The following is a 123959-nucleotide window of genomic DNA, read 5'->3' as shown; positions in this document are numbered from 1 at the left end:
CTGCCTAACTCGCTGCCTAACTCCAGGTCAGCAATGGGCCTCCGGGCGAGGCCGGTTCCCAGCAGTTGGCTAAGTGTAAATGCAGGGGACCAGCGGGAACCTCGGTGGCTGCACTCAGCACGGTGAGTGACCAGCTCACAGAGTCCAGGCCCGCGGCCACCTCTCCGGAAGCTTCCCTTTCATGCACAGGCTCAGCAACCCCTGCGCGCCTTCCCAATTCCTGGCCTGTCACCAGGTCTCTGTCCCTTGAGCTCTAGGGGCAGAGAAAGGAGAAAGGACTCAGACTGGCTCTTACGCACGCCCACTCAGGCACCTCCCCTGGCTCACCCGTCCCCCCACCAAATACCTGCTGAGGACCCACCTAGAGCCGAGGCCGCGCTCAGGTCTGAGGCCATCGCAAGGGGCAGGGCAGGTCTCCGTCCCTACAGAGCTCACGGCAGAGAAGCAGGAGGACCAGGCAGACCCTCGCCCCAGGTCTCCGTCCCCCTTCCCCATCCTCCCGACTCCCAGCCACCTTTACTCAGCTCCGACCTCTGGCTGAGCCTCAGCCTTCCCCTCTGTACAATGGGAATCATACAGATAATGGCCACAGTGAGTCGGATTCCTGCAGCCCAAGGTCAGCGACAGAGCGGCCAGAACCAAAGGAGCCAGTCCCGGCCGGCCTCCACGGCCTCCCTGAAACTGCCTCCCAGTCCAGGTGGCCCCAGAAGGGCCACGGTGGCCGTCCTGCCACCCAGGACCCAGCTCCCTCACCACCATCTCCATACAGAGCTGTGGTTACCATGAGACCAAAGGGCCACCACAGCCACCATGATCCCGAGTCGCTGATTAAAACCAGGAGGGGTTTGAATCAGCTGGGGCCACATGCCATTTAACCAAAGATGAAAGCGCACATGATAAGTGACATCTCCGAAAGGGTGTCGTTGAAGGAAACAGCGAGTGGCATCCTTCATCACCCAGCAGCCCCGCGCCAGGCTCTCCTGAGGGGCCGCAGCAGCATCTGGGCCTGTCTGTTAGGCAGCATGTAGGAAGTCACTGAGTGTGACGCTGGCTCCCGGGCCCACCAGGCTTCTAAACATACACTGAATGCCTATTAATTATAGTTTTCAAATCAGCAAAATGATCCTTCATTAGCGTAATTGCCTACTCTGTTTTATCAGGAAATTGTCCTCTTCTGTCTCTAATCCCTGCATCTGAGGCGGGGGCAGGGGGTGCTGGGTGGACTGGTTATCGGGAGAGCCCTGCCCAGTCCCAATTCTCCATAAGCTGGGACGCCACAGAGGGTCTCAGGAGTGTCCCACGGTGTGTGTGAGCAGGGAGGGGCAAAGGCAGTGGGGCTGGGCAGCGGCCGTCCACGGTACCTGGTCAGGCTGCACCCGAGCCAGCGTGTCTTGGGCAGCAAGGACAGGAAACCATGACCGTGGCCCTCTGCACAGCTTTGGCCTGTGTACAGCCCCGTGCTCGCTGTCGGCACCCGGGCACCTCCCCTGTTCGTACTGGCCAGCGGCTCATGGCAGAACTGACCCCATGGCAGAGACGCACGAACCAAGGTTTACAAAGGGAGAATGGATCTCTCAGAACCACCGAGCAACTCGGCAGCCATGCTGGGCCTCGAGCCGTGGCACTGTTGACCAGGGATGTCCGCTCCTCACCTTCTTAGCCTGGCTGGGGCCACTGCCTCATGGCTTGTGGGCATGGTCATGTGACTTACTCTGGCCAATGGGATGAGAGCCAGTGTGACAGACTTGGCCATGTGACTCGCTTTGGCCAATGGGGTGAGAGCCAGGGGGATGCCCTTGGCCATGTGGCTGGTTTTAACCAATGGGATGGAGTCAATGTGATGGCCTTGGCCACGTGATTCCTTTATGGCCAATGGGATGGGAGTGGACGCGATGGATGGCCACCATAGACACTGCTGCTTGGGTGGTCAAGAGGTACTCAGAAAAGGGAAGGAGGAGGGAGGACAGGGGAAGGGAGAGAGAGAAGGAGGGAGGGAGAGAGGGAGAGAGAGAGAGGGAGGGAGAGAGGGAGGGAGGGAGGGAGAGAGAGAGGGGAAAGAGGAATGGAGGGGGAGGGGAAGGGGGATGGAGGGGGAGGGGAGGGGAGGGGAGGGGCCTTTGACCTGGTTGGGTAAGTGCTCAGGCCACCGCCGGCCTCCCGGCCTGGCCTCCTCATCTGTGGATGGCCTGTGGTGAGGGCAACATGGGCACCCTCTGCCCAGGGGTGATGTTGTCCCTGGGGTTTGGGGCGAGGGTCTCTCAGAAAGCCCAGCACAAGGAAGCGCCGGCCTTCCCGCCTCGCGCTGGGCCTGGCGGCCACCCAGGCACTCAACCTGCCTGGCGGTCAGTGATTGTGTGTCGCCTGCGGCCCCCTCTGCCATCTTGGCTCCACACAGCTGTATTCAACCCTGTCCCCTCCTCCCACGATGCCCTAAAGGCCTTCACGGCTGAGCACTGAGGACAGGGAGCGGCTGCGACATGGGACTGAGCGAAAGGCTTGGGAGGGGTCAGGCAAGGCCCGGAGGATGTGACTGGGGACATGGTGGCGTCAGCGGCCCCCAGGGGAGGCTCAGAGGGTCGTCCAGTCAGCAGCGTCCACCTCAGGCCTACTGACTCCCAAGTCCTCTGGCTGCCCAGCGGGAAGTGCGGGGCGCTGACACCCCAGGGGCACCCCAAGGTTAGGCCAGGACCAGGAGAAACTGCTGCAGCACGTCTTCCCCCGAGAGCACCCTGCCCTGGTCCTGGAGGGCCACTGCCCCCAGCAGTGACCTCAGCGACATTCCTGCCACCTGGCTCTGGGTCCCAGGCCCCTCCCGCCAGCACCGCTCTACAAACCCCTCTGTCCCCAGCCCCGCTCAGGCACTGCTTGGGGAACCCAGGCTGGGACCCAGCAGCACATCCTGGGATGGGGGCGCTCACCTAGGGGCGCAGGCGAGCGGGACTGCCTGGTCAGCCCGAGGAGTACAAGTGCTCTCCAGAGCGAGCTGCCCTCAGACCTGGGAGAGAACGGGCAGCTGGACCGAGGGGCTGGTAGAGTCGACATCGTTTTAGGTGGCGGAACCCAAGATCCTGGTCCCAGGGCTGGGGATGTGGGGGAGGGAGACCAGGGTGAACCTGAGCCTCTGGTTTGGGCGACTTGGTAGGTCGTCATGCCATTTGCTGAACAGGTTTGGGGTGGATGATGGGCTTTGTGGGGCAGATAGTTGGGTGTCCTTGACGGCAGCTTAGAGGGGCCCTGGGGCCTTGGGAGTAGATGGGACCCCAGGAGGTAAGTTCACAGACAAGATGGGGGTGGGGGCGGGCGGGGGGCAGGGACAAGATCTGAGCAAGGTCCCTGTTCTTCAGACTCTCTATTTTAAAGTAAGTATAGATTCACGGGAAGTTGCAAAGACATCACAGAGAGGTCCCTGGTGCCCAGGTGTGACGCCATTACAAAAGCAGGATGAGGCAGAGCTACCCCAGCAGTGACCCAGAGGCTGGAGGAAGTCTCACCGCGGGAGTCAGGAAAGCCGCTTCCCCTTGGACTTGGTCTGGCAGCAAGAACGGTTCCAAGGATCCCCCTCACAGCACAGCCTAAAAGCCCTGTCCAGGCCTGGAATAGAGGCCCTGTCCCTCCAGGTCCCCAGGGACGGGGGCTTCTCCAGCCCCCTCACCCTCTCTAGGGTGCTGTCTTCTGCATCATCCTTAAAGGAAAGGGCAGAGAGACACATGTCCCTGGAAGGCCCCTTTCGTCCCCAGGAACCTGGCCGAGGCAGGGGAACGAGGAGAGCAGGACAGGGGCAGGAACGCCCTGGTCAACTGGGAGGACGCTGACGGTCTCTCAGGTGCGCTGGGAGCGAGGCAAGGCAGTGCCGTGGGCAGAGGCTGCTTTTCTGCACGTACGCCAGGGCAGCTGCCTCTTGGGTGCTGCTCAGACCAGGAGCAAAGCAAGGTCCTGCAGATGGTACCACGGAGAGGGAAGTCCTACCCAGGAGCCACTTTCCAGCAAGGTTCCAGAGGCAGTGCTTCCAACAGAGGTACATCTGTTCAGCCCATCCCCACTGGACTGCCTGAGGAAGCACCTGTCCAGCCTGCTGCCACTAGAGCTCCCAAGACCATTCCTCCATAAACCCTATATCTCACCTCCCATCTCCAGATGTCTTCCTTGGTCTCTTGGCAACCTGTCCCACTGCACTACCTAGCACAACTGGGTGGTAGTCAGTACATGTTCGTCCTCATGGTCCAAAACAGTAGCTAAGATTCCAGCCATCACATTTGCTTCTCACACGGCAGAATGGAAGAAGTAACAGGGAAGAAAAGAGATCACAAGTGATATAAATAGCTATCTTTAAGGAAGATTCCCAGGAGCTGCCACTTACTATTGACCAGAATTCAGGTGCAAGAGTCTGAGAAGAATATTTTTTATTCTTCAAAAGTCCTGTTACACAGGGAGAAAGGGAACATAGACGGGGGCCAACTAGCAGCCTGTGCACAAGGCCAAGGACAAAGGGGGTCCTGAAAGGGAGGGCACGGCCGGCACCATGAAAAAGAGCCCGCGAGCCAAGGAAACTAGCCACTGAATGTCCAGCAGAGTTAGGGACAGAAAGCCAAGGGCCACTTGGTGGGTTACTGACAACTGTCCCTTGGACCCCAGAGCCCGGGAGTCCACTTTTTCCAGGTGGACAGGGCAGAGAGCCAGAGGTGGTGGAGACTGGGCATCAGCAGAGGGTGGAGATCCAGACCACGCCTGGCACCAGAGTGGGCAGGAAGTGGAGGTGCAGAGTGGACGGTGGGCACCGGGGAGGCAGCGAGTGGGGAGGAGCCAAGAGGGCTGTGAGAGGACAGAGGGGTGGCCCCATAGAGTGAGTGGCTGTTGAGAGCCACAGCCAAAGAGGCCCCAGCAAACTTCCAGCTGATTGGCTCATAGCGGCCCCAGCAAACTTCCAGCTGCTAGCTGATTGGCTCCTCTGCAGTGATGCTCATTGGGCTGTTTCCCCGCCCTTTCAGACCACAGAGCTGCTCATTGGGGAACTTTTGGCTCCGCCCACACGACTCAGCCAATCAGCCTCAAGAGCGGGAGGAGTGGGGGTTGAGAGGCTCGCCAGAAGCGGGTGGTGGCAGTTGGGCTCTGAGGGAATTCCTGAAGAGCTGGCAGGGTGCAGTGTGTGTGTGTGTTCTAAAAATAAAGTTCGTTTCTGCTTGACAAGTGGCTCGTGAATTGTGCCCAGCCAGACTGCGGCAAGTGGCCACAGAAGAAAGGAAAAGTGGGCTTATAGAAGAGATGTCACTTTGTCACCGCACTGAGACCTGGGGGACAGGCTGAGTGGGGCGCCCCCAGGACACAGGCAGTGCGTCAGGCAGCGGCAAAGGCCGAGCCTCCCTAGAGTTCCCCCAAGTGCCTCCCACTCTGCTGCCTACAGACCTGGAACCTTCTGGGGTCACTGAGACACCAGACCCCAAATCTCAGACGGTTCCCCAGGAATTCCTGGAAACATCTGAACGGCTCACCTTTTCCTCTGAGCGCCTCCACCATGGACTGGCCCAGCCCAGGATGCCATCCAAGTCACAGCAGGGTCCGCAACTGGCCCCTGTCCCCGTCACTGGAGCCCTGGTTCCACTTTAACTGCCGAGACCCACCACTCTTTGCCAAAGAGCCGCTGAGCACCCTGTGCCCAGCTGCAGGGGCTGCCCCTACTGTAGCTGGCGGGCCGCATGTGGCAGCAGAGCCCTGGGGGCAGCAGGGGGCAGCTGAGTGCCCAGTCGAGTCCTTCCTTCTGTCTCTCCCCGGGGTTTCCCCTCAAAATAAATGGCCTGTGTCCAAGTCCTCGTCTCAGGATCTGCATCTGAGAAGAGCCAAACTGCCAGTCCTGCACGAGTGATGGCTCCCAGGTGCCCGGTCTCACCGTCCACCCTGCGATCCTCAGGCTGGTGGCAGGATGGCCGCGCCGTGAGAGCATCTTACAAGTTCCTCAGCGTCCTCAGGGACTGAGGCTGGAACAGGGTCACATGACCTTTCTGAACCAGTCCCAGGTGAAGGTGGCAGCTTTGCCCAGCCTGGCTGAGTCCAGTCACCTCCAGGCAGAAAGGGTCAGGAACACAAGGATGTCCTTCCCCTTTCCCGTAAGAACCCTCCACTGTGAGTGTGTGGAATCAAGGGATGACAGTGGGTCCCCCCGCCCCCGTGCCAACTGGTCCTGTTTCCTCACCGGTTCTCAGTCATCCGTCATTTATTGAGCGTCTACTATGTCCCTAAGCGTGAGCCAGGGGGTGCCCTCTGAAATGCTGTGCCCCATCATGCCTGCACCCCAAAGCCTCTCTCCTCCAGGAGGCCCCTCCTGGTTTCCCCCAACCCAGAGGAGCCATCCTACCCCGGGGCCCCCTTGGGCATTCCCAGCCCTGCGCCGACGCTGCCCTGGCTGGCACTGAAGCATCCTTGTGCCCCCATTACCAGGGCGGGCTCCCAGAGAGGGGAGGGAGGCTGTGTCTCTGGGGCAGAGCCTCAGCCGGGCCCTCGACCGCCCCCGGCCCCCGCACCTGCCGCATCAGGCCGCCACCTGATGTCTCTCCCATCAATTTCTTATTTCATAAAAATCAATTTCTGTCCCGTTTTCGCCGTGAACATGAAAGACTGTGGCATCAATTAGCCTTCGTTCTCGCCCCCCCCTTCCTCCTCCTCGTCTTTTTTGGAAACCTCTTTGTAGGGAAAATCTCATATTTCAGCAATTTGCATTATCCACACATTCAGCTTTGAAGTTCTAAGTTATGGTAAGAAAAGGACCCACTTATCTGCCCATAAAAAATGTTCAAAGCCTATAAAGTCCCTGAAACAGATGTACATTATCATTGGATTCGCCTTCCTTTCTGCTGGAGCATGCCTAATAGAGCGCGCCGCCCGGCCCGGCCCCCGCCCCGAGAGCATCTTGTCTCCGCAGAAGCCGCTCCCCACTGGGCCCGGCCGACTTCAAAGGTCCCGGGCTGTCTGTGAGGAGGCAGCTCAAAGTGGGAGCACGGGGCCTTTAAATCCCCCACGTTTAAGTCAATATCAGGCCTCCTTCCCCTCTCCCGGGCGGAGGGACAGAAGTCAGCCGCTCCCCCTCTGCCTCCGCCAGGGCCAGTTCAGCAATTACCAGAGGCGAGGCCGGCCTCTCCCTCTCCGTCTCTGCCTTTGCCCCCCCCTCCCTGATTCAAGATGTTGCTCAACAGCAGGGGACATGCTGCCCATGCCAGAGGGTGACGAACCAGTGGGCCCGGAACACTTGGGAGAGTAAGGATGCCACATACAACTTTTATACCCATGAGTCCTTGTAGCGTCCTAGGAATGAGAGTCCCCTCTCCAAGTGGCAGTTTCTAGTCCCTTCTCCACACAGTGGCCAGAGTGTCACATCCAGTCTCCCCCTGCTGACCCTCCAACTTTTGGATGCCTCTCTGGGGGTGAAGAGCAGACTGCCCACCACAGCCCTGTCCACCTTGGGCATTTCTGTTGCCACCTATGCTCTGCCATCCTGACCTCCAGTTGTTCATCCAATGGCTCATCCTTCCTCTACCTCAGGGCCTTTGCACAACTTTTGCTTCCCCAGAGCATCCCTGTCCTGCCCCTAACTCAATCACATCCCCTCTATTATTTCCTCACATATCTCCCCAGAAAGGATCACAGTAGATAACAATGTGACTTTTGTGTGACAGCGGTCCCCGTGTAAGATTGCAAGTTCCTGGTAGATAGGAGCGAGGTCTGTTTCACTTAGTGCCGAGCACATAGTAGTTGGTCACTCAATATTCAAAAACATGAATGGACAGAAGATTGTGGAGATGGATGTGGGATGGGTACGGCCCAGGGAGAGAAGCTCGATTTGGTAGCTTCTTCCAGCTGGGGGTGGTCACGTTCCAGAAACCGACTTGCACAGCAGTGCTACATTTGAAGGCCAAATTCTTTCCCCTAAAGAAGGAATGAGGGAAGGAAGAGAGGGAGGGAGGGAGAGAAGGAAGTGAGGGAGGGAGGGAGGGAGGGAGGGAGGAAAGGTCACACTGAAATATTTTGGCCAGAATTTCTGAGCCAAATCACAATCAGATGCTGCTTTTTGAGGACAGAGGAAATGGAATCGACTGACCTTGGCTCAGATAGCCAGGGGCCCCTCCATCTGGAGAGGATCTGGCCAGGGGACCTGAGCCACTCCAGGCCACCCGGGCCCCTGCCCCTGGACAGGGCTGGGAACCAGGGCAGACCCCAGCCATGCCATCCCTTTCTTCCACATCCCCAGAAGTTTCCAGTAGATTCTGGGATTTTGTCACCGCAAACACTGCTACTCCCGTCTGGTGGCGTCAACATGCTAATGAGTCTGGGCACTGGGATCCCGTGAGAGGGACGTGGCGTTTCCCATTTGCATTCATAAACCCAGTCGCCAGATGCACTGGGTGCCCACAGAGGCCAGGTGCCAGGGCCGGCTGAGGACGGCACTGGGAGGTCAGGAGAGAGTGGCTCCCAGGCACCCATCTTCACTGGGCTCCTGGGATTACAAAATGATCTGGGGAGCAGGCTGGAGCGTTGGTGGAAACCAGGTCATCGAGAGGCGTCCACAAGTCCGCACAGAGGAGCCGGGTTGGACTGAGGCTGCACTGGGGACGCACCCCCCTCCAGAATGTCTCTGCGATTCCAAACTCAGTATCTGTGGGTTTTCCACGGCTGTGCGCAGGCACAGGAGAGCCTAGAAATCTCTAACCGCCTGGTGGCACGTTCCCTGCCAACGTGGGCCAGAACTTTAGTCTCATGAACAAATGTCCTTTTCGTGGCCCATGTAGTGCCACTGTGCTTTGTGCTGGTGGCTTTGCTCCTTAAGATGGCCCCAGGCCTGGGCTGAGGTGCTGCTGGTGTCCTGAGCACAAGGAGGCTGCGCGGTGCCCTGCCGAGAAAATGCAGGTGGGAGATGCGCTCGGTGGGCAGGATACAGAGCCATGTGAGGGGGATACCGGCCACGGAGCAAGGGGTCTTGAAACAGCACACATCAAACCAGGTTATGCAGCGGCTGCCTGGCGACAGTGCTGTGACCAGAGGCTGGCAGGAGCCTCGCCCTGTGTTCCCCTGGGGAGCGGTGGCTTGATCTTCGCTACTTCAGCATCCAGGGCAGCTCTCAGAACACCAGCACCCAGTGTGTGACCATAGGCACAGCCACGACTGGCATCGTGCATGAAGGGCGCTGCAGGCATCGTGAGAACCCAGCCTGGCCAGCGGCGCAGCTCACGGGCTCCCCTCTCACACCTCCATGCGCCTGGCCGGAGCAGGATGGGCCTGTCAATCTCTGTCAGTGCCCACTGGCTTATGAGAAAGGAGGGTCAGGTGGCTAAGAGCTTGTCCCCATGGACAGGTGTCAACCTGTGTTAAACCTGAACTTGCGCCAGCCAAGGGTCCGGTGCGTTGATCGCGTTGGTAGCTGGCCTGAGGCTCCGTCTCCTGGGTGTCCTCCAAGGCTGTCCTAAGGTGTGAGATGTAGGCCGAGCATACAGTAGGTGGCCCTTAGTGGTAGACACTGCGGTCAGGACTCCTCAGCACTCCTGGGGCTCAGGACCTGGGCCAGTTCCTCTGGGGCAGGGGCAGTCCCAGGTGTGGGGCAGCGGGACAGTTCCAGAGGCAGCCCCCATTGCTGGATCCTTTAAGGGCTCAGAGCTGTCACTCACACGGTCCAGCTTCACGGCCAAAGGGATCTCATTGTGCAAAAGTGGGATTTGGAGCCCAGAGAGGTAGGGGCTTGTCCAATTCCAGCCCAATCAAATCAGGCCTGGAAGGAACGGAGTGACCCCATGACCCTGGAAAAGCAGAGGGCAGGTGGAGTGGCTTAAGCACAAGGCAGAGGTGGCAGGCCACCACAGCTGCCCCATGGGGGCTCTGCAGCCCATCAGGACTACCCCCTTCCCCAAAGCCCTGCATGGTCACAGCCCCCAACAGCAGCTGCCGTTTATGGGGGGCCCACCCCAAGCCGCACTCTGCCAACAGCCGCCTGTCCCTTCTCGTGTCCCTCCTCCTGTGAAGCAGGTCCTCACAACAGTTCAGCAAGGTAGCCACTCTGATTAGCCCCGTTGCAGAGAAGGACACCAAGGCACACAGAGGTCAGGTCCCTTGTCCAATGTCACATAGCTTGTAACTGGCAGAACTAGGATCCAGAGTCCCTATGTCACCCAAGCCTGTATTCTGGATCCGTCACCGCCTCAGGCTCTAACCACTGAGCCGCACATGCAGGACAGGAGACATCAGGCCCAGAGCGTGTGGCACCACGTCCTCCTGGGTCTGCAGGGGTCGTAGCCCGTGCCTGACCTGGACAGGGCAGTGCTGGGTCCCCTCGTGAGCACCCTGAGCCCCCACAGAGCATCAGTCCCTCTGCCCCCTTCTCCAAGGTGGCGGGACGTCCATCCACGGAGCGCCACATGTCGGCACCTCCTCCCACATTTCTTGCCTGGATTAAACCTCCAAACACCCTGGAGCTGAAGCCACGCAAGGCTCATCAGACCTACCTACAGGGAAATAGCTGAGGCTCAGAGCGGGGAAGCCACCGGCCACAGTGAGCAGCTCACCGAGTGGCACTGCCACAGGGACTCCAGGTGTCCTTGGTGGTACTCTTTCCCCCACCTGCGCCTGTGCAAGGAGGGCAGGGCAAGCCTCGCCAGGCGGGGACCCTTCCCCAGGTGCCCCACCTAAGGGGCTATGTTGTGAGTGAGGCTCCCCAAGACGTTCCCCAAAGTCCTCCCACGGAAGTCCTCCCCTATCCCCAACGCCCCCCTGGCCATTGTCTCTACAACCCTCCCCTCAACTGGTCATTTAAAATTGGTGCCACTGACCCCAAAGGCTTAGAGGTGAGGGACCAAGGGGCCATGACCCGGGGGCCTCAGGGCCAGGCTGAGGAGGACCCAGGTGGACAGGAGGAAGGGCCTGGGTGCTGGAAGGTGGGCGCCGTTCGCAGGGGTGAACGATGCTCAGCTCTTGCAGACAGTTCTCATGAACGTGACCCTGGAAATGGATCTTATTTTCTGACTTTTACAAGTAAAAACAATCTAGATTTTTAGGCAAGAACTTCGGATTCAAAAATTCATTTAAAGTGTTGGAAGCCCCGATAGGTCCCATGTGACGTGTCGAGGGGCCGAACTAGGGTGGCCCCAGCTCCTGGGGGGGGGGACAGTGGGCGGGCAGCGGGAAGGGGAGGGGTGGGCCTGAGTTCCAGACCCCATGGCTTCTTGGAAAGAGTGGCTCTGGGCAAATTGGCCCCAGCCCTGCCCCGACCCTGCCCTGACCGCTCTGCCATGCACCAAGGGACGTGGTCAACCGCTGGACCAGTAGACAGGACCCAAATGGCCTGGCTGCCGCTGGGGCCACGCATACAAGCAGGGCCATCATGGCCTCTGCAGTCCTGACCAGTGACAGAGGCCGTGGAAGGCCCTGCCTGGACGTCACAGAAGCCAACTCCAGATGCTTCAGCAGGCAACTGAGGCCGCAGGCTGGAAAGAGACCTCAGAGTGGACCGGGCTGAGCCCAGGGACGTCATCATCTGGGCCACTCCCCTCCCGAGACCTCGGTTCACCCATCTCTACCAGAGTCATCCTGGCCCAATCCAATTTGTTGCTCAAAAGCACAATGAACCTGACCAGATTTTGACTGATTTGGGGGATGGGAGGACACTAATCAACACAATGAGGACATTTTCTTTTTAAATAAAACTAATTAGACCTTCCTTTTTTTAATGAAGTTTTTCTCTAAATGGTAAGAGACGACAGGCTGGGCGCGGTGGTGCTCTCCCTTGGTCCCGGCAGCAGGAGGATGGCGGGTTCAAAGCCAGCCTCCGCAACAGCGAGGCGCTAAGCAACTCGGGACCCCAGAGTTCCTGTCGCTAAATAAAATACAAAATAGGGCTGGGGCTGGGGCTCAGTGGCCGAGTGCAATGAGTTCCATCCCCAGTACCAAAGAAAAAGTAGAGACTGCAAGTTGTTTTTTGCTTTCGTGTCCTTGTTTAACAAAATTAAGAGCTGGCGCTGTGGTGCTGCTTTTCCAAACTTGCGTTTGAAACGTTCCTGCTCCGTGAAACCCTAGATCAAGGCCTCACAGGCCGGAAGGCGTCATGACTCCATGATCCATTGATCCACCCAGGAGATGAGCCCTTCCACCCCTCCCTCCCACCTCCTTCCCTCCCATTCCGTCTCTTCCACTTATTAACCACCTACTGTATGCCACACCCTAAGGAAAGAGCAGCGACTCCCAGAGGTCCTTCCTGCAGGGCTTTGCAGGCCAGGGGGAAGGTACCCCTCAAACCAGGGCTCTGAACCCCCCTGCCCACTGCCACCCACTGTCTGAACATATAAGGTGGCTCCGGGCCCTCGCTGCAGAGGAGAAACCGTGGAGATAGTTTTGATGAATTCACCCAGAATCTTCCCATCAGGCACATCTAGGAGAGCTGGTCAGAGGCCCAGGGGGACCCAGGAGCAATCCTGTCAGTGCTGGGGGGCCCTGAGGCCATGGTCCTCTTCCGCTTGTTACCCTCAGAGATGGCGAGGGGTGGGGGTGGGGTCCCGGTCATCCACCCTGTGCGTGTTCCCAGGCCCTGACGGTTCCCTGAGGCTGTTTGTCCTAAGCCTCTAATGGCCTCCCCAACTGTCCCTCTCTGCTGATGGGGGCTTTAGAAGGGCTCTCTGAACGGGGTGCCAGAGGTGACCCCCAAAGCAGACTCCCAGAGTGGCAGGACAGGACCCCATAAGCCTGGGCTTGCGGCGCAGCCAGGTGGGCACACTGGTGACTGTGCCAAGCTTCTCCCCCAGCGCTGGCCTTGGCCGGGCCCCCAAGGCCGTGAGCCACTGGGGAGGGAGGTTCCTAAGAGCTCAGTCACATCACCCTATTCCAGGTCTCTGTTCCGAGCCAAGGGCGGGTAGGGACTGGGTGGTCCACACACTAGGGGTCACTCAGGCCACCCTAGCTGGAAGACTTCAGCCTCACTAAATCTGGCTCCCTTGGGGTGCCTGTGGGTTTATGATAAGGGGAGACGTGGGTTACTCAGGGCCAGACGGCAGAGCATCTAGGGAGAGAACAGGCCGGCTCGTGGAGGAAGGCCAGGGACTCGCGGCTCTCCGGCCACATTCCAGCCACGCAGTCTGAATCCCATCCTGCTTGCTTCAAGGGACAGGCGCTTGGGATCCTTGGACCGTGGCCATGGGCCCACTGTAACACCATTTCCTGGGCACAGGGATCTTATTAAAGCACTGTCACTGGGTCCCCACCCCCAGACCCACCTCATCTCTGGGGTGGGCTGGGTGTCTGCTCTCTAGAGACTCTAACCGCACGGGGAGCTAGGTGTTTTCTTAAAAGGGTGTTCTGAGGTCATCTGGGGAAAGGGCAAGGGTCTTAGCCATACAGGATGTCACCAGGAGACTGATGTGCCTTAATGCCTGGGCCTCACTGGACTCGTGAGTCAGCGCCTTCAGAGGTGGAACCGGGTGCTGGTCTTTGAAAGAACTGTCCCCAGGAGATTCGGAAACACAGGATGAGAATTCCGGGTGTGAGCACCCTGCTCCGCACTCCGCACCTACTGCCAACAGACCGCTCCATGCCAAAGTCACGCCTGGGGTCACACGTCCGGAGGGGCCCTCTCGCCTCTGCCAGGCTCGTAGACTAACTGTACCAGGATTCTTCCATCGTGTGGGAAAAGGGTGGAGGGGACCCCGTCCACACGGCCAGCTGGGGGGGATAAGGCACCTAAGCAGCCTCCGCCTCTTCTTCCTCAGCTGCTTCCCCTGAAAGAGGGTCTCACTCACCCCCTTCTCATGCCACAGGAAGATGTGGCTGCAGGATGACCCAGTGGGGAAATTCACTCATCACCAGGAAAATCGCTCGGGGGGCCTCTCCGGAGTAGTTGAAAAGGGGTGGCTTCAAAGGTCTGGTGGCTGGAGAGGTGATGAGACCAAAACCAGACCTCAGTCCCGACAAAGCGGGAGACAACCAAGGGAGGCGCTAATGTCCCCCAACAAGGGAGGTGATAAAGCTAACAACGGGGAGGCGCTCTGGGTGTGGCTTTTAGGACTAAGAGCAGGTAGCTGACCCATCTGTTTGCTCTGCAAAACTCAGCGTGGAGCCTGTGAGGAGCGGGGACCCGGGAAGCCAGGCAGGTAGGCACCAGGAGGCCGGCTGGGGAGCAGGAGCGGACAAGCGCAGGCTGCTGGGGGCCTCGTAGGGCGTGTGCCCCGGATCTGCTGTGGGGCAGGTGGTGAGGGTGCTGGGCGGGCCTCGTGGCCTCAGGCCCTGAGCCCACTTTAGAGGCTCCCTTTCGGTCCCCAGAGCACCCGCAGCCTCCCAGGTTATTAGCTTGGCTTCTGTCACAACTGGTGCTGAGGCGCGGGCCTCCCGGGGCCACCTCTGTGTGCACCCCCCGCTCAGCCATGGTGCCAGCTCTGGATGCTGAGAAAGGAGCAGGGACCAGGGGGCCAAAGAAATAGCTCCAGGCTGCTTCCTTTGCCAAAAAAAAAAGTGGAACCTCACGGCTGGGCCTCTGTGCAGTGGCCACTGGGCTCCCTGACCCTCCCTGCCGGGGCCTCCTTGAACATGCCAGGTGTCCTCTGAGCCCAGTGACATGTCAGAGGAAATGGCATTTTCCTGCCAGCCAGCTGTGCCATGCGTCAGGAGTCCTGTCTCCCTGCAGCTGCCCCTGGCCCCAGGAGAGCCCCGTGCTCGGAACTCAGGGCCAGGGAAGCAGCAGTGTCCACCGGACTGGGGTCAGACGTGCCCACCCAGCCTGCAGGAGGTGCTCCAAACCTGACCGCAGGTCCACGGGCTTTTCCTTCCTTCTCCCTCCTACTCTCTCCCTACCTCCTCCTCCGGTTCTTCTCTCTCCTCCCTTCAGTTTCTCACTAACTGGTACGAGCGCTTTAAGAGATCACTTCCAATGGCATCAAAATTGAAATCACACTCGCTCCTGAGTTCAGCAGTTCCATGTCAACACCTCCTGTCACTTTCCGTCACCAGGGCTCTCCTGGGGGGGCACCGAGACAAGACACAGAAGACCCTCCATGCAGTGTGTCTGTCATAGCCCAGGGTGGGACATGGCCCACATGCTGGCTTCCAGGAGGTGACAGCACCTCTAAGCAATACAAGGCCAAGCAGCTGTTCCAGAGAAGGGGACAGGCTCAGTGACAGAGGGCGTGGGGACTCTCCAAACACATCAGGTCACAGAGGAAAGGGAGAGAAGCATGCATAGTATGCCAGACCTTGTGTAAAAATAAAAGGGTGGGGCCGGGAGGGGTTCAGCAGTCACCAAAGGGTTTTCTTAAAAATAGATCTGAAATAAAGATCACAAATCGGCACCATTTGCAAACTCTGGAGGTGCGCTCAGTTACTGGTACCCGCTCTGTTTCAAACTTTGCATTTGCAAAATTTTAAAAATCAACAAAATTTGAATGGGGAGGTATTTTATATAAATGCATTTATTCTGGGAACGAGGGTCAGCTAGCCCTTCAACAGCGCTCACAGAAGGGAAACGGAAAGGAGGCCCAGCCTTCACTTGAAGCCAGAGCTGTGAAGACAGCGGCCGACTCCACCCCAGCAGCTCCGCACCCGAGTCTGCACTCGCGACCCTTCTGTGCTCAGGACCCTGGAGGCTCCAGGAAGCTGCTCCAGAGACTGGGTGGCTGGGATGATGGGACAGGGACTTGTCCCCACAGGGACAGTCTGCTTTTTTGGAACTACTTGAATTGTTTACCATGTGCACGTTGCTGTTCCTAAAATGATTTTTTAAAGTTGGGCCCATCAGAGTTACCAAGAAACCACAGAATCCTGACAGGCAGGGGCAGAAGGACGCAGCAGGGGCCTCCTCTAAGAGACCAGGAACTGCTCCAAGACCACAGACCCCAGCTCCCTGGCCAGAGTCCACTGTCCTGGCACCTCTGGGCCAGAGGGTCCTTAGTGCCCGTCTGCTCAGCACTCCTCCCCTGCGGCCTTCCGGTGCTGACCAGGACCCTGCCACGGTGGACATGTGACCCAGAGGGGCCATGGGGTTGGTTCAGGGTGGGTACCTGATCTAAGCCCAGCCAATCAGAAAACTTTCCTTTTGGTCTAGGAACCCAGAGTGCCAACAGTTGGGACCAGAGCTGGTCTCAGGGTCCACGTCCCAGAGAGGGAAGAACAAGGACACCTCTCAGCTTCAGGCACACCTGGATGCCATCACCTCAAAGCCAGCCCTGCCTCCCCCGTGTCTGGTTACATTCAGCTCAGTTTGCATTGGGTCCCAACTGGACAGAAACCCACAGCCTCAAGCAAGGAAGTCTAAGACCCCGGGGGGCTTGCCTCTCGCAGTGGGTGCCCGACTCTGCGGAAGATGGCGCCCCAGCCCCGCCTCTTACTGTGTGGCCTCAAGAGAGTCACTTAACCCTTCTGAGCCCCAGATGGGGTGCCTGAGCCTCTACCACCTGCCTGTGAGGGGGTCCTGAGGATGGTCTTCTTCCGTCCCAGGGACGCGAGTAACTAGAAGCACTACTGAAAGGGTGACCGCAGCTGCTCCCCACCACACCAACCCCCGCTGGAGGGAGGACCCAGCCACAGGACAAAACAGCAGGAAGGAGGAGCTGGAGTGCAGATTCACTGTCCCCTCTCCAGAACGCCCATGTGGCCACACCCACAAGCTCCCCGCTCCTGGTGATCTCGGCCCCGGGGGGCCTTGACAGAATCCAGAGCAGCAGGAACGTGGGTCAGGATTTTCCTGCCCCTGGAAGGCCCCAGCATCCCTCGGTCATGTCCCCTACAAGGATGGCCCCTCCTCCCTCAGGCCCATGGGTGGGGTGGCCCCGGGTGCTGGCCTGGGGCTCTGCAGTGTCTCGGGATGTTTGCCCTCACTCTGTCAATAACCCTTCGCCAAACTCTCCTCAAAGGGCCCAATTTGAGTATGTGATGTTTTGGGTCGGGCCCTGCCTGGTGGACAGTGGTCCTTTTCCTCCTCTTCCCAGGTCCCCGCCAGCAAACTCCTCTCTGCAGAGGACAGTGCCCCAGGATCCCAACCCTGGCCCCGTCTCTCTTCCCCTCAAGCATCTGTGCCCCAGCAGGTCTCTCCACAATCTGAAGAGCCCAAATTTTGAAAAAGGACCTCCGATGAGGCAAGTGGCTCTTTGTATCTGATGGCCATCCAGCCCCACAGGAGGCACCCAGGGTCACGTCTGGTCTCAGGAAGCATCCAGAGAGGTAGACCAGATGCCCGCCCACCAGCAGCGGGACCTGAGAGCGCACTTATAGGAAGGTACATGGGCACGGAGAGGCGGCGTCTCCCTACGGATACAGAGGCTGTCAGAGGACCCCGCAGGTGCACAGGTGTTTGACACCAGGTCCCCACGACCAACACCGCACAGACTGCTCCGTCTGGGAAAACCAACGTGTTTATGTGGCTGGTTCTCTCTTTAGCGGTTTCCAAAATGCGAAGGCTGGTTTCAGGGACGGTCCTTAAATATGTGGACATCTGTCTTTCAAAAGAAGAGAGGAGAAGGGGGAAGGAGGAGGAGGAGGAGTGGATTCTCCTGTGGTGCCTGGCAGGAGAGAGGGGGCTTCTGGGGGTGAGGGTGTGAATCCCACTGGGAAGGCGTGAAAGAAAACTCCAGAAAGGAGCGCTAAGGTCTCCAGGTTGGGACATGAAAGCACAACAGGAAGGAGGTCACGTGTCTGCAGTCCACTGAGATCCCTTGTCGCATGTCACCATCGGTTGAGGGCAAAATCGAATCAGAAGAATAGTAAGAGGTAGCAGCTGTTGGCCTTCTCAGAGACTCGGAGGCGCTCTGAAGCTGGACCAGGGCAGGGTGTTCTCCTGGGAGAGAGGGACTGGGGTGGGGTGGAGTTTTGGCTCCCGCGGCGCTGGGAAGGGTGTGGGCCGATCCTCAGGGACCCCGCAGCTCGGGAGCCCCGAGGGAGCCTGCACCGTCTGCGGGCCCCTTCCCAAGCCCCGAGTCGTTTCCTGGGTGTTACGCAGTCCCCACAACATATAAATAAAAATTTCGTTCTGTGTTTCCATATATCTTCTACAGGAAGGCCAGCTAAATATTAGTGGAGTAACAATAATTATTAATAACAATCGTCATCATAATAACAATAATTAATAGAATAATGCCTGGGGAGGGGGTCCTTCATGTGGCGCGGGCCTGGGGCCTAGGTCTGGTAGAAGTGGTGGTAGTGGTGGTGATGTTCGTGGTGGTGGTGGTGCTCGTGTCTCTGGACCTGCCCGGCCGGGCTCTCGTACACCACCACGGCGGGCAGCTCCCTCATGTGCTCCCGCCCCAGGACCGCGCCTGCGCCCAGCGGCGCCTGCAGGCCCCGGCAGCCCGGCTGGCTCTCCTTGGCTCGGTGCCTGTGCTTCTTGTGCCCGAGGGGCGCCAGGGTGGGGAGGAGGGCTGGACTGGTGGCCAGGTGGGCCGAGGGGGACACCACAGGGACAGCAGGTGCCAGAGGGGGCTTGCTTCTTGCTCCTCTGGCCACGTGGCCCGCACCCATGCTCTTGCCCTGAGCCTTGGGGGATCTCACAAAGTGCTTGCTCCCATCCTGGGCGCCCCGGAGCCGCTGCTGGAGCTCGGAGACCTTGGAGAACGGGGTGTCAAGGAGGTGGAAGGAGCCTGGGTCCGCGCCTTGGGGCTTCCGGTGTGGGACGTGGACGGCTTCTGGCTCGTGGGAGCGAGATCGAGCGGGGTTGCCGGTGCGGGGGGGCAGTTCTGACTTGGGGACCACAGACGGGGAGCCTAGAAACCAATTCCACAGACATTTCCATGAGCACCTACAGTGTGTAGGGGGCTGACCCCACCCCCAAGAACCCCAAGCATGGTAAAGGCAGCTCTCTGTAATCAGGGCTACCCACCCCAATGCCCCTCGCTGCCTTGAAGGGAAACTCTGAATGGAACTTCCTATCTGCTAAGTGGGAAGAACCGGTTCTGCTGTGGGTCTTCAAAAATAATAATTCTTCTCTGGGAGAGAGCTGGGGGACAGAGATGGTGACAGAGACGAGATAATAAGGTTGTTGGGGCAGGAAAGAATTCCAAGCAATTACCCAGAGGAGACTGTGGAGGACTTTCACAGGGGAAAGGGAGAGGAAGCCGGAGGAGGGAAATGATGGGTGGTTGGCAGGGTAGGGAAAGAGTCACTAGAAGCCAGAGTGGCCACATTGGCAGCAGAGCTGGGACGGGGGTGACGGAGCAGGGAGCCATTACTGTTTATCACCTTCTAAGTCCTCAGACACTCGATTTTGTACCAATCTGTGCATGTATCACTTTAAATTTGACAATGTTTTTAATGTCCCCTCCTCCAAACAGAGTCTCTGATCTGCCTAGTAAAAGCCACTTCTCCCCACAAAGCCCGGGGAAGTGACCACCACTGGACATGGTGCGTCCGACCCACCCAGCCATGGCCCTCTGCACCCACCCCCATGCCGGTGTCCCTTACCAGGCCCAAACTGGGACGTGTAGTTCTCTATCCCTGCGAGGTCCAGATAGTGGTTTCTCCTCTCGATGTTCTCGTCCACGCAATGGTGGTAGCAGCCGGCCTGCTCTGGGCGGCTGTCGCCCTGGAACCTGCCGTGAGGGAAGCCTGTGAGGGATCAGGCACTGGGCTCCGGGGGAGGGGGGGCACCCCATAGGCTGCCAGAGGGCCACAGGACAAATGCTGGACCCTTGGATCGTCCCTCTGGGTCCTGGAGTGAGGGGACGGGAGGACGGGACCTCTTTGCAACCTCTGTCTCCATCTCCACCCTGCCCACGAGACACAGCCCCCTGCCAGCCTCCTGCGGTTGCTGGGAAGAGTGGAGAGGGTTTCCCCTTGAACAGGCCAAAGGCAAATGTGTGGAGTTATTGGTGAGAATTCAAGGATACTCCAAAACCAGGCTCAAGCCACAGGTACCCACTGTAGCCAGGCAGCCAGTACCTGGGTTCCCAGGGGGCAGGGGCAGCGGAACCCCCACACTTGGTGTTGAGCCTGGCAGACTCCACGACCTGCCCAAACCCAGGGGCCTCACCAGCACATATGTGTGTGTGGGTATTAGAGTGTGTGCGAGTGAGCAAATGCATGTGTGCATTGTGTGTGAGCATATGTATCTGTACATGTGTGCATGTGCGTGTGCTTTGGGTGTGTGTACAGGTGTGGGATTGTGTGTGTGGGTGTAGGCTTCTGCATGTCAGTGTGTGTGAGCATGTGTGTGTGTGGGCAATATGTGTGATTATAAGCATGTGTGCAAGTGTGGTGTTGTGTGGCTTAGAGTGTGGTATGTGTGTGCCTGTGTGTTTACATGAGTGCACATGTGATTGCATGTAAGCCTATATGTGTGTTAGTATGCCAATGTGTGCATGAGTGCACATCTGTATGAGTGTGTGGGTACACGCATGTCTATTAGTGTATGAGTGTATATGTGTGCATATTAACTACATGCCTGTGAATGTGTGTGCAACTGTGTGCATGTGAGAATAAGAGGAATGTGTGTACATGTGTCTGCATGTCTATGTATATATGCATATATACGCGTGACTGCACGACTGAGTGTGCCTTTGTGTGAAAATGTGAATGTGCATTCACGTGACAGTGTGTTGTGGGTATGTGTATCTGAACACACTTGTGTGTGTACATGTGGTATGTGTGAGCATAGGTGCATGCATTGGTGAGCATCTGGACATGTATATTTGTGTGGATGTGAGCTCATGTGTGTGTGCACCAGTGTATGTGTGGGAATGTGTGTGGCCATTGGTGTGTGGTTTGTGCCCACATGTGTCAATGTGTTCATGTATATATATGTCTGCCTGTGTTTGAAAATGTCATGTCTGTGTAAGAGAGGGGTGGGTGTATGGGTTTGTGTATATTTATGTGTTGGTGCATGTCTGCGCACTTGTGTGTGCACATTAGTGTGCAACTGTAGATGTGTGCATGCATGTGCATGATACAAATGTGTTGTGTGTGTCAATGTGCTATGCATGTATATTCATGTGTATATCCATCTGTGTGATTCCTGTGTGAGTGTGTGTGTGCTTCTGTGTTTCTCTATGTGTGTGCCTGTTGTGTAAGCTTATGTGTGTTTGGTGTGCAGGTGTGCGTGTACATGTGTGGTGTGCAAGTGTGATGGATGTTTGCATATATGTGATTATGTGTGGGCATGTGATTACATTGTGTATGTGTATTTCCATGTCTTGGGTGTTTGTGTGTGTGTGTCTGTATGGGGTTGCATCTGTGAATATGTATGTCATTGTACATGTGTGCACATGCATATGTGTTTTCACAAGTGTGTGCATGTGCACATGTGCTTATATTTGTGTGCATGGCCATGTGCACAAGTGTATTCTATCAGCGGGCAGCATCAGGAGTGTGACAGTGTGTGTGGGTGGATGTGCACATGTGTGCACATTACTGTGTCTATAGCTGTGTGTGAGTGTGCATGCATGTGTGAGTGTGTGAGTGTGTGAGTGTGCCGGCACAGGCCTCCTTCCTCCCCTGCAGGACGCTGGGCCACCTGCTCCTCCTTCCAGTTCCACTGTGGTCTGCCCACCTCCTGCAGGCCAGCACCCCCCCAGCTGGCCTCTGCCCGCCACGCCCTGCTCTGACCAGCTGCCTTCTCCCTCCTGGAGAGGACTGACCCCATCTAGTGCTTCCATGCTGTCCACCCTGCAGGTGTGACTGGCTGCACACCTGCGGCTCTGCTGTCACTCAAGGCTTGTCTTTAAACAGCCTCTCCCATCCCCTTTGCAGGTGCAGAAGTGACAAGAGGTGACATAACTGCAGCCTCGTGAGCTGTTACCACAATTTTGAACCCCCCCCATGTCTGAAAATAAACGTGTCCCAGGCCACCCTAGGGAGGAGAGGTACTTGGGCCTTTGTCTTACTGCATGGGAACAGGCCACCTCACCCAGCAGGGACCCCACCCCAGGGAGTCCCAGGAGCTGCCCCAACCCTGGCCACAGTGAGGGGAGGTACACAGGCACCCAGCCCACGCTGCGTCCACCCCATGCACTGCCACGGGACTCGGCATCAGCAACACGGGCCACAGCTCCGCAGCTTTCTAAGGTTTGATGGTGGAGCTGTGTGCGAGATCGTCGGCCCCCGAAGAGAGCCAGACTAGAGCCTCTGGCTCGAAATCTCCCAGGTGCAGGCACACAGCTGGTGCTCAATAGGTGTCAGGACACCAGGCTGCCACGGGGTCCCTGCCTCCCATACCTGAGGGGCGCTCGCTGCCTCTTCTCCCAGCTCCGCAGATCTTCAGCCGGCTTGGTCTCTGCTCTGGGCCTGGTGCTCTGCAGGTCTGAGTCCCCCCGCAGCACAAGAAGCATCTGATGAGTGGCTGGCTCCTGGCCCTGCCCAGGGCTGCCTGGCACACAGCCACAGAAAACTGCCCACAGCAGCTCTGCCACCACTCCGTGGAAGGGTCCCTGAGCTGACACTAAACACAGGGGTCTCGCAGCTACTTGTCCCACTTACTGCCTGCTGGGACTCCTCAGCAGGCCTTCAAGGCCAGCCCCTGCCGTCCCCAGCTCCCCTTGCTGGCTGCTTATCAGGCCCAGGCCACCTGCACACCTGTGCCAGAGCAGGGCCTCCCTTGGGGAACCCCCCATTCCCCACCCCCGCCCCAGCCCTCCAAGGACCCACCAGACCCCCACTGCTGCAGAGTGGCTGCCGGCAGAGCTCGGGAGCCCCTCCCTCTCCAGGCAAGCTCCGCCCACTGGACATGGCCGGTCCCTCACCGGCTTGACTGAGGAGGGTGCTCCTCTTGCTCTGGCTCCCATCGGGGGCCACGGTGAGCTTCACCCGCAGCGTCTTGCTGGAGGCCGGGGAGTGGTTGACGGAGGAGTCGACCACCTCGTAGATGGTGTGCAGCAGGCTGGTGATGTCCTGCAGGGAGCAAGCGACACCCGCCGAGGGTCAGCACAGCGCCCTCACAGGCCTGCTTGGCGCTCACTGCTGGGACCCCCGGCCGCCCCAAGCAGAGACGGAGGCAGAAGCATAGATGGGGGGCTGGATCTGGAGGTCCTAGAAGCGGGAGTGAGAGCAGCGCGGATGAAGGGAGAAAAACGTATTCAGAAAAATTCAGAGGGCAGGTTACAGCCACAGGCCACTGGGGTCCAGTGACACCGGGCACTCTGAGGGACCATGTGCCATCTGTCCCCAGTAGCCTCACTGCTGGGTGGTGGGTTTACAAACCAGCCCCATCCCTCCCACTCCCTAGAAAAGGTGCCCCGTGGGTGCCACACCCCGGTGCTTCTAGCCTGTCCTGCAAGGGCTGAGCTACTCCCCGCACCACAGGAAGCTCTCTGGCTGCGCACTGTCCCCAGAGCACCAGGTGGACCGAGAGGTGGGCCCAGGGAACATGGAACTGGGGCACGGGTAGCATCTGGTTGGATGAACATCTTCTGAGCAAAAAATGGAAAAGCAGATGTGTCCCTACTGGGTACGGACTTGGCCCTCCCCGTCCTATGCCGACTGACCAGGGCTGGCTGTAATTAATTTGAAGCCCAGTGAGGTCATGGAGGTGGGCCCGAATCCTCCAGGGCTGGTGCCCCTAGAAGAGGAGGAAACGGCAGAGCCTGCTCACTCTCCGTCCCGACAGGAGGCAGCGGGAGGGCAGCCCTTGCCACCAACCAGGTCAGCTAGGGTCTCCAGCTTCGACTCCCGAAACCTGAAGATGCACTCCTGTGTCAGAGCCACCCAGTCTGAGCTGCCCAAGACAGTCCCTAGGAGACAGTCTGCGAGAACTTGACCAAGTCTCCTCTCTGGGCCTCAGTGACCCCTGAACCCTAACTGGGCTCCAGCAGCATCCGTGCCTCAAAGACTCTGAGAGGGTGAGGGGTCCCAGACCCCTGGCTAGGCCTCCCTTGGTTCTGGGATCCGCTAGGGTCTTTTGGGGGGACAGCTTCTGCTTTAAATGATATTGGAAACTTCTGGAAAAGATCTTTCCTCTCCGTCCTCCAGGTCCACAGACAGTTTTCTGCTCGTGAGCTCCACCTCCCTTTCCTCCTTTGGCCGAGGAGCCCCGGGCTGCGTGGCCGGGCGTGTGGCGGGGGGAGCTGGGTGGTGGGGTCAGTCTGGGAGCCAGTCCCACCCACGGGAGGACAGTCACTCAGCTCAGCTGACTTGCCCCTTGACTCTGCAGGCTGAGGGTCATCTCAGAGAAGCCAGAAACCCAGAACCTTCTGTAAAATCCTCGGAATCGTGGATACTGACAACTCACTCTAGTTTTAACTAAAGCCTCGGAAGGACCAGATGGCACGTGAGGGGGTCTGACCGAACTGGGGGGGCTGCCGGCTCCAGCCAGGCTCCAGCCCTCACTCGGGGTCCCCTCGACTCTCCTGGCTCTTTGCCCCCCCCCCTTCCTTCCCTGAGCCTCTCGCACGGCGCTCGTCACCCTCTCTCTCGCCACCTTGGGGAGCCCATGGAGGAGGGGTCACCAGGAAGGTGAAGCAATGGAAGTCCACCCCCCGCATCCCCAGAGCATCAGAGCCGTAGAGGGTGCGGGGCCCCGCCTTGTGGCCTCAGCAGGTCCTGGCTGACCCAGGGTCAAGGATCGGCCTCGGCAACTCCACCTTGAGGAACAGCCCGCGGAGCAGAGGGCAGGCAGGTAGCAGGGGGCCCTGGCCCTGGGCTCTGCAAAGGTCCCCAGGACCAAGGTGGGCCTTCCTGGAGGACTCCAGCTCTGGCCACGAGGTGAGAGGTTCTGCCCATAGCATCTGCCACCCACCACAGGCCAAAGGCCACAGGGCCAACCAAACACGGGCTAGAACCTGCAGCCTATGAGCCGAAAAAACCTTTTCTCTTGACAAGCCGACGCTCTCCTGCTCTGTGACAGCCTCGGACAGCGAACACCGTGGCCCATACATCTATCCACCATATCTACTGAGTGCTCCCTGACCCGGGAGGAGACACAGCAGCAGAGCCTCTCCAGGGACACCGTGGAGTCCCCGTGCTGGACCAGAGGCAGGTGGGGAGCCCAGCCATGCTGACCCAGAACACAGGAAGCGAAGGAATGACACCAAGCCGCCTGCAGGTCCCTCCAGCACAGAAAATCAAATACAGTTGCCTTCCAGGGCCTCTGGAGCTGGTGGACGGGCCCCGTGGACCCAGGCCCGAGCTGTCTCTCCTGCGAGGCAGCCGGCCTCCTTCAGCTCCCCCGCGGCCTCGCGCTCAGCCTCCCCTCCCTGCCCTGCAGCCTGCAGCTGCCGCTCAGCGCCCAGCCTCCTCCTCCAGGGAGCCCTCCCTGCACCCTACAGGCTCCTCTGACCACCCTGCTAATGTCCTCCACAGAACTCAGCGGCTGACGCCATCCTAAAATGGTCTTCCACACCCACTGGACTGTCAGAGCCAAGAGGCGAGGAGCCCTGCTGTCCGTCCCCACCGTGTCCTGCAGCTGGCGTGGAGCAGGTGCCTGGCTGGCGAAGCCACCGGCAGGGAGAAAGGGCGAGAAGAATCTGGGGGAGCAGGCTATGGGAGGAGGGCTCTGACGGGGGAGGGGTGGCCATGCGGAGGGGGCAGGACGAGGGAGACCGCGAGGGCAGCACGCTGTGACCAGAGCTGTGGCTGCAGTCACGTGCCGGGCTCTGAGAGTAGGGCTGCTCATTCCTGTGACAATGCAGGAGGACCGTGGGGCCTGGGGGGCCTGCCCTGCCCAAGCTCCTGAACTAAATAGCTGGGCACCGGAAGTGGCCTGGGGTGGCCAGGCCCCGCCCCTAGAGCTGGGGACGTAGAGAAGCCAGCCAGGCAGGACCCTCCTGGGACTGGTCCTTCTCCAGGGCAGTGTGGGCCTCCTGTCCCTCCCCAGCGGCACTGGCCAGGCTCAGTGCAGGGCCCTTTCCTGTGGGTCACCTCTCCCCACGTTCCTGCGGCACCAGGAGGGCCTCTGCATTTCCCCGAAGCTCCTGGCGCCTCGCTCCCCACCCCCCAACCCCAGCCGCTGCCAGCTGCACCCTCTCTCAGGAGCAGACTGGCACGGGCCGGGGAGTCAGCAGAGGTGGAGGGCCAGGTCCCCAGGCCCCGGGGCCTGATGGTGGCCAGGAGGCCCAACAGGTGCACTCACCTCGCGGGTGACCTTGCCATTGTTGTCAAAGTCATACAGGGTGAAGGTCCACTCCTGCCGGCTGTCCTCCTCCACAGACACATCACACTGTAGCTCCTGGACACAAACGGACGGACAGGGCTGGTCACCTACCACATGGACACTGGCCGAAGACTTGGGTCCAGAGGCCAGGCCATGGGGCAGCCCCCTGGCCTCCCCAGACCCTGAGGGAAAGAGGAGCACAATGACCCACATGTGACCAGGGAGAGACCCACAGGGCACAGCGGTCCTGGGTCTTCAAAGGCAAGGGAACGCCATCTGGGAGGAGGCTTCGCGGCCTCAGGGAGGCTGAGCGGCCTCAGGGAGGCTGAGCGGCCTCAGGGAGGCTGAGCCTGGACCAAGGGCCAGAGCCACTGGAAGGGAACTGGAAGCCAGGCAGGACCCAGGACGGGCCACCTGAGCAGCGAGCAGCAGAGGATGGCCGGGGACAGCTGAAGCTCCAGGCTCCACCAGGCCTCGCCCGGCTTGGCTCTCCACAGCTGTGGACACTGGAGCCACCGCGTCCTCAGGTGCCTCAGTTTCCCCTCCATAAACCACGGGGAATGACAGCCTCTAGCCCGTCACTCTGTTGAGAAGAGGAAACTCTCCCCCGCAGCCGCAGCACGGTCAGCACGGTCCACCTCCCACCGCAGGCACCAGCGTCTCCTGCTGGCCCAGCCCCGAAGACCCCAGAGGCACCTGGACAAGGGCGGGACAGGAGCCAGGGGGCAGGAGGCAGGGGACAAACACCCACCTCCTCACCTCTCCATGGGACACACTGAGCACATTCTATATGGCTCCTCTGTCCCCAGAGGGACAGAGCCCCGGTTGCCGGTGTAGGTGACCCGTGTGTCACCCCACCCTTTATGAGCCTCTCTCCCCTGCTCCCGAGCACCCTCTTCCCGGCACCCTTCCAAGACACCGTCCATCCCCAGGTCCTGGTCTAAGGTCCACTCTGCAGGAAGGGAACGGGGAGCACGGGTGGCACACTCTGCACTCAGCACACTGTGGGCGCCCAGGGGGAGCCAGTCGATGGCGGCTGTCCTCTTTGCTCTGATGGTCAACCCAACTCCTCACCGCAACTGGCACCGTCCATGTCTAACTCCAGGGACCCGAGCTGGGAAGTGGTGTGCTCTGTCACCACGGTCTGCAGGCAGAGGCCAGCTGCGATCACAGGGACAGTGCTCCAACGAGCGCCACTTGGGGAAAGAGGCCCTCAAGAGCCACCAGATTCCGTACACCTGAGAACAGGTGTTCCCCGAAGGCCTCGTCCACCTGTCCCTCCTCTGCCACATGCAGGCCCTAGCTCACGAGGCAGGACGACGGGCTCTGCCCCCAGAGGGGGACCCGGCCTGCATAGGCTGGCAGGAGAGTGCTCAGCACGGTCTCCCTGCCCGGCCTCCCTGCCCGGCCTCCCTGCCCAGAGCCGTCTGCTCCTCTGGAGCCCCCCGAGTTCCACGTCGGCCTTTCTCGGTGTTGACGAGTCCTTGTGCTACGCGCCAAGGCCTGCCCTGCGCTCCAAGGGTGTCACGACACATGTGCCTTCACCAACACACCCACACACGCCTACCCCCACCTACCCATCCACACACCTGTCCTCACACCCACCCACACAGGCGTGATCACCACACCGACCCCCCCACCTCCCCACACCCATACACACATGTCCACACCCGTGCCTGCCCCACACACCCCTACACACGTCCACACCCACACCACCTGCATACACACCTGTGCCCACACCCACTACACACATGCCTAACCACACGGAGCGCCCACCGCTTCCAAGACAGTTACACCGGGCCCTCGGAACGCGAGTGCGGCCATTGCCCGGCCTCCGTGGTGCGCACACTCCTGGGCCCCGCCCTACCCACCTGGGTTTTCAGGTGAGCGCTCTCCACGGGCCACGCACGGCTCAGTCCCAAGCAGTCAGCCGCCCCCTCAGAAAGAGCACCCTGGGGCTTCCAGCAGCCAGACGCCTGGGTCTGGACCTTCCTCCGGCTGCTGGGCTTGGCCCTCAGCTTTGCCAGGCACCCAGAAGACCCTGTGGGGACCCAGGTGGCTCAGGACAGGGCTGAGCTCCAGGAGAAGGGGGAGCCCTAGCCTCTCGTGGACGCCCTGCCTGGACCCCTCGGCCCTGCAGTCAGGGCCCCTGGCCGGTCTCCCCCGCGGCCCCCAGGCCCACCACCCCTGGGCAGGCCCCCACACAGCAGATCCCACGCACGAGGCTGGGCCTTTCCAGGCCCCATGCTCCTGCTGGCCCCTGTGCCTGAAGGGCCCTACTGTCCCAAGGGCTCCCTGGCACCCTCGCCCCAAACCTACTCCTGCACGCAGAGGCGCAGCTCCAGTGCCGCCTGCCACACACTGCCCCTCCGCAGGCACCGCGGTGTGAGATGGCCAAAGCATCCCCTCCTCTACCCCTGTCCCCACCTCTGCCTGCACTGGGTGACCACCCGCCCTTCAGATCCCCATCTCATCGCTGACTGTGCGGCCACTAGTCTGGGTCCCTCTTCTGTCCCCCTGGCCACACTGCTCCCTCTGTAAGGGCAAAATCCATGCCCAGGTCACTGCTGGGCCCCTGGCCACCAGCAGGTGCCCAACCCGCACTGGTGGGAAAGCAGGGACGTGCGGACTGTGAGGGACACCCTCTTCAGCAGCGGCTGCCGCACAGCCTGCCTGTGTGCTGAGATCACGGCCATCCCCACTGCCCAGTGTCGCAAGGGAGGCTGAGCTTAAGGACTTGCCCACAGTCACGAGGTGACTCCGAGCCCTGCGCTGGGCCTTGGATGGACAGCAGAGGGAAGCGGGAGGTCAGGGGGGGCCCAGAGGCGCAGGCGATCTCAACCCCTGGCCCTGGGCTCCGTGTGCAGACAGGCCCCGGGCACCGCTGGGGCCAGGGGCAGGCCTCACAGACAGGAGCTCTGGGAGGGCACGAGCCTATGCTGACCCCACGGAAACTGAGGCCTAGTCACCCTCCACCTGAGAGCCCCACCTGTGTGCCAGGCGCCTCCAGGGGCTGCAGGGAGGCCAAGGAAACTGAGGCCCAGAGAGGACGCAGCAGCACAGGTCAGAGCCTGCCCTCCCACCACCCCAGGCCCTTCCCCGATGCTCTGGCCCCTGCCCACACGGCAAGGCCAGGGACGGGCAGCTGGGGCCGGTGCTGAGCCAAGGACACCCCGATGTAGCAGCAGGAGTCTCTCGCAGTGGGCGGCTCCTCAGGTGAGTGAGGGGCCTCCCGTCTGCCCAGCACACAGGAAGGGACAGCCCGGCGTCTCCCCAGGGCTCGGCCCCAGCAAGGGACACTCACTTCGAACTTCAGCTGCTTCTTGGAGCCCGGGCAGGATTCGCTCCCCCTCTCCAGCCTCTTCCCGTCTCCGCCGCCTGGGCCTGGGCCTGGGCCGTCGGTCTTCTCGGGCGGCAGGGCCACTGCAGGGGGAGGGGAGAAAGCATGAGTCGAGTCGAGGGCTGGAGGGGGGCTGCAAGGGCTTTGTCCCCGGGGACTGGAGCGGAGGACACCCTCACCACAGTGCCCGGTGCACGCCTGCCTGGCCCGCTGGCCAGCGCTGCAGCCCTCGACTCTTGGCCCCGGGGAGGCCGGGCTGCCCGGGGGGCTCTCCATGGTGCGTCCACACCAGTCACTCAGGGCACCGCTGTGGCCTCTTGGATCCCCACTCGCTGCCCTATTCTGCAGCCCACGGAAAGCAGCCTGTGACTTTGGTGCCCCACAGGGACATGGCCACTCGGGGCAGGCTCAGGCCCGGAGCAGGTGGATGAGGGCACAGGGGAGCATCGGCAGCCAGAGAAGGAGGCACAGAGGCTACGGCCGTTTCCTGCACTGTCCTGCTGCCCCCTGTGGTGACGTCCTGGCCTTCTCTAAGATGCCACCTGCCTGGCCCAGCATGTGGCACATTAGTGGCAGACAGCTCAACCGGGTTGACAAAGGGACAGGCGCACCAGCGCCCTCACACCAAGGGTCTCCGGGGCTGCTCGCCCTGAGCCTGTGTGCCCACTCTGCTGGCCCAGGTCCCCCTCTGCCCGAGGCTTGGTTCTCTGTGTTCTTTCAAGAGCAGAAGGAGGAGGACCTTCAGGCACCTCTTCCCTATGAGAGAGACGGCAGAAGGGCAGCTCCGGGCAGCAGCCCCAACCTGGACCCAGGACCCGGGCTACAAGTCCCTATCTGAACTTCAAAGGCCATCAGGACCTGCCTGGCCCCTCCTGCCCGGCCCGGCCCTGCCTGGCAGAGGAAGACTGGACTGTTGTGCACGACACGCCCACAGCCCCTCCCTCCTTAAATCCCCTTTGCTGACCTGGGACCACCATTTCCTGGCCCCCCTCAGGGACCTCCCTGGCCATCCCGACTCGGGGTGGCCAGACTGGCAGGAGGCCCTGTGAGGAGCTGAGAGGCCCTAATCAGTCACAAGGGCACGGCTGGACTTCCCTGAATGGCAGGAACCTGGAGACATGGGTGCCAGGCCAGGAGCGTGGTGGGCACTTTGCCCCCCCACGGGCTCGCACACCTAGCTTGGCACACGTGCCCCGCGAGCAGCTGGGGGCAGGGACGGATGGGCGCCCTCGTGGGGCCAGGGCCACAGCCCTTCCCAGCTCCTGCCCTGAGGTGGCCGCTCTTCCCAGCAGTTCTCTTCAGTGACCCTTCCCGCCACGCCCGGGGCCACCATGCCTGGGCCACCATGCCTGGGCCACCATGCCCAGGCCCTGTGCTCACGGCCGAGCACCACCGTCTCCACCTTGGTCCCCGCAGGCCCGGTGAGGCAGGTCCTCCCATTAGCTCCATTTCCCACAGGGGAGCTGGGGTGCCAAGGGGTGCGGCGGGGACAGGACAGGGCTGGGACCCGGGCCACCTGCCAGGCTGCCCCGCGGTGCCCTTCATTCCGCCGCCGGCCTTTTCCACTGACCGGGGAGCGCTCTGTCTCCGCCCGGGTCCAGGTCCTCCCAGCACTGACCCTGAGCAGGTCCAGAACCTTCCTGGGGTGTCACTTCCCCAGCTGTCAAGCGGGACGCTGACGGCTCCTTCCCAGGGACTCGGGTGAGGACGCCATGAGCCTGACTGTGAAGGGCCAGAAGGCCGGGCCAGCTCACGGTCCAGCCCCCAGCAGGTCAGGGACGCAGGCCCCACCGGGAGTCCTCGGGGGTCAGGAGGCGCCTCAATCCACCCATCAGGTTGGGGGCAGGTGGGAGGCGCTGGAGCTGGCGCAGACAGGGTGGGCCGGGAAGGCCACCGCAGCACCCACCGCGGCACCCAAAGCGGCCCTCCCCCGCTCCCCAGCAGCCCCATCCTCGTCTCCCCGACTCCAGCACAGAGCGCCTCTGTCCCTCCGTCCCCTACAGCACGGTGACAGTTTCTTAAAGCCATCAGGAGCCTCTGTGGGGGCCTGGGTACAGAAACCGACCAGCCCCTTTGCTGCAGCTGCACAGACCAGACCAACCGAGCGCTGACCTAGAAGAACAGCAGCGTCCCCCTGGAGGGCCAGGCCCTGGTGCCCTTGCCCCAGGACAGAGGCTGGGGCAGGCCGCTGACGTCACCTGTGACACAAAGCCCTCACCCTTGCTCTTCTAAAGCCACCCCCCATGGCAGGGTGCCCCACTCCAGGGGGTCCCCAAGCCCCCAGAGGCCAAGCAGGTGACCAGGTGGGGACCCAGGGACAGTCAGCGTCCAGCCTGGACTGCCTGCATCCCAAATCTACCTGGTACCCTGCTGGGTCAGAGCTGCCACTTCACAGGCCCAGTCACCTCCACCAGGCCACCAAGCAGGTGGCACTCCTGCCATCCCGAGTCGGGGAGCTGGGGGTCCCCCTGTCCCAGCACTGAGTGAAGCCATCAGCCCTAGGTGCAGCTGGGCTGGGCAGGAGTGTCCATCGAGAGGGCACACTGGGGGCCCAGGTCCTTCTGACTGCCACTGGCTGGCCTTGGACGAGGCCCTCGATGTCCCTGGACCTCAGTCTCCTTCTGTAAAGTGGGGGCTCAGGCACCTCCCTCACAGAGCTGCTGGGGGAGGGCCACGAGGAGACTGCCCCTGAACGCAGTGGCTGGCATACAGTAGTCACTCAATAGATGCTGGCTTTGGAAAAGATGTGGCTGAGCCCAGATCCACATGATGCCCTTGTTCCAAACTGTCCCAACTGAGTAGAGCCAGGAAGACAGGGTGGCCTCCCCGGCCGGCGGTGGGGGCGGGGGAAGAAAGAAAAACAATGTCCCGCTGTCCCCAAAGTCGCGGCTTCCACCCGGGGCCAGAGCCGCAGTGGGCAGGCTTCTCCAAACCCAAGTTCAAGTTCAAAGGGATGTGATCAGAAAGGCACCTTCAGGATGAGTGTGGCCTTTCACGGTCCACCTCCATCCTCGTCCTCGTCCACCCCGGCCATGCCCAGGAGAGCGCGCGTCCCCTCAGGTCCTCCCCTGTCCCCTTCCCTTCTCCTCCCCCCGGGGGGCCCCCCACCCCCACACGGCTTCCCCAGAGCCCAGCCTGCCCGATTGTCCTCTCTGCACCCCGTCCCAGCCCAGCTCCAAGACCACGCAGCCAGGGGTCACCAGCCTGCCAGGCCCCTCCCAGCCTGGGACAGCACACGTGGGAAGTAGCACTGTGACCCAGGGTCAGGGACAAGGACAATCAGCATCTCTCTGTCCCCACCCAAAAGCCCTTTCCACCTTTTGCTGTCTCCCACCAAGAGGCGGAGGCAGAGAAGCCGTCCAAGGCCAGGGGCGGAGACTGGGACTCGGGTCCCTGAGGCTGAGCCACGAGGATCCTCTGACGTCCCCAGGGCACCCTGTGCAGAGCAGAACCCACCCCCACCCCCGCGCAGGCTCCGGGCAGGCGGTGAGGGTGCTCCCTGCAGGCCGTGGTCACCAGCCTGGACAGAGGGACAGCATTCTGTTGAGATAGACTTCGGCATCTGAGCCTCCTGTGCCTCTGCCTCTGTTCTAAAGAGAAGGGAGGGGAAGGGAGAGGAGGGAGGAAGAGGCCTTTCACCTGCCTAGGAAGCACTTCCTGCAACAGCGTAGGAACCGGGAACTGCAGTGGTCTTTGAATAAAGTTTTATTGGGACACAGCCTCAATCACACACGTTCTCTCTGGTGACTTCTGCCCTACGAAAGCAGACTTGAGCCGTCACCTCGGAGACCATATGGCCCACAAAAGCCAATAACAGGTACTATCTGGTCCTCTGCAGAAAAGTCTGGACGGTTGCTTTGTGCAAATGCAGCCCTCCACCCCAACCAGGGTGCGTGCTTGATGAACTGGATTTCACCTACAACTTTTTCTTCTTTATCTGGAAACCCTTATGCAGTACACAACCTACCCAACCATACACGGTGGCCACAGAAGCTAGAAAATTCCCACTTTGCTTTCTTAAAACTGATTCTCAGTCCCAATGTGTCTAGGGACAGTTTGTGGAGCTCTTTCTCTTTGGAAGCTGCTTCCTATCCCTCCTTCCACCACAGCCCCAGCCACAAGGAGTCCGCTCTGTGTTTACCAAATGACAATCCTCTCCCACATTAGCTCCCAACCTGGCTGCTCTCCACCCCCAACAACTGCCAGATTAAATGCATTACTTGACCATCTTCACCCAGCTCGCTTTGATGTTCCCTTCTCAAGCTTCAGAATACCTTTTGGAGGGAGATCAGACAGCATTAAACAGAATTACTAATTAATTAAGCAAAGTTAAATTTTAAACACTGTTTGTTGTGTTAGCCAAAAGCCTGAACAGAACAGACTTTTTTCCTCCACTGAGATCAAAGACAGTCTCTCCCCTCTCCCCTCCCCCAGTTTAAAAAAAAAAAGGGAAGGAGGAGGAGGAGGAGGAGGAAGAAAGAGAGGAGATACCTGAGTGTGGCAACTTTGATCACTGTCTGGACTCCAGCCCCTGTCCCCTTGGGCCCAGTGGGAGGCACCGAGGCCCATCTGGGACTGCATGCTGGGAGAGCCTCATGGTCACTTTCTGGGGACTGTTTACCCCGGCAAACAGCAGTGACCCAGGGAGCAGGTCAGCACAGCCCACCCAGCCAGAGCTGCTGAGGACAGGCGCCCCCGGACAGCGGGGGTGGGATGAGGCTGCGAAATGAAACAGGCTCATCCCTCACGGCCCCACCCTCCCCAGCCACCCAGCACACCTCGGGGCTGTCTCCCTGTGGTTTGGGGTCACTTGGGGTCACTGGGAGGCAACTCTGAGGGGCAGGTAGGCACTGCGCCACCCCAGGAGGCACCGTTGACATGTCAGACACCACAGATTTGTCAGGCTGGCTTGTGACATTTCTCAACAGATGGCAGGCAGGTGTCTGAGGAGGACCAGCCTCTAATAATAATCGGGACCAACGCATCTGGAGCCCGTGGGGCGTGTCTGCCTCTGTGCAGCGTCACGGCCGAGTCTGTGCGGTCTTTCTGGGAGCTTCCGAGGGCTGCGCAGCCAGAGCGCATGTTTTGGGGGAGCCGGGGCCTGGCTGGCTACTGCCCCGGGGTTGCCCGCAGGTGCACGGGGCAGAGATTCTGCCACGCGGCTTGCCGGATGGCGCCAAACCCTCCGCATAGCAATGCGTGAGGCTGGTGACCCTACCGACAGGCCAGGAATTCTGCAGGGCGCCTGGGGACGTGGGGAAGGAGGCGGCCGCGTTAGGCGGAGATCCAGACTCTGGATGCTATCAGCCAACGCCAGCTTATCTCAACCCCACCCAGAAAAGCCCGGCTGACGGTCAACTTCAAAAAAAAAGGGGACAATCTGAACCACAGTTAGGACTAAGCGGGCCCCACTAAGGGAGGCGCAGAAATGGTCACCGTGTCCAGTGCACGGTGGGCGCCTTTCAAGGCACGGCTACCTGGCAGGACGGGCTAGCAGTGGGGACACGCACCGTAACAGGCCCACGGTCCTGCTGTCAACGGCCCACATACAGATGATCTGCTGCGGACATTTCCGCCTCAGGGTAGCCGGCCAGGACGGTTCTGGGTCCCTGTCCCTCCGGCTGCAGCTGTCACAGGGAGTGCAGAGGGGTTTAATGTCAGCCAAATACAATTAGGCGGGTCGACCTGCCGCCAATAAGAAGAGAGCCACCGCGTGTGCGCTCCGGCCAGTGGCTTCCTGCATGATCTGCGCCGGGCTCTCCTGGGGTGGGAGACACCAGACCTGGTTTTGACTCCGTCACCCGCATGGGCCGGTGGCACCGAGCTCTGTAAGTGACCTCTCCCCACCTCGTGCGGAGGGTGCTACCATTTGCACTTTACGAAAGTGGAAACTAAACTTCAAGAAGCAGAACCAATGCAGCCCCTTCCCAGTGACAACCTGCCGGGGGCTCCCTTTGTCCTGAGAGGCGCCCGAGGCCCCCGCACGGGCTGGAATGGCTTCCTGCCGTCCCCAGCTCTGTCCCCAGCTCTGTCCCCAGCTCTGCGGCCACCCCTGCTCAGCACCCTTTCCTTCCACCCTCAGGGCTCCGGGCAGCCCCCCTGGGCTGGGGGAGGGCCCGCTCGGAGGCACCATCACGGCCACCACCATCAAAACGAAGCCAGGGCCGCAGTCGATCCAGGCTGCCATCCCAGCAGGCTCCTGACTCCCTGGCCCCTGGTTCTCCTGTCACACGACAGCGGTGGACACCTGTTCCCGCCTGTCCGGTGGCCTTTCTCCTTCTCCCAGTAACAGCATCTGCCTCTGCCCCGTCCTGCTGAGCCGCCCACCCCCTGGACCCCTGCACGGCCCACTCCCAGCAGGGCTGCGCCCAGCACCCACCGCCCATCCTGAGGGCCCTGTGGCCCCAGGTCAAGGCCGGGGTGAAGTGGGAAGCCAGGTCCCTCCCTTGCCCTGGGCCTTCCGAGTTGGAACCTGCCCTCGCCCTGGGTGTGCCGACTGGATGCTTTTGTGACAGTTCGAAATCAGCTCTTCTATCCCTGATCAGTCAGGACCCCGGTGTTCTGTTGTGACTCCGCAGGCGTCTCCTAGGCAGGTGGCCTTGGGGGGACACGGCTCCTGGAAGTGAGCTCAGGGAGGCCGGGCTGGGACACCTGACTTAGATTTAGCAGGATGAAGCGCGTGTGCGCGTGCGTCCACGTGACCGGGAACTGAACCCGGGTGCCCTAACCCTGAGCTGCAGCGGCGTCCTCTGTCCCGTCCTTCTTTATTTTGATCTTTGAGACAGGGCCTCCCGAAGTTACCCAGGCTGGCCTCAAACTTGCGATCCTCCTGCCTCAGACTCCCAAGTCGCTGAGATCACGGGGATTCAAACACGGTTCACCGCGACTCGGGAGACACCTTTACCTAAGGCAGCCGAGCTCGCAGGACGGAGGGACCAGAGCTGGGACCACAGTGGCCACATCCTGTGTCACGGCCAACACTGGGGCCTCTGGAGGTGCTGCAGGCCAGCGGAGCAGGTCAAGGCCCCTCCGCACAGGACAGGCTCTGAACTCAGTGAGAGGAGCCAGAGAGGGGGACCGGCCTGCCCCTGGGGCGGGGGGCAGTCCCTGCTGCCCCCTCAGGCCTCCAGGGAAGTCCCCAGCCAGCCCCGCAGGTGGACGGCGGAGGGGAGGGCAGAGGGAGGAATGGCGGAGACAGGAGTGAGCACGGGTGGCACACGCGTGTGCGTGCCTGCGCACACGTGGGTCAGCTACGCGGTCTGCCCCTGGGCCCAGCCAGGCCGTCCTGCCCCAGAGCGGCCCCCGAGGACCCCACTTGATGAGCCAAAGCTGAAGCAGGCTGGGCCGAGTTCCCAGGGACCCCTGACCCGACCATCGTCCCCTGGAGCCGCCGCTGCCCCCTGGGTGAGACGGACAGGAACCGCGACTGCCCACGGACCCTCCAGGGTGGTTTCTGGCCTTTGGCACCAGCAGGTATCTGTCCCTTCCTGTGACCCGGAGAGGCCCCAGGGTCTTCCCAACCCACCCCCCGGGCCCTGCGCTTCTCCACGATGCTGCCCGATGCTGCCCGAGGAACAGTGTCACTCCAGGGGACAGGGACTCGGTGGCTGCCCAGCAAAGAGGACTCCAGCTTGAGGCTCGTCCCCTCTGGCCCCAGTCATCTGCTCCAGAGGGGGGGGCGGGCGGGAGGGGCCTCTTAGGGCTAAACATATCGCGTCCCCCGCTGCCCGCCTGCCCGCCCGCCAGGACGTGTGCTGAGACCCCGCTTCTACCATCTCCCCAGCTGCTGGCAACCCCCGACCCTCCCAGGGTCCGCGGAGTCAGACTTCCCACCGTCCACGCCGCGTTTTTATGGAGAACAGGAACGGCCGGCCACCAAGTCCACCTGTTCTCTGGGGGGACGGCAGGCTGCTGACCCTCCCACAGGATGGGCTCCGACCCAGCAGAGGGAGGGAGGCCTGAGGGAGGCCAGAGGGAGGCCGCCTGCACCCCAGGGAGGTCCTCTCCCCGACAGGTCCTCTCCCCTGGCCTGCGGCCACTTCCTAAGAGGAGCACCCTCTCCCTGCGGCCCCTGCTCGGGCCTCATCCCCACCCAGATGGCGCCCAGGCCTCGGGACCCAGCACGTCTAAACAGAGGGCCTGCGGTCACCACCAGAAGCCCACCTCCACAGTGACCTCCACCCCTTAGCTCCTTTTCTCTCTTTTGGCCCGGGGATGGAACCCAGGGTGCTCACCACTGAGCCACGTCCCCAGCCCTTGTTGTATTTTATTTAGAGACGGGGCCTTGGAGGTCCCCAGGGGCTCGCTAAGTTGCTGATGCTGGCTTTGAACTCGCGATCCTCCTGCCTCAGCCTCCAGAGCCCTTAGTTTCTTAAGCACAGTAGAAGGTGTGTCTGTGGCCCCTGCCTTTCCCTCCTCAACCCCCACGGGACCCCCCACCACGCTCAGTGCCTCTGGGCCACAGGGCCTGGCTCCTTGCACTGGCTGCTGCCCCCCACATCGCCCACGGCTGGCTCCTACTGGCCTCCGCATCGCAGCTGCCTCCACCCTCCACCAGAAGCTCACCTGCTGGCTCCCACGCCCACCTCCCTCCCAGGACGGCCTGGCCCAGGGACTCACAGCAGAGCCCCGCAGTGATAGCAGGTGCTCAGGAAATACTAAACGAGGATGAGTTGGGCCTCTAGTCCAGTCTCAGTCTGCTCTGTGACCTTGAACAGGTTACTCCCCCTCTCTGGGCCTCCATTCTTCAACTACTTTTGTCCCTAAGTGACAGGGACTGAGGGTCTCTGCAGGGCTCCTCAGCTCAGTCACTAGTTGACCCCTCACGCCTGGGAGACAGGACGGACTGGCCCAGGACCAGAGAGGAAGTCCCCTGATGGCGGTGCTTCCTGGTGCTGACTTGCGCTCTTCCAGTATTTATTGAGCACTTACGTAGTGTGCCAAGTTTCATGCCACATACTGGGAGCACAAGGAGGCATTCAGGGACCCTAATGGGATTAAAGGAGCTTTGAAAGCCGGCCTTCTTTGATCTGGACGAGGTGAACGGTCATAAACACGGGTTGGCCGCCCTTCAAGAAAAGTGGATCCATGAGACGAGAACCATGACAGCCCGTGTAGACCGGCACTTACCCCATCGGGACTGTTCTCAGGGCTTACGTAAGTCACCTGTCTTCACAACAACCCGAAGCAGAAGTGCTACGGAACCCCACAAAGAACCCGAAGCACAGAGAAGTTCAGTGACTTGCCCAAGATCACGCAGCAAGCTGGGGCAAAGCCAGCTCCTAGAAATTCCTAGAAAGTTGGAATAAAGGCAAGAGGTGTCCCTCCTGGATGAGCAAGTCCAGGCCAGTCCTGAGCTTTGGAAGGGTCCTCAGCCCCCAGGGCTCAGCCAAATGCCCTGCCCTATCCTACTGGCCCTCGGCCAGAGGAGACCCTCCCACAGCTGCCACGTCCACACTCAGGCCCGGGCCAGTGGGGCGGCGGGGGGCCCAGGACAGGCCTGCGGGGGGGCAGCCTGGGGCCTGGAGGGCTGGTGGGGGGTCCAGCAGGCAGGCCATGTTCTCCAGGGCCAGCTTCCCATGGAGCACGCCGAGGGCGCGAGGAGTGGACACGCGGGTGGGGTGGGACACCAGTGACCCCCAGCAGAGAGGGGACCAGGAAGAGGGAGACAGTGTTTATGGTCTTTCCCTTCCGGCGGGTACCTTGGCGAGAGCCTGCCCCTGCAGCAGGAGGACATCCGGGGACAGAGTCCCGCAGGCCACACCGTGGTGACGTGGGTCTGCAGAAGGCCGCCCGAGTTCCACCTGGGGCACGAGCCACGGGCTGCCACCACCTGGCTGCCGCCCAGCTGCGGGGCCCTGGGGGGGAGTCACCCCTGCCCCGTCCTGGGACCCAGCGGGTCCCTCCCGGGCCCTGCAGCCTCCCTCAGCCCCGGGACTTTTGATGTTTACTTTGTTCAGTTCCCGAGTTCAAAAGGAGCCTGGCAGCGCTGCGCTGGCCCTAATCTCCTCTCGGCTCCCAGCTGGCCGGTTAAGGCGGCTGAGACCCGGGATTAGGCGGCTTTACAGAACCGCGGCCCAGCCGCCCTCCGGGACGGCCCTGGGCTTCTTTTCATCTTCACGCCTCAGATGGCCCTTCTCTCCCCTAAACAGCTCTCCAGCCGCCAAGGGGCAGTGAACTTGGCCGAGAGGAAGCCAAAGGAGACTTTCAGGGCTCAGCGGGTTCTCCCTGGGCCAGCGAGGGGCACAGAGGGACCGACCGCCAGAGGACCCCTGCAGCCCCAGGTGATGGCCAGGTGATGGCCACGCAGGGGCCTGAGGTCCTCGGCCACCTCCCCATCCCCGGCCACGGCACCAAGGGTGGCCGGAGAACCAGAGATGGTCACCGCGGCCGGGTCCTTCCAAAGGGCCTCGGGGACCCAGTGGCAGGTCAGGACCCTGCTGGAACCACAGCAGCCCCTGGTCCCAGCTTCACTACTGGCCATGCCACTTAAGTCCTGCTGAAGCCAGAATGAGACAGCGGTGGCACAGAGAGGTAAATGCGGTGGCACAGAGAGGTAAAGCGGGTCGGGTCGGGCCCAGGAGGCCGACTGGAGTGAGGCCCGCAAGTTGGAGCCTGGACTGTCCCTGAAGGACTGAAATGCGAATTCCCTCAGAGCCGCTCCCCCACCCTTATCACCAACCTGCCCCTGCGCCAACCTGTCACCACGGTGACCTGTCCCAGGACCGGTCTCCGCCCCCAACTGACAGGGAGCCACAGGGCTGTTAATTAATTGTCCTGGGCTGCTCCATCCTGCCCTTCCCCTTGGCCACCTGTCTGCCACCTGTGGGCCACCCCCCAGCCTCCCCGGGCCTGTCACATAAGCAGGAAGGAGAGAGAAAAGGGGAAGGAAGCCTGGGACACAGAAAAGGGCCGGACACCTCGCTTCTGGGGACACCCAGGCGCCAGCCAGGGCCCGCGCTCCCTCCCGGGAGAGGCCTGTGTCCCCCTTTTCAGTAACCCAGCAGTCCGTGCCTGCCGCCCCACCTCACCCCGGGGGGGCAGGACGGTCCCTATCACCCCATCACCCTGTCACCCAGCGGCCAGCGGTCCTGATTTCGGGAGGACTGCGTGACTGCCCCAGATGACAGCGCGGCTCGCTCTGCCCCCTGCCAACTCGGTTCCTCCCGCGGCCAGCTGCTGTCCTGCCCGCGAGGCCACGTCCCCTCAGCAGCACCTGCCAGGCGACCAGGGGGGTCCCGGCTGCCTCTGTTGAGGCAGCGACGTCAGCCGTGGGCCTCGGCAGCCTGTGGGGCCGGGGCCGCTGGGTCCCCGCGAGCTTTTGTTGAAGAAAGAGGCTGAGAAGCTCCAGCCCCACCAACCGCGCCCCGTCCCTAACTGGGAACCTGAGGCTGGCAGGTGACACAGTGCTAAGCCTGGATGTCACCAGTGACTGGAAAGGCCCCAGGCTGCTACTGAGCCTGATGTGCAACTGGTGTGCCTCGGGTCAGAGCGAGGGCTGCCAACCCACCGCGGTCCCTTGGCAGAACCAGGTCCCCAGGCCCCGAACGTTTCCCCCACCTGCCAATCAATGTCTGTCAGCAGCGTCCCCAGAACAGGGGTGAGCGCCCAGCGAGTCCAGCTCCCCGGATCCACTTACCACGCCACAGAGGACGGCAGGGAGGCCAGAGAGGGAGAGACCTGCCCAGAGGTCAAGGCCAGCCAGGCCTGAACTGGGAGGGAGCGGGCCCACGGCTCACTTCATTTCGTCTGCTCACAGGTGGACAGCGCTTTGGAAATCAGTCACCTGACTTCAGACAGCACCTCAACACGAAAACGTCCCGGGGGGGGGCTCTAACCAGGATTTCAAAACCGAGGGAGGCCAGGCACAGTGCGCACCCTGTGACCCCAGCAGCTCTGGAGGCCGAGGCAGGAGGATCGGGAGTTCAAGGCCAGCCTCAGCAACTTAGTGAGACTCTGTCTCGAAATAAAGTGTAAGAAAAGGGCCGGGATGTGGCTCAGGGGTCAAGCACCCTGGGTTCAATGCCTGGTACCCAAAATGGACAGCACAAAGACCGACGAGGGAGGACGGGTCACAAATGGAAGGTGTCTGAAGGGTGGATGCCCAAGAGATGGTGCGGACCCACTGCGGTGGCTGTTAGATGAATGGGCAGGACGGGGTGAAGGGTGAGCAGCGGATGGATGGGGGACGGAGTGCTGGGCTGGTGGCAGGGGCAGCCGAGGGGGAGGACGCGCACAGGGGCCATGAAATCGCACACGGGGGCGGGGGCGGGGTGACCGAGCAGACCAAGGAACAAGACCTGGACACCCACGTCACCAGGGCCGGGGGCGCCTCAGTCCCAGGGCCAGCTGTCTGCAGCCCTCACCTGACTCCCCAGCTGACCTGCAGGCAGCCTCTCTCCACAGAGCCCCGGGGACAGCTGTGGCTTCGGGGACCCAGGGAAAGACGAGGTTGGAAGCCCCCGGGCCGAGCGCCAGAGCCAGGCCACAGACCACCGCCCAGGCACACGCCGCAGCCTGGACAGGGCTTTGGGTCCCTGGTGCCCTGCGCTCCCCGGGGGCTGCTCGCAGAGGAGCAAGGTGTGCAGACCCCCGATCCCCAGCCTGCTCCAGCTTGGGACAGTGTCAGCTGGTGACTCCTGAAATCGCTCTTGACCCAGCAAACCCAGGGAGCCGGGTCTCCACCCGCCACAGCGCTCAGGCCACACGGGGCCTGACCCCGCACAGCCCGGGGCACCCCAGAGAGCTTTATGGCTCTCGCGGCTCCCGACCCGAAGCCCTCAGGACCCCAGGCAAATCCACCCCAGGGGACCTCCTGGGAACGCCTGCACCCAGCACCCGGCTCTGCAGCCGGCCGGCTGCCCACCCTGGCCCCCGCTGGGGTCCCTGGACGCCCCACATCAGCATCTCTCTTCTCTTAATATAAAAATGGAACTCGGTCCCACTCAGCAAATGCTCTCAGCTCCGGAAGCCAGCGGTTCCTTGAGCCAGCTCTGGTGACCATGCCGGGACAAGGCCCTTGTTCCCACCATGAACGTGGAGGCAGAAGCCGGGAAGGTGACCTCGTTCGCCAAAGTGGAATCTGTGTGTCAGCGGCCAGGGGCCCACACACTGGTGCCCCGTCTCCCCACAGTACACCACTTCTCTTGGAGAAAGGGACAGTGTGGGGCTGGGGTCCGGGGTGCAGGCCCGTAATCACAGCAGCTGGGGAGGCTGAGGCAGGAGGACCGTGAGTTCAAAGCCAGCCTCAGGAAAAAGCAAGGCACTTAACAACTCAGTGAGACCCTGAATAAAACACAAAACAGGGCTGGGGGTGGGGCTCAGTGTCAAGTGCCCCCGAGTTCCATCCCTGGTGCCCCCCGAAAAAAAAAGAAAAAAGAAAGGGAGAGGGGGGAGGAGGGAGGGAGGAGGGGGAGAGGCTGGCTGCGCGTGTGCGTGTGCGTGTGCGTGTGCGTGTGTGACACATTCCAGGTGCACAGGGGTGATGCACAGGAAGAACTGGGCACAGTGACCGTTTGTGTGCGGCTCTGACCACGTCCTGCCTCAGTCCCACACGGCCAGGCCTTGCTACTAACACCCGACCAAGGGCCTGGGGTCGACGGGTGCAGGCCCAGACGGCCCTGCAAGCTGGGGCTCCCCGCTGGGCTTGGACTCCTGGAGGGCTGCGCGTCCCCATGCCCCTGCCCTCCAGGGGCGGAGGCTGCAGACGGGCCCTGCCCACCTCACCCGCAGAGCCACACTCAGATGCCGAGTACCTTCTAGACGGAAGTCCTCCTCCTCCTCCTCCCTGAGCGCGTCTCTGAGCACCTCGCCCACGAGCTCCTGGGGAGACAAAGGCCGGGCGTTAGGGAGGCGGGGGGCCGGCAGGAGCCCCCGGGGCTGGTCTGCGTCTCTGACGGGACTGAGGAGGAAGCCAGGAGACCCTACCCAGGACCCTCAGGGGGAAGTCCCCTCCCCGGCTGCAACGGCCAGGCAAGTGTCCCCCCACCCCGCCAAGCCGGCCTCCCCCGCGGGCCACGGGACGAGACCTCACTCTGGATCCTTCCTCTGCAACAGTGAGGGGCTCGATGGGCTCTGAACAGCCCCTGGGCCCGGAGGGCTCTACCGGGGACCCCTGCCACCCCTCCCCCGTCCTGCACCCAAAGCCAACATCCGGGACCCAGGTTGCAGCAGCCCTCGCTGGCCCCCAGGTATCACCGACCCCCGTCTTCCCACTGCCGGCCTGGCCCGGGCACCACCGGGTCTGGTCTGGTGCCCACGTGGCAGGGCTCCCCCCGGCCAGCCTCACCGGGCGGCCACTCAGGTGTTATCAGGCTGGCCAGGCTGGGAAATGTCGGGGATGTCGGCAGACTCCGGCCCTGTCCATCTATCTGCCCACCGCAGCAGGATGACTGGAGATATGGAGAAGTCACCCCAGGGCTGGTCAAACTGGCCTCTGTGTCTACTGGCCTTCTGCCAAGAGGAGTTCTGCCATCAAAGCAGACTGCGTCAGACAGAGTTCCGCGAGGCCCCTGGCTGCAGGACTTATCAGGGCCTTGGCTGTGCTTCTCGCACTGGGAGCCTCCGTGTGCAGGCGTGTACTGCCGGCTCCCAGCCCGTGCAGACCGCGAGGTTTTGCTGTTTAAAAGCATTGTATGAGCCAGGCACGGTGGCGCACGCCTGTCATCCCAGCGGCTCGGGAGGCTGAGACAGGAGGATCGTGAGTTCAAAGCCAGCCTCAGCAATGGCGAGGTGCAAAGCTACTCAGGGAGACCCTGTCTCTAAATAAAGTACAAAACAGGCTGGGGACGTGGCTCAGTGGTCGGGTGCCCCCGAGTTCCATCCCCAGTACCCCCACCCCCGCAAAAAAAGCATCCTATGAGAGTCATATACCCAGGAACCCACCGTGGGGAACAGTCCTCTCGGGGGACAGACGGGGCTGGAGGTGTCCTGCCACCTCTCTCCCGTCCCCAGCGATGCCCTGGCAGGGCTTCCTGAACCCACAAAACGACGAGCAATAAAAAGGCCAAAGGCAGCGGCTGTCACCAGCTTCTCTTTGTAAAAAGAAAAAAGAGAAAGGGAGAAGCCCTCTCCTTGGGGGGACCCCGCACTCTGAGGCCCAGGGGAAGCTTCGCGCCCGCCTCACGCACATGGATGCAGCGCGGTGCCCGCCGGGCCACAGCTGGCCGCCAGATGCTCGCTTCCCGCCGCTTTGTTTCCAAGACCAGCAGCTCCCACTGGGTGGCGGGGGACGGTCTTCTCCGCCTGTTCTCCTTTCCAACATTCCAGGGCATCCCACGCCCCTCAAGGGCTGCTCCATGTGGTCACTCGGGCTCCAGTGCCCCGTGGACTTCAGAACCGGCCCCCTCTCCTCCTCGCTGTCACGACACTCCCGGCCTCTCCCGGCCTCTCCCGGCCTCTCCCGGGCTTGCAGACGGGGCTGGGTTAACAGCCAGCGCTGACTGGCTGAGGGCCAGTGACAGGACAGGGCGCACACAGCAGCTACCGTCAGATGGCCGGGGCACCCCAGCAGCCAGCCAACGCCTGCCTTTCACGCTGCCGCCTCCCCAGGGGGCCCGCGGGCAGCGCCTCTTACAGAGCAGGTGACCCTCCTCAAGGGCAAGCATAGACTTGTCACGCTGAGGTCCTCTGCAGACAGGGGCTCAGCGCTGACCTCGCCGCTGCCCACCCACACCACGCAGAGCCGCCAGCGCCATGGACCTTGACTGGCCCCCTCTGAGGGCCACCCCAAGCAAGGCACCCGCGGGGCCCCTGTGCCGACCCCTGCCGACCCCTGCCCGCCGGCTGCACAGCAGCACGTCCCTGAGGCCAGGCCTCCGCGCTCTCCGTGGGGAAGCAGAGCAAGTCCGGAGGCCACCCTTACCCCTGAACTGCACCGGGCTCTGCAGGACACCGCGGATGCCCCCTGGCAGGCGCACGGAGCCCACAAACAGCAGGAAGCCCTCTCCGCTGCTGAGCCGCGGGGACGAGCCGGGGTCTGCGGCATCCAGTGTCTGTGGTCCACCAACCCAGAGGCCACCTGGGCTGCAGAGCCAGCTCCGGACCCTTAGGATCCTGGGGCCCCACGGCCTCTTGTGCACCTGGACCTCAGTCTACTGGTCTATGAAATGGGCACCCGAGAAAAGTCACCCCACATCCAAACAGACGGTCTCACCGCGCACCTCCACGCTGAGCACCCGCTGTACTCAATGGGCTCCTCCGGCCACCGCAGCCCACTCTTCCTACCTCTCAGAGCGAGTGACCGGCAGGTCGTGAAACGAGAGCTGTGATCATTACCAGGGCCAGGAGACCAGGCGAGGCCCCGACGACATTCACGCTGCCCGACTAGGTGGGGCACGGGGACAGACGGGGCACGGGGACAGGCGGGCTCAGGCCCTCACGGATGGCCAGAGAAAAGCTCTCCAACAATCCCGGGCCTGGTGAGGGGAGACCCCCCTGGGCCGTCAGCAGGTGCCATGGGAGCTGGCCTCAGAGGGCATGCAGCAGGAGCCGGTCAGATCCCGTGCAAACGCCAGCTCTGTCCCCCCCAAGCCAGGCCACCTAGTGAAGGGACACCACCCCCTTCCCACTCGTGGGTCTTGGGGTGACGGTAAGAAGTTAGGAGGTTCCACGGGCACGCACTAGCCAGCGCCCATGCTGTGGGTGGGACAGAGCCACTGTTAGGGTCACCGCCTCTTCTACTGTTGTTACTAAACGGCTGAGCGAAGCTGAGAGACTCACAGCTGCCCAGGCGGCTCACGGTGCCCACCTGCCTGGCACGCTGCTTGCTGTGCTTTGTATTTAACACTCATGGCCACCACTGAGGCCTTCCGAAGGACTGCCATTATCATGCTCACTTTATAGAGATAAAACAGAGGCACAGAGAGGTCAAGTGACTTTCCCAAGGTCCCACAGCTAACAATACCCCTCACTGCTGCATTCAGGTACAAGAAGCCTGGATGGGCCCGTCACTGATTGTCACTCGGGCCCCCAGGCCACAGGCCTCCTTCTCCCAGGTCTCTGGGACTGTCAGCCTCAGCCTCTGCTCCAGGTTCTGATTAAAAGCCTCCCTGGATGCCCAGAATTCCTGCCCAGGGCCTGGCTTGGTGGCCTCTCAGGCCACACAGCGTAGACGCGCCTCCCCTCTGAGTCCCAGCACTGTCCCTTCTGCTGGCCCCCCGAGCCCAAGCTCTGCCCCACGCTGGGCCCCAGGAAGAGAGGCTCTCTGGGCACTGGGTGTGCGGCCAGCACCAGCCCAAGCCCAGAATCGCAGGCACAATGCCTTATAAGGCTCCGGGGACAGGAAAACCACATCAAAGCCGGGCCTGGGGAGGGCTGGGGTTGGTGGGGCTTCTGCTTTGTCTCGAGGCCTCCTTCTCCGGCCCTCGGTCCCCCACCCCTGCCCCAGCAGGCCTGCGTCAATCTTCTGCTCCCTAAGCGCTAGCAGATGTCGGTGCCCGTGGAACAGGGCAGGGCAGGGACCCGCCGGCAGGATGGAGCCCGCTCCTGGGGCCCTCAGTCCAAGTGGCCTGCCCTGGGGCCACCCAGGAGATGCCCGGCAAACCCTCCCCGAGCACAGGTGGGAGTGCAGCCCCGATTCCAGCCCTCCTCCTGCCCACCCCCAGGACTGGGCAGGCAGGACAGGCCGGTCCCCAGCACTGGGTGGGCTCGGCTCGGGCCCCGCCACCCGCAGCAGCTGAGTGGCAGCCCTTGACCTCACTTCCCTGGCCCCCACTGTCCTCTTCTGTACGATGGACATAGAGCTGTCACAAGGAATCAACGAGGAGACGGGGACACCCAGGTGGGCAGCTGCCACCGGCTCCTCCCATTCCCCGGAACGTTCTCCCAGCTTATCCCCACGCCCTGCCACTCAACCAGCTCCACGCACGTGTGTCGTGACCACGTTCAAGTTCAGTGACGTCTAGGACCACGCGGTTCCTGTGAACAGCGGTCACAGCCACCCTGAGGGCCATCAAAGCACCGCTCTGTGGTTCGGAAGAACAAGGCCGACCTGTCCATCCCGCTGCACAGACGGTGCCCCACACAGGAGGGGGGACAGAGTGGACGCGGGAAGACGCAGAGGCCAGAGCTGCCTGGACGTCTAGGAAACCCAGTGGGCGGAGACGTGGGAAGAGACCACCAGGGCCGTCCCCCTGGGGGGACGCAGGGGAGAAGCAGCGGATGGAGGGGCGAGACCCCGGCCTGAGCTGCCCTGACCCTGAACAGACGCGCACTGAGGTCTCTTGGTGTCCGTGAAGGCCTGGGGCCGGGACCTCTGGGTCACCCGAATCCCACTGCCCGAGCCCCTTCTGGAATGGCACAGAGTCTGCTCAGAAGCTGCGCGCCGCCCTGCAGACGTCCATCCTCTCCAGGGGACTGGTCATCCCCAAGGTGAATGCTGTTGGCAGCCGAGGTTCTGTGTTGCTCAGGGTAATGGCGAGGGGAGGAGAGTCTGCTGTGGACTGGGCCACCTGCATGTCCGCGTGGTTGCTGGCCGTGAAAACCCACCTGACAGTGGCCCAGACAGTGACCCACTTGACAGGAGAAGGAGCCGAGACTCGGCGGGTGACAGCGTGGGGTCGCAGGCCTCCGGGGGACTCTGAGGTGGGCGTCTGGGGGGTCCCAGCCCCACCCCCTCAGTGGGGCAGGTTTCTTTCCTACCAAGGAGCAAAAGGGAGGGCGGCCGGCCGGGCTGCCCACTCTGGCCAGGTTTCCGTCTCACATGCACCTGGGACCTGTGGCCCTGTTCCCTCTGCCAGCCTCCAGGACCCCGCAGGGCTTCTCTGGCCCCCAGAGCCCACTTGGCTCCTGGGCACGGCAGGCCACAGGCGCTGGGGACGACCCACCCCTGCCCAGCCACGGGCAGCACCCAGGCGAGGTGCCGACCACCAACATGGGGCCAGGAGCCTCGCTGGAGGACCCTGGGGGTCCTGGCTCAGTGGCTGGGGACGCCCTCCCCTCGGGGCGGGAAGAAACCCAGCTCCCACCCCGACACCATGGAACCTAGACCTCCCCGGACCTCCCCGGACCTCCCTAGACCTCCCCGGACCTCCCCGGACCTCCCCGGACCTCCCCGGACCTCCCCGGACCTCCCTAGACCTCCCCGGACCTCCCCGGACCTCCCCGGACCTCCCTAGACCTCCCCGGACCTCCCCGGACCTCCCCGGACCTCCCCGGACCTCCCCGGACCTCCCCAGACCTCCCCGGACCTCCCCGGACCTCCCTAGACCTCCCCGGACCTCCCCGGACCTCCCCGGACCTCCCTAGACCTCCCCGGACCTCCCCGGACCTCCCCAGACCTCCCCGGGCTGCCCCCAAAGAGCAACGCCCCTCCCCCCCAGGAGCAAAGGCATGGAGCAGGCCTGAGCCGCTCCCCAGGACAGCACGAGTGTGTGGCCACAGGTCACAGGGGTGGCCCTTGGTTCCATCTGCCCAGCACTGGTCCCCACGGCAGCCAGGCCGACAGGGTCCTCCCCAGCATCGTCCTCACCGGAGCTGCGGGGGGCACCCTCCCCGGTGCCAGGACGCGTCTCCGCCCTCCTCCAGCTTCCAGAGTTGGCTCCCTCGAAGAGGAAGCCCATGCGACAGGGGAGAGCAGGCAGAGGCCAGCGCTGGACAGGGACAGCCTCAGGACGCCCTCCCTGCGGGCTCTGGCCCGTGCCCGCTGCATGCGAGGTGCTCAGAGCATCTGAGGGTGGAGCCCAGGGCCAGGGCCCCCTGCGGCCTGTCCTGAAATGAAAGTCACAGGGGCCACGGAACCAACTGCCCCGTCCTTCCAGCAACGCGTGGGGCGCGTCCATGACTTGAACCCCAGGCCCTGGCCCCACCGTCCCAGAACCCAGCCGCAGACTCCCGAAGCCAGAGTCACCACTCCCCGCCACACCCAGGGCCATGGGGACAAATGTCTGCCCTCCCCAGCACAGCGCTGTGTCCCCCACCCGCCAGCGGCCCCTGGCCTTGGCCTTCTGAGCGAGACTTCCAGCCCCCAAAGACACAGGGCCATTAAAATTCCTCACATTTCTTCCTGACTATTTTTATCTGCTGGAGATGCGACCGTCTGCGCCTCCCCGCACATCCCCAGCCATGGGCTCCCTCCACCTGGGGACCCGGCACAAGCTTGCTTCCCGGCCCCAGGGGCTGCTGGTGGGAAGGCGGGTGTCCAGCAAGGTGGGTCAGCAGAACTCAGCAGGGTGGACTCCAGACCCTCAGGCCTGAGACCCCCGGAGGGCAAAGTCCCCAGGGATGGGTTTGCACGCTTTGGGGACAAGCCAGCCAGAGGCAGCAAAGGGACCACCAGGTCCACTCCCTGGGCCATCCACCCAGCCAGCTGTGGGCATCTACACAGCACTGTCCATCTTCCACCTGGGCCACCCTGAGCAGGCGCTCCTCCTCCACACTCTTGGCTCTCTTACTCTCCCTCCATCTCTCTTTTTATCCGATCCTCCCATAAGCAGTAAGACCAGTGCGGTCCTGGATGGGAGTCCTAGTTGAGTTTGTTTTTTTAAAATATTCCTATTAAACAATCCCCGAGACAGAAGATGGCACCCCTCACCACCTCCAGTCCACATGCACGGACCAAACTTGGGGAACTATATGATTTATTTATTAATTATTTTTTGGTACCAGGGATTAAACCCAGGGGCACTTATCCACTGAGCCCCATCCCAGCCCTTTTAATGTTTTATTCAGAGACAGGGTCTCACGGAGTTGCTTAGGGCCTCACTAAGTGGCTGAGGTTGACTCTGAACTCCCGATCCTCCCGCCTCAGCCTCCTGAGCAGCTGGGATTCAGACGTGTGCCGCGGTGCCCGGTGGGAACCGTCTCATTTAAAGAGCCTGGCGATGAAGTCCTGTGCCCGCCACGTGGTCAGGCTGGTTCCAAGTGGAAGGAGGGCAGGCCCAGGCAAGGCCAGCACAGGGGAGGCCCGGCTCTCTGCCCACTGGCCACGGGCCCCCTCAAGGCCCGAGTTGAGGAATGTGACTCCCAAGTCCTGGAGGAACACGGTGGACGGGGTGGGGAGCCAGAGCCAACACAGAATGCCCAGAGTGCTCTCGTCCCAAACTGCTGGCATCCAGAGCTCTCCGGAGGTGGCCCGGTGCAGGGGCGTGTCCAGGCAGGCGGACACTGCTGCTGGCCTAGCTGGGACTCTCCCACAGGCAGCCTTCAAAGCCTCCTAGAGCGGGAACCAGGAGCCCTGGGTCTGCCGAGGGTCAGTGTAACAGAGGCCATGAGTCTAGGACGACGTGGGTGACGAGTGGCCAGCAGTTACCGGTCAGGTCCTCTGCAGGGCACTGGACGTGCATCACTAATGGCACAACCGCCCTGAGGGGGCCCTGGCCTCGCCCACTGTGGCCGGAGGACACGCAGGCCAGAGCGAGGCAGGAGGCCGGGCCGGGGGCAGCTGGCCTGGGGCTGAGCCCGACTCGGCCACTCTACCCAGAGTGACTCTGTACAGAAGACTCCCCCGTTTGCGTCCCAGTGACCTCAGCTGAAGATGGAAGTGACAGGCCCACCTGGGAGGTGGCTGTGCAGGGGACAGGAGCATGTGCACAGCACCACGCCCAGGAGCCGCGCCCCTCCCCGCCTGGGGCCCCCTCTCCCGTCCCCATCACCCTCAGGACCAGGTGGCGGGCAAAGCCAGACGGCCCGGCCACCCCAAGGGCCTCCCACATCCCCATCTCGGGCCAGCGGCCTGCACTCAGCACTCGGTCAGTCTCTGCCCTCCCTGTGGCCCCTCTTGCTGGCCCTGCCACGCCAGTGTCCATCATGCTGCTGACCTGCCTGGCGCTGGCCCGCCACACTGGAGCACCGGGGGCCCACGCCACGGAGGACCCAGGCCACAGAGGACCCATAACACAGAGGCAAAGGGGCCGAGGAGCTGCTTCTGCCAGCAGCTTCCGGCTCGGGGACAGGCCCAGGTCGGCTGCCAGGGTCCAGGCCCCGTGGCCTACAGAGCAAGGTGGCTGTGAGTCAGGCCGCTGGAACACACAGTGCTGTCACCTGCCACGCGGTCCCCACAGCCCACGGCCCCTCCCTGGGGAAGGGATGCGCCCAGCCCAGGGTGGGGCCAGCCTGGACACCAGGGGACACCCGGAAACCCTCACGCGGCCTGCCCCCAACGCCCCACTTCCCAGATGCAATAAGGTCCTTCCCTGCCCGCGTCCGTGGGCCCGCGTTTCCTGGAGAGGACGAGGGAGCAAGGACCTGGGCCGGCCCCGGGGACTGTCCTGCTACACACACCCCCAGAGCCCTCCAGTGCTCAGGAGGGACGTCCCTTTCACAGCTCCCAGCCCCCTCCGTCCCCTTGCCCCACTGAGAGTCCCCGCAGCCTCCTACAGGTGAGGCCACCAGCGTGGGCCTCAGACCCTGGCCCTCACAGGTGGACTCTCCCCTCCTGCAGCAGGTGGACTCCAGCTCCCGTCCACTCCGCCACCCAACCCGGGTCAAGGGTCACAACTCCAGATTTCTCTCTCTCTCTCTCTCTCTCTCTCTCTCTCTCTCTCTCTCTCTCTCTCTCTCTCTCTTCCACCAATAGTTTAACATTTAAAAAAAATTTGTTTTTAAACAGTGGTTTTCCATTAAGAACGGCGAGCCAGGCGCGGTGGTACTCGCCTGTCATCCCAGGGGCTCCGGAGGCTGAGGCAGGAGGATCGCAAGTTCAAAACCAGCCTCAGCAATAGGGAGGCGCTAAGCGACTCAGTGACACCCTGTCTCTAAATAAATACAAAACAGGGCTGGGATGTGGCTCAGTGGCCGAGTGTCCCCAAGTTCAGTCCCTGGTAGCCCCCTCCCCACACCAAAAATTAAGAACGGTGAGGCCCCACTGTGCGCCCGACGTCAGTCCCCAGAGCCTCAGCAGTCCTCTCGAGCTTCATGTGTCCCAGCTGACTCCGGCACCACACAGGACTGTCACCTCGGTGCTCAGACCCCTGGAGTCACCTGATGCTTCTCTTCCAAACCTTGACCCCCCCCCCCCGCCCCCGGCCCAGCTGCCCTCCGGCTGCCCCTGCAGGACCCGCCTGAGCAACCTCCCTCAGCCCCACAGCTGCCCGTGTCCCGCCCCGTCCCCGCACACCAGGATGACGACACTGGCTTTCTCCTCTCTGCATCGCTGTGACAACACCGGAGGGGACCCACCTCATGGGGGAAAGGCGTACTTTGGCTCCTGTTCCAGGGACTTTTGCCTTTGGTGGCTCAGCCCAGTCTCTTGGTGGCACGTCGTGGTGCTACTGTGTGGCAGGAGGGGCTCACCCCATGGCGGCCTGGGCTCACAGTCCCAGTCTCCATCCAGGGCACACCCCTGTTACCCACCTGCTTCCCTCTGTGCCCCGCCTCCTAAGGTCCCGCCACTGCCCCGTGGACCAAAGTCAGAGAGAATCCTTTGATCATGAGCCTTTGGTGGACTCTCAAGAGCCAAACTGTAGCACTGCCCTTGCCCTACGTCCTCCATGGCCAATTCTCCAGAGTCCTACCAATGTCCCACAAGGCCCCACCCAATCTGTCCACCCCTCCACCTCCCTGGCCTCCTCCCTGACTCATGCCACACCTACCCTGCTGAAGCCACCTGGCCCTCCTTGTTGCTTCTCATGTTTGGCCCATTCCTACCTCAGGGCCTTTGCACTTCCCGGTCCCTCTGCAATGGAACACTGTATCTCCCGACAGTCCCTCCCTCCTTTCAGTTTTTTGCTGACGGCCACCTCGTTACCTTCTCATCTTGTCCCCTTTTCCCGAACCTCTGTATTTAAAGTCGGAGTCTCCTCCTGCCACACTCCCTCAGCCCTGCTCAGCCTCATTTTTCTCTGGGGAGCTCACCGCCATCTGACATACCATGTATCAAAGCCCCAGGAGCGGGCGGCCAGGGAGTGCGCGCTGGGCAAACCTCGCGGCTCTGTATTGACTGGCTCTGATCCAGCTGGGAGGGGAGCAGAGGCCCCAGGGCACCCAGGGCCCCCCGAGCCCTGCCCGCCCTGCCCGCCCGCCCACGCCCTTGGCGCCACACACAGGAAGCTGGGGGCTGCAAGACCCTTTTTGCGGTCATGCTCGGCAGACAGGGCTTTGCTGGCCGAGGGGGCACTGCGGGCTGTGGTCACCCGTCCCCGTCCCGGCCACCACTGGTCACCAACTGTTCTCCGGCTCCAGGAAGAAAGCAGTGGGATCTGGAAAGCAGCTGCCCACCTCCGTGGGTCTGGGCGGAAACCACGTCAGGGGCCACGTCATCGAGAGCGGCCCCCAGGGAGGACGCGGAGCTTGGCAGGAGGCTCTGGGGCCAGCGTGGAGGCCCCAGGCCACTCACGGGCCCGAAGATGAGACGGCACCTGTGGTAGTGACCACCCTCCCCCCGAACCTGCCCCCAGAGGCCGACAGCTGAGCTGTCCCCTTCACAGATGGGGAGATGAGGGTCTAAAAGGGGACACATGGGGGGGGTGCTGTGTCCTGTGAGAGGGTCAGGCTCTCGGGAGGCCAGGGCATGTGGAGGTCCTCGGAAGACGGAGGCCAAAGCTGGCGTGGGGCCAGGCCAGAGGTTCTGACCGGGTCACCCCCCAGGAAATGCCACACAGATAGCACAGCAGGTCAACGCAGTGGGCGCCGGGACCTCCCGCTGCAGGTCCATCGGCAAAGCCAAAGGGCAGCTGCTGCGGGGCCACAGTCAGGATCCAGAGGACCCCAGCAGGCGGCAGAAGACCAGCGAAGGCTCAGCCCCCAGCCTCCAGCCCCCCAGCAGCCTGGCCTGCAGAGGAGGTGCCCACACAGGGCCCTGTGTCCAGGAAGCTTGGCCCATGACCTTGGGGCCCGTGGGGCAGGGCTTCCCGCACCATCAGTGACCAGCGCTCCCCTGGCGCATGTTCCCTGGGTGGCGAGGCCTGGGACTGCGGCCCACCTCCCGGACGTGCCCCCTCGGCCCTCTTCCCTCTGCGCCTTCCTCAGAGGCCTGCCCCAGGGCCTTGCCTGCAGGTTCAGAGAACTGCGTGTCCCCTCCCCTGCACACACAGGCGGCCCGAGCCCGTGCAGGAGGCTGAAGCCCATTCATAGAATCTGGGCGAACCCCAGGCATCCTTTACCCCGAGCTCCCCGCGGGGCCAGGGCAGAGCCAAGGCGTGGCCCAAGTGGCACCCGGGCTTAGCCGGCCCGCCCTGGGACTGTTCCTAATGAATCACCTGCACCTGGCCCCCGCCTCAGGCTCCGCTTCTGGGGTGCCTGACCTGGGACAGGTTCCCACTGGAGCACCCCGGGAGCCGGGAGGGGCCAGGGGAAGGCCAGCTGCTTACTCTCAGACAGACCCAGGGGACCGTGGTCCAGCCTGTTAACAGTCACACGTGGCCAGCCTGAGCCAGCGAGGGCCACGGGCCTAATGCTAAAGGCTCAGCACGGCTAACCCTAACCCACCCACGCCCCCGACACCCCCTGCAGAAATCCCCCTCCCCACCGCAGCGCGAGGCCCGTGGAGCACCTCCCCACCCAGGAACACCCACGGCTCCTAGGGAACCTCACAGACTGCACCGTTAAGAAGGACCCAGGCTGGGAGCTCTTTGTCCTTCTCTCTGGACATCCGAGACTCGGATGGCCCTACCCCTGTCCTTCTGGGAATATTTCCATGTACCTTGGAGAGCCACGCTCACCCGTAAGATGCAGGACACTCAGTGAAATGTGAATTTTGGACAAGCTCATCCCACACACTCAAATAGGAGCTCGGGGTTTGAGACGATCGATTCAGAACAAAAACATTCTGTGTTCCTGGTCTGAGATGCGAACGCGAGTGTCCCACCGTTTATCAGGGAACCTTACCCCTCCTTACTCTCATCCCCGGGGTACAGGCAGGACGGGCGGGCGGGCAGGTGACCCAGTCCTGACCAGTGAGGACTCTGCCCAGCCCCAGGCCCAGGAATTGGTCAGCGTATATGATTGAAGCCAGGTTAAAAAGATACGGTCCCAAGACATCTGCTCTTGTAAGTAGGAATGTCACATTGCGAGAACATTTCACCTCTTCACAGGAAGATCCTCGCTAAGAAATAAGCCAACACAGAGGAGAAAGAGTTAAGTAGCCAGGGGTGGCGCACGCCTGTGATCCCCAGAAGCTTGGGAGGCCGAGGCCGTAGATTGCAAGTTCAAAGCCAGCCTCAGCAATGGCGACACACTAAGCAAATTAGTGAGACCCTGTCTCTAAATAAAATACAAAATATCGGGCTGGAATGTGGCTCAATGGCTGAGTGCCCCAAGTTCAATCCCTGGTACACCCCACTCCCCCCAAAAAATAGACTTTAAAAGTGAAGCAAGAGAAAATAGGTCCTGATGACATCACTTGAGACCCTAGATCAAACCATGCCTGAAGCTAGTGCCCCTAGACTTTTCAATGATGGGAAACCACTAAATCTCCCCTTTTTGCTTATGTCAGTTTGAGCCTGGTTGCTGCCATGGGCCACTGAAACAGTTCTGCTCAGTCTATGCCCACCCACCCTGCCCACCCCTAGCCTAATGCTGGACACGAAGTCCGGGCTCAGAGAACACTTAGGTTTAGCCTTCCCTTGTGGCAGATATGGGGTTATGGGAAACCCTAGGTGTTCCAGTCAGACGGGCTCAGTTCCCATTCCCACTCTGCCCCATCCCTCCTCCAGAGCTCTGCACAACCAACACAAGTCTCCATGAGCCTGATTTCCTGATCTGGAAAACACAGATACCTTCATACCTTCGGGTGAGTCAGTTTTCCGTCACTGTAACGCACGCCCGAGGCAATCAGCATATAAAGAAAAAAGGGTTATTTTGGCTCATATTTGAGAGGCTCAAGTACAAGATCAGGCAGACTCATGGCTTTGGGCCTCTGGAGGGGTTTCTGGGGGGCCTTGGTGGGGACATACGGTGGATCAATACTGTGAACATCATGGCCAGGAAGGGGGTCCCTTGGAGGGCACACTCCCCATGACCCAAAGACCCTCCAACTCTGCCCACTTCTGCCAGCTTTCATCACCTCCCAAAGGGTCACCGGGGACAGGGCCTTAGCACTGAACCCCGACACTTATCAAACCACAGCAGGCGCCCCCATAACTTCCACCCGGACACCTGAGAGAAAGTGGGGGCTGCTAACCAGCCAGGACAACGGGGGCGACCAGAATGGTCACGGGCACATGGACGGCAGTACTGCCCACCACCCGTCCACCCGCCGTCTCCACCCCCACGGCCCCGTGACCAGGCTCTCCCTCCCCTGTGGCCACCTCCTAAGTCCCCTCTCAGAGAGCCATTCCAGTCTCACTGAGGTCCCCATTGGGTTCCCTGCCGTGGGCCCCAGCACCCTGTGGGTCGCTGGTCTCCTGATGCAGCTGAGCCGGGTGACCACAGGACCCCTACATCTCCTCCCCTCACTGAGAGTCCTTCCGACCTGGCACATGCCACCGGGCAGACAGACTGACGGCATCCCCCTTGTCCCTGCAGCTCTGCTCCTTCTCCACGGGCCGAGCAGACCATCCCGGGTGAGAGGTCAAGCAGGGACGGGGACACGGGACGGGTGGGACAACCACAGAGCGCGGAAGGAGAGGGCACTGGAGGACCCATCCCTGGGGGGCCCAGGACATGCTGAAATGTTCTCAGAGCCACTGGCTCCGGGGACAGGGCCCTGGGGAGGCCCCGCCCACTCAGCAGCCCCCCCGGGCAGTGGTGGCAGCAGCTCGCTGGCCCCAGGACAGCTCCCACTGATCTGAGGCCTGCGTGGCTGGACCAGCGCCTTGTCCCACCCTGGCTCCCGCTCCAAATCCAGGCCTGGTGCCTCCCGCAGCCCCTGCCAGCGCCGTCCTGGCCAGCAGCCAAGTCACTGCCCAGAATGCAAATCGGGCAGGTGCAAAGGGACCCACCACGCTGAGCCCGGGGCCATCCCGACCCGCCCACGGCCCAGGCCATTCCACCCACCGTGCAGACAGCGTCCCCTGGAGTGGCCCGGCCCCTCCCACGCAGTCCCCTGCCTACACCAGGGCAGCCTCCCCCAGCGCTTGGTCCAGCCAGGCCTGAGGTCAGCGCCCTGGCCGTCACTCCAGGCCAGATGGCACGGTCCCTCTGTATTTCCACAGGATCCCTCCTGCTCTTCAGCCCTCCACGCTGCCTCCTCCAGCCAGCCCAAACCCTCTGAGGCCCTGCCCGGCCCGCCCAGGCCCTCCCGCCCGCGGGAGAAGAGGCTAATGGGGGGATGCTGCCTGAGGGCTGGGGGTCCGCCTCAGTCGCCCCCTTGTACCAAGGGAGGAGAAGGGGCCACAGCGCGTCTCCAAACTGGGCCCACGATTCCCCGGCTCCTGACAGGGTCAGTTCAGCCAGACCCCATCCCCTCTTGCCTCCGTGGTCTTCAGTGGCCTGAAGGGGCCACCGCCCACTCACAAAGTCCCCGGTCAGCCCTGAGGGCCATCTGTCTCCGGAGGCAGAAACACTTCAGGGAGGAGGAAATGGAGGGCGGGGACGGACGGCTTCCCTGCACCAGGCTCCGGCCACCCCCAGACCCGGCCTCCCAGGAACCCCGCACCAGGAGCTGCCGACAGGAAAGCTCAGGGGCAGACTGAGGGACAGCGATGGGTGCAGGCGAGCATCCCTGGTCCAAATGTCCGGGGCCACACGCCGGATCTGGATTTCAGATTCTGCCCAGGACGAGGTCATCTTGGTGACAGGACCCAAGTCCAAACACGAAACCTGTTTATGTTTCACAGACACCGGGACCTGGAGCCCCATGTTCGTGTCTTAGGATATTTTTAGGTGATTCTGTGCACAGAGCCAAGCTTCATGCAGGGGGTTTCCCACATTGGCACCCGGGCAGCGCTCAAGAGGTTCTGGACCTTGGAGCATGAAAGATTCAGATCGGGTGAGCTCAGCCTGTCCCTGCTGGACAGACGGCCAGCTCTCCTGCACGTCGCCCAGGGAAACCATCCCCGCCTCCGCCTGGCAATCTGCCCTTCAAAAACCAACAATGACCAGGTCAGTTTTAAAGTGGGTAGGACCCTAATGGCCACGAGACCACGGAACACAGCCCTGCCAGGGGCGATGGGGCCTCAAGCTGCCCTGACCCCCAGGGGCTGCAGGCCGGCTGACCTTTCCCATCTGCACGGAGCTGGGCAGACTCCTGGACTTCCTGGGGTCCCCGCTTCCTCCTCCATTTCAGGAATGTGACATCTACCTTATGGAGCCGCCGGGACCTTTGGAAAGTACTGTGAACAGAGAGTGGCCGGCAGATGTAGCCGCAATGCGAGAGACGGGTGACCCCCAGAAAAAGGACGACCATTTCAAAACGTCCTGGGTCTGTGTTGGTCATGAACCCAGGACGTGGGCATTTCTGTCCCCCGGCTGGGAATGTGCCGTGGCACAGGGAGGACCCGTGCATGCGGTCTTCTCCGTACCAGCAGAAAGGGATCCATGCGAGGAGATGAAAGTCAGGCCTCTCCCCACAACGGGAGGGCTGGACCAGCAGGAGAGGTCACCTATAATCCCAAGGTCGAAAGAGCATTCGACACCAGGCGGGCTCCACGTGATGGAGGGGCCGGATGCCTTTAGAAGGGAGCCTTAGCCACCCAGACTCCAGCCCTCAAAGTGGCCCCCCTAATTACAGCAAGGCACAGCCCTGCCTGGGCAGTGGCCCTGACCAGCAAATGGAGCCCACTGCAAGTGGCAGGGCACAGGGTTTCACTGTGTGGCCCCTCGGGGCACGGCAGACGGCAGAGCAGCCAAGCCAAAGAATCCACAGGAGGGCGAGGGCTACAAGGCCCCGCCTTTGACAATGTCCTCAGAGCCACAGGCTCCAGGGACAGTGGCCCAGGGAGGCCCCGCGGAGAGAAGGATGAAGTTCAACTTGAAAGTCAGACGTCTACGGTAGCTGTGCCGTGGCGGCGGGGGCAAGAAGACTCGTCTCTGTGTTGTAGTTCTGCGTGTGCCTGAATTTTTTAAAATAATAAATAGGAAAGAAAGGAAGGTGGGAGACGGGGAGGGAAGGAAGCCTAGCGAGGAGACAGACGGGAACTTGAACTTGAGTCCACAGGGAGAAGCAGCGGGGTCCCGGGAGGCCGGGTTGGAGCAGACTGGACTTCTTCTAGGCACAGCGAGTGAGGTCCCAGCAAACCAGAAAGAGAGGGAACCACCTGCCACAGCTGCCCCAGGCCGACGCAGCCTGAGTATTCTGTGTTCACCAACTCATTCACTGTCACAGTGACCACGAGGCGGACACTGCTGCCCCACTTCACTGAGGCACAGAGTAGCTAAGAAACTTGACCAAGCGCCTTACAAGTGGCAGCCTCGGGATCCAAACCGAGGCCACCTGGGTGCACGAGGCTGTGCCCTGTCACCAGTGTGCTGCAGTGGGACCAGCGGGATCAGACAGAGAGACAACAGGGAGAGACACAAGGGGCCAACAATCCATGAAAACACGTCCAACACTGTCGGCGAGCAGGGAAATGCGGACCAAAGCCACACTGAGGTTCCGTCTCCCTCCGGTCAGAATGACAGTCATCAAGAACACGGGCAAGCAAAAATGCTGGAGAGGACGTAGAGAAAAAGGGACATTTTTACACTGTTAGCGGGACTGGAAATTAGTTCAACCACTAGGGAAATCAGTATGGAGCCTCCCCCAAAGGCTAGGCCCAGAACCACCATATGACCCAGCTGTACCACGCCTCAGTATTTAAGAATTAAGGTCATCGTACTACAGTGACACAGGCATACCCATGTTTACAGCAGCACGGTTCACAATAGCCAGACTATGGAACATCCCAGGTGTCCATCAGTGGATGAACGGATAGAGAACGTGGGGGTATAGACACAATGGAGTTCTATACAGTCATGAAGAAAAATGAAATTAGGTCCTTTGCAGGAAAACGGATGGAACCAGAAAACATTATGTTAAATAAAATAAACCAAACTCACCAGGTCAAGGGCTGTATGTTTTCTCTCATTTGTGGACGTTAGAGAGGAAAAAGGAAAAGAAAGGTGGGGGATCTCATGAAAATCAAAGTGGGGTCAGCAGAATAGAGGAAAGGGAGGGGGGAGGGAAGTGGGAAGTGACGGGAAATACTGGAACCATATTGGCCAACTCAGATGGCTACACTGTCCACGTACAAATACGTCACAACAACTCCCACCATTATGCACAACTATGACGCACAAATAAAAAATACGCAGAAAAAAGGAGAAACAACTAAGAAACAGCCAGCCAGGGCCCCTGGCCCACACCGCAGCTCTGGAACAGGTCTAACTGTAAGGTTATGAAAAGCTGCAGTTAAATCATCATTTTAAACTTTTATTCTAAGGGACTATGGATGTGCCCTTTTTATAAAGAAACTAAGACTCAGAGAGGCTAAGTAACTTACTCCAGGGCACACAGTTTGGTGGCAGAGCGGGTGGTATTACAGTGGAGGAGAGGGAACTTTATCAGGATCAGCTGAGAACCTAGATGACCTGAGAGACAGGGTGGGAACAGCCAGGTGCCTGCCTTCCCAGGGGAAGAAGGACCCCTCAACGGAAGGAGAAGGCCATTCTGGGTGCCTCTGGGAGGCAGAGCAGGACCAACAGCAGGAAGGGTTCAAATTTTCTATAGCAGGAGTTGCAGCCACCCACTCAAGCAGTGAGCTCCCCGTCACAGGAGGCATTCAACCAGAGCTTGGGAGACCTTCCCTATACGATGCACTGGAGCAGACTCCTAATGGGGTGGACTTTCCCCTCTGACCCCAAGTCCAGGAAGAAGTTTTGTTGTTTTGGAACCAGGAATTGAACCCAGGGCTGCTCAACCACTGAGCCACTGTTTTGTATTTTATTTAGAGTCGGGGTCTCACTGAGTTGCTTAGCGCCTCACTAAGTTGCTGAGGCTGGCTTTGAACTCGTGATCCTCCTACCTTGGCCTCCTGAGCCACCGGGATCACAGCTGCCCACTCCCGGCCACGAAGATGTTTTCTCCACCCACTGGGAGGACGTCCAGGTGGGTGTGTTGGCCCTCTCCACCCTGCACAGGCTGCTGGGGACACTGTGGCCCAGGAAGCCTCTGAGGCCCTAACCGTCTGAGCAGACCGTGGGACCTACTTCTATCCCTCCAGCCCGAGTCCCACCCTTGTCCTGGTCACTGATGCAGGGCACAGCTCGGTCCTCAGGCAGCAGCAGAGCTAACTGACCCCTGGCTGGGGATGGTAGGGTGGCCTCTGGGACTCGGTGACCCAGTTTTTCTCAAGCTGAGAAGGCCTGGGGGAAGTGCCCGCACGCTCCACGGGGGGCCAGGGCTTCGACTAACTGGACCCCACTTGGCAGCGACTTCAAGGAACTGCAATTCCCTCTTCCCAGAGAAGCACAAGGTAAAACACGGGAAACCCTGACAGGAACCTGGCTTCTTAAACGTCAGACACCAGGGAGATCCACAGGGGCACACGTGGAGGGCCAGCAGGGCCGAGGGCAGTGCCTGACCCCCAGGGTTCAACGCCAGGCACCCTGGGGGGCACCGGCCACGCTGGGCCTCCGACTCTTGTCTGGATCCTGGAGACACAGCCACACTCTGAACAGCGCCTCGCGCCAGGCCAGCACCACACCTAGTAGATCAACGGGGAAAGGGGACACAAAGTCCTGAACTCGAAGGACCCACTGGACTAAGGCCGCAGCCACAGCTCAGTGAGGGGGAGCTCGCGCCGGGCGTCAGGGACCCTTGGGAGTCCCTTGTTAACGGGCAGCTGTTGTCGCTCTCCTGACATCGTTTTCACCACCATTAACTGGAGGGGGAATGGCCTCAGTGTCCAGCTCCAGGGCCTGGTACAGAGGGTGGGGGGTGAGGCTCTGAGCGCAGGCTGGGGAGGGGGAGGCCCAGCTTGGATAAACGCTTGGCGGCTGGATCTGGAGGCCACCAGGCTCCAGAGAGCCAGCTCCGGGGCCTCAGAAGTCAGGCCAGCTTTTGATGCCTGGCATTCCAGCCGAGTCCTCGTCGGGCCTGCTGCCCAGGGTGCTTGGATTCTTCCAGGGCCCGGGATGTGCTTCCAAAGCAGCCTCCTCTCAGACTGAGGCCAGAATTCCTTGGCAGGCAGGGACCCGGTCTCCATGACCCTGACAGAGTCCAGCTGTGGGGCACCCTCTCCTCTGCTCCCACCAAGGCCCAGGCCAGCTCCTGAGCACACAGACCTGGAACCGCAAGGGCTCCCAGCCCCCACTCCTGCTAAACATGTGATACAAACCTTAGTGGCCCCTCTCCATCCCGCGGAGTCGGAGTGGCGGTAGGCATGGGGTGGTCACAATTTGAATCTGATGATGCTTCCCCACAGCCCCCCAGACCTTCTCCAAGGATTGAAGTGAAGGGACAAATTCTGAGTTCATCTGTGCACCTGGATCCACATCTGGAAACCCAGGGTGGCCACCTGGGACGTGTTGCCACTGACACACGGAAGTGCAGAGCCCTCAGATCCACAGGTACCAGGGGGTGTCCAGGGAAGGGCTCCTGGGGGGCCCCTGCTGTCCACAGTCACAGAGAAAGGGCTCATCAGGGGCCACCTCAAATGGCACAGACCCCTGTTTTATCCATGAAGGTTTAAGAAACCAACAGCCCCAGTAGCCAGCTACGACAATCCCTGTGCCTGTGGTTGTGGTGTGAACCGTTAAGACACCATCAATAAGAATGGGGGCGGGGCTGGGGCTCAGTGGCAGAGCGCTGGCCCAGCATGTGTGAGGCACTGGGTTCGATCCTCAGCACCCCATAAAAAGAAATAAGTAAAATAAAGGCGCTCTGTCCATCTACAACTATAAAAAAATAAAAATTAAAAAAAAGAATGTAAGTTATAGGTTATAGATTAGTAAGAAATATATAGATATAAATTTTGATAAGTGAGATAAGACAATTATAAAGCAATAACTGTCATAGACAGGCCTAAGACTCCCTTTTGCTGCCTTCTATATATAAAAAAAAAAAAATGTTACAAGAGCTGTTTCTGAGAAACTGAAATGAAAGCTGTTTTCTTATATTGTTCTCTGTACTTTGTACCCTACAAAATATTCTCAGCCCAGGATGCGGTGGTCTTGGTGGCCCAAGGCTTTGAAGTAGATTCTCATTCCCGCTAACCACCTGCTCAGGACACGGTTGTCTAACACCTGCCCAAACCCCAGTTGCGGCTGTGAGGTGCTGAGCTCGCTGCTGCCTTAGCTCCTGTGACTGGGTGGCTTGCGGGACGCTAAGGAAAGCCCCTGAGTTGTGGTTTTCGTCTTTAAGTTCCCAGGACACAGGCCAGGAAACTGCTGTTCTCCCACAGAGCCTCAGTCTCTACGGGCGGGTGACAGTCCCTGGCCAGGTAAATAAAGCTCTCGTTGATTTGAATTCAGATGTAGAGTGTGCTTTGAAGCGCTCCCCATCACACCTGTGACCAAGGGTCACCTGTAAGACGGCTGACATTTTAAAATTTGCCACATTACCAAGCGTTTACTCTGTGCCGAACTCTGTGTGCCACATGCTTTCTCTTTATCCTCTTTTTAATTCCTTGTGACATCCCTTTGGTTAGCAATAAGGCCCGTTTTATAATCAAGTCGAGACACAGGATAAACACTGCCCAAGTTACACATTAGAGAAGTGGCTGTCTCCACAGGAGTCCGCCTGACTACTGCTCCACCCCACGGTGGCTCCAATTTGTCCACGCCTCCCTGAAACCCACATCCTTTGCTGAGTCTGGGCTTAGCTGCTTGGACCTGCTGTGGCCAAGGGACAGTGGTACCCGAGATGCAGCACTTGATACAGCTTCCACTCTGAGGCCTGTCACTGTGACGAGAGACGCCCAGGCTTGGGCCGCCTGTGGGACACATGTGACATAAGAGACAACTCGTCCAGGCGAACTCTATTCTAGACCAGCCAACCTGTCAACTGTCCCCAGAAGCATGTAGCAAGTCCAACCTAATCAGCCTAGATCTATCCAGATCAGCCTACACTGGTTTACCCAAACGCACATCAGCTGAGCCCAGGGGACCCACAGATCAGCTGAGACCAACCCTGATCAACCCAGTCTAACCCTGCTCAGCTCAACCCAACCCAGATCAGCCGAGCCAACCCAGATTTGCTCAGCCCAGCCCAGACCAATCAGATCAGCCCAATCCTGATCTGCTCAGCTCAACTCAGACCAGTGTAGTTCAATGACATGGTGCCAACCAATCCAGTGACGCAGGAGGGATGACAAATGTCTGTTTGAAGTCACTAAGTCTTGGGGTAGTTTGTTACACGGCAAGTTGATACACCCACTCTTCTGCTCTTTCTCTTCCTGAGCATTCACCGGGTAAGTCGTCACCACAGGTTGAGTCCTCCCTAGCCAAAATGGGACAGAAATGTTCCAGACTTTCCACTTTTCCAGTTTGGAATATTTGACATACATTTAAGAGACCCTGGGAAAGGGGATTCGAATCTGAACACAAAGTTCACTTATGTTTCATACACACCTCTATGCACACAGCCTGAAAGTCGCTTTGTGCAATACTTTTAGTACCTGTGTTTTAATAGCCACCTGCCACAGGAAGTCAGATGTGAAATTTTTCACTTATGGCATCAGGTTTGTGTTAAGAAAGTTTCATATTTTGGTGCCTTTTGGAGTTCAGATTTTTGGATTAAACCCATTTCTCATTTGAATGGGAACCACACGTGAGTGAGGGATGGTGGAGGAGTTCTCGTGTTTGGGTTTGAACCCTAGAACCTACTCCACCACAAAGGGATCGCGTCACAGCTGCAGCCACAGACCTGCCGCACCACACCTGCACACCGTGTCCCTTGGGTGAAACTCCCTACCGCGCCTGCCCTGCTCTCTTACACACTTAGGAGGCAATGCTGCACCATGTGCCAAGGACACACAGTCTGTCTTCTGTGCCACCTGACACTAAGCTACACCTCTCTCTCTCAATGGTCTGTGGTCATGTAACTGATCACCCCCAAACTCAGGGGCTTAAAACCACACTTTATTATCTCTCATGATGCTGTTGGGTGTCGGGGCTCCAGCGGACAGCTCTGAGGTCACACCTGAGTCATGCATGGGAGCAGGCAGATGAAGGCTCCACTGGGCTGGACTACCACATGGCACCTTGGTGGAGACGGCTGGCAGGCCGGGATGATGGGGTCTCTCTCTTGCTCCATTCTGTCTCTGAGCCCTCCAGCCCCACCCCATTTGTCCTCTGTTTCACCAGCAAAGGTGGCTGGACTTCTACAGCAGCCTCAGGGTCTTGACAGCACAGAAGCAGCTGCCTGGCCTTCTTAGGTGCCCCTTCCACTGCCCGCTACTGGTTAGAGCAGTTCTGGGACCCAGTCAGATTCAAGGTCAGAGAATAAACACTGCTTCCTGTCATTGAGAGGGTGACAAAGAAGTGACCTCCCTCAGGCAGCCCACTCAGCCTAACACCCAAGTCAGTAGCCGCACGGATCCTGAAGGGGAGCGACAGAGCACTTGCGGCCCAATCCACACCTGGCCGCTGGCCGGCCACGGGTCTGCAGCCTGCTGCATCCAGGAAGCCAGTGGCCTTTCCACCACATCAGGCACCTTTCCCAACGCAGCAGCCTTTGGACCCAGGATACCCATCAAAGTCTTTTCCAGAATGTGTGTGAGGACCACTGAAAGGCAACCAGCCGAAGCTGCTCACACCCAGGGGCGTCTGGCACATGGAGGGCAGCCACCGTCTTTGTGAAATGACCTCGGTCTGGAAATGGGCACCTGCAAGATCCAAACTCCCTTGCTCCCTGGGGGGCAGTTCTTCCCCACGACGTCTGGGCTGGGGCTCTAGGCACAGGCCTGAGGGACGGCTGTAGGGAGAGCAGCCCTGGGAGAGCCCCTAATCGTTTAACTAAAATCACATTCAAGGCATAATTAGCAGACAGCTCCAAATGCATGATGTGAGGCCCATCGGCGCTAATGGGCTAATTAGTTCAGACATCCTTGGGCCTTCTCAGAAATAGCCCAGGGAGCTCAGGAGATCAAGGCTGGCAGCTGGGCCAGGAACTGCCTTCCTATGACTGGGCAAAGAGACAGACGCATTTCCTAGGCAAGAAGGACACCAGACCGCGTGCCCAGCTTAGAGAGAGCAACAAGCGTCTCCCTACTGACCCCCCCCCACAAGAACCAATCCTGGCGACACTCGAGTCGTGGAAACAATTCCTCACTCTCGCCAGTCAGAGGCATGCCCCCTGCCTCCTGAACTACCCGGCTCCTTCCAAATTAAAACTAATAGCGACAAAGGGCACGTACCTAGGGTCTGTGTGTATACCTACTCATACGGTTCTGCTCTCCCCAGGTACCTCTTCTCACAGCAACTAAGAATCGCTGCAAGATGGCTCATCCTCCTACAGCAGAGGAATGAATCACAGCACCGAGGAAGCCCCCCAAATACCCACAGCCACAAACCAACCCCAGATCGCAGGCCCCTGCTGCGTTGCCAGCTTTCTCAATCCAAGCTGCTTCTGAGCCAGTGGCCAGGGTCCCCTACGGTGCCGAGGACTCAAATCTCAATGAAAAGTTGGCAGAAGCCAAGTCCACATCTCTGGGGGGCCCCCAGAGCATCTGGGATGGCAGCAGGCACAGCAGGGAGCAGAATCCCAAATCTGAATGCAGTGGCCAGCACCCAGGAGTCGAGGGTGCTCCAGCCCCACAGCACAGTCTCCCAGAGGGCTCCCTGGCCGGAGAAGCTTGGGAAACTGCTTGATAAATGGGGGGGGGGGGGAGTTACACTGAAGCCACATATTTGAGATTCACAATTTTATATCCACACAATAAAGGCTCTGAAGAGTCCTGTGGTACAGAGACCTTGATTATTGAATTCATTTTTTCCAAACTTAGTTTTGCATAGTTCTTTCCCCCCCAGAATCTAGTGGGACAATAGTCGTGGGCAATACTGTCTTTAAGAAAGTCTACATCTGCCATCCCATGAGCTGTTCCTTGGACGGGAGTGGGTCGGGGCTAGGGTCTGCACAGGAGGTGCACAGAAACACCCTCTCATTTTCCTTCAAGAACCATCTTGGCTCATGTCCCCCATAACCCATCTTTGGTAGCAATTTGTTTTTTTCTATGAGAGAAATAGAAATGTTTACTTAAAAGAAATCTCTCTGTAAGAAGAATGATGAAAAGCAAGAGAAGCAGACACAGGGCTGGTGGGCACCGGGCAGCTCAGGGGACACAGGCCCCGCCCAGAGGTACAGGAAACAGGGCCCCGGCCAAGAAATTGAGGCCAGGATACCAGGTTTCCCACTTTTAAACAGAAGTCTGGAATCTGGACTTCTCTAGGAAAACCCCAAGTTTTACTAACATCGGCTCAACATTTTTAAAAATTCGTAGGTCCAATGAGACCTTCGTGAGGGCAAGAGTCAGCCCACCAGGCTGCAATCTCGGCCAAATGGGGTGGCCTAAGCCCGGAGGAACTGGTGCCGTCACCCTCACCCTGAGCATCGGTGGCCAAGATGCTCTGGGAGAACGGGACCCTGTGGCTGGAGAGCTGTCATGTCTCCCTGCACACCTGCTGCCATGCCCAAGGCACCGAGGGCCTCCCAAAGACGCAGAGGGAGCCGGGCCCTGCGCCAGGGCTGTGGCAGAGACGGCTGCTGGCCCCTCGACATCCCTGCTCTCCCTTCCTACGAATGGGTGTCCCTGAAGGTGGCTTCCCACATGGGACATCTCTTGCCTCAAAGGAGGACCAGGCCGTTCGTCTCACCCGTGAACACGAGCAGCCGGGGAGCTCAGGGGTGGGAAGAGCATTCCCCTCCACCATCCCCTTCCACCCGCTGGGAGGAGGACACTCAGCAGGCCCTTCAGACCACGGAGCCACAAGACCGAAGGCACCTGGGCCTCCCCAGTCACCTTCACCTTCCCCATCAGACACCCGTCCCGGACCCTGCGTGATGATAAAAATCCCAGTGTGTTGGGCCACTACAGTGTCAAGGCTTATTTGCACGAGGAGGATCAGCTGACCTACAACAGGAGCAAAAAGAGAAAACGGTCACGGGTCCAGATAGCAGCTCGAGGCAAAAGCAGCACAGGAAAAGCTCACCTGGCCCAGCGGGAGCCGCCCACCTCCACGGGCAGCCCCCACGCTCACATCTCGCACTCACACGCGGCCACTGGTGCTGGCAGATGACAGGCAGACCCCCTGTGGCCTGGGGGGTGGCTTTCGCAGGTGTACACTGACCCCAGACTCGGGGAGTTGTGAGCACGAAGAACAGCTTTTCCAATGTCAATCAAATCTCTATGAAGCAACTTTTAAAATCTAAATGAATTGGGTAAAAATAATTTGGGGAGGGGGAATCTATTTACCAAGCCTACTCTGCCACGTCCCCTGCCACGTGACAGGCTAGGAAGGCATCTTTCTATCCCCACGGACGGGAGAGGCTCTGAGGTCAAGAGGCCAGGGGCTTGTCCAGGGCCAAGACACCCGCGGAGCCCAGGTTTCACACAAGCCCCTGCCTCCGACAGTCCCTCCCGCTCGTCCCACAGTCCTTTCAGCCTGTCCAGGCACCACAAGTGGCCTCCCCACTAGCCTGGGAACCTCCTGAAGGTAGCGCTCCGGCTATCAGTGTGGCCTCCCAATACACAGAGGGGACAGGGGTCCCTCTTTACTCTCTCCGGGGAGGGAGGTACAGGCCCACCTGCAGCCCTCTTGGGCCAGAGGTGGTGTCCCCCGAACACCCTGGCTCATGGCCCCAGGCCGGCTCTCTAAGCCAGCTCTCTCCACGCGGGCAGTCAGAAACGTCACGGCGGCAGGCCTGCTGATACCTGAGCACCACTCAAACATGCTGAGGATCTTCTTAGTCCCTAGTCACCGACACTCAACCAGGAATTCCTGAGGTTTGCATCTTCTCTGGTGCCTGGGGGGGGTGACCAAAAGACTTCCTGTCACTGGACTTGAGCGTGCAGATGGCTGCCCTCCCTGTTCTGATCTGCTGAAGCAATGTGCACCTGGGGTGCCCACCAGGCGTCCATCAGTGTAAGACTGGCTCAAGGCCCGGGCAGGACCCTGGGGGAAGTGAGGGCGGTGAGCACACAGTCCAGCTTCCAGCAGAAGACCAGGGTAGGCCGAGAAGCCAGCAGCCACTCCCGGGAACACAGAATCCTCTAGAGTATTCTGAAGAGGTGGGCTGGTCACCAACTGGAACCCACAGGCTCCCTTCCTCACAGCAGGGCCTCTCAACCTCAGCAGTGGACAGTGGGGGTGGGTGATTCACCATTGCGGAGGGCTGTTTGTCCACCGCAGGATGTTTGGGAGTCCCCTTGGAGACTACACCTCCCACTCAGTCATGTCAATGAAGAACGTCACCAGATGTCATCAAATGTCCCACGCTCCACCGAGAACCCCTGCTCAGAGGGCGCAACAGTGTCCATGCCAAAACCTGGGGCCTGGCGATTTCACGTCCTCCATATCTCAGACCTCGGTTTCTACAGGCCAAATGTCTGTTTCTAAGTTTTGTCACCTGCCTAAGTTCTTTTATGCCCCGAGAGCCTCAAAACGTGCGTGCAGGTCACTGGCCACCACCTCCCCGGGCCCTCTGCCAGGTACAGATGGCAGAACGATAAAGGACCTAACCCCTTCTTAACGTGTGTGGCCCCGAGTTCCCCCAAAGACCAAAAGGACTCCAGGCCCAGGGAAAGGGCCCTGTCAAGTGAGGAGGGCCACCAGGGTGGGGACAGAGCGGAAAACCGCGCGTCCCCTCACCTGTCCAGGGGCGCTTCCTTCCCACCCCGCCCCCAGAGGCCGAGACCCGAGTCCGTTTCCAGGTGCCATCAAAGCTGCTCCTCTTTCTCCCCCAAACACAACTGCGCTCCTGGTGACGTTCCCAGCTCCTGTCCTGAGCCGGTCCTGGTCTAGGAACCTCCAAGAACCGCCGCCCTCCCTCCTGGGCGCCAGGGGCTCTCCTGGTGACAACATGCCCCCTTCAGAAAAAACAGCCCTCCTGGCTCCCGGCACCTGGCTTCAGAACGTGTTCTGAGCCAATTTCCTTTCCTTTCCTTGGAGCGAGAATCTGGGTTACTAGGGGGAGGGCAGAGGAGAATCTAATAAATCTTGGAATATACTTCTTGGCAAAAGGAGAGGGGAAAAAAAAATAAAAACCACACACACCTACTTACTGGTGTCATGAATCGAGGCGGCGCTCTGAAGCCGCGGTTCAGAAGTCCTATTGTGTGCAAGCTGAATTCAATCAGGCTGGGAGCAGCAGCGGGGTCAGGCTTGCGAGAACGCCCTGAGCCAAGGCTGATGTTTAAAGGGAAAAGTTTGCAAGGCTTCCATAAATTCCAAGCAGAGGAAGTTTCAGACCTGGGTGTTCACAGGCGCTGGCCCCACATGGAAACGGCTTGGTTTCATGTATTTGGTTTTACTGTTCAAACTTTAGGGTCTTTTAACTTCTTATTTTTACAGGGCTCAGAAGGAAAGGGAGCCCGAGCCGCGTGCTCAGGCCGAGCCAAAGAAAACCCCAGGGCTCCCTCGGAGGGCCCCCGCCCGCGACGGCAGCGGGGCAGGGACGTGGGGAGGGACCCCCTGGCTCCTGGCACGGCCCGCTGGAGGGCAGGTCTGCAAGGCCAGCTGCTGACTCCCTCCAAGGAGACCCACTGCAGCAGCGTGGCGCAAGCGGAGGCCACGGGGCTCCTGCCACCAGCAGCAGCAGAACAAAGTAGAGACTTTCCAAGACCAAGACGAGGCCCAGCCGGGACCCCAGGAATCCTGACTTTAGTCCCCAAGAAAGGACAGCCAGCCACCAAGGCACCCTGGAAATGTCAACTGAACCCCCAGGCCCTCCCGGCCACTCAACCCCCAGCCCCCACCTTGAGCAGACCCCCCTTGGCTGCCAGCCTGATCCTGCGCCCCAGTTTCCAGTCCCAGGTCCACCCTCCAAGTCCACCCGCTGGACAGGAGAAGCCACCGGGTCCCCAAAGCAACAGCATCGAGGCAGCATGTGCAGGGCCCTGACTCTGGACCTGACATCAGCGTCTATCCCTGGATACCCACGTGACCTGGAAGAGGGCGCCTTGTCAGTTCAGTGAGACCCTGCCTTAGAATAAAAAGGTTCATTTATCAGTTTGTTCTCCATCTTTTAGATGGAGGGGGAAGTTGAAGACACCACAGAACTCCTGAAGTCCCCGAGGGTACAGACGTGTGCACGTGTTGAAGAAGAGCCTCCGGAACCTCCAGGCACGTCCAGGACCAGCTGGCACCACCCCGACCAGGTGGTGACTCCAGACGTCCCCTTGGGTGGCCACCTCTCCCCCTCCCACCCCGAGACTGAGGAGTCCTGACCTGTTTCCATAAGCGTCCTCAGACACCTTCGGACTCAGAGTCACCCGGGTGCAGCCAGCCTGTCCCCAGGCTCAGAACACAGCCACCAGAAAAGCTCCAGGGGCCAGGGGCTGGGCTAAGAGGGCACTGGCCGCCCGACCCGCCACTGCGCCAGGAAGCTGCGCCTCTACAGGGTCTCGGTTCCACAGGACTCTCAGGATAGGACCCTCTCCCCGACCTGGGGGCAGGGAGTAGGCGGAGCTCCAACCCCACCCCAGAAAGCCCCAGGCTCTTCCCCCAGAGCACCTGGCTCCAAGCTGCAGGGCAGATCAGGGGCAGGAACAGCCAGCGGGGAGGGTCCACCTGCCCCAGGGCAGCCCAGCAGAGAGAGGTTTCCATGGCAACCCTCCAGCTGGAGACACTTAGAGTCACCTGGAGACCAGACAGGGGCAGTGGGCTCTTGGTAGGACAGGGATGGGGCGGGGCGGGGGTTTCCAGCTGAGAAGGAAACACAGAGCCTGGAGCCTCTTCCTCCTGCCCCTGGTACGGGCAGCTTCACCAAGCCCCGGGCCACGCCAGGCCGTGGGGCCCACATCGATGGCAGGCCCGTCTCACACAGGAGAGGCCGGGCCTCAGAAGAGCTGCCCAAGGCTCGGGCTGGTGGGCAGCAGGCCCAAGGTCCACACCCACTGACCCCAGAGCCCGCTCTCCTCCACATGGGAAGCCAGAAGAGACCTGGGTCCGTCCCTGTCTCAGATGTGCCGAGCCATGAGGCTGTGCCCGTCTAAGCTGGTTAAGAACAACCGCGGGAGTGGTGGCACCCACTCCAGGGATGGGCTAGTGGGTGCCCAGAGGATTCCTGCTTCCCAGAATTCCACAGCCCCCACCCAGCCAGGGTTCAAAGGACAAGGTATGGTGAACAACCCCACCCCTTCAGCCAGCCAGCCAGCCCCGAGTAACATTGACTCCACAAAAATCCAAGATGGAAGCCACTCAGAAATGCCTTAATGGAACGACCCCCATCCCCGTTTAACAGACAGGAAAACGGAAGCCCAGAGAGGGAAAGGTACTTGTCTCCATGTGTGAACGGATACCACTATGTGTCGGGCACCGTGCTGGACTATGGAGCTCCAGGGGTTAGTGGCGATAACCTAGCACCATGGAGTTCACGTTCCTGTGGGAGATAGCCAATAACTGGACTGCCACATGAGTAGTTGTTAGCGAACAGCGGTGTGACCATCCAAGGAAGAGCAAGACACAGGGCATGATGACAGGGACTGTGGCAAGGAGTTCCAAAGCCAGTTCTGAGCGAGACTTCACTATGGGGTGAATGGGGACAACACAATAGAAAAAGTAGCAGCAAGCATCTCAGAGGGCACATGTGCAAAGGGCCTGGGGTGGAAACATGACAGTGTGCTCCAAAAAGAACAGAAGAGTACCTGGGACAGAGAGAGTGCGGGGCAGGAAAGGGGGCGGGTGGTGTCCACTGAAAAGGAATTCAGACGTCCCTGGAAGCATTGTGGGAAGTCACAGGAGATTCTAGTGATCTCACCGCTGCTATAACAGGAGCCTGGCTGAAGCACTGGAGATAATTTCAGAGGCCGGTTGGAGTCATCTAGGTCAAATAGGATGGTGGCTGAACACCAGCAAGGGACCAGAGTGGGGAATGACAAACTGGGGCTTCTCAAAGTCACAGAGTTAACAAAGGATGTCCCCCTGTTGGCTCTTCAGCTGGAGGAGTGAGGAATGGCCCCGGGTTCCTGGTCCGGGCAGCAGGTGCACTGAGGGCCTCCGCTGGGCGGGCAGGCCGGCTGGACAGGCTGGGGGTAGAGGAGGAGCTGTCCCCGACAGGCCATGTGACGGGTGAGAACATCGGGTGGTGGCAGTGGGCACCCAGGTCTTCAGACCACATGAAGCTCCCAGGGCCCCCCAGCCCCAAAGTCACCGGGCGCACACACAGCCCCGCTGGCCGGCCGCCCTCCTGGCCCACCCTTTCTCCCAGGTGACAGAGCCCGGCCCCGGGTCTCCCACACAGGGACCGCAGAATCGGGAGACTGGGTTTGACAGTGAAGGGCTGTGCCTGAGGTCCCCGGGGCCAGCTCCAAGCCACTGACGATTTCTGAGCCTTGAAATGGACCTTTGACCCGACTGTCCATGTGGGGTGGTGGGTGGGCAGCCTGTCCCCACCCGCTGCACCCAGGCCTCCCTGGGGAGGCGGCCTCAGGGACGAGATGCCCAGCACGGCTCAGCCCTGACTGGTGGCCGGACACCGACAGAGGCCGGAGGGTCTGCTGGGAGCCCGGTGAAGGCCCCGCTGGCCAGGCCAGGTGGCTGCTGCTGAGGTCCGAGGAGGGGGCTGTCTGGCTCCTTCGCCCTCCTGCCACACGCCACCCTCAGCAGGAAGCACTGCGAAGACGTCACAGCCCCTGGGGACACACTTCCCAGGTGGGAGACGAGGCCGACAGACCTTGCGGTCACTGCAGATTCCAGTAGTGCACTCCTTTTCTGAAGTTCCTTCAAAAGCCAAGCACGTCACCTCTAGAGCCACCAACTGTCCCCCTCATGGACTGCTTTCTGGGACACAGGTACTGAGCTAGGGGTTTGGGGGCATGCTCACTGGCTCCCACTTTACAGATGAGGAAACAGAGGCACAGAGAGGTTAATGCACTTGTCCAGACGTCACACAGCTAGTGACTGGCACAGGCAGCACCTGCATCGGTCCTGGCCGCCTCTGAGCCAGAGCAGCGCTCCCGGTTGTCTATTGCCCCTCCCCCACACAGAGCCTCTGTGGACATTTACTTTTCCAAATCACCCACCAAGAAATTTTAATGCCACCAACATTCCATGTATCTGATTACGATTTTAAAGTGTCAGTCCCCTGGGGATGGTGTCATCCTCACCAAGAACGGTCCAGAGAGTCAGGACCGGGGCTGTGCGGAAGGAGCAGACTACAGACCGTGCAGGCAATTTCGAACTTTCTAGCAATCACATTAAAAGCTTAAAAACTGTTAATTCTAATTAATAATGTTATTTAAGCTAGCATACCCCGAGTACTGAAATCCCCGAACATTATCACTATATGTACAAAGCCACAAAAAAGATGATGAATAAGAACTTGTGCCTTCTTTTTCCCCGACTCTAAAGCTTTCAAATTCCCGTGCCTTTGCAAGCCGGACTGGCCATACGTCACAGCTCACCACCTCCCAAGGACAGAGGCCACCGTGGCGGACGCTCTGCTAAAGCCGCACCGTTGATCTCCCTCGAAGCTCTTGACAGTCAAGTTCCCAGGGACCCTCCCCACCCAAGAACCCCCAGAATCTCTACCACTCCTCAGCAGCAGGGAACGGTTCTCAGGACCTAGTAGGTTAGGAAGGGACCGGGGCTGCCTCTGCCCTCCTCCAGCTTCGAATCTAAGTCGGGGGAGCAGAATCCAGCAGAGCCACGGGACCTGACAACTGGGGACCGAAAATAACGGGGGGGGGGGGGGGGGGAGATTGTACCTGTGTGGGATACGGAGACTTTTTTTTTATCGTTACAATAAAGCCCAGCACTGACATTGTGTTGGGTTCTCTAGTGAAATGGTTTTCGGAACGCCCAGGGGGTGCACAGGCTGAATGCAAATGCTACACCATTTCACGTAAGGAACTTGAGCATCGTGAGTCTGGGCATCTTTGGGGGCTTCCTGGAAACAACCCCCTGCCGTGCCAAGGGACAGGCATCCCTGCCACACCCTCCTGCCCACCAGGCCCCGGGCTCCCCCCACAATGGCCGCCTTTGACCCTCTTACTGAGTCTAGGATGTGGGTTCTTTGAGGACGGTCCATTTCATTGATGAGGAAACTGAGGCTTGGGAGAGCCTGGATCTTGCCCAGGGCCCTCCTGGGTGCCTTGCCAGATCCAGAAAAGAAAAAAGAAGGTGCCCACAGACCAAGGTGCGGGCTCTCGGGAACAGCGGGGGCCACCTCAGGGAAGGCTTCAGGAGTTGGTGCCCACGAGGTGGCGGGAGAGCAGACGGAAGGAGGTTCCCAGGTCAAGGCCGGGGTGCAGGCGTGGGCAGGCAGCACAGAGGCCCTGGGTGTGTTCCCAGGGGACAGGCGGGCACTGGGAATCCTTGCAGCCAGGGGCAGAAGAGGGAGTCCTGGGCCCTGAGATGGCCGGGCAGGCACCGCAGGAGAAGAGCCCACGCCCCGTCACCCCTGCCCACCCCGGGGGCCGAGATGCCAATGGAATCCAACTTCCCCAAATATTTACCAGAAGGCTCTGGGCACCAGGCTCCGCTCTGTAAACTTGGATGCCATTCCAGAGCCCGCACCATAGATCTCCCAGAGAACAAGATAAACTCTCCCTCACACTCTAAATAATGAGAGGGAGGTGGGGGGGGGGGGTAAATCAAGCCTCCCCCACCGCCCAACTTAAAAGGGATTGGGGTGAGCCCCGAGCAGCGCTGCCGAGTCCTTATCAGGCACCGGCCGCTCCAGACACAAACAAAAGTCCTGGCGGGCAGCCTCCTTCCGCATCAGGGAGGGCGCGGCCTTCACCCCCCCCCCCCCAGGCCAGACCCATCCTCCTGAGCACAATCCAGTGGACATCCATCCCCAGGCCCCTGGGAGACAGTCCCCTCCGAGATCGAAGCACTAACGAATGGGAACTGAGGAACGAGACCCCTGCGTTGCTAGGGCGGCCCAGATCTCCAATCTCCCACCTGCGTGGGACCCCCGCACCCCCCCACACACAAGCCAAGGAAGTTTCCGGATGGACTGAGGCCAGGTCCTGCCTCCCGACCGCTCTAGCCTTCTGGTAGAAGGGACTGAACGAGGAGAAAGTGCATGACGTGGAGGGTCACCGTTGGCCCTGAGGATTCACGAGGCAGGTGGGCTGTGGTCCCCGAGTGACAAACAGCAAAAGCGGATGGACAAACTGCCTGGCTCTCCCGCTGGGGGGCTCCCCACTGCTGCACCTGCCCCCCAGTTTCTTGCTCTCTCCTCGATGCCTCCCCAGATGAGAGCCCCGCTCTGGTCACCCCCCCCCTACTCAATACCCCAGGCTTCCTGCTGCCTGCAAAATAGGCCCCAAGTTCCCGGGGAGAGGCAACCAAGGGTGGGTGCGTGCTCAGGGACCCCCGGGACTCCCGGAGCCCTCCAGTGGCACCCACTCCTGACTCCAGAAATGCAGCCCAGCTTCTCAAATGACCCCTCCAAGAAGCAGGCTTTCTAGCATAATATTTTCCTCCCACAGAACACGAGAATAAAGGGTTCTTTGCTCGTCTCCTGAAATAACTGGCTCTTACCAAAAAGCAATCTTCTGCCCAGGAAAAATATTTCTGTAAAACTTGGTAACTCTATCTGCGGTTCCTTTTCTGAAAGTCAAAAAATCTTGGAGAGTGAAATACGGCAGGGGCAGACCTTATGACAAGCTCATGAAGTCATGTCTACCCGGGACGGTCCCTCCTTACCGCGGTGATTAATTTGCTGTTAACCACAAGGACTTTGTGTCTTAATGCACTGAAAGCAAAGCCCCGGCTCACGTTTCCACCAGAACAATCCCACCGCCCTGGCCTTGGGGTCCCGCCAGGCAGAGCGGCCGAGGGGCCGGGAAGGACTCAGCTGAGATCAAGGGGCTCCTGCGAGTGGTCACTGTGCACAGGTGCGCCATCTCTGTGGCTTTGCCGAGGACGAGAAGGGAAGGGTGTCCTGGATCTGAGCACAGAAGTGCCCGCAACTAAAACAAACCCACTCAAGACACCCGGTGGGGCGGGGGGGGGTGGGGGGTGGGCACAGTGAACCTGCCTCAGCCACTCGCTCGGCCCAGCCCTACGTCCACAGGCGAGATGTCCCCTCTGAACTTCTTCCCCTTCAAACAGCAATGGAGCCCCAGCCAACGCTGTCGTAGCCCCCCCCCCCCCCCGGGATAGGGTTTACTGGGACCCTTCCAGGGCTCCCGGGGTGTTTGCTGAGCGCCTGCAGCAGCTAAGCCTCAAATGGCCAAGTGCATTATTTCATTTAATCCTGGAAACAACTCCAAGGGGTGGATCTAGCTCCTCATGTTACAGGTGATAAAGATCTAACTCTAACACAGTTCAGGGTAAACCAGGCCTGAAGCCCACGTCCAAAGCTCTGTGCCCCTTAAATTGGGAGAAGATCCACTTGGGAGGTTGTTAAATAGGGAACTGAAGCAAAAAAAAAAAAAAAACAACTATACACACCACAGCAGGAGTCTTACCTGGGAGCTCAAGGTGTGCAGCGCTGACCTGAGGAAAACACCATCAAGTTCAGTGACTCCCAGGCCTCACTCCCAGGCCCCTGAGGGTCAAGAGCGACCAGTGATCATCACGGGGAGCCTGGGAGCTTGAAAGCAAGGCTGCAACCCCGTGGGCCACCTGGAGGAGGAGGCAGACCACCGGCTCCTCCCAGCCACTCTACCTGGCGTCGGTCCCACACACTTCCAGCCGCACTGGCTGCAGCCTCCCTCGGTGAGCCTCACCCCCAGGGCCAGGCACACAGCTGTGGCCTCCCTTCTCCCAGTGGGCATTCCACCACCTTCTCCCCAAGAGGCGTTTCTCTTGACAGAGATTCAAGGGAGCAAGCATGTGACCTGGGACTTTCAGGGACACGGGGATTGGTTCTAGAGTAAGAACGTGACCTTCTTCAAAACAACAGAAGCCTGGTTTTGAGTTTTTGTTGGAAAGCTCTCTTCCAACTGAAGACAGAAGGCTGAACCTCTATGAGCCAAACTGCCATGACCCAGGTAGACTCTGCCCAAGAATGAGGCTGATCCAAGAGAAACCAGAGTGGAAGACTCAGATCACCGTGCTAGGGCATGGCTGGATCCAGCTGTACCTGAAGCCAACACTGTGGCTCATGAGCCAATCACTTGCTTGTCATGCCACAGCTAAGATGGCTTGAAAGCAAAGTCCACACAGAGAAGCAGAGAAACTCCAGCTTTGGCAGAAAAGTAGCAGAGCCACACCTGGAAATGACAGGAGGTGTGCAGCATGGGTCAGGGGCACAGGGAAGGCTGGCCCCACTACAGAAACACATGCCACAGACCTAAAGCCAAATAAAGGCAGCCCAAATGCCCAAGAGGAGGGGGATTGGAGGAGGGGGATTATTAGGGTCCATCCTTATAAGGGGAAGCTCAATAGCCACAGAGGACACAAAGGTGACCTGTCCTGACATGGAATCCTTTCCAAGATGCACTGGTAAGCTAGAAAAGCAAGGTGCAGGACAGACGCACGGCACGCGGCTCAAGTTACAAGAAGATATTCCAGGTCTGTACGAGTGTCTTGGACTCTCCACCTGCACTGGGCAATCTGAACTGTCCGCTTGATTGGATTAAGAGATGTTGAGGATCAAGGGCTCATGGGTGTGTCTAGGAATGATTGGCATGTGGGCTAGCCAACAGAAATGGGGACCTCCCTAAGAGTGGGCATCCCCGACCAATAGGGTGATGACGTGGATGGAAGGAAAGTTGGAAGAACAGGAAGCAGCCTCAGATGCAAGCTCGATTCTTCCTGAAGGGGTTCTTGATTGCTGCGATCCTGGGAGGCTGTGGGACTCTGGCTTCTTCCCTCCTCCAGAGCAGACTCTGCCAGTGATTCCGCAGAAGCCTTGGGTCTCAGACTAGGGAAGCACCATTGGTCCCTCCTGTTCTGGGCTTCAGCCTCTCGGGCTGCCAGGCTGCTGGCTCCCCAGCTCTCCAGCCTGCAGACGGCCACTGGGGACTGCCCAGCTCTGGTCGTGTAAGCAACCTAGTAAGCCCCTTCTTACTCCTATACTCCTGTGGATCCTGTTCCCCTGGAGAACCCGTGTACACCACCTGAGTGGGTTTTTCAGTCCACCTACAAACACCAGTGCTTCAGGGGCCAGGAGGGCTGCCACCGTCTGCACAGGGACAAGTGGGTGCACTCAGCAGGGCCAGAGGCACCCCAGGAGCCGCCTCAGCAGGCGAATCTGAAGAGCCCCGGGAGGGGGTGGGAGGGAGGCTCCTGGGCACGGTGTGCCCTTCACCAGGAGCTTGGATTTTCCTCCTTTTTGTTTATCGTGACTATTTGAACCGTGTGCGTGACTTGACTTACCACAAGGGATCACGTGAGGCCCCTCTGCAGAGCAGAAGCTCTCTTCAAAGGCACACGGCCGCGCGGCTCCATGGGACGACGTGGGGACTGCAGGGGCATAACCTGAACCCTGCCCGCTCTAAGCCTCATCCTCCTGGTGAATGTTCTCGGAGCTTGTCGAGTGCTGAGCAGTGCAAAGGGCCTGAGGTTCCAAGGGTGAGTCGCAGAGAACCTGCCCACCCCGTGGATTCTGAGACTGGCCTCTGTTTCCCGGGTCGGATCACTGATTCTGGCCAGGTGGCTGCAGGGAGGAAGCTTTGCAAATCCCAAATCCCTGGATGAACACTGGCAGGACAAAGGCTGATCCCCCTCAGGGCTGTGGCCTGGGGCCCAGCAGGGGCTTTGCCTTCTGGCACCCAGACCAGAGCCCAGGGGATGAGTCGCCACCCAGGAATCCCACAGCAGGCTCTGCAGGGTTAAGGAGGCTCCACTTTGTGACATCAGGGGAAGGTGCCAGGCCACCCACCTAGGAGGAAGCCATGATCACTCCCAGCCGTGATGGCGGGTGGCGGAGATGGACAGGGGCTGCCTCCCTCCTAGGCACAGGCGTCAAGTGGTCTCAAGAAGGAGCCAACCCGTGCCTCCCCAGGAGGGGACGGAGAGCACCCTTCCCACCACTGTCTGCTGCAAAGACTCCTCTGGCACCCGCCCCCGCCCGCATGGGGGGTCCCCGGTCCACAGCTGTCTGTTGGATGCAGCAGCCACCAACTTCAGCTGGCTATCCAAACTGACTCTAAAATTCATTCAAATAAAACACTCTTAGAACCCAGCTCATCAGCCACAAAGGTCACACCTCCAGGGCTCAGGGGCAGGCAGCTAATGGCTCCCGGAGAGGACGGGATGGACCAGGAGCACTTCCATCACCGGAGGTCTCCGGGCCACACAGTCTCCCTGTTCTTCTCAGATCCCCTTCTTGCCTCCAGATCTCAAAGGAGGGGCCTGGTGGCCCGTTACAGAGACGGCTCTCCATATTGTCAGGCAGCTATCAATAACTGGCAGTGAGGGTCAAGCACCCACCAGGCTTAGGCAGACACTGCCAGGGGACAGGAAGACAGAAGGACAACTGAGCTGCTCCCTAGGCCACCCGCTGGGTCCCTGAGATTCTAACCAGGGTGCAAGACTTCCCCAGCCTCCCAACCCCGCAACCCTCCCTGGCTCTCCCTGGTGGTCCAGTTACCAAGGCTGTGCCCCCTACAGGGAGGTCTGGATCCAGAAGGTGGCAAGACGGGAGACAGGGTCTCCACCTCTGAAACCGCACCCAGGAGGGTCAGGACAGGGGCTCCTTGGGACACAGCCTGAGTCCGCCCCACAGGCCCCACCGCCCCTCAGCCCCTGTCTTCTCCCCACCCCCCAGTGAACCGCCCCCCACGCTGCCCGCAGGCTCTCTCCCCATCCCTCGTTCTCACTGTGAACAGAACGGCTTTGAAAGACACAAAAAGTAGTACCTACTCCTTTCTTCAAAAGTCACACAATGTGGAAATGGAGAATATGAAAAAGGAAGTTCTGCACTCCTCAGTCTTTGACAGATCTTTCTCCACGCAACACCCAGACACAGACCTGCCGAGACGTTTGTATACGGCTGTCCCTCCGCTCCAGAACCCCCCAAGGGTACCCAGACTCACCAATGCCCAAGACCCTTAAATAAAATGACACTGTATCTGCATGTAACCTGGTGCCTTTTGAATCACCTCCACACATAATGCCTCGCACATGCAAACTCACTGCACTGTATTGCTTAGGGAGTGACGACAAGATCAAAACGTCTGCAGGCGTTCCTTTTTTTTTTGTACCAGGGACTGAACGCAGGGGTGCTTAACCACTGAGCCGCATCCCCACTTATTTGATTGGAGACAGGGTCTTGCTGAGTTGCTTAGGGCCTTGCTAAATTGCTGAGGCGGGCTTTGAACTTGCAGTCCTCCTGCCTCAGCCTCCCTCGCTGCTGGGACGACAGGTGTGCACCGCCCCACGCTGGGCCTATGGTTTATTGATTTATTTTAGATTATTTTAGATGCAGAGGCCGCAGGGTCAGAGAGTGGACGCACTGCCACACGTGGACCTCGGTGCGCTGGCTTCTGCACTGGCTCTGCTCGACCGCAGGTGCCCTGGCCTCCCTGCCACATGCCCACAAGACCCTGTCGCCCTGCTCTGACCCCTTGCAGAGATCCACAAAACGGCCATGCCCCCACGCATCCCCTCATACATGGAGATTTTAGGCTGTCACCCATTTTTCATTCTTCAAAATCCTACCGCCACCAGCGCTCCCCAAACTCTGTGCTGCTGCTCCCGTGCCAGTGTTTCTTGGTCCCTTCACACCCACTGCAGTCGCACCTCTGCTGTCACGCACCAGGACCGCTCCTGTTGAACCCACTAGGACCACCATCCAGTGCCACCAAACCCACTGGCCACCTCTCCTTCGGTCCTTTCTCCACAACACCCCTCTGACAGACCACAACGGTGCCCCATGTGAACCCCCTTCCCAGCACCCCTGCGTGGCCCCTTCCCCTGATCTGGGCTGGACCTGGGTCTGGCTCTGCCGGAGAGGATCTGGTGGTGCCAATTCCGGGACAATCCTTTAGCAGCCTGCCGGCTCCGCTCCTGTCTCTGGGGGAAGCTGTGGCCACCATGAAAGTCTGGCCACCGGAGACCACCGCGCTCCGAGGAAGCCCACGGGCAGTGAGGTGAGGCCGTGCAGGCCTTGAGGGAGGCCAGGCTCCAGACACATCGCCCAAGCGCAGCTGTGGGGGCCGACCACCTCGACCAGGCCCCGGAGCCACAGGCCGGCTGCCGGCCAAATTCTACCCAGGGGCATCATCTTAAGAAAATCATAAAATGGTTCAGTCGCTCCGTTTCAGACTTTTTTCCATGGAAACGGAAAGCCCGCTCCTGTTCTCTAGCACGTATCTGAGAGAAGAAAGCAAAGGCCAGGGGAGGCCCTGACAGCTAAGCCAGGCCACTCTCGGGCCACCCAGGCCCCACAGATCCAGCCACATCTTCCTCCTGGGACGGTGCTGCCACTGTTTAGGCTCAGACAATACAAGGGCCTCTTCACTCTCTTCACCCCCAAGCCAAAGAGAAGGTCAGCAAGAACTAACCCACAGCAGTCTGCTCTGAACCTTCCACAAAATAGCCCAAAGGCCCTGAAGTCAAGAAAGAAAATGGAGGCACAGAGAGGTCAGGAAACTTGTCCAAGGTCACACAGCAAGGGAGAAGTAAAGTTAAGGCTTGAAATGAGGCATTCGGGCTCAGAGCCTGCATCAGTGACCAAACACCAGTGTTTTTCCAACACTGTGAGCATGACCTACAGTAAGAATTACGTTTTATAATGGGCTTTTGTATATATGGTTTGACGTCTAAATGCATATGTATTTAAACCAACACAAAAGAAATAACACAAAACAATATTTATTCTCACCAACACAGCTCCCCATTCTACCCGTCCCTGCCAACAAGTGGGAGCAGACAGCGGAGTGAGTGGGTTGGAGTGTGGGCAGCAAGCACGGCCCCCTGGAACGTGCCACCCAGGCGAGCTAGGCCTGGGAGGCCAGGGCCTGGGCACGGTATGGACGCCTGCTGCAGAAGCCCACTCTACGCAACCCCATCCAACAGGCCTCAACCTCCTGCTTCCTGACCTGTGGCAAGAAAAGGGAAGTGGGGAAGACCTGAATGAAAGCTGGACTGGAGCACTGACCAATGGCAGTGTCAGAATGTTTCCAAACCCTAATTGGCATAAATTTGGACCAATACCATTGCTACTTTTTCCAAAGTACCTAATTGGCATAAGTTTGGACCAACAATGATGAGCCAAGTGCCATATAAGCCCCCGGAGCGGCACACCCGGTGGGAGAGACCTGTTGTCCGGTTCCCTCTTGTGCTAGAAGCTTCTTCTCCTGTTTCTATTCTTCAGTAAATCCCACTCTTGCACTCCCTCACCCTGGTCTGTGGACTTCCTTCTTTGAATTCACAAGAACCGGGAAAGAGGAAGACATTGGTGGTGAGCCGCTGGGCTCTGCGACACCCTGGAGGACAGGCCCCCCACTCCGAGCTGCGACCCTCTCAGCTTGCGCAGAGCCACCCGCAGAAGCCGTGAATCGAGTTTCACCTCAGAGCCCCGGCTCCCTGACTGTGTGTGCGGACTGCTCCTATTTGTATTGTTCCCATTTCATTTTCCATCACTCAGCTGATTTCGTGAGTCGACACTAACGTCGGATGGCTCTAAAATCCATGGAGTGGAATTTGGATCTTGCTGGAGCAAGATTTCAACTTCCAAATGGAGCGACCTTGGGCAAGGTAGTGGACTTCTTCAAGCCTCAGTGTCCCCGTGGGCAAGATGGTAACACCTCACAAGGGCGCTGTGAAGCTGGCCACGGGGCTCAGGGCCGCGCAGGGGCAGAGACCTATGACCTTGTGACCACCTTGTGACCACCTGCGTCTTGGGGACCAGCCCGTCTACACGGGGCTGTGCGCACAGGCAACAGTTATAAACCCAGGAGCCGTAGCCACAGAGCAGCCAGAAAGGAGGCCCAGAGCCCAGAGTCCATCGAGCCAGTGAGCTTCTTTGGACTTCCCAGGGCAAAGGAGCAAGAAAAAAAAAAAAAAAGCCCCAAGAAAATAAGGCCCCAGCGCCCACTGAGACAGCAGCTTTGTCCCTGGCTTATTATGATTTTCTTAAACCATCTCTTTGCTTTTGCAGTCTGTCTAGATCGCTGGGGAGAGAAAGGTAAAACAACGAATTCAAGGTCAAAAACCACCTCTAATGAGTCACCCCCTGGAAGCCAGGTGTGGAGTGACCGATGCAGCCCTAACCAACACCCCTAAACCCCCACGGCGGAGGCTCTGAGGGAGGCCCAGCAGCCCACGAAGCCACTTTGGAAAACCGTCCTGGGCTGGAGCCCATCTGCGAGGCTCCGGCCTTGCCCAGATGTGGACAGGGTCATTCTCTAACCTTCACGCTCTGCCCCACCCTCACCAGAGACCAGCTCCATATTCAGGGTAAGGAGGCTTCAGAGCCCACAGGAGGCCAACCCACTAGCTCCAAGATGCCACTAGTTCTTCTGACCAAGAGCCCTCACCCTGCCTCCCAACCCATCCGGAAAGGGGAGCATCTGGAGTCTCGGGGGGCTGGCGGCCAGCAGACTTGGGCTCCAGTAGCCTTCAGGGCCAACAGGTGCCACCTACCCTGAGCTAGAGCCCAGATTCCTGCCCTGACGTCTCAGAGGTGACAGACACCAAGCGTGGGCTGGACGCTTTCGGGCTCTCCGCTATTGATTCTTGGGGTCTCCACAACTTCACTGTCACTCCCCAATCCAAAGTGGAATCCGCCCTTCCCCTCCGTCCACACTGTCCTCCCCCTGCATCTCACTGGCCCGCGGGTCCCGCACTGAGCACCCTGGGGGTGTCCCCTAGCAGATCTTACCAGAAAGCTGCAGGAGGGTTGAGTCTGCTCTCTTTTCCAAGCTGCTGCAGTGAACTCACGTTCATTAACTCACTATGCTCCACCCGTTCCACGATGACCAGGGCCTCAGTCCACTTGGCCCACGTCCACCCCACAGGAAGACATGCACCTGGAGCCTGGCCCAGGAAGTCTGAAGCGGCGAGCTGTAAGCCCCCTCAGGCCCTTCTCTGTGCACACGCTGCTCCTCAGCAGAAATCAGCTCACACCACACCTTCACTGTCCCCCTGCCCCCGCCCCCAGCCCCCATCTTGCTCTCCTCCACACCGAAACCCACTGTCCATTTCCCAGCTCCGAGCCTCTACCGAGGCTGAACCCTTGGTTCCGGCTGCAGCCTGGATCCTGCTCTCCCTGGCTGGCCCAGTGGCTGGCCCTCAGTGAGCCCGGCTCCTCATCCACACACCACGGGCACCATCCACAGGAGCCCCCAGGGAGAGCGAGACACCCCACGGCCACCCCATCACAACCTCCCAGTCCAGACCAGCGACCACAAGCCAGGGCACCTCGGGTCAAAGCCAGCTTCTGGATCTCCCATTGTCTAAACATTTAATGAGTTGACAGCTGTTTAAATCAGCAAGGTCTTACGTAAAAATCCAGGTAGGTGGATCCCCTTGATGATCAGAGGGGGTCGCAATGCCAGGGCCACGTCCTCACGTGACAGCCGCTGGGTGGGTCAAGTAGCACTGCCCCCTTGAGGCAGGGCGTGTGTTCCCAGGGCACCCCACTCCCCACTCCTCCCAGATGTCCCCCTCCCAGCCTGCTGCATTCATTCACAGGACCTCTCTGTCCCTGGAGGTCCCTAATCTGCCTTATCGCCCTTCAAAGCCCTATCCACATGTCACTTTCTTCAAAAGTCCTCCCAATTGAAAAAGCAGAAAAAAGGTCCTCTCAAATCATCACAGCCCAGTAGCTTTACAACTTTAATAGCTAACGTGTATTGAGCGCTTACTGTGTGCCAGGTCACTTTACAGCGGGAGACCCCGTAGCCACCGTAGGAAGCAAGTGATACCACCACACCACTCTCCAGATGCAGCCACTGAGGCCCAGAGGTGATGATCCTATTGCCAGCTGCACCCCACCATTCCCTCCCCTTCTCCCTGCAGCTCTGGGCCCCAGGAAGCCAGTCCCTGGGCCTTTCTTGCCTGTTAGCTCTGGAGTCCGCGCACGGGAAGCCCTGGCAAGAACAGGGAGGTGGGGAGAGGAGAAGCTGGGGTGTCTCTTGCCCACTCCGTCACCACCTCTGCACGTGGCTCTGGCCCAGTTCCTCCTCCATCCTCTGACCTCTGCCCGGCCCCCCTGGCCTGCTCCGCAGCAGCAGCTCCTACAAGGACCAGTCACAGGCCCATCCCCGGCTCTTCCTGATCCAGGACCAGTAGCCTCCTCTCACTGTTGCTCGGCCTCGGTGCCTCCACACCCCTGAGGGCTCCCCCGTCCCTGCTCACACCTCTGAGACAGAGTGGCCACTCCCACCAGCACCCCCAGCTGACCCTGAGGTCTGGCAGCATGCCAGCACCGGCCAGGAGGCCGGCTGCCAGCCCCTGCTCTCTAACCCAGGGGTCTCTGCTAATTCTTCTGGCCCTCCACCTGCCTGTCTGGGTCTTCCGCTAGGGTCCCCTGATGGCCTCCAGAGAGCCAGTGTGGTGCCAGCCCCAAACAGACATTCTGGAATCTCGCTGAGCCCACAGAAGACAGTCTGTCACTTGATTCCTCTTTATCCTCCCAAGTATTTTTACAACTGGGAACCCATCTCCACATTCCTCCTCCCGCAAACAGCAGCATGGCTCACCTCGACCCCTGGCCTCGCCCGGAGCCTGCTGCATACCTCCCTCCCTTCTAGACAAAGACCAAGGCCCACAGTGTTGCTGGGGAGGCCTCCAGGCCCACCCATGACCCCTCTTCAGCCAACAGGACCCGCAGTCAGCCCCTCAGTCTGCCCTCCTAGCTACAGGGCTGCCCACACATGGCGCCCACTCCACCTGCCAAACACAGACAGTGCCCCTCCCCCACCTCTGGGTGTCAACATCTCCTCCAAGACCACCTCGGACCCTAGGGCGTAGACTCTGCCTGTTCTAGACCCAGAGCCTTGTGACACTAGGCTTCCCTTAACGTCACTTTCATCACTCACTATCCCTCTTCCCAAACCATGAGCCAACTGAATATCCATACCCAGATCCAAAGCAAAATTCCTGCGTAACAAACATTTAAAAAGAGTACAGTCGTCCCTTGGTATCCACAGGATGGTTCCAGAAGCCCCGTGGATACCAAAATCCACAGATGCTCAAGGACCTTATAGAACAAGGTGTAGTGTTTGCATAAAACCTACTCTCCTCCTTCTGTGTGCTTTAAATCCTGTCTACGTTACATATAATCCCTGCTACAATGTAAATGCTGTGTGAATAATCGAGTTATACTGTTTGGAGAATAATGGCAAGGAAAAAAGTCTGTCTGTGTTCAGTACGGATGCGACTTTTTTTTCAAACATCTTCCGTCTTGGGTTGGCTGAGTCCATGGACATAGAACCTATGAATATAAATGCAGCCCATGCCACAGTCTGTCATGGAATCTCTCATGACAAAGAGGGGTTCAGTTCGGGAGGGAGAAAACGTTGGACACTAGGAAATCCAGCAATGGGAACCAGGCATATGAATCCTACATCATATGGGCAAAGAATGACCTGCTCCATCAATGACCCAACAGTTCTTGATAAAAGCCAATAATTATTCGTGAATCTACACATCTTTGCAAGCCAGCAGCGGAAGAATGTTTTCTTGACTATATAAACAACAAACACCATACTTAATGGTTATTAAACAGCACTGGAGACTCTAACCCATGCAATAGGAGAAGAAAAAAGAGATGAGAGGCAACATAAGAGTTTAGTTCCACTAAACTCTAAGTTCTGCGAGGCAAGAATCACGTCCCATTCCTTATAATTCCCACAACATCCTGTGCACAGCACTTGGCAAACAGAAGGCAACCGTCTATTTGTGAAATGAATAACCACACCCCAGATGAGGTCTGGCCCCTCGAAAAGCACCCACTACTTTTTTGAGACACAGATCACCACTTCAATTGTATAATTCGTTCTTTAATATTTCTCTTTTCCTACTAGATTCTAAGTCCCATGAAAACAAGGCCTGCCCTCTGTTGACAGGGCAGGGGTATACCTGGCCTAACGGGGACATGCGAAGCCACCTGGTACCCTGAGGCCCTCTGAAAGGCAACAGCCACACACAAGACCACCCGTACGCGCCATGGCCAATGTGGCTCACCAAGCAAGGGAAGCAAAGCCCAGACGAATTCCCCAGAGGCCTCAGACCAACACGCCAGGGAACCGCCCTGGTAGGCAGAGCGGGCTGGCTGGCCAGAGCTCGTGCATGCCCCAGTTCTGGGGCGAAGGATGACTTCAGTGGCCGGACTGGAGGCTTTCTCCCTGAGCCTCGTGACTGGTGCCCACACGGATAAACAGCCCCTTCTGCTTGCCCAGGAAGCTATCAAAGAATCACTTATGCCTCGAGAAGTGCGTGTTTAGAGAAGGCTCCCCACCCCACCTGGGCTTGGCAGGGGCTGCAGCCACCGTCACTGGGCTGCCCTTTGGGGAGTGAGCGGGCCTCTCCTCCAGGCCCCTGGGCCATTCTTCCTGCGGAGAGTCTAAAGCCATAAAGAAGCAGGCAGCTTCCCAGGATAAACGGAGCAGGGTGACATCAAAGCCCTCCCTCCAGATTCAACAAGTGAGGCCTTCAGCTCCCGCTGGCAAATCTTCCAGGGTATTCTGGGCTCCTGCCTCAGTTCTCCCTCGGAGAGACGGAGAGAGGAGAAGAGAGGAGAAGGGAGGGGGAGCCAGGGCAAGAGGAAGAGGAAGACTGTCTGGGAGAGGCAGGAGCTACCAAAAGACATGAAAGAGAGAGAGAGAGAGAGAAAGGGAAGTCGAGGGGCAGCCGCCGGAAGCGCCTGTTTTGGAATCCAACTAGAGACCTAAAAATTCCAAAAAGTTTCTAAACCAAAACACAGCAGGGATCCATCCACAGCCTGTCAGTGAGGCTGCAGGGCCCTGAGCTGGAAGGTTCTGGGCTCATCACTGCACAGGTCCTTGTGCCTGGAGGTCACTTTGCCCACCCCTCCACTGGACAGCTCTGCTGACCCAGGCAAGGGAGCCTCTTCCCCCGGCTCACTGCAGCTCTGGGCAAGTTAGGGCTCCCTCTGGGGTTGGCTGTCACTGTCTCTTGTCCCTTGTCCCTTGAAGTGCCTCTCTGTGCCTTTCAGCAGCCAGTCTCAGCCCTCAGTCCCCCAGGCCCACCAAAGTTGAGCTGCTGGGCCCCAGAGCTGACTTCCTCCTCCAACAGGGCCCCAGGGGCCACCCACCCATTCAAACAGCTGGGTCACGTCCCCGGCCCCCCTACCTGATGCTACCCGTGAATCAACTTCAAGGAGTGCGCTGGCCGCTGGAGGTGCAGATGGCCCATCCTCCTCTACCCCACACACCTGTCTGGAGGTCAAGGCCTTCCAGAAAGAATAAGGACCAGGAAAGACTCCCGGTCCCCAAGGGCTGCACAGACACGTCCCTGCACGATCATCCAGTGCCAGCGACCCAGCCACCCCACCTTCCAAAGACAACAGTGGGGGGAGTCTCCAGCAGCCCTTCCCAGGAGGAACACATCCCCTCCCCCAGCACCTCTTCCCTGGCTGACTCTGGGGCCACCACGCAGTCACACCTGTCTACTTGCTGCTTCTTGGTCTCCTGGAAGATTGGAAGCCACAGGAGGACAAGGGGCGGGTCTCTTGTACTCTCCACTGTATCTCCAGTGCCTGCCACAGTCGATTACCATCAGTAATGAATTGTCACTCATTTTTTAAATTTGCAATTCCCGCATTCAGCAACTAAGCTCAGCACCTGAAAGAAAAGCCTGGTTCTTCTCTTCCACCCCGGACAGGACGAACTTGGAACAAAGAGGAGACGCTGGCTGGGAAGGGGGCAGCGAGGGCTCCCATCATCTGATTTCATCCCGCCCATCCGTCTGTGGGCCTACTCTGTGCTGGCGCAGGGATACCGTGGGGAGGAGATTTCTTTCAGTGACTCCTCTTGGTGCTACCAGATTCGTCTTGGCGTTTGAATCAGGCAAGGGGACAGTGTGGTCCCGGAGAGGGTGTCTGAGCTTCTCAGCACAAACAGGAACACTCCTGACCACCTCACCTTCTCTCCTCATTCTGACAACTCCACTGGGTGAGCGGAAGGAAAACACCCCCCAAGTCCTAGTTCCTGGCAGGTCACGCAGTGGGTGCCTCTTGGATTCGATTTTCCCTGCGTTTCCTCCAAAATGTGGATGCAGAAGGGCATTCCTGACTTCCAGGAAATGGAATGCGCACGAGCCTGGGCTCAGGGGGACCCAGCCTCCTTCTCAAAGAAGAAAAGTCTCGGAGGGAGGACAAGACACTCCTTGGCGTCCCTACCAGAGACCACATCACAGAGATGCAGGAGAGCCTGCAGGATAGGAACCCTTGCCCACCATTCAGACGCCCCGACGGGCCCAGACCTACAGGAAACCCAAGCCCTACCTGGCTCTTCATCCAGCGGGGGTCTTCCCAGACTCTCCTGTCCATTCCCCAGGGGACAGGGACAGACATCACCCAGGCTGGGCAGTGAAGTCAGCCCTCGGTGCCCATGGGCAGAGGAGACCCTCCCTGGGGGAACTCAAAGATGCCAAGAGAGTGGGGCTCAAACGGCTGCGCCCTGAGTCCTCCACAAGCCGTGGAGCAAATCATCTTTTAATTCTGAAACACCAAATATTTAATTTATGCTCTACCTCAAATGTCAAGTCCACCTCCCGGCACATAGCTTTGAAACCACGTAAGGAGGACTAACACTTTCCATATGGTGAGGACTTGGGACCTTTTAATTGTGCCAACTGGTATCATTCAAGGGTAATTCCCCTGGAATCCAGCATTCGGGCAGCAGCTGGGCCAGCCTCCAATCTCATCACCCAGCCCCATACGTCCCCCGGGGCTCCAACCAGGCCTGCACCCTCCTAATCTTCCCCAAATATCAAAATGCACTAGGTACCCCCTAATCAAATTACCAAACCGCCTGGCAGCCGCCTTTGATCTAGAGGAGGGCCCGCCTGCCCCGCAGCTCGCGGCCTATTTCTCCAGGCAGCTCTGCTATAAAAGAACAAAAGGGTCAAGCTGGTGGGGGGGTGTGTTTTAAATCTGGCTGTGCACATTCACATATGCACGTGTGTACACGCCACGTGAGCAGCAGAGAGGCACCAAAGTTGTTTCTCCAAGTTGGCCTCCTACCTGCGTCCGCCCTGCTAGTCCATCCACCTGTGAAGCTCTGCTGTGCCCCCACTGCAGGTCCCACACCCAGGGTTTCTGATTGGTTTCTTCTGTAACTGCCTGCTGCTACTTCGTGTTCCAAAGCACTCCGTTACCTCCTGGAGATGATTCTACTTCTTCTGCTTTCTCATTCTGCTTAGCCCAGGGTCCTCTGGCATGTACATGGCTCAGTCTATTGTTCTTCTTTCAGAGCATTTATATGCCTCCCATTTCTCATTATTTCTCTCCTATGAGCTCATATTCCCTTGGACCTCATCATGTGCCCGTGCAAAGGGCAGAACCCAGGCCTTAATCTGTTTCCCTGCAACTGAGCCTGTTGTGGAAGAACAGGAAGGCAGGGGAACAGAACTCTGGTTCCAGAATCCCTATTTGTGGGCTCCCATCTCCCCTCTACAGAAACAGACAACTTTTGAAGGAGTTATCTGCCCTGACTCTGCCAGGGATGAGAATATCGCTGCACCCATTTTGCAGATGAGCTAATTAAGGTATCCAAAGGCAAAATGGCTTACACAAGGTGACAAGGTCTTGTGGCACAGCCTGGCCTCATTATTTCTGTACTTAGGAAGGAAGGCTAAGTTTAGTGCCAAAATGGTCACCCCCTCACACAGCGGGGCCCTGTGTGTAACTCAGACCCACCCCAAACACTGGCCAAGCTCCTCAGACCCCATCAGGGAGGAGGAAGCAGGACGAGGGCCCCTTCTGCTTCCGCAAGCCCCTCCGCCAGCTCGGCTCAGCTCACGGTGCCTGGCAGCTGGCGGGCGAGCCCCCTTCCGAGGACTGAGTCAAACGAGCGCCCTTGCAGCGGATGCTGTGTACGGGGCTTCACCACCATGACTTCCTTTCTCCTAGAAAGTACAGCAGAAGAGAGGGCACACCAGCTGGCTGGGAACTCCAGAGGGTTACGGGAGATTAAGATAATGTAAGCAAAGCCTGACACACACACAGGCACTTAATAAACAGTAGCTATCATTGCAATAATAAGAATGCTAGTTGGATAAGCCACTAATGTGTCCCCAGCCACTTTGGTGACATGCCAGATGAAGGAGTGCAGACAGAAGTCATCCCCAAGACAGACCTGGGGCAGGCTGAGGACCGCTGCCAGGCCTGGAAGCCAGCAGACTTTGGAGCACACACCCTCCTACATCCTGGTGGTATCACAGAGGAACCTGCCAGCCACCCCTTCCGTGCTGGTGGGGACAGAGAAATGAAGCAGGGCTGAGGTGCCCCCGGGTGCCCTGTGCAGAATCTCAGCATTCCCCAAACTTTGGGCATCCCATCCTCACATTCATAATTTTGACCACTTGCACTCAGTTTTCTCTCTGAATCAACTTTAAGTTAGACTACCGCTTTTAACTTGGCTTCATCCTAAGCAATAATAATACCCTGTGATATCATGGTTCGATGGCCTTGCTATCTTTTCTGATTTAAAAAAATAAGGGGGGGGGGGAGTAACTGTTAAGACTAAAAACATTCCCTCAGGTGCCACCTGAAATTATGTCAGACACCTCATACACACACACACACACACACACACACACACACACACGGCTGCTCCACACCTTGGACTGTGCCCTGACCAAACCCAAATCCCAGTCACTAAGAACAACTCCCAGGGAGTCTGCGCCCCACCCCCCTTAACATCTCCAGCGGCTGAGCCCACCCGCCACATGTCCCACTGATGCTCTATGCCTCACATCTTTAAAAGCACTTTGAACAAATATTAATGACCCCACAGCATTTCTCTGAGGGGGGGGGGCGAGGGACGCAGGGAGGGGAGCAAGCAGCATCCCATACTGTCCTCAGCTGGGAGGAAGAAACCAGGCAACAAAATTCCGTGACTTCACCAAAGCCACAAACTTAAGCTGGGGCCCCCTCCCGGCCCTCCCTCATTTCCCCCAATGGCAACTTTACTGGCTTGCATTCCTCTTGCTGGGAACACTACTATTTAATTAAAAACGACAGACTTTTGTTTTCCTCTCCTTCTTTCCTCCTCCCTCTCATCCTCCCGGACTGGATGCCAAGGAGACCCACCAAAAACATGCGGGTAACATTTGTTATGGCTTTGAAGATAAAAGTCAATTGAAGTAAGCCCTCGCTGTATTTCAAGTTTCCCCTCTAGCATGGAGCAAGAGCTGCCTGGCAGTTAAGAAGGGGAAAAAAAAGGGACTGCAAATAAATGTCATTCTGCAGGAATAGTTTGTAAAAATAAACAGGCTGAAAAAAAAAAAAACTTGATTAATGGAAATCCACTCAGTTGGCCTCTGTCTTAGGCTGCAAATACATTTGTTCATATGGCTCAACTGGATCGTTTTCATTGGCCTTTAAATTTAAAAAGTAGATCAAACGCTAGAAATGGTGGGAGAAAAAGCAGTTTGTAGTTGTGTTGTTCAAGGGCCCGACTGCAGTGCCCCCCACCCACCAAGTTTTGACCTCTGCTAGGGGCTAGCAGCTCCAATTCCAACCCAGTCAACAGATGAGGAGAAACGGAGGAGAGAAAGCCCCCAGCTTAAGAGCAGGGAGGGGGGAGAACTCCTCCACCCGCAGAGGAGGCTACTTCACGCATGCACAGGCCCCCCGCCCAACATCAGCCCCTGCAATCTAACTGCCAGGTCCCACCACCCAAATGCACACACACACACACACACACACATCTGAAGACTCCACCAGCCTCTCCCCAGCCATGGGCAAGACCAAAGAACTAACCAGACCCGAGACTCAGTCTGTTCCCCTCCAAGTTTAAAAAAAAAAAAAAATTAAATGTCACATCAAAAAGTTGATTCATCCTTTGATCCTCTGCTTGCGAGAGTTCCACGCAGACCATCTGAAAGCCCCGTGCAGAGTTCTGGAGCTCACACGACATCTGTGAACACCAGTCCCAGGCCAGGAGCTGTGGCTGCACTCACTCATTCCCCTGTCACAATCACTGCTCCTCCAGGAACAACTCCAACCTCCTGCACCCACCGGGTGCAGGCACGGGGGCGTGCCAGGCTACAGCAGAGTGAGTGAGGCCTTTCCCGCCCTGTGAGCCTCACTAAGGGTGACGCTGGGTCCCAGTGGCCCCCAAGCTCTCCACTCAGATGGCAGATGGCACTAATGAATGCCACAGACACTAAGACACATTTGGAAGTGGCCATAAGACCCTGGGCCAGCACAGCCCTGCCCTCCAGCCAGAGAGTCCCAATGCCTCCCCTCCCCCTAGCCCCCCTTGCAACGCCCCTGTGAATGCTGGTCACAGAAACAAGGTAGAAGTCAAAGCAGGCCCCCAAACCCCACTAGCACAGACCAGCTTTCCCATCCACTAGACCTATACCACCTCCTCACCCTGGACCTGCCTCCTGGCAGCCCTCTGCCCCCAACTGGGCAGGAGACTGGCCCATCAGACCTCTCAGGTCCCCCACAGCTGGGGCACAGGGCTGTGCTGCTGGGGCAGGGGACTGCAGAGACAGGGTTTTCAGACCCGGACACCGTGCCAGGAGGGTGCTAAAAGTGGGGATGGGTGAAGACCCATCTCCGAGGCTGAAAGGGGTGAGGGGATAGGGTGGGGACCGTACCCGGGTGCCTCGACCAACGGTGCCCGCCAACCGCAGCTGTCGGGGTCCTGAGACACCACCTGGGCAGCGCTGCCTCCCGATCCACTCCTCGATGCCCTTCCGGGCCCAGGCAGCGCTCACGGCGAAGCTGTCACCTGGGACAGGGATGACACGAAGCCTCTGAGTCTGGGCCCCCCACGGGCCGGAAAGTTCCCCGAGAGTAGGAGAAGGAGTGGGCACGGCAGAAAGCAAAGGCACCGAGGGGTCCGCGGGGGTTCAAGAGCTTGGGCAAGATCCAAGAGACACGCAGAGAATGAGGAGAACCAGGTTCCGCAAAACCCCAAGAGCAAGGATCTAAACCCGGGCAAGGGAAGGCAGAACCCCGGGAGGAGGGGGTTGGGGATCAGGAGGCCAAGACAGCAGCGGGCTGAGGGTCAGAGGAGGGGGAGCAGTGGACACAGAAGCCAAGATCTCGGGGAAAGGGGCTGGGGGCCAGAAAGAGGGCGACAGGCTCCTGGGCTGGAGCACTTGGGGGTCTGAAGAAGGGGCGCTGTGAGCACAGAGGGCGGGACGCAGGAGGGGTGGGGCTTTAGGGTCCGAAGTGGGAGAGCAGGACCGCAGGGAGGGAGTAGGCGGGACAGAGGCGGGGGCCCGAAGACGGCTCTTGGAGCGGTTTGGGGGGACTGGTCGCTGGCGTTGGGGGTTGGGGTGGCCCTGGGAATGAAATCCAGCGGGCTGGGCCATTTGGCAGCGTCCGCGGTGCCTCCCCCTTCCGTCCCCCGGGTCGGTGCCCCGCGCCCCTACCTTCCGGGCTCTCCCTGCGCTTGCACACGGCGGCTGCAGGCACATCGCGCGCGGTGGCGGCGGCGGCGGCGGCGGCGGCGGCGGCGGGAGCCGGAAAGAAAGGAGAGGGAGAGAGTTAGCCACCGCGGTGGGGAGGACGCCGGGGCCAGGGGGCCGGCGCGCGGGCGGGGACACTGACCCGGCTTGGAGTGAAGTTTCCCCATGCTGGGGGCGCGGCAGGCGGGGGCGTCCCTAAGCCATGCGCGCGGCCCGCGGGCCCTGCGCCTCGCCTGGCTCTCCTTCTCCCGGAGCAGCCCCAGAGCCGCTCGCAGCCCGAAGCGGCGCCGGGACGCGCTCCTGCCGCCGTCGCCGCGGCCCGACTGACGCCCGGGCGCGCCGAGCCCCCAGCCCGCCGCCGCGGCCCCGCGCCTCCCCGCGCGCCCATTGGCCAGGCGCGGCGCATCAAAGGCGAGGCGGGCCGCGGCGGGGGCGGGGCCGGCGGGCCGGGGGCGGGGCGCGGCGCGGGCGGGCGGGGCCGCGGCGAGCCCTGGTGGCCCCCGCGATCCTCAGCCGGGGTCTCGGGGGCTGGGGACCCGTGCGGAGACTGTGATCGGGAGGCGTTCGGGGACCGACACCCTTTTGGGGTGCTGCCCTCAGCAGCACATTCTCTCCCCCCGCTAACGGTACGGTGCCTTTCCTCCTCTCGGTGTCTCCTCTAAGCGATCGGGGAGGGGGGCTCCGATTTGCGGGCGGGGAAACCGAGGTCAGGCGTGAAGACCTCAGCTGCTCTGGTGCCAGCGTCCCCTGCGCTCCCGCTGCACGGCCTCTTCCCACCGTCCGCCTTCTGTAGCAGACGTTGGTGCGTTTCCCTCCCAAGTCCCTCCTCCGACCCTGAGTTGTTCCGTCGGGAGTCCAGGAGAAGCCCCCACTGCGCCCTAAGGTGGGTATCCAGCTGACGCTTAGCGGCGACAAGTGTACAGAAGCCCCGAGTTGTCGGCGAGCCCCTCGAATCTCCTGGGCCAGGGCCCGTGGGTGCCCGCCGGGGTTCGGGGCGCGCTGCCAAGCTACGCCGCCCGGAAGGGGGCAAACCGCTGGGTCTTTGATCTTCCCTGGTTTCCGCTCCCCGCTGCAGTTCGTCAGACCCAAAGGCTTATTTGTTTTGTCTGGGGAGGTCTCTGCGGAGGTGAGGGCGACATCAAGGGGGTCCACCCACCTTTGTGGCTCTCAGAACGCCTGCTCTGCTCAGGACACCTGGGTCTGTGTTCGGCTCGCCCTGCTGTCAGGCAACCTGGGCGTGGGAAAGACTCCTCCAACCCAAACCCGAGAGTGAAGATACCAGTCCTGCCTGAGTTCTCTGGGAGAGCCTCAGTTTTTATGGTCTGTAAAATGGAGACTCAATTCTGCTCTTTTGCCTCCATCCCACAGAAATGTAACGTGCACGTTGGTACTTTCCAATTTCCTAGCAGTCCCGTTTTTTAAAAGTTAAAGGACACAGATGAAATTCATGTTTTATATGACCCAATATATCCGAAATATAATTTCAACATAATAAGACGTTTCATTCTTAATTTTGCACTATCTTTAAAAATTCAGTGTTTAGGTGACACTCAAAACACAGCTCAACCCAGACTGGCCACGTTGCAGGTAATCCTTGGCTTCTGGGGAGTGGCTACTGCCTTGGGCAGCACAGCTCTGAGCATTTGCGTCTCAAAAGGACATTGGGAACTTCAAGCCCTCCAGAGTCGTAAACCTCTTCAAACAGCAATATTGTCTTCCTTTTATGCACACCGTTTGCACAAAATGAAGGCTTATCTTATAAGCAAGTACATGGATGCTGTTGGCAGAGTGCTTTCATTTGAGGAGTGCTGGGATGACCCAAACATTCCTATTGTCACATATTGCAGTTCTTTATCCTGTACTTCTTACATGCCACTTTCTTATGCCACATATAGCACAGTCACTCTGATACAGACTTATAGAAAAGAGGGAGCCTAATAGGCTCAGAGGTGTAATGTTACGTGCCCAAGGTCACACAGCTAATCAGTGACCCAGTTAGGAACTCAACCCCAGTCTGTTGATTCCATTAATCATGCTCATTTCACTCTATCAGGTTGTCCCAACAACATTTCAAACCTAGTGGCCCACCATTAGAGAGAGAGTCCTCCATCTGGAAAGAAATATTGAGCACCAGCTAGCTCTGTGGCAAGCATTGCTTTAGGCACTTAAAAGACATATTAGTGAATAAAATGGACAATTGCCCTCCCATGGAGCTCACCCTCTGCTGGGTGGAAGGGAGGTAGTAAATGGGTCCATAGTGAGGTGAGTTGGAAGGCGGTTTGCCCCACCCCACCCCCACTGGGGCATTTGGCAATGTGCGTGGGCATCTGGTGGGTAGAGGGCCAGGGTGCTGCTGAACATCCCAGAGTGCCCAGCACAAGGCCACCACAAGGCCCCAGATGTCAGGAGTGGGCAAGCCAGAACCCAGGAACCGCAGGGAAACGAAGGAACAGAGGTCAGTAAGACAATAGGCCAGGCAGGGCTTGGGGGTACCCGCCGAGAGTGGGCGCTTCCTGCAGGCGCCCTGAGAAGGAAAGGGAGTTCACTTGGGGTGGCTGTCTCCTGCAGCCCCACCCCCACGGGTACGGGCGCCTGGGAATCAAAGCAGAGCTCTGAGCACTGTCTCACCGCACTCAGAAAGTTGGTTACTTCCTTAAACCGGTCAGGGCTTTCTTCTTTCATGAGAAAACAGTATCCCCTCTTCCCCTTGGGAGTGTCTTTTCACAGTTCAAAAAGAGATAAAAGCGAGAACTAAAACTGCAGTTACCAGCCTGAGTCTTAGGGGAAGTAGATCCCAAATGTCTGGCCCAGACAGAGAGGCCCCTCCACTGGGGTCTGGCTTCCCGGCCAGCCGAGCAGACAGGGGGACTTCACTGTTGGAACTGTGACGCCCCCTAGGCCTGGCCCTGGGGTAACAAAGCCAGCGTCCATCCGGGTACATGTCAGCCTGTGCAGAGGGACTCCCCCGAGGCCCTCAGCTCACCGTCCAACTGGGGTGGCTATTGGTCCTCTAGGGCCTCCCGCCCCCCGCCACTCACTCTTTTTATGTGTTTTAATAATTTATCTGGCCCATTTCTTGGGCTGTAGACTTACAGTGACACATCTTTTTCTTTGAAGATTTCCCATCCTTTGGGGGAGGAGACTGGGAGAGGAAGCGAGGAAGAGATAAGAGAGAGAGATTATAACAAACGGCTGCGTGGGGCTGGGGACGGAGGCCAGCTCAGGTGAGAGCTGTCAGATATAGAGTGGGAGGGGTTTTTTTTTGGGGGGGGTTGTTTTGTTTTGTTTCAAAACCACATCACCCTGGTTGGACGCTTCCACCCCATGCCCAGCCACCAGGTCAGGCTCCTTCAGACTCGCCCCTTCCCGGCTCTGGACAGCTGAGCTCTCCCTCTCCAGCACCTATTGGCCTCCTCTTTCCAAAATGAGGAGGCCAGGCCTCCCTCCAGGAGACCCACTTGAGGCGAGGGGCTTGCGTGACTAGTGTCGCTGGCTGCAGGGCCCAACCCATGGTGGGTTCTCTATTGGGAAGGAGAGGAACCTGCCGTGTCCGCCTCAGCCCCAAGGTGTCAGTAAGGCAGTAGGAGAGCGGCCAAGGAGGGCAATGGGCGTGGGCATCTGGTGGGTAGAGGCCAGGAGGATGCTGAGCATCCCAGACCCAAATCTGTTCCTGGAAAAAAAAAAAAATTCCCCAACCTGAGTTGGTTGCTCGCAGGTCCCTGGAGGTGCCCCGTTTCCTGGTTTTCTGGGAGTCTGGGCATCCTTAAGGGGCCTGGGAGCCTGGTTGGGGTGAGGAGAAGAAGGTGGTGGGGATTTTGGGGATGGCAGCCAGGAAAGGGAAGAGGGAGCTCCCAAGGCCCCCAGGAGTGTGGGGAGAGAGTGACAGACCAGGGCCCTGAGAAGGGGTGCGTCCGGGGAGGTGGGGAGAGCCCAGGCACCCGCAGGGTGGCGGGATCTCTCGTGCCCTTGGCTCAGCTCTGTGCAGTAATCTGCCCCCATTACTCCACCCCCAGCAAAGTCCTGACCACGTCCCTGGCTTTAGTGGCACAGGACAGAATGAAGAAATCAAAAAGATGGCCCCCGGCAGGCCATCGACGGAGGCTAGAGCCACAAGCCATCTTCAGAGGGCAGCTGGTCAGTGAGAGGAAGGGTGGGTGCAGGAGGCAGCCGGGGTGACACTGGCCCGCAGCTGTCCTTGGAGATGAGGACAAGGAGGTTGGACTTCCCGAGGCAAGACGCCCGGGATCCCCAAACCGTGCCATTGGAGCATTCTAGACGGGGGGTGGGTGCTGGGGGGGGCAGAAGAGAGCCGCTGGCCCTTCCTCCAGATGTTGGTGGAGTGGGACTGGATATTTATGGCGCCAGCCTCCCCCCCCCCCCCCCCCCGGAGACCGCTGTTAACAGGCTCAGAGCTCAGCCTTCCTGGGCTCAGCGAGGAGACCCTTCCAGCCGTGGTACCCATCTTTGTCTATTTCCAGACTTCTTTTACTAAAAGAAAAAAAAAAAGCTATCTTTTTAAGCCTTTATTTTCCCATTATGTGCACCTGACCTCAGCCCGATCTCTACACCTATGTCGCTGTCCAAATATCAAAGGAAGGTCCGGCAGATCGGCATTTCCCGGTGCCGTGATGTGCCGTTTTGTGAAAGAAGCGCTGGGCACCCCTGGCTTGGCCAAAGGGAGCCACGCTCTTTTCCTGAAGGCCTGTCCGGGCCTTCGGCGACCCACCAGGCATCCTAGCAGGGTTTCTTAAACTCACCTCGCGAGGAGACCCTCTGGGGGACGTTCCAGTGGGGACAGTATCTCGTGGAACTGCTTTAGAACGGGCTGGACCCCAGTGGCTTACCTCTAAGATTCCTTCCAAGGGCGAGTCCAGGAGCTGGACCAAGAGCCCGGAAGGAAGGACAGCGGTGAGGACAGCAGCCTGGAGAGTCCCCCTGAAGATGGACACCCCCGTGGGCCTACTGGACACGTCTGAGGGCACAGGTGTCCACTCCCAGGCTTCTGAGCATCTGGACACTGCCTCTGGGTTAGTCCCTGGGGCTGCTCAAGGCCTGGGCTGCAGGAGCCGAGTGGGCAGCACTGACCCCTGACCCCGTGGCCTCAGCTGTAGGGATCCCTTGCTCCTGAGTCTGAATGGTCAGAATCTCTTTGCAGAATTTTAACAGGCCTAGGGCCTGGGGCAGTGCCAGGGGCTACAGCCACTAGGGGTCCGCGTGGGCTAATGAACAAACAGAAGGAAGCAGGGTGGGGACAGAAATGGCAAGCCACGCGGACAGACAGACAGACCGTCTTGGTCCCTGATAGACCCTTAGTCTCCCGTCTTGGGCTGGTTGTCAAGTAGCCTGGCCAAGGGCTCCTCGGAACTGAATGGGCATGTGAGGTCACTGGGGCCGATTAAAATGGGGCGTGAGCAGGGCCTGAGAGGCTGCGTTCCTGACCAGACCCAGGTGAGACTGACCCCGGGCACCCCGGGCTCTGGAAAGGTCAGCCTTCTCTGGGTCGCTACCGAGGTCATGGAGTTGCCTCTACGCTGCTGTGTCCATTGCAGCACTGGGCAGGTGAGGGTGGACTCGCACTTGGCTTTAGCTTTACCCAAGTGAGAGGGTTGGGACCTGGAGCAACAGGACTGGTGCGTTGAAAACAGAATGTGGATAGAGGGGTGATGGCAGGAGGCCAGGCCTGGGAGGATGAGGGTTTAGACCAGGGTGACGACCTCGGAGGGGCTGGAAGGAGTAGGTGCTGAACGTGCCTTGAAGTTGGAGGCTACAGGATGAGCCAATACGTGAGGCCTGGGGTGGGAGAGAGAGGAGTCAAGGACAGTGCCCAGGTTGGAGACTGAGCAACCAGTCTCCAAAGGGCGGAGTTGCCATTAACTGGGCAGAAGAAGCCTGTTGGGGGAGCCATTTGCAAGGCAGGGCAGTTGAAGAGCTCCACCATGTTGGACCGGAGCCCCCCAGAGCGCAGGTGAGCAGCGGGCAGACAGGTCTGCAGCTGCTCAGAAGCACGCTGCCAGCAGGTGTCATGAGCTATAGGTGGAACTTACATCCAGACCCCAGAGGTGGTCCCTGGGGCGTGGGAATAGAGCCCCGGGGCCCTGCGAGGCTGGAGATGTTGCCCGTCCAATCAGCCACGCTGCCCATCTCCGCAGCTCAGCACGACAGTGGCCTCCTACCCAGCATTCCGTCGCCATGGGGTCCCCTGCTGGAGAACCCCTTTCCCCATACCTGCAGGCCACCCCTCTCCTCCCGCAGCCCCTGGGCAGGCGGCTTCCTGGCCGCCCATCTGAACTCCCAGTGCTTCTTTGTTCCAAGCAGCGCTGGAGAGAGGAACGATGTGTGTGTGGAACCCAGGACGCCCGCGGGGGCTGGGTGCCAGCTCTCTCTGACGGAGGTCACAGCGCAGCACCCCGCCCTGCACAGTGGGCCCGACCCCAGGTCCCTCCCCTCGGTGCCCACCTTGCCGGGCACACAGCAGCGGGGTTTGGAAAGGTCGCCGTAGCTCTGAGTGGGCCGACCCACAGGCCTGGCCAGAGGTGACACCATGGCCTGCGACATCTTTGGGCTTCCCCCAAGCACCTGCGCCAACACACACACACACACACACACACACACACACACACACTCACACACGCAGCCCACTCCAAGCTGCCCGAGCCTGAGTCGCACGCACCACCCCGGCAAGGGCAGAAGGGCACACAGAGGCCACTGCTCCAGCCCCTGGCCCCTGTCATCCGTTTCCTCTGAAACCAAGAGGGTCGGGCGTTTTCTTCTCTGCAGAACCAGGAATTCTCCACTGGCACCTCCCAGCAGGCAGCCCGGGTGCATCCTCCACCTGAAGCCTCTTTAACCTCATCTTCTGCGACTTCTCCGGGTGACAAGTATCTTTGTGCGGCGCCCCCTCCCTCCCTCCCTGGATTCTAACTCTCTCGCAGGCTTCCGTCTGCACAAAGGGACCATTGAGAGGCGGGCTGTGGGGCGCCGGCTTTGATCTGGGCTTCTAATAACGTGTGTGTTTGTGTCCCAAAGCAAGGCAGCAGCCTGGCGGGCCCACGGAGGCGGGGGCGGGAGAGAGAGTCGGTAGGTGGCACCCCCGAGGCTTGGTCGGGAGCATGGGCACATGTGGAGGGCATCCCCCAGGATTCTCCCTGGTGAGGGACCCCGTTCCCCGGGTGAAGACCCGGGCACCCTAATGACTTGCCGAACGGAGACCCAAGAGGTCAGCAGCACCCCTCTTAAAGGAGTGCACCCCAGCAGTCTCAAGTTCACCCCAGAAGGGGCGGGACACTAAGCCAGGGACTTGGTAATGGACCGGGTGACGCCGGCCCAGCGTCAGGAACATGAATACCAGCTACCAGCTGAGGGCCCACGGCTGCCCCATCTTCTGATTTCTCAAGAGCAGTTGGAAATGCCGTTTCCTAAGTGCCATCCCCCCATTTTCCAATGCTGGCAGCCGAGTTTGGAAAACGTGCATCGAGGTGTGGGTAAACGGTGTAGGTAAACCGTCCTGGAAGCCAGCTCCTGGCCGCTGTTCTGCCTGCTGCTTCAGGGAGCTCCCGCCTGCCAAGATGCCCCTGGGGGCAGGGAAGGCCGATGAGTCAGATGGGCGTGACAATGCCAGGCTGGCACCTGCTGCCCACTGTCCCCCTAGGACCCCGCTGCCTTCCGTTGCTCCACCAGGCTCTCCACAGATCGGTGCCTGGTGCTGCCCACGAGCCAGGGCCGGCAGGGCTGGGCACGGAGGGCGCAGGCACCGTGAGGTCCACCCAGGAAGATGGACATACAAGAAGCTAAGCGGTACTGAGGGCCACTAGGGCCAGGCTCTGTTGAGGTGCTAAACGTGGTTTGTTATCCCAAGCAACCCCAAGGGAGAAGGGACTAGCCTGCCGTCCCCACCTCGCCTAAGAGGAACTGGGCTCACGGAGAGCAATGAGGCGTCTCAACAAAGCAGCAGAGACCAGATCCTAACCCCACTGCTAGTCAGCCCAGCTCCCTAATGAGGCCACCACTCTCCACGGTCCCATAGGTTGCAAGATGGGTTACTCAGGCTTATGCCACTTAACTCCTGCAGTTGTGCATAATCTGTCAACCCTGCATGCCAACCCTGTGGTCAGACAGACAAATTACAACAAATTGGGCCCTTGTCAAGGTGCATAGAAAGCCCTGGGGCTTAGCCTCGGAATGTGGGGGCGGGGCTTCCCTGAGAGCCCTCCCCCCAGCGCAGGTCTTGCTTCTGGCAAAGAAACATATTCCTCCCTCCTTCGCCAGACCTTCTGCCTCCCGCAAGTGTCCGAGAGAAGCAAAGAACTGAAGAAGAGTAGCACTTCCCGGCTCCACCGTTTGTCCTCGGTTTCCTCATCTGTCAAACTATCCCCGCAGGTTACTGCTAGGAAATGAGCCAAACATGCCTGAAATGACAGGTCAGGGATTCAAGGCTAAGCAAAGCGACGGTGGGTGATCTCCTCGCCCTCCAGCTGGGTGACCTCGGCCAGCCACTCACCTTCATGGCTTTCGTCTGTGAAACGGTGGAGCGTGGGTTCTCAGTAGGCTCGGCTGCCTTAGTGCGGTCTTGTCATTATAATCATCTCTATGGCTTCCTACAGAGGGAACCCAGCTCAGGAGGGGCTGCCTGCATACAAACTTCCATGGCTCCCACGTTCTTTAGGCATCAGGCCAACTGCTTCCAGGAACTCGCTGGCTGCGCAGGACAGCTCACCTTTCCAGAAGCATCTGCCACACAGAAGCAAGGTGACATTAAAGTGAGACGGACCACACGGCCTGTGCCGTCCATCCCCAGTTGCTGGTGCCTTGAGCAGGGGAGAAGGGAGCGAGGGCAGGCCCAGGTCAAGACCCCCTCCTGGCCTCGGTTCTCTCCTGGGAAGGTGCTGGGGAAATTGCCAAAGAAAGCGCCAGTTCTTCTGCTCTTAAAGAACTGTGGAATGTGCTAGAATATCGAAAGCCAGTGCCGGGACGTCCACGCTCTCCCTCGTCTGGACTCCATCCTCTGGCCAGCCCCTCAGCGGCCTCCAGAGTCCGTGTCCTCTCTCTGCTGCTCCCCACCTGCTGTCCCAGATCCTGGCTCCCTCCAACCCCAGTCCCACACAGAGGCCACTCTCCCCGCACCAGTAGATGGAGCCCTGGCGGGGTCCCACCTGCTCCCCACGTGGTTAGGAGAAGCAGGTCTTCCCCACCCTGCTCTTTCCCAACAGCCCCCTGGGGAGTTCCAGGCCAGCAACAACAACAGAAATAGGTGCCAGGGTTTGAATATGGCGTGTCCCCAGCGGTTCATGTGCCCAACAGCCGGGTCCCTGGGGTGGGGGGTGGGCGTCGTGAAGTTGGAGTGGTGGAACTTTGTAGAGGTGGAACCCAGCCAGGCGCAGTGGCACACGCCTGTCATCCCAGGAGCTCAGGAGGCTGAGGCAGGAGGATCACAAGTTCAAAGCCAGCCTCAGCAACTTGGGGAGGTCCTCAGCAACTCAGTGAGACCCTGTCTCTAGATAAAATTTAAAAAGGGCTGGGGATGTGGCTCAGTGGTTGAGCACCCTGGGATTCAATCCTCAATAAGAAAAAAAAAAGAGGTGGGACCTAGTGCAAGGTAATTAGATCCTGTGGGTACCACTCTTGGAAGAGCTTACTGTCACTCCTGCAGGACTCCAATAAGTTCCTGCAAGAGTCAATTGTTATAAGAGGAGCAGGTGTGGCCCTGAGTCCCCACTGGCTTCCTATCTTACCATGTGAATTCTCTGTCCCTCACCATGATGTCATCCACCATGTTGTGATGCAGCCAAGGAAGCCCTCACCAGAGTTCAAACACAGGACTGGCTGATTTTGCACTCTCCGTCTCCAAAACTGTGAGTTAAATAAACCCCTTTTCCTTATAAAATATCCAGCCTCATTTATTCTGTTATGGCAACAAATTAATATAATAGGAAAAGAAGGGCTGAGGCTGGGGTTTTCAGAAGGAGCAGGAGCAGAGCTGCTTTTATGTGGCCACTCCTCAAAGATCAACCCTCGACCAAGCTGACCAGAGGACCAACTCTGTGACTGTACCCACCATGACTGCGCTGAACACCCCCTTCACCTCACACGGGTGACCCCTGGAGGGGCTTCCGTTAAGCTTCCAGGCATCTATGCAGGCACCAAATGGGGTGTGCTTGCGGCACTGCTGAGATGAATCCAGTCTTGAGGGGATCAGGTGCAGAGGGGAGGTGCTGCCTTGCACACATCCCAATGTTTCAGATCAGGGTCAACAATGAGCCAAGGTGGGCAGTGCTTGGCACAGAGTCTGGCAAAGAGCAGGCGTGAAGTAAAAGTAGTTGTTATCTTTATTTGCAATGAAAGTGTCATTTTTTGGTGACTTTTTGGTCATAAAGTACAGTGACTAAAATCGACTGAAACTAACCCAAGCAAAAAGGGACTTTCTGGGCTCACCTGACTGTCAGGGCAGGTCATGGAAAAGTTCAGGTTTATAACCTAACAATCTTGGAGTGGGAATGAAATGAGAGCCGTTATTCCCCAGCTCTGGTGAGCAGCATCCTGGGTAAGGACTCTGATTGGTCCAGTTTGGGTCATGCGCACATTCCTGGGCCAATCACCACAAGAGTTTGACTGGTCCAGCTTGAATCAGATGCCCAGCCCCTGTGGCTGGATTGAGCTGATGGGCAGCCCCGTGCCAACCAAGTACTGGATGAGCAGGAGCAAGGGCCCCAGAGGAGGGAGTGGGAAGGGGAGCGACCGTCCTGGAAACTGGACGCCTCCAAGGCACAGGACTTGGGGTCTGTCAGAGAGGGATCAGCCCCCAGGAAAAGTCTCAAGCTAGAGAAGAGCTTGCCTAGGGTCCCAGGGTTTCTTAGTGGTGGCCCTGCAAGGGCTCAGTCTGCAGGTATCTGCCCCCACAGTTTCCCCGAAGGCAGAGAAAGACCAACCAGGGACAGAGCTCATGTTTCCTGCAGTGGAGCCAGCCGCGGGCCTTCCCCCGCCCCCCACATCCAGAACCAAGCTGGTCTTTGGGTCTTCGAACGGGTGAACCTGACCATTCACCCTCGACTCTTGTCAAGGAAAAGGAAGGAGAGAATGAACAATCTGAGGAGCAAGTTAGCAACCATCCGTCCTTGTTCCTAAACATGGGTAACGTTGAGATCAAAAGCCCCTGGTCTGAGGGAATCTGGCCAGGTGAGGGGTGACCGCCCTCCACGGCCAGGCCCTGGCGAGGCTCAGGAGGATGGCTCTTGGATTCTCGCCCATTAAGTGGAACCAGAAGACCTCCTTCACCAGACATCTGCAAGAGCTTAACTAACTCTTCGAGGTAACCAGAGGCCCGTCTCTGTCCATCTCCCTGATCCAATCATCTCCATCCTCTCCTGACTTCTGAACGCTCTTCTCTCGGGAAGATCCAGTATTTTTCCCTTTCTGCCTTGTCTGCTGTCAAACTTACCTGTCCTCTTCAGTTGTAGAGAAGCCCAGCTGGTCTGACCGGCTGCTACCTGCTGGGGTGATGGTTAGGATCCTGGGCAAAGGGGCTGACCAGCCTTCCCCCACAGGAAGCAATTTACTACCTAACAGAGGGGTTGTTCCAGGTTAGAACCCCATAAACTCCACAGCTAACTCTAGGGTTTGAAGTGACCATCCAAGAAAAAAGCCGTCATGGTGAGACTTTCAGGGCCTCCCCGATTCTCCTTGCACAATTCCCTCTTGGATCTGCATCCCCTCCCTCTGTACGGCCACTCCCAGGTGTGATTATTAAAGTAGTTAAATTACTCATCACCCCCCCTGTGGAACCCTTGGGTCTGGGCTGGCCCTGGGACCGCCAGACCAACAGACCATAACAGAAGTGAGACTGAACTAGGGCTGGACCTCTGAGAAAGGCAGCTTTTATTTTTCCTCCCCCTTGAAATGCTCATTTCTGGAACATTCCTTCTCAGAACCAGCTGCTATGCTGGAAGTCCAAGCCATGTGGGAAAGTCGTCCATGTGTTTCAGTCAACAGCCCAACTGAACTCCCCACAGCCAGCCAGCAGCAAGAGCCAGCCACGGGAGTGCACCATCTTGGACGTCTAGCACCGACGAGTCACCAAGTGACTGCAATCCCAGTGGACGTGACGTGGAGCAGAACTACCCCACTGAGACGGGTCCATCCCCAAAGTCACGAGAGCTAACAAAACAGGTGTGCATGAACCCACTGAGTTCCGTGGTGGTTGGCTACACAGCCACAGGTGTCAGAATGCCAGACTCGAGTTCTCGCCACTGCCTATGTCAGTTACAACAGTTTACCAACTAGCTAATCCCCAGATCCCGTGGCCACCCATCCCCAATACCGATCACATCATTCTTCTACTCATGAGCCCCCAGTGGCTTCTCGTGGTCCATAGCACAGTCCTTACCCCCGTGGATGCACATCAGAACCACCAGGTGGTCTTTTTCAGAACATAGATATTCTGCTCAAAGACTTGGTCAAGGTATCAGATTACAAAAACAAAATAATAATGGGGGGAAAATGGCATGATAGATTACATTATTTGCCCAAAATTCTTCCTTGTCTACTTCTATGATTTACCCTGAGCAGAAGGGACATTCATGAGTTGGACTTGGCCATGAGATTCATTCTGTTCAATTAACTATGGGTAGAAGTGACACAGTGTCGGTTCCAAGCGGAGGCCTTAGGTGACATTGCATAGTTCCTCTCCTCCCTCTTGCACTCCTGCTATTCTGCATGAAAGACTTTGCCACAGACAGACGCTGCCCCTTCAGCCTGCGTCCTGCAATGAGGAACATAAAGAATAGACCTAAACCCAGGCCCTGTCCTGGACCACTCAACCAACACTAGTCAGGTGCCTCCGAGTCACCCCCAGCTGATTTGCAGACCTGTAGTGAGAAAAATTATGTTTGTTGTCACAGGCCCTGGGGCAGGGGATCACCTGTTATGCAGCATCATTGCAATAAGAACTGACTGATACAGCAGGTGGCCAGAGCATATGCCTGATCAAGAACCACGAGACAAAAGAGAAAATCCAAAACCAGTCCGCCAGTCAAGTGCTTTGTGGTCTGGCTCCCATGTGTGTCTAGCGTCATCTCCCAGCTTCTGAACCACAGTTCTGGGTGCTAACACCGACCCCAACCCTGATCAACCCTCACAGACAAGGGACGCAGAGGCGGCTGTCAAACCCAACTGAGAAAATGGACAGAGAGCAGTAAGAGTCAGGCACCTGGCCAGAGGAGGTCCAGGTATGGTGGAAAGAGTGGCCACACCTGGGTGCTGCACACCAGAGACTGGACCCTGAAGCCGTTGCTGGCTCACAGGGGACCTCCAGCTCTCCCTGCTTCTTTGGGAAGGGAAGCACCCGTTGGCCCTGTGACATCCTGGCCATCGTGGGGAACGAGAGCAGATACACAACTCCTAAAGGGGCCTGGTCACGTGCCAGTTAGCCCAAATCCCCACAGACACCCCCCCGTAGCTTCACTTACCTACAAATGTGAACTGAGTTCAGACTCTTAGTGCCATGTGAATCTTTCTCAAATAAGTCTACAAAATATATTTTAATTTTTTAAATTGGTTTTATTTTTTAAATACATGACAGAAGAATGCATCACAATTCTTATTACACATATAGAGCACTTTTTCCTATCTCTGTTTGTATATAAAGTATGTTCACACCACTTCATGTCTTCATACATGTACTTGGGGCAATGGTGCCCATCACATTCCTCCATCATTGCTAACCCCCTGCCTCCTCCCTTCCCCTCCCACCCCTCTGCCCTGTCTAGAGATCCTCTATTCCTCCCATGCTCCCCTTCCCTACCCCACTATGAATCAGCCTCCTTATATCAGAGAAGGATTTGTTTTTTGGGGATTGGCTAACTTAACATCATCCTCTCTAACTCCATCCATTTACCTGCAAATGCCATGGTTTTGTTATTTTTTATTGCTGAGTAATATTCCATTGTGTATATATGCCACATTTTCAATCCACTCATCTACTGAAGGGCCTCTGGGTGGGCTCCATAGTCTAGCTCTTGTGAGTTGTGCTGCTGTAAACATGGATGTGGCCGTGTCCCTGTAGAATGCTGTTTCTAAGCCCAGGGCTCACTAAGGCCCCTTTGATAGCTGTTTCAGTAAGTGCAGGCCCTTTCTTGACCAGCTGGGAAGCCACCCCCTCCGGGAGGCCTTCCCTGGTCTCCAGCTGCACCCAGCAGCACAGACACACTCAGGTCCCTGTTTTCGCTGACACAGAGCAGGAACTAGAGTCCTCTGCAGCTGTGGGAGGCCCGAGGCCCCCCGGCTGAGGTCAGCGCCGGTGCCTTTCAGGGTCCAGAAGAGGAGAGAAGACCCGACCGAGCAGGTGGGAGTTTGGCCAGCTGTGACCCCCAGGCTGCCTTTAGACCCTCCCACGTGGGCCACCAGGAAAGCCGCTCCCTTCCCTCCACTGGTGAAATGCCCCCTGCAAAGGTCCTCAGGTGGGACTGTGAACCAAAGCTCCCGGGTTTGGAGCTGCGCATCTCCAGCCTCAGGGTGTGCAGCCTCCGGGTGCGCAGGGTGCTCAGTGAACCTGCGGCTCCAAGGAGAGCGCCCCCACTAGTGGGCGAGCTCACCCACCAGCACGCTGCGCCAGCCCTCCTCCTCTGTGAAGGCCATTTTCCACTCAAGTCCAGTCTGTGGGCGAGTGACCCCCGGGGTGCTCCCCCCACATCTCCTGCGTCCCTGTCCCCGGGTGTGTTTTGACACCCACAGCCGGGGCCTGTGTCTCGCGGCCAGAAGGCCTCGCTTGGCCTCGGGAGACCTCAGAGACGGCAGGCCGTGCTTTGCGTGGCCTCCCTCCACCCCTTCGCCACGGTCACCCCCTGCACGTCTCAGCGTCGGCCTCTGGAGAACCACCTAAAATGACTGAGAGGGAGGGACAGCTGCACAGTGAAAAAGGGCCCCCGGCGGCTGTGACCCTCCCTCTCCCCCAAGAGCCCCTTGTGCACCTGGATCATCCCACGTTTCCTAGGAGGAAGTTTTGTCCCCGTTTTAAAGATGGAGACGCTGATGCTCAGAGCCGTCCAGGAACTTGCCCGGGGATATGTAGTTAATAGGAGTGAGCCGCGGCGTCCCCCCATGGTTAAGTCACAGCCTCCCGTTGGAAAGATGCCATCGATAAGGTGTTCCTCCTGGGAGTGGAAACCTGAGAAAGAAACGTCTGTGGAGCAAATGAATAAAGGCAGTACCCACTGGGCGTGATGGGGGTCTGCACACGCAGCCTGGGCCTGGGGGCTGGGGAAGGGAGAGCCGGGTTTTCACCCAACCCTGACTCCCGTTTGCTGTGTACCACTGGGCAAGAGTCAGCCCTCCCAACCCCGCCTCTCCTTTGGTAGAATGAGAGGGTCTCTTAGGTCCTTTTAGGCCCAACATATTCAGAAATTTGGGAGAAAAATGTAAGGACCTGGCCTGGGTCACAAGCCCAGGTCGACCAAGCAGGAGGCGGCGGCCACCCGGGTGCAAGGCTACGACGTGGTCCTCTCTGGGCTTCGGCATGAGCCTCTCCTTGAAGCTAAGAGCTCTCAGATGCTACTCTTCTAAAATTTCCATTTGTTCTTTTTAGTTATACACGACGTGGAGTCGACTTTTACATCTTTACACAAACATGAAGTACATCTCATCCTAACTAGGTTCCCAGTCTTGCAGATACACACGATATTGAGTTATTGTGGTGTATTCATATATGCCTAATCCAGTGAACCTCTATTCTTCCCTCCCCCACCCCTTATTGTGTGTTAGACTCTACATATCAGAGAGGACCTTTGACCTTTGGGTTTGGGGGACTTATTTCACTTAGTGGGATGTTCTCCAGTTCCATCCATTTACTGGCAAATGCCATAATTTCATTCTTCTTTATGGCTGAGTAATATTCCACTGTGTGTGTGTGTGTGTGTGTGTGTGTGTGTGTGTGTGTGGAGAGAGAGAGAGAGAGAGAGAGAGAGAGAGAGAGAGAGAGAGAGAGAAAGATCACAATTTCTCTATCCATTCATCTGTTGATGGGCGGCTAGAATGGCTCCATAGCTCAGCCATTGTGAATTGGGCGTCTATAAACATGGACTGCGTCGATGGCTGATTTCAAATGACAGTGGCTGTCAGTCACAGTGGCTGTGTCACTGTGGTACGCTGATTTTAAAGGTGCTACATTTGTACTATTTCCACTTTTTCCTTTCTTGATCCTAAATCACCATTGGAAAAGGAACTGCTCCTGTCCCCAGTTTCCATTCTCCCTTTATTCTCTTTACCACAGAATGTCCACACAGCTAGACACTGCACCCTGCAGCCTCTCTGGCGGCCAAGAGTGGCCCCTTGTGATGGACGTGAGCCCACGTCACGGGTGCCAGCCCTCCGTCTTCCCACCGACTCTTTATAGGTGGGAACACAGACACAGCGTGGATCCGGCCCTAACCCTGGGGAGGGCGGAGAACAAGACAGGCGTCCCTTGAGTCCCTGACACACTGCACTGGAGTCAAACCCCCTCTCGGACCACTCCCTGGAGTTTCACGTGTAAGAAACAATCCTCTACCTTGTGGCTGGGCTTGGGGGATTGTCCTTGTCCCTGACTGTGACCGCACCTCTTCCTCATCTCACACCCAGACACCTCACCAGCCAGGAGCTAATCTCCACCAAACAGACGGGAAGGCCGGGAGACGTAGGCCGGGGAGCCATGGCCTTTACTGCTCTCCCACTCCGTCCAGGCACCGGTGTCCACTGTCTTGAGGGCTTGGATGTTAGCACTGAAAACAAACCTTGAAGTGACAGATGCGCTTCATTCGTTCTTGAGAAAACGCCTGGCGGTGCCTTAAAGGGAAGGATAGGATTTTTCTCCGTCTTCCCACGGCCGCCCAGGTGAAAGCGGGTGTGGTCACCAGGTCAGGACACAGGGAAATGCTGGTCCCACAGAATATAGACACGGATTGTACCCGAGCGTGGAGTGATGAGCACATTCGTAATGTCCCTGCCGCGAGGACATCTTAGGTGACACGGCCTCTTTTTCTGGGTCTTGCTTTACGGCAGGAGCACCCCAGCCTGACACGTGCTGCCACACTAGCAGATGTGCCCGCCATTGTCCTTGCACCCTTGCAGATATGAGCCCCGGGAAAGGGACAAATACCGCCTCAGCTTTGTTATGAAAATACCCCTGACCTGTGCGGCCCGAGGGGCCCGGGGACCTCCCGGCATTCACAGGCCTCGCTTTGATGAGCGCTGCCTTTTGTCACAAGCACCCAAGTGCGCACACGCACGTGCGCGCACACACGAGCCCACAGAACTTCTCTCACGTGACCTTTGAAAGGGCATCTGAATATCAAAAAGAGGAAGGACGTCATCTAGGGAGAGAGGGTGCCTCATGAGCACGGGGACAGTCAGCTCTAGGAACAGCTCACGGCATTGTCCTCCGCTGCCCGGCTTCTGTGGCCAGGGGCAGAGGCTGGCCTGGAGGCTGCTGCTTGGAAAACGCGTCCAGCCCGATGGGCCCCTCCTGGTGCAGAAGAGAGCAGCTCTGCCCGCACGGGGGGAGCCCCGGGGCGGCACACAGCTGGAGAGGGCTCTGCAGACAGGGCACCGGCCCCAGGAGGGCTTGGACCCCATCCCAGCCCTCCCAGGGCAGCTGGACGCATGACTGCCCACTCAAGCCCCAGCAAGGTCAGCGTGGGAGCCGCTGAGACCCATGGGTGGAGGCCGCAGCCTCCTCATGAGGAGCCTTCTGGAGAAGGGGCTTTGTTCACTGGCCACACGGCCGGGCCCTGCCCATCGCGGCCTCCACGGCCTGAGTCCCTGGGGGAGGCTTGTGCGCACGCTGCCGCCACCCACAGCCACACTCGGCCCGCACCTGGTACTCGGATCCTCCTCACCGCCCAGTCCGCCGCCCTCTGCTCACCACCTTGCCACGGCCATGTCCCCTGGGGACACCCATGAAGACCAGGGCCCGAGGGCCTGGGCAGCCACCCGCGGGAAGTCCCTTCTCATCTAGCGCTCAGCTCCCAAGTTGAAGGAGGGAGAAGAGGATCGGGGAGGACGCTCCTCCGCAGGCAGCAGATGACGGGTGTCCACCACGGGGTGCGGGGGTCTGGGACCCCCAGGACCAAGGCCCTGGGGTTGGATGTGACCGTGAGGGGGCACCTTGAGGGGGTGGGGCATGCAGGAGGGACGACTCGGGGGTGAAGGACGTGCTAGCCGCAAGGACGGTGACAGTGCTGAACAGATTCAGTCTAGAAGATTCTCAGAGGCCCCCAAGGGGCACATAACTGCTGCATGACCCCCCCCCAGCAGGACCGCGCTGGTGGCCTCTAGAGAACAAAGACGATTCTGAGGGTGGCTGTGAGGGTGGGATAAGATCAGCCCGGGGTTCGGTGGGCCTCGTCCGATCAGTGGAGACCCCCACGGAACAGACAGGCTGAGGACTTGGACATCCTGCCTCCGGACTTGGACCGAATCACCAGTTCTTCTCGGGCCTCGAGCCTGCTGGCTTTCAGACTGGCACACACGCCGTCGCCTCTCCTGGTCCTCGGTCTTCAGGCTCAGACTGGAAAGACCCGGGGGTCCCTGGGGTCTCCAGTTTGCACACCACCACTCTGCACACGACTCCTCAGCCTTCCACTTGTGTGAAGTGATTCCTTATTTGTGCATTTGGTTCTGTTTCTCTGGACAACTGTGCCTACCTCGGAGCCTTGTGATAATCCACAGGAGCCGCACTCAGGTCGGGCGGGGACCCGCTCTGTGCTCACGCTCTCTCTGGAGCACGCTTCTCTGCTGCCACTTCCTCTGCCACACCATGACGTCCTGCGTCACCTGCAGCCGGGGGAATGGGGCCGGCTGCCTATGGACTGAGACCCCGGAAACCAGGAGCCCCCAAATACACTTTCCCTTCTCTAAAGTTGTTCTGGTCAGGTCTTTAGTGGCGGCAGAAAAAAAATAGCTCAAAACACCAGCCTCGCACCTGCTGGGCAGGGCCTCACCACGGAGCTGCGGACGGCCTCGGCCTGCCCGGCCTCTGTCCTTCTCTTCTCTCGGTGTCTCTCTGTCTCCGTCTCACCCTCTGGGTCACTGGGCATCCCAGGGAGTGAAGCTGGGCTGCAGTCAGGAGCACAAACCCTTTGCCAGGGGAAATGCCCTGAAAGGTCCACACGGGGGGACATAGGCTCTCTGGGGAGGCCCCGGATGCCCACCAGCCGCACCTGCAAGGGAAGGAAGCAGGATTGGGCCGGGGGAGACTTGGTCACCACACAGAGCCCACAGCGTCTCAGCCAACTCCAAAGACTGCCCACTAAGGGAGCCGGCCATTGGCCAGGTGCCTCCTGGGAAGGACGAGGCCTGACTTGAGAGCGAAGGCCAATCCTAGGCGCTGCCCTGAGGCGCCTGCTGCATGCTTCCCAAAGCTGGTTCAGGAGTTCTCTCAAAGGGAGCCCAGGGGCGCAGCTCTGTGACTGCCATGCTGGACACACAGTGTCCTCTTCATTTTGTCCTGTTTTGGGCCAGGCATGTATAGGTGCGTCGAATGCCCACGTGAGATGCCTATAATACTGGTAACGTTGACGCCCGGGCGTGACACTCATTGTGTGCTTACAGGACGACCAATTGCTAAGGTCTCTGCCCGTAACACCACACTGAATCATGACATTGACCCTGCGCAGGTAGGAACTGACCACTATCCTCCTTTTTTAAATAAGGGGACTGAGGTTCAGAGAGGCCCTCTGTGCTGCCCTAGTTCTCACAGCGTGTTGGACCTGGGACCAGGATCTCAACCTGATCTGGAGTCTGACTTAGAAGCCTACGTGAAGAGAAGAGCAAGCGCCTGCAGCTCTTAGCTGCTCCTATCCCAGGGGCTGCGTAGGCAGATCCCCACGAGATGAGCACCAGCTTAAATCTGCAGACAAAAGAGCCTTGACCACCCTCCAGATTGCTAGAAAGGGCAGGGACCCTCCTCAATGTACTTCGTATCTAATCTAATCCATCTACTTGTATCTAATCCAGCAATAGAGCTGCCACTTGAGCAGGCAGAGGTGTGACTCCATGAACCCAACTCCGAGGCACGTGACCTTAGAAGCCTGTGACCACGTGTGTGTCTCTAAAGTCGCCTCCAGGGTGCCCTCCTGGATTTGCTTGTCCTGGCTCAGCTGAGGCTGGCTGGACCTCCCGGGCAGTGCTCTAAGAGCTAAATCAGAGTCACAAGTGCAGACTGCCCTGCCCCAGGTCCCCTGCCCTCCCCCCGGCACTTGGAGGAAGCAAGACGGTTCTTGGGAGTCTTGGTCTCTTCTTATAAAAAAAAAAGCCACTTCTTCCATCACTGAGCAGACAGGAGCAAGGCCGTGTCCCAGCCTCTACTGGACGCCATTTGGACACAAGTGGATGTTGAGTCAACCCAAGTGAGTTGAAGCCAATAATCAGAAAAACATAAAGGAACCCCATGCAGAGGGAGGGCGGCCTCCTCTATAGTAAACAGGACAGGGAGGTCCAGGCTGCCCCCGGGCAGCGTCCCTGGAGGCTGGAAGCAGGGCCCCTTGCAGGGAGGAGGAGGGAATGAGGATTATTCCTGCCGCCTGGGAAGCGGAAGTGCAGGACCCATCGGAGGCGGCTCCTGGGAGAGGTGGGCTGAGGAAGAGGACTCCTGCACCCCAGGGGGACGCTGCTGAGGGATCCTGGCCCACATGGAGCAAATCTGAAGTAGGACAGAATAAATAGTCTTTCCCCAGGTTTCTCAGGTGAATGGAAGCTCTAATTTAAAGGGGGTAAAAGTGACCTGGGCGCAGTGGCGCACACCTGTAATCCCAGAGGCTCGGGAGGCTGAGAAAGGAGGATCGCAAGCTCAAAGCCAGCCTCAGCAAAAAGTGAGGTGCTCAGCAACTCAGTGAGAACCTGTCTCTAAATAAAATGCAAAACAGGAAAACAGGGCTGGGGATGTGGCTCGGTGGTGGAGTGCCCCTGAGTTCAATCCCCAGCCCTCCCCGTGAGTCAATAAATAAACAAGCAAAACAACAGCGTATCAGGTCTAGTGACTGGAAACGAGGTCCTACAACGCAGCTGTGCAGCGCAACCTCATGGGCTTTGGGAGCCCAGCTGCCTGAACACAACTCTTGCCTCAACTTCCTCATCTGCAAAATGGAGATGTTGATGACTGTGACCACCTCACCAGGATGGGTAAAGACTCAGCGGCTTCATACACATAAAGCCGTAGAACGGCATGGACCGAATCCACACTCTGGTGCTGAATGCCTGCTCAGTGTCACGGGAAGAGGTGGAAACACACAGCTCACGGGCCCAGGAGGCTCCTCACTTCAGGTCAGTCATCTTGTTTGGGGGATATCATTTCACCACCTCCACCACCCCCAGCCTTGGTTTCTCCGTTTGAGAACCAAAATGGCTGCCTCGCACATGCTCATGAAGGAGAACGGACTTAGGGAAAGAATCCGCCTAGACTATAAATGGATCCCCTAGGGTTGTGCAGTGTGCCATCTGAGCAACCGTACCCAGCAGTCCTGACGACTAGCATAAAGCAATCAGCACATGGAGATGCCATCCCTGTGCCTCCCTCTGTGCAAAGGCACATGACAAACCATGGACTATGACTCAGAAGATGCACCTACGCCCCGTCCTGAGGACAGCGGGTGTGAACGTGAGAAAGAAACATGCTGGTCCTAACCCGCAAGAGTCCTTGTCCTCGAGGGACAAGTTTGCAGCAGGAAGTAGCCCAAGCACTGTGTGGTACAAGAGAAGACTCTGGGGGGGCACCCCAGAACAGGAGGAGAAGCAGCAGGAGCACCTTCCCCAAGGACCCACACACACCAGGTGGAGGGGTGGCCACTGCGGTGCCAGGAGCTGCACCTGCTGTGGCCGGGGCGGGGGTGGGGGGCCTGCTCCGGGAACAGGGTCCTGCTGTCCACTCTGATGGCCCGTATGTGCGCCCAGGAGTGCCACCCACCCGAGGATGGACATGACGCTGGAGGCCAGGAGGGGCCCCGGGGGCCGGGCCCTTGTCCCCTGGCTCATACCAACTGGTTAATTCCACTTCAAATGGGGCAACTCAGAGAGAATCCCAAGTGACACTACTCTCCTATTACCCCTCATTACGGCCACTTAGATCTTTTATTTTATTACAAACATTCTTTAGCCCAGTCACGGGCTGATCTCCTAATTGGCGCGGCTGCCTCCGCCCCCACCCAGATCAAAGCCGCCCCGTTTGTTTGTGGAGGATGGAGGATGAACCGCCTCGCGGCCTTTGAACATGAAGGCCCCTTTGTCTCCTCGCTGAAGTCACCCCTGGCACTGGGCAGGGGGAGGCTCTGGGGGAGGGCGGGAGGCAGCGCCAAGTCTGCAGCCTGGTCCGAGGCTTGGGCCAGAGCGGGAGCAGGACCGGCCTCCCAAGCGAGGCCACTGACCTCCTGCCTGGGTCTCCAGCAGGCAGCCCCAGGGTGCGTCCTCCTGGGCTCCGCGGTGGATTTTTTGTTTACTCTCTCCAACGTGGAAAGATTTCAGAAGGTCACCAGCAATCAGAGACTCGACTGTTCCTTAAAGAAATAGGGTATTTCTTTCTAGTGTCCCTGAGGATCGGAATATCTGGTCATCCTGGGCCTCTGCAGGGCGAGTGGCCTCATCAGCTGTCCGAGGCTTCCCGAGTCCTGGGGTGTTTCCCACCCGATGCGGTATTTTTTTCTCTCTTGCTGTGAAGTCTGATTTCCTGGAAATCGCTGCTTTTATCCCCTTGGGACCAACACCAAAAGCTCAGAAGCTCATGTCCCCAGAGATGGGGGAAGGGGCGGAAGGGGAAAGACTGTCCTCTTTACAGATGTGGCATTCAAACAGCTGGAGGGATTCAGGAGAGACTCCAGGAAGAACAAGACAGATGGGGCCCACACTCCCTTGTCTCCTCTCGTCCCGGCCCCAGGGCCAACAGAGCTATTTTGGAAAAGAAAAGCACACGGGGACTGGACCCTGTCACCTCGCTGGGCGTCCTGTAAACACCGGGCTCTGTAACGGGCTCAAGGACTGGCCTGAGGTTCCACAGCAGGCCGCGGGCAGCCCTGGGTCTGCGGGTCCACACCCCAGACAAAGCCTTCCCTTCTGGGTCCGTTGTGATCTGGTGGATCTGAGATTAGTTCAGTCCCTGGTCCATCTCCACCCAAAAAAACAAGTCAAATCCCTTCTCAGAGCCTCCGTTTGCCCCAACAGCGGGAGCTTCTTGCTCAGAAGACACACCTACCACTGGGGTGGACCCGCTCCCCTGTCCCCCAGCCTGATTCAGGACCCCTTGTCCAGTCCTCCTTTGAAAGGCCAGTGGGGACGGGGATGGACACCTGACCCAAGCTGAGCCAACCAGACCCTTCCTCCCCAGGAGCTGGGATTGGGCTCCAGTCCTGTAAGCCACTCTGCAGTGGCCAAAACCAGAACCCAGGCCAGCAAGAGGACATCGAGCAAGACAAGAAGAATCGAGCTGTGCCCCCGGCCAGGTCGGGTAGAGGCTGGCCTCGAGGTCTGGACCCTCCTCCGGCCCGGCTTCGCTCGGCCCCTGCCCTTTGCCATCGCCCATGTCCTGTCTGTGAAGCACCATTTTCCGTGTGAGAGGGTTGGAGAGGCTACTCGGCAGCTGTAGATCACCCGTGTCAACAGACGGAGAAGGTCTAGATTCAAATCCCGCCACTGCCCTGTCATCTAACCTGTCTCTCCTATTTCTAAAGTGAGAATAATCAATTCTTACCTTATGAGTTTGGGCGAGATTCAAAATGATATAATTCAAATCCTTGCACTCGGGACCCAACACAGGAGCTCTCCGCCCTGATCAATGCTTGTGATGTTGCAGTTGTTGCTGTTTTAAAAGCTTTGGTGGCGGGGACAGCTAACAGAAATTTGAACTGATTCAAGGACTGCTCCACTTTGCAGACTACCCACAAACCCGTTTTTATTATCCACCGATGTGTTTTCGTCATCAGTTCATGACGCTCAAGTAAAATCAGGACAGCCAGGTGCGATGGTGCACACTTATAATCCCAGCTGCTCCGGAGGCTGAGGTAGGAGGATCCCAAGGTGGAGGCCAGCCTGGGCATTTTAATGAGACCCTGTCTCAAAATGAAAACTAAAAAGGGCTCGGGGTGGAGCTCTCTGGTAGAGCACCGGCCTAGCATGTGGGAGGACTTGGTTTCCGTCCCCAATACTGCAGAAAAGAAGAGAAAGACAAGATTATTATATTTAGGACCAAACTCTCTTGTCATTGTGAAGGTAGCAATGCTTACGACCGAGAGCAGGTGAGAAGTTTACTCGGTGATCCTAGAGGTGTTAACCGTAAAAACCATTGCTGCAGTTTTCTAAACCAAATGAAGACCAGACGGCTGTCAGCAAGACACAGAAGAGGAACTTCTTGTACTCAGTCCCCTCACAGAAAAAATGGGTCTCAGCGATTATCCACGCGTGAGAATACCACTGTAAGAGCTTCAGAATCCAGGTGAGACCTCAGCTCTCGGGGAGCACAGGAGGAATAAAAACACATTGAAGATGGGGGGGACCGCTTCACGTCACCCACGTCCCACGGCCCCCCAAGCCTGGCCAGCGCAGCAGAGGAAGGAGCCTTCTCTGTGAGGGGGAAGGAAAGTGAAGCAAGCACCTGGCTTCCCCCAAGACCCAAGCTCCAGGCCACACCAGGGAACCAAGGCACCAGGCCACACCAGGGAACCAAGGCACCAGGCCACACCAGGGAACCATGGCACCAGGCCACACCAGGGAACCAAGGCACCAGGCCACACCAGGGACCAAGGCACCAGGCTACATCAGGGAACCAAGGCACCAGGCCACATCAGGGAACCAAGGCACCAGGCCACACCAGGAACCAAGGCACCAGGCCACACCAGGGAACCAAGGCACCAGGCCACACCAGGGAACCATGGCACCAGGCCACACCAGGGACCAAGGCACCAGGCCACACCAGGGAACCAAGGCACCAGGCCACACCAGGAAACCATGGCACCAGGCCACACCAGGGAACCAAGGCACCAGGCCACACCAGGAACCAAGGCACCAGGCCACACCAGGAAACCATGGCACCAGGCCACACCAGGGACCAAGGCACCAGGCCACACCAGGGAACCAAGGCACCAGGCCACACCAGGGAACCATGGCACCAGGCCACATCAGGGAACCATGGCACCAGGCCACACCAGGGAACCAAGGCACCAGGCCACACCAGGGACCAAGGCACCAGGCCACACCAGGAAACCATGGCACCAGGCCACATCAGGAAACCATGGCACCAGGCCACACCAGGAACCAAGGCACCAGGCCACACCAGGAAACCATGGCACCAGGCCACACCAGGGAACCAAGGCACCAGGCCACATCAGGGAACCAAGGCACCAGGCCACACCAGGAAACCATGGCACCAGGCCACACCAGGGAACCAAGGCACCAGGCCACATCAGGGACCAAGGCACCAGGCCACATCAGGGAACCAAGGCACCAGGCCACACCAGGGACCAAGGCACCAGGCCACATCAGGGAACCATGGCACCAGGCCACACCAGGGAACCATGGCACCAGGCCACATCAGGGACCAAGGCACCAGGCCACACCAGGGACCAAGGCACCAGGCCACACCAGGGAACCAAGGCACCAGGCCACATCAGGGACCAAGGCACCAGGCCACACCAGGGAACCATGGCACCAGGCCACACCAGGGAACCAAGGCACCAGGCCACACCAGGGAACCAAGGCACCAGGCCACATCAGGGAACCATGGCACCAGGCCACACCAGGGAACCATGGCACCAGGCCACATCAGGGAACCATGGCACCAGGCCACACCAGGGAACCAAGGCACCAGGCCACACCAGGGACCAAGGCACCAGGCCACACCAGGGACCAAGGCACCAGGCCACACCAGGGAACCAAGGCACCAGGCCACACCAGGAACCAAGGCACCAGGCCACACCAGGAAACCATGGCACCAGGCCACACCAGGGACCAAGGCACCAGGCCACACCAGGGAACCAAGGCACCAGGCCACACCAGGGAACCATGGCACCAGGCCACACCAGGGAACCATGGCACCAGGCCACACCAGGGAACCAAGGCACCAGGCCACACCAGGAAACCATGGCACCAGGCCACACCAGGGACCAAGGCACCAGGCCACACCAGGGACCAAGGCACCAGGCCACACCAGGGAACCAAGGTACCAGGCCACACCAGGAAACCAAGGCACCAGGCCACACCAGGGAACCATGGCACCAGGCCACACCAGGAAACCATGGCACCAGGCCACACCAGGGACCAAGGCACCAGGCCACACCAGGGACCAAGGCACCAGGCCACACCAGGGAACCAAGGCACCAGGCCACACCAGGGAACCATGGCACCAGGCCACACCAGGAAACCATGGCACCAGGCCACACCAGGGACCAAGGCACCAGGCCACACCAGGGAACCAAGGCACCAGGCCACACCAGGGAACCATGGCACCAGGCCACATCAGGGAACCAAGGCACCAGGCCACACCAGGAAACCATGGCACCAGGCCACACCAGGGACCAAGGCACCAGGCCACACCAGGGACCAAGGCACCAGGCCACACCAGGAAACCAAGGCACCAGGCCACACCAGGGAACCATGGCACCAGGCCACACCAGGAAACCATGGCACCAGGCCACACCAGGGACCAAGGCACCAGGCCACACCAGGGAACCAAGGCACCAGGCCACACTAGGGAACCATGGCACCAGGCCACATCAGGGAACCATGGCACCAGGCCACACCAGGGAACCAAGGCACCAGGCCACACCAGGGACCAAGGCACCAGGCCACACCAGGAAACCATGGCACCAGGCCACACCAGGAAACCATGGCACCAGGCCACACCAGGGAACCAAGGCACCAGGCCACACCAGGAACCAAGGCACCAGGCCATACCAGGAAACCATGGCACCAGGCCACACCAGGGACCAAGGCACCAGGCCACACCAGGGAACCAAGGCACCAGGCCACACCAGGAAACCATGGCACCAGGCCACACCAGGGAACCATGGCACCAGGCCACACCAGGGAACCAAGGCACCAGGCCACACCAGGAAACCATGGCACCACGCCACACCAGGGACCAAGGCACCAGGCCACACCAGGAACCAAGGCACCAGGCCACACCAGGAAACCATGGCACCAGGCCACACCAGGGACCAAGGCACCAGGCCACACCAGGGAACCAAGGCACCAGGCCACACCAGGGAACCAAGGTACCAGGCCACACCAGGAACCAAGGCACCAGGCCACACCAGGAAACCATGGCACCAGGCCACACCAGGGACCAAGGCACCAGGCCACACCAGGGACCAAGGCACCAGGCCACACCAGGGACCAAGGCACCAGGCCACACCAGGAAACCATGGCACCAGGCCACACCAGGGAACCAAGGCACCAGGCCACATCAGGGACCAAGGCACCAGGCCACACCAGGGACCAAGGCACCAGGCCACACCAGGGACCAAGGCACCAGGCCACACCAGGGACCAAGGCACCAGGCCACATCAGGGACCAAGGCACCAGGCCACACCAGGGACCAAGGCACCAGGCCACACCAGGGAACAAGGCACCAGGCCACACCAGGAAACCATGGCACCAGGCCACACCAGGGACCAAGGCACCAGGCCACATCAGGGAACCAAGGCACAAGGCCACATCAGTGACCAAGGCACCAGGCCACACCAGGGACCAAGGCACCAGGCCACACCAGGGACCAAGGCACCAGGCCACACCAGGAAACCATGGCACCAGGCCACACCAGGGACCAAGGCACCAGGCCACATCAGGGAACCAAGGCACCAGGCCACATCAGGGACCAAGGCACCAGGCCACACCAGGGACCAAGGCACCAGGCCACACCAGGGACCAAGGCACCAGGCCACACCAGGAAACCATGGCACCAGGCCACATCAGGGACCAAGGCACCAGGCCACATCAGGGACCAAGGCACCAGGCCACACCAGGGACCAAGGCACCAGGCCACACCAGGAAACCATGGCACCAGGCCACACCAGGGACCAAGGCACCAGGCCACACCAGGGACCAAGGCACCAGGCCACACCAGGGAACCATGGCACCAGGCCACACCAGGGAACCAAGGCACCAGGCCACACCAGGGAACCAAGGTACCAGGCCACACCAGGGAACCAAGGTACCAGGCCACACCAGGGAACCATGGCACCAGGC

General features: G+C 59.2%; 1 protein-coding gene across 1 annotated transcript; it reads right to left on the bottom strand.

Annotated features, from left to right (window-relative positions):
• Positions 1-18114: 18114 nt before the first annotated feature.
• Nkd1 (NKD inhibitor of Wnt signaling pathway 1) lies at positions 18115-95941 on the bottom strand. The gene is made up of 10 exons (XM_077105864.1): positions 95917-95941; positions 95739-95771; positions 94956-95089; positions 43106-43172; positions 29316-29434; positions 25991-26086; positions 22668-22815; positions 22144-22228; positions 19396-19523; positions 18115-18698 (listed from the first exon to the last, which is right to left on the bottom strand). Exons 1-10 carry the CDS (start codon positions 95939-95941, stop codon positions 18115-18117), a joined length of 1419 nt encoding a protein of 472 aa, XP_076961979.1.
• Positions 95942-123959: the final 28018 nt, after the last annotated feature.

Source organism: Callospermophilus lateralis, chromosome 18 (assembly GCF_048772815.1).
Source record: "Callospermophilus lateralis isolate mCalLat2 chromosome 18, mCalLat2.hap1, whole genome shotgun sequence".
NCBI classification, from domain to species: Eukaryota; Metazoa; Chordata; class Mammalia; order Rodentia; family Sciuridae; genus Callospermophilus; species Callospermophilus lateralis.
This window is presented reverse-complemented; position numbering and strand designations above follow the sequence as displayed.

Excerpts from the sequence above, each read along its gene's own strand:
- Nkd1 (XM_077105864.1), bottom strand. The coding sequence starts at position 95,941 with ATGGGGAAACTTCACTCCAAGCCGG. Across the intron at positions 26,087-29,315 it reads AGAAGCAGCTGAAGTTCGAA|GAGCTACAGTGTGATGTGTC; the intron begins GTGAGTGTCCCT and ends GTTTGTGTCCAG. Across the intron at positions 22,816-25,990 it reads ATGGCAAGGTCACCCGCGAG|GACATCACCAGCCTGCTGCA; the intron begins GTGAGTGCACCT and ends TGCTCCCTGCAG.